This window comes from Haliotis cracherodii, unplaced genomic scaffold (assembly GCF_022045235.1).
Source record: "Haliotis cracherodii isolate W230 unplaced genomic scaffold, xgHalCrac1.p SCAF_8, whole genome shotgun sequence".
NCBI classification, from domain to species: Eukaryota; Metazoa; Mollusca; class Gastropoda; order Lepetellida; family Haliotidae; genus Haliotis; species Haliotis cracherodii.
The window spans coordinates 48,459,278-48,603,456 of NW_027266341.1; the positions used below are offsets into that span (position 1 = coordinate 48,459,278).

A 144,179-nucleotide genomic window follows, 5' to 3' on the forward strand; every position below is an offset into this window, starting at 1 on the left:
TGCTATGCACCCGAGGGTGGGCAAGAAGTAACCCTGTAACGTTGCGTACTAAAGTTGTTATCAATGATACTCTTGTCATAATTGAACCTGTGACCAAGATTACTTATTTTCCTTGCCCTTTGTTATGGCAGTTCCCATTAGGATTCTAATGCTGGTATACGACTCAACTAGTGGAGTAGTTTAGTCCTGTTATGTCACAAGTAAGTAGGAAGATTATTAAACGTAGGAACCAGCGGTACTGGACGTGGATGGTAAGAATGATGTTTGTTTGTTTGTTTGCTTGTTTATTGTTTAACGCCGCACTCAGCAATATTCTAGCTATATGATTGACATCATGAGCATCGATCCACGCAATTGGGATACGATGACATGCACCAACCAAGTCAGCGAGCCTGACCACCCGATCCCGTTAGTCGCCTTTTATGACATGCATAGTCGCCTTTTTACGGCAAGCATGGGTTGATGAAGACCTATTCTACCCCTGATCTTCAAGAATGACTGCTGGGTGGGGACCAGAACACATTAATTTGATTGTTTGTTAATTAACGCCTCACTGATAGTCTGATTAGAAAGTTGTCATTTGGGATGTTCTCAGATCTTTCGAAGAGATGTATGTTATAGGAGTAAATTTCTTATTTTAATCATCTTGACGTGACGTTTCACTTCACCACCTTTCCCTACATGATACTACTTTTTGGACCGCCTTCGTGGTCTAGGGGTAGAGCGTCCGCCCGGAGAGCGGAAGGTCCGGAGTTCGATCCCCGGCCGCGTCATACCAAACGACGTTAAAAGATGGTCTGGCGCTCGGCATTAAGGGGCTAAAACAGGGACTGGTCGGCTCGGAGTCAGTATACTGTGTCTGAGTGGGGTATTCATGTTAAACTGCGGCATGGTATCTCAGTGAGCCAGAACTATAAATCGGCATCAATCCGGACTAGTACAAGCAGTCACACATACACACGTACATGCACGTCGCTATATAAGTGCAATTATCTTGGACGCGACGTTAAACCCCATTTTACCTGACCTCATACTACTTTAGTAATTTACGTTATCAATTTATCAAGCCGACAGAAGAATGATTAAATACCTTTGTTATTTACTTATAGGTTATTCCATCCTATCTCTGATCATGAAGTTAAACATTCTCGAACACAAATAAAGCGACATATTCAAGAACATTCACTTAGGATTAGCTGCAAGTGTACTGTGTACAGCTGCCAGTGACAGTAATGTCTGTAGGACTGAAGTTCAAGGCCACGGTGCATTTGACCAAGAACATAATCCACGACCATTATTTTCCGGCAAATGTCACCCATACGTGAAGATTTTAAAAATTGAAACAAAACCTGATTTTGCTATACAGACATCAATTCCGACAATCTACTTATAACGCCACAGGCGTATACGCAGAATCCATTGTTTTCTTCTTTAGGAGATACCTCAAGACATTCAAATTAATAATGTAAATATCGATTTGCAAACTCAATAAGCTCGGTACATGGTCATATTGACCCACTTAAACCCTTTTGTGTACTGTACAACTACATCTTTTATCTCGTTCCTCTTCTTTGCCGTTAACATTTTACAAATTAGCACTTGATATTGATTTTCTGCTGGTAAAGTATGTATGTATAATCTGTTGGTTTTTGTTAATAAAAGCGACAAAGTCCTTTCCATTGCAACAAGACATCTCTACTAAAAGCATATTCGAGTTACGATTCCGACTTATCATGAGCATGCGTTTATGAATCACTATCTAATAGTTAATATGGTACCAGGTGTTCGGGAAAAAAGGTTAGCGTATTCTGCCCTTCCGGTGGCACCCATCAGAAACACATGCAAAGGCAAGTCAATTGGCCACCTGAAAAAACACGTGAGGAAATCTGTCTATCTATAAAAATGTGGAAAATATGTTTTGTTTTCTTTTTCGAAAACATCCCTGGATTCAAGGATCCATCATCTTGTCATTCGAGTTTGATACACTCGCTGACATGGTTCCTTGCGTGTTTTTGTACACCGATGGTGAGGGGCGTTGCTCAGAATTCCAAGCACTGGTCCAGCCTCGATTAAGAACAGATAATGAGCAAAAAACAAAGTGACGTTTTTCACTTTCGTGAAACCACTCTCCGATGTGGTACTGTTTGTTTGTTGTTAAGGCCGCACTCAGACAAATTCCAGCTGAATGAAGGTGGTCTGTAAATAATCGAGTCTGGACCAGACAATCCAGTGATTGATATCATGAGCACAGATGAAATGCATCAACCAAGTCAGCGAGCCTGAACACCCGATCCCGTTAGTAGCCTCTTACGACAAGCATAGTCGCCTCGTACGACAAGCATGGGTTGCTGAAGACCTATTCTAACCTGGGTCTTCACGGGTCGGCGTGGTGCTGACCCAGCAAGGGCATTATTATAGAAGGCACCGTAGATACCATATCTAAACATATGGAGCTTTGAAACATCGACTTTGCTAATAAACATTACCCCTAAATATATATTTTTAAGCTATATTCAATGAATAAAAGAATGAAAGAAATCTCTGCCAAAGGCAGAGTCGATTGTACGCTTCCGACTATATCAGGAGCATGTTTTTATGAATCACTTTTAAACAGCAATGTGAGGTGAGGTGAAATTGGGTAGCGACGTGCATGCACGTGTGTGTGTGTGTGTGTGTGTGTGTGTGGCTGCTTGTACTAGTCCGGAGTGATGCCGATTTATAATGCTAGCCCACTGAGATACCATGCCGCAGTTTAACATGAATATCCCACTCAGACACAGTATACTGACTCCGAGCCGACCAGTCCTTGTTTTAGCCACTTAATGCGGAGCGCCAGACAGGGTAACAACAAGTACCATCTTTTAACGTCTTTTGGTATGACGCGGCCGGGGATCGAACCCCGGAACTTCCGCTCTCCGGGCGGACACTCTACCTCAAGACCAAGTAGGCGGTCTAAACAGCAATGACACCGGGTGTATAATCATAGATAAACTAATAAAACGAAAGAGTATCATTGATTTAATTCGTCTAGTTGAAGAAGTTATTTCGTGTATTAATTAATTAATAATTGTATTTTTGACGATCTAAAAAGATTTCTAAAAAATGCAAAATTCAGCATTGGGGGTGACTATGAGCTGAATTTTACATTGCACTCAAAGTCAGTCACACATTGAACATGTTTTGCTTAATGGTAAAATAGTATTTTAAATAGTACTTGTGTTGGTCTGTGTTTAGAAATAGGATAAGCGCATGTATACGATTACAAACACACATAATTATAATGACTTAGTAATAAGGTCTGCAAAAAATTAAGAATAACAAATTATGTTCATTTCAAAGACTACAATGCTATATATCATATACTCACAGTTCAGAGATTACCACGGGAATTCTGGTTTGAGCTGGAATAACTGGAAACGGTCATTGTCGCTTCCAATTGAAGAACTCTTCAAACACTAAACCCCTCAGGTTCCATTGTGATGACTGAAGGACGACATGTGGTAACACTACATACAACTACGTCGAAATCAAGCACTGGTATCCACAGCGTCATTTGTTACGGTTTTAAATCACTGTTTGGAAATCAAAACATTACATTATCACGATAGCAGATTCCCTCACCAATCACCGGTCTTCGATCTTATTGATAAGAGCGACGTGCGCAAAACCATCCGCGATTGCACACAGATTCGTAGTCAATACCGACTCTCAGTAACAACGTATCCATCATATAACGTTAATTACGGTCGTTAGTTACAGTTTCGGCCAGATCCGCTAATTCCAGGATAGTATGGAACAATGACAGGCTGACTGGGGAGATATGAGAAGGGGATTTGGCAAGAATCCTGCCTTCGGGGGAAAGAGAAAAATGTGTACAAAACGATAGTGCATGAAAAAAATCGAAACGCTTTTATTTGAGGGTTTTCATTGGTGATGTGGTTTTCGTGTCAAACTGAGCATCAATGATTAAGCACACAAGGCTACCGAACGTTCCCTTATATCTGAATCTCTGATTTGCCTGCCGCGGACGTTGAATGTGATGACTATGCGGGAATGTATCAAATGTTGTGACCGTTGTTGTTTTTTTTTCGAAAGCTTGGATAGCAGTTGGTTGTTGTGCTTGGTGAATGAGTGAGTATGGTTTTGCGCCGCATTAGCAATAGTCCAGCAATATCACGGCGGGGGGTATCAGAAATGGGCTTCACACATTGTACCCATGTCGGGCATCGAACCCGGGTCTTCGGCGTGACGAGCGAACGCTTTAACCACTAGGCTACCCGACCGCCCGGATATTGCTTCTTACGGTACTAGGTCACTGGTTGTCTCGAAACATGCATTTTAAGATTTAAGAAAGTGGGGTTAATTCCTGAAAATTTACAACAATCACATCGAATAGCATATGTGACACACTGTTGTTAAATTCTACTGTAAATAAAAAGCGACAAAAATCTATAATCATAAAAAAATGTCTAATGTCTATGACAGTATTGAATGTATTCCATAAACAATGCCTATAACAGTATTGAATGTATTCCATAACCTATGCCTATAATAGTATCGAATGTATTCCATAAAACAATGCCTATAACAGTATTGAATGTATTCCATAAACAATGCCTATAACTGTATTGAATGTATTCCATAAACAATGCCTATAACTGTATTGAATGTATTCCATAAACAATGCCAATAACAGTATTGAGTGTATTCCATAAACAATGCCTGTAACTGTATTGAATGTATTCCATAAACAATGCCTATAACAGCATTGAATGTATTCCATAAACAATGCCTATAACAGCATTGAATGTATTCCATAAACAATGCCTATAACAGTATTGAATGTATTCCATAAACAATGCCTATAACAGCATTGAATGTATTCCATAAACAATGCCTATAACATCATTGAGTGTATTCCATAAACAATACCTATAACTGTATTGAATGTATTCCATAAACAATGCCTATAACAGTATTGAGTGTATTCCATAAACAATGCCTATAACTGTATTGAATGTATTCCATAAACAATGCCTATAACTGTATTGAATGTATTCCATACACAATGCCTATAACTGTATTGAATGTATTAAATAAATAAGAGCGACAAAACTCTTACCATATTCATAAGAGTCGATTGTACAATTCCGACTATATCATGACCATGTGTTTACGAATCACTATCAAATAGTTTGTTTGTTTGTTTGTTGTTTAACGTCGCACACTGTAATATTCCAGCTACATAGTATATGACGGCGGTCTGTAAATAATCGAGTCTGGACCGGACAATCCATTGATTGACATCAAGAGCATCGATCCATGCAATGTGGATACGATGACATGCATTAACCAAGTCAGCAAGCCTGACCACCCGATCCCGTTAGTCGCCTTTTACGACAAGCACAGTCGCCTTTACGGCAAGCATGGGTTGCTGAAGACCTATTCTATCCCGGATCTTCACGGGTCTTATCAAACAGTGATGATACTTGGTTGATGCATGTCATCATATCCAAATTAGATGGATCGATGCTCATGATATCAATCACTGGATTGGAGTATGGCGTTGAACAACAAGCAATCAAACAAACAAATGTAAGAGCGACTTAAAAGGAATATTTCTGACTGGTGTCACATTACAATCACTCAATCACTAGTCATATGTCTAATTAACTTTTCTTTACATAACTGAAGTGACCTTTGCAAATTTGCTTCTGCCCTGTCCTGTACTGTTGTGGCAGCAATACACTTACATGTATGTGGATGAGAAGCCCAGACCCCGATACAAATAAATCAAATACAGCCCATGCAAGCCTATAATGGTTGGCAAGTCTAGATTAATGCAGTATCAAAACTAAGAGAGTCTCTGAGCTCCTTGTTTATTATATTTTTACTAAGATAATTGAACAACTGGGTTTTTTTTCTGTACGATACGTTCATTTCAGAGACTAGATGTTAGTCTACCCAGCGGTAATAATCCTCGGCTGTGGTGCTGAAATCGTGTCCGATTCCACACAATAAGTACCATATATGGAATCTGTAAACACACTGTTTACCTTTTAGACTGTGAATCACAACACAAAGTAAGTAGAATTTAGGCACGAGTGTCGTAAACTTAGTATGACATGAACGCGAATATGATGTTCTATTTATTACCGAAGAAGATGTCTACATACAGAGACGAATTTTAGTGTTTACCTATAAGGACAGCAACGGCGGGGGTACCACAATTTGTCGAATGACGTCAACAATCTTCAGCTATGACGTCATTTCTAGTGTGACGTCATTACGACATCATATCACAAAAAGATTCAAATGACGTCAATAATGCCGTCCGGTGCCTTGATATTACACTAGGGCACCTATAATTTTTATGGACCCGGTGTGTTTGCCCTCGGAGATTATAATTTCAATTATTTCACAGAGTGTCAGGTTGATGTGGGAGCAAAACGTGAAGTGGCGAAAGACTTAAAATATTCGATTCCAATTTCGTAGTTCGATGCTCATGAAGTCAATCACTGGATTGTCTGGTCCAGACTCGATTATTTACAGAACGCCGTCATATAACTAGAATATTGCTGAGTGCGGCGTTCAACAACAAACAAACACATATTGTGGCGACACGCAAGAAACAATCATCATGTGGGATTCGAATAAATAGAGCAACATAGCCATTTCCATATCTATGAAGACATCTCTCCGAAAGCAGAGGCGATTGTACGATTACGACTTTATCATGAGCATGTGTTTATGGATCACTATTAAATAGTGGTGATACCAGGTGTTCGCGAAAAGGTGAGCGAATCCTGTCCACAGGCAAGGGTATGATGCTGACTAAACAAGAAACATAATCAGTGCGAAGGTTGGATTTGAACCATGGTCATAGGCTTCTGGTACACCTAAGGGGCGCAACTCTACCGCCTCCCCTGTCAACTAAGACAAACACATGCGACTCATCACATGCGACTCTGAAAATGGGGTTATATAAACGACCAAGTATGTAATCCTGGCTTTTGTGGACGAGTCAGTCAGGTTCCTGAACATTGATCCTTAGCTTAATTAACGACTTATGCAACAGGGTAACAACAAGTACCATCTTTTAACGTCTTTTGCAATTGGTATGACGCGGCCGGGGATCGAACCCCTGACCTTCCGCTCTCCGGGTGGACGCTCTACAACTAGACCACGAAGGCGGTCCATTGACACTAAACATGAACCAAGAGAGTACATCTCCGTAATACACATCTGCATGTCATTATTGTGTCAGCGTTGCATTTGAAGTTTTGGTTTCTCTCAGTATGTTCACAGCTCAATTGGGGCGGTCGGGTAGCCTAGTGGTTAAAGCGTTCACTCGTCACACCGAAGACCCGGGTTCGATTCCCGACATGGGTACAATGTGTGAAACCCATTTCTGGTGTCCCCCGCCGTGATATTGCTGGAATATTGCTAAAAGCGGCGTAAAACCATACTCACTCACAGCTGAATTCTCCAAGTCCCATTTGACCAACTATCAAATATTTAAGAATAAGGGATTTTATCGAAAAAATCAATTGTCCCCGTAATTCTTGACAAAATAATTATGCTTCAGACTGTAGAAAAAGAGGAAACTGTACGCAAACAAAATTACATTGTACTTTTGTATTTTTACATGGTATTTTTCTCAAAAAGGATTCAGGATCATAGTTTTAATGAAAACACAAAATCCCAGCAACCACCAAGCATACTCTTTCTACGAGGAGCATTGTACGACTCCAAAGTTGTTTGATCAGCATTACAGCATTCAATTCCCTAGCAAAGCTTTCAAAAATGATGTGGAAGACATGTGTTTAGGTGTTTGTTTCTTGTGATCAGTTGACGTGCCTTTGCATGTGTTTGTGTCGGGTGCCAGATATATCATGTACATTAATTCTACTGCAGTGAATAATGCACATATTGTCACCTGCAGTGATGACACCAGGTGTTCGCGAACAGGATAAGGATGGCCTGCACCACCGGTAGCACCAGCCACACATTTTTTATAAAAAGAGTAAGTGTTTCTTTGTTGCCTTACGCTGCACTAAAATAAATTCTCCTGTCATGCGACGGTGGCCTACAAACACTCGAGTCTTGATCAGACAATCCAGTGATAGCGAGTGTGTACCAAACAATCCAGTGACACGATAGCTCGTTTACTTTGTTTGTTTGTTGTTTAACACTCAGCAATGTTTCAGCTCTATGACGGCGGTGTGTAAATAATCGAGTCTGGACAAGACATTCCAGTGATTGACATCATGAGCATCGATCCATACGAAAATTGGGATACAATGACATGATTCAAACAAGTCAGCGAGCCTTAGCACCCGATCCCGTTAGTCACCTCTAACGACAAGCACTGGTTGCCGAAGACCCTCTGACCCGGATCTTCACGGGTCGCTAGTTTACTGATTTAGTTGAAACTAAAACGATTTGTTAACTTTGAGTATACAAGTGCTGAGATTTCTGCGGCCCAAACGAATTTTTGTAGCATAATATCATTGATAAATGCTACTGAGCTTATGATGAAACTCGGAGGACTACCGGCCACCAGCTGAAACATCGACCCAGTTCAAGTAGACATACACCGTCAACGCCAGAGAATAATCAATGTCGATTATCTGCCGACATAGATTCCATTGGGCGCAAAAGGCAAAAGAGTGATGACAATTATATGAATGGATAACTGAAATTCAGACACCAGAAGATCGCGAAAAGGGTAAGGATGTCCTGCTCAACTAGCAGCACCCGCCACTCACATTATTGTGATGAAAAAGAGTGTTTCTTTCTTGCCTCATGCAGCTCCCAGCAATACTCCTGCCATTCGATCGAGTCTGGATCAGACAATCCAGTGATCAGTATCACGAACAATCCACGTCATTGGCGTGTGACACCACGCTGCCAACCACGTCACCAAGCATGACCACCCGATCCTTTAAAGTAAGTGCCAGTGAGTAAGGGGGTTACTGTGAAGGTCAGGCAAACAAATTCAGGTACAGAACGAATACATACTGGACATTATCATTAATTATTGCTTTAGATACTAACATTAAGCTTAAGAGTATGGTAAAGTGATGTACGCGGTAATTGTGTTTAGAATAAATCAAATTCTCGTAGTGTATCAAATTGCAAGGTGATAGCATAGAAACATTTGGCGAATGTTTGTACCCTGAGTAAGCTATTTAACTGTCAATGCTGCAATTTATGTCTCGGTATATAGTATTGAAGCAGCATATTCTGTTTGATATTATTTGATTCAAGTAATGCCAAGAGAAACCGGAACTGGAGAATATCGTAATTCAAAGCTGAAGCACAGAACTCCCTAGAATTGTACATTATGTAATGGCTCCTTTGTGAAGTGGAATATCCGAGACAGACAGAAAGGTAACTGTAGATATGGCTGACAACAACACCTCATCTCAGACTGCAGCGAAAGATATGCATACTTTATAAAATTGATGAGAAAGGATATCTGAACTTTTGGGAGTTGGAATCACACTCGACGTGTTTGTCTGAACCCGGTGCAGAACGTGTTCCTGCAGGAGCTTACATTTGTCCTAATCCTAGTCCAGGCTGAGGCCAGAGGAGAAGTCTGATTCCATCTGATGTCATCACACCAACTGAGATTAACGAAGAATACGCTGAAACTCTGCCTTGTCTTCAAATTACTCAGTACATTGGCAAGACGTAGGGGTGGATCGATTGATTGAACTAATGACGCATAATGATTGCCCGCCCGATGGAAGCTGACAAGCAGGAAAATGTTCAAACATTTGTTTCTGAAACAAATCAATAATCGGAGCTACAAGCACTGCCTCATGGTTCATGGGTAAAATGCATTAAGTCACGTGGTACAGTGTAACCTTTACATATCGGGTCAGCGCTGTCCATTCAAAACCGGAAGTTGGTAGGTAGCAATCTACCATTTTCTCGCTGGACAGTAAAACGTGCGATTTCACTCGACAACGATTCTTTGAACTAAATCTAAAATATATCATGGCTTCCTGACTATAGTCGTTATAGTAGATTACATAAAACAATCGATAATAAGTTAGATATGTTTAACTTAACCGTTGATGTCATTTGGCACGATAGCAGTCGAAACCTCGGTGTTTTTCAACGTGAAAACGACAATATTATTTCATACTCGAGTGCTTTTGTATCAAGTTCAGCTTTACAAGACTATTTCTAGGTTTGTAATAATGAATAACATTTGTGTGATGAATATATTATGAGATATTTAAGAAACACGAATTCTACGAGCTGACGGTATTTTTTTAGCACTGTCCAAGTTGTTGATTTTCTTTAAAAGCCAGAGAAGTTGTAGCTTGGCAACATCTCATGTATATCTTGTTCCTGCCTTTCAAATTGTGATAAGCCAAATATGTGGCCATGTTGAGGATACTAGTATTTCTCCTTGTAGGAATGATGGAAGCCAAAGTTGATGGGTGTTACTGGTTACAGTGAATTCTTTTGACATGCAGTAATAAGACATATTAAGATTGTCATCGAACATGTTCCAGAAATTAAATCATGTTTCAATTTGTCTTGAGGCTAAGACCGCCTCCATGGCCTAGTGGTAGAGCGTCCTCACGGAGAGCGGAAGGTTCGGGTTTCGATCCCCGGCCGCGTCATACCAAAAGACGTTAAAAGGTGGTACTTGTTGTTACCCTGTCTGGCGCTCGGCATTAAGGGGCTAAAACCAGGACTGGTCGGCTCGGGGTCATTATACTGTGTCTGAGTGGGGTATTCATGTTAAACTACGTCATGGTATCTCAGTGAGCTAGCACTATAAATCGGCATCAGTCCGGACTAGTACAAGCAGCAACACACACACACACGTGCATGCACATCGCTATATATAAGTGAAATAATCTTGGACGCGACGTTAAACCCCATTTCACCTCACCTCACCTCTTGAGGCTAAGGGGCTGGTGTTAAATGCCGCGATGGCATTAGTTCTGAAAGAAAAAAAAATATTTGTCAAATTGTTACTTATGACGCTTGAAAGAACTGAGTTTACGTGAGATATGAGATAATACCACATTCTAGTTGAAGGCCAGTATGTTACCTGAGGTAAAAATCTGCCTAAACTACCTATCCGTATTATCTACTTTTGACTCGACTCTAAAACCTTGAGGGGGGCACGGGGGGCCCAGTCGTCTAAGGCGCTGCGATTCGCTGTGCACAATTGCGTCCCTTGGGCACGTCAGAAACCTAGGATTGTGGGTTCGAATCCCGTTTCGCCCCGATTATATTTCTAGGTTTGTCAGCACCATACCCGTGCTCGTGGGTTTCACCAAAGTGGTAAACGTCTGAGACCTGCATCACTTCAGGCTTTCCTCCCACATTAAGCTGACACGCCGTGATATAACTGGAATACTGTTAAAAGCGGCGTTAAAAACCAACAAGTGAACCCTACTTGCACACGTGAACTGAAATCCCAGATTGTGACCCTTTGTCTGCCAGCTCTATACCCGTGCACGTGTGTTTCACTAAAGCGATGGCACCCGTCACAAACACTTGCAGAGGCAAGTCAACTGTTCACCTGAAGAAACAGGGGAACATATGGTACAAGTAAAAAAAGGGAACTTCATTTTTGTTAGTGTTGCGTCAAATTTTGAAAAGTCTTCAACAGGTCTACCATAAATCTTTTTGAAAGCTCAGCCGAGACCTTTGTTCGATAAACTTCTTTGTTTAATCAGAGCATTAACCTTAGAAAATAATGATGTCCTGAAAGTAAAAATAATGTCATCGTCGTGCTTTACTTCCTATCATCAGCGTTTATAGAATCACTTTTGTGTTATCTGCTAGCGAATTATTTATGTACAAATAATTTACTTATATTTCGCTTCACAGATAAGGGCATTTTGGGGTTATACCTTTCCCTCTTTAAAAAATCCCCAGATAATAAAATAACAAGGTTAAAAATTAACTGCCTACAGCAGACAAGGCAAATCTATTATTTGAACTTTGGTTTCCAAACGAGATGTTATTCTACAATGGCCTGGCGAGAGTGACACTGTGTAACGTTTCCTGTTTTCTGTTGAAATATATTTCATTGTCTTGTTATGGTGTCCATGTTTTAACCTGTTCCGTGGTGCTGTTCTCGGGAGTAGACTTAGTCTGTTTGTTTAAAATCTGGTTACCAGATTCTGTAAGTTCATATACCCTGTAAGAGTAGTTAACTAACAACGTCGCTATATCGCTGAAATAATGCCGATGTAACGTTAAATTTTAACTAACTAAATGATAGCAATAAAACCCTTTCAGTAAGAAATTCATATTCATAAGAGATCTCTGCTAAAAGCAGAGTCCATTATACGATTCCGACTATATCACGAGCCTGTGTATATAAATCACTATCAAATAGTGATGCTACCAGGTGTCCGCGAAAAGGTTAGCATATCCTGCCCCACCGGTTGCAACCGTCACAAACACATGCAAAGGCAACTCATTTGTTCATCATAGAAAAAACGTGAACAGTTGGTACCAGTCAAAATAGGGAACTGCAACGGACATTATTATTGTCACATTATTGTCAGTGATGTGTCAAATTTGGAAATGTCCTCTATGTCGACCATAAACCTTTTTGAAAGCTTTACTGGGGCTTTGAATGTTTTAACCTTAATCAAACAACTCAGTAATAGTTTTAGGACTCTCTTTGAAATCTTGGTAGAAAGAGCATGTTTGAGTTACGTCAAAAGTTGTTAATCGTAAACGTCAAAGGCTGGAGCTGCTGGAATATTGCTAGATTTAAGGGAAAGTTGACTATTGGAAAGTTGAAGTCACCCCTCTTGCCATACAGTCTAGTGGAGAGTGTTTTGTCACTCTGAATCTTTATGTATATATCTAAATATCAAACAGATGAGGCGGTCTCACTGGTCTTCTTTTTTTCAAGTTCATGTGCGTAAATCAGTGGAAGGGAATTCGCTATTTGAAGGGTGGTTGAACGATATCAGCTCTCCGATATACCTAAATATAAAGCGTAAGTTAAACTTCTTGCCCAAACTACCATGTTTTGACGTTGCTATTCCGAGCAGAAATTCAGACTCATATGCAAAAGAAACAGATCAGCAAGAAGCTGGGCACAATTGGTGCCCATGGGGATGCCTACTTCTTGCCTAAATGGCTTGTCATGTTGGATAGTGGTTTACAAAGTTGAAAGTCTCAAATACCTTCTGTGAACATCATTCATTGATTATATTAAGGATAATGGTTAATCTTCGAGACAGGGATTTGTTGGTACATTTGTTGGACCCAGCAATATATCTCTTTGTACAATGACCATAACAGTATTGAATGTATTCCATAAACAATGCCGACAATGGCTTGACTGTATTCGATAAAAAATGCATACAACGGTATTGAATATATTCGATATACAATGCATATAACAGAATTGCAATATTCCATAAACAATGCCTATAGCAGTATTTCATTCTAGGATCCGAGGGATAAGATTAGAGTTACCTATGTATCGGTATACATTGCGTATGTATCGATATACATTGCCTATAACAGTATCGCATATATTCGATGTACATTGCCTATGTATCGATATACACAATCACATTAAAATCCGATCTAAGGTCTCGCTGCCGCTAAACGAAAAACAGGACATCCCATTACGGGTGACGTCAGAACGACCTTTCGCGAAATTTGACCGACCACTCAACAAACAAGAAGTCGACATCAGCCAATTAGACAGCAGCTTTCTCGAGCTTTACGGCTCTCTTTTCAACCTGGCGACTTCCATTTCAGACTACGCTTGAAAAATATGTTGACACAGTTCTCGATTAAAATTTTGAAAACAGAACAAACGAACATTCTGGAATGTCTAATATATGGTTGAGATTGTATGGCAGTGCTTCCCACGTACTGTGCAACGCCTTCTCCGTTCAAATGTTTTGTTTCTTTGACTGTAAATAATCTAGACAAACCATTAACTGATATGATGTGCAACGCCAAATGCAGTCGGGGTACGGTGATGGATAATCAAATAAATGACCGGCCACCCGCTGTACTCCGTCGCCTCGTGCAACAAGCTTAGATTGATGGGACGTAACAAACTCGGAGTCTCCACGGGGATGTTGTTCCATAAGTAGTAGCTACGAAATTAGTACATTCTGAAAAAAATCGGTTTGAGCAGTTAATTTTCTTTCGCAAAATAAAAAAAAATGAATATTTTTTACATCTTGCTTGAACTTCAATTTGAAGACACAAAGAGATGTTTGTTAAAAACACGCAAAACGTACATATTTCGTTTCGTCGCTGTCTAAAGATAAGGGTAAACTTGTCTCTAAGGAAATGATTATTAGTTTAAATCGTAATTCCTAGATTATACAAATAATAAGGACAAATTGTCCCTGTCAAAGACCGGCTTCCTTAGATGATAACGGCAACAAACTTGATTACGAATATAGGTTATTTTTTAAATGGATATTGGTCGTCCGAAAACTAGTTTGCCTGGCACACTTTCGCTCGTCACGCTGAAGAGCCGAGTTCGATCCAAACATGGACACAATATGTTATGTTAACCCTTTATCAGCTGTCCCCGCCATTGTGTTGCAGGAATAAGGCTAAAATGGTCTGAATAATAGTGCCTAACTGAATGTTTTCAAGTTTATTCAAATTAACAAATACTTTTTTTTATCGGAAGCGTAAATGTTTGTTTTAAATAAGCATCATAAACATACTGCATTCTACCTCTTTTGCAAAGAGAATTGAGAGGACTCCTGTCAAAGAATTTACATGAATGAATCTATTACGCCGGACAAATATAAGTAAAGGGAAACAACCCTTCACGTGCAAATTGTTTGAAGCGCACAGAAAATCTTTTATGCAGCCATGGCTTTTTCTGAACTACGCTATACCTCTCTTTCGCTGAAATGCAATGTTGTTTCCCACACTAACATTGTATTGCTATGGGATAGAGGCTAGCTTTATCAGAGACACAGATAACATCCCCCAAGCACCACACCACACTCCAAGAACAACATACCACACGCCATACCCGTACCACACGACTCAACACTATACAACACCATTCAGCACCACACCACACCACACACCACACAACACCACACCACACAACACACCACACCACACACCACGTACCACACACCACACCACACCACACCACACGCCACACACCACACCAGACCACACACCACACCACACCACACCACACCACACCACACAACACAACACACCACACCACGTACCACACATCAGGCACCGCACATACCACTCACATCACATACCTCATTGGAGGGACAATTACAAAACACATTTACCCAAATAAAACAAAGAATCTAAATCAGGATATTTTCCTGGGCACAACACTGATCGTCTCTAACAATTTAGACTATTCAAAAGATATAACAAAGGAAATTGAGCCCTATGAAATAAATCAATTTGGACAGATGTTTACGTCTAGAGTTACTGTTCATAAATTAAACATAAGATATTCATAACAAACAAAAACTTCACAACAAAATGAAACCTGAATTATTTGTAATTGCTGCTCGTGTTTCAGATTAATTCTGACTTTGGTACTAAAACATCAAATTAATTAAGTTAGATAGATCCCTGGTTGTTGCTTCATATGGAATACTGTAAGAGACATTCTCGCGATCTTGAACTTTGGGCACTAGCTAACTATGCCAAAAGTGCAAGAGTGAGTTAGTGAGTGAGTTGGATTTTTTGCCGCTTTTAACAGTATTCCAGTTATATCGCGGCGTGTCAGCTTAATGTAGGAGGAAAGCCCGAAGTGATGCAGGTCTCAGACGTTTACCACTTCGGTGTGAAACCCACGATCACGGGTATAGTGCTGACAACCGATCATTGGGTGCTCGCGTACCCAAGGGACGCAACTGTGCACAGCGAATCGCAGCGCCTCAGACGATTGGGCCACCCGTGCCCCCCAAAAGTGCAAGAATGCTGTAGTTTTGTCTCCACAACAATCCAATGTCAGTGTGGCGAACAACATTAAGATAGCTCTTCAGAAACCAAGCTTACCGTAAAGGGCGACTAAGCTTGTCGTAAGAGTAACGGGATCGGGTGGTTAGACTCACAAATTTGATTGATGCATGTCATCGTATCTCAATTGCGTGGATCGATGCTCATGATATCAATCATGTGATTGTCTGGTCCAGATTCGATCATTTACAGACCGCCGCCATATACCTGGAATATTGCTGAGTGCGGCGTTAAACAACAAACAAACAAAACAAACATTGAATTTCAGTGAAAGAAAGGCCTTTTGGATGATTTTCTGTGCGCTTCAAACATTTTGTCGATGACGCCCTCAAGCGTTGCATTTCAATTTACTTGCCCCGCTTGTCGCAGACCGCACACGTAGTTCTCTATTCACACATGCATAAATTTAGTGCTATGGAAAATTATCTATGTAGAAAAAGATTGAAAATGTCCCATATATATGAAACTTATTTATAAAATTCTCACAAATATAAAATTTGAAACAGAGTTTGCATTGCTCCAGTGGGAGATTGTTATGGTTGTTGTTTCTTTCGTTATTGAAATGAATCTTTGCAGTGTCCACGCCGTCTTGACAGTATCCAGGGGAGAATGTGTCCCGGTCGATATCCCGTGTCTGGCGATCCTGCTGGCGACAACGCATGTTTGGCTGTTTGTGTGTCTTCGTACCCGATGGGGTGGATAGTTGTTCATGCGATCACCCACTGGTCTGCCTCTCCCAGACTAGAATATTACCAGGCAATCGCGATATACCATGTATACTGCTGACTGTACATGCGGCGTACAAGTACATTCACCCACTATCAGCCACCGTGACTATCTGGGAAAGCTAGACACGCCTGACTGATAGTCGGTTTCACTTAAAAGAAAGATAAACTGCCCCCCAACACACACACACACATGTCAATCATTTGACTGTCTGTTCCAGATTCGAATATTTACAGACAGCCGTCATATACCTTGAATATTGCTGAGTGCGGTGTTAAACAACAAACAAACAACAATTTGTTGTTAATGGCCATATTCGACACATGAGAATAAAACAACAACTTGCAATCTTTATCAAATTGTTTTATTGGCACTTGCATGCTGATTTGTACACCGACATTGTTCAGAAGTGGAAACATACAATACAGACAAAACACTGTTTGTGTACAATCAATGGTCAAACATTAAAGGAAACAGTAATACTGAACAGAAATTCATGTAACTAAATAGTCCAGCAAATCCCAGGCGGGGATTCCGTGTATCATAGCAACAACTTCTGCCTCGATACACAGTCGCAAAACAATGTACATGGCATTCCAATATATAAACGCTTAAAGCTTCTCTATCATCAAACAAAGTGACAATGATTTATGCAGAGTCCAGGGCCCAGGGCCCAATGTATAGATAGTTATCATTTGTACTTTGTTGGATACATGGATATATATATACTACACATTTACAAGGTCTGCAAGAACAATTCACTGAAGCAATCAATATACAGTACGTGAAACTAATCTCATTGCAGCTTGCGCGTTGTATGTTTTGAAACAAAGATACCTTTAGCGAAAAAGGAAAATCCTTTTCATAAGGAATAGCAAGTTTCGTCCAATCTTTTGATATTATTAAAACTTGTGATTAAATTGCTATGTAAAAAAGCCAAAGGTTTACACATATATATTCCCTTGATATATATAACAATAACCGATGCCTATATCTTCTCCAGCTTAAATCAACAGTCAGTTTCCCTGTAACATGTTTGGTAAACTATCAACATCAGTAACTATGTGCTATTATTGTGATTGGTTTCTCAAAGTAATGATTAATTTTAAACCATACGAATAAGCCATAGACAACATACTTGCAAGGCAATCGACATCACCCCTCTCCCCAATGGTCACATCGCACAGCACTTTCCCTCTCCGCGTATATCATTTACATGTTAATAGCATGTACATTTACATTAATTGCACTTAACAATAGGATTATTCTCTGAAACAACACATAATTTGCATCTGTGACTAGAATCATTAACACGCCTATAACACGATGGCAACTTCTAAAACAGCTGACTGTGAGAGTACATGGCCTTATGACAGAGAGTGTATAACATGGATTCCTGTTAGCATTTCGTGATTGCATTGTTTGAAGGTGTTATGTATTGCATTTATCATGTTGTGTGCAGATGTGCGAGTAAATATGTTCCCCTGAACATTTGTTCCGGGGGAGTCAATATACCAGGCGTATAGGTTCCTGTGGAACAATATGCCAGGAGTATAGGTTCTGGGGGAGTCAATACACCAGGAGTATAGGTTCCTGTGGTACAATATGCCAGGAGTATAGGTTCTTGGTGAGTCAATATACCAGGAGTATTGGTTCCTGTGGAACAATATGCCAGGAGTATAGGTTCCGGGTGAGTCAATATACCAGGAGTATTGGTTACTGTGGAACAACATACCAGGGCCCACTTGCACAAAGCGATCTTAGCATTAAGACTATTGTAAGCCTATGTTAAAGTATGGTATTTATGATCATCTTAGCGCTAAGATCGCTTTGTGCAAGTGGGTCCGGGAGTATAGGTTCCTGTGGAACAATATGCCAGGAGTATAGGTTCTGGGTGAGTCAATATACCAGGAGTATTGGTTCCTGTGGAACAATATGCCAGGAGTATTGGTTACTGTGGAACAACATACCAGGAGTATAGGTTCCTGTGGAAATTATACCAGGAGTATAGGTTCCTGTGGAACAATATACCAGGAGTATCGATTCCCGTGGAGTACAGGTTCCCGTGGAATAATATACCATGATGGAGACTCATTTCCTTCCCCTGGCCAATTTCAAGATCGGAATATTTATACCTGAGTCTAATTCATCTCTCACACATGTCATATCAAAGAGGAGGCACGGTGGCTAAGATGCCGCATCATCTGCGCAGAGTAGTCCCTGAGGCATGCCAGAAAAATATGATCTTGGGTTCGAATCCCGGTTTCGCTGTGGTTGTGTTTCTAGGTTTGTTAGCACCATACCTGTGCTCGAGGTTTCACCAACGTGATAAAGGTAAAAGATCTGCATCACCTCAGGTCCTCTCCCAAAAAAACTTACAAGCTCTGATATTACTGGAATACTGTTTAAGTCAACATTAAACTCTACTCACTCACTTAGTCACTCACTGACTCCTGGATCTGTGGTAATATTCTCGTTTGCTTTCCCAGACAGAATGGGTAAACACCCACGCTTGTCGTTATGAGAATTGGGTGGTGACCATGTTTGACCTGCCTGGGTGGTGGTAGCTGCCACAAGCTAATTTGGTCTTATGTCTGGTCAAGACCCGATTATTTACAGACTGATGTTACACAGCTGGAATATTACTGACTGCAGCATTATACAACAATCGCTCACTCACTGAGTTTATATGTGCTTGTAAGATCTTGTAAGTGAGTGAAGTATTTGAGTTCAATGCCGCTTGAACCAGTATTTCAATCTTAGGACAATATAGGGTTTGGTGTTGTGTTGCCAAAACAAAGATCATAATTTTAGAATTCAAATCACAATCTCATCCGAGCTAGGTGAACTACGACTGGCCAAACTACAGTGGCCTATCATGGCGCCTATGTCAGACCTAAAGTACAGACAATGTGCACAGAGGGGTTGTCCAGGTGCATCACGTGATTGTGTGAGATCGGATTTTACAATGTGTTGAACATTGTTTCAGCTATATCAGAGCTACATGTTGAATGTGTGAGGAATGTGGCCCTGGTGGATTAACAGTTTGGCGACCATATGGCCATTACCAAACATTATACACAGGGAATTCCACCCAACAGCTTTAGGATCATACTGCCTAGGGGACATAACTCTCCAATGAGAGAAATTTTCAGTGCAAATGCATACCTGTAAAATGAGACTCCAAAACAGTTTTTTCTGATTATTGCATTTTGGGGAGTATATGTACTTTCTGTAAAACAATGATATCCTAGGAATTCATACTTATATACCCTGAATCATAAGGATGCACTAAACAGTGTAGATACCCATACATACATATATACACATATACATTATTTGTCAAGCATGTAGACTTGCTAAGTGGTTCCTGTAGAATTTCAGACACAGACTTCCAACTCTGAAATGGTTAAAAGCTTGAATTTTGTATTTGGTCTAATTGTATTTTGTTGATTGCTCTTGCAAAATTGAACGCAATCTTGAAAAAAAAATTGAATAACAGTCAAACATGACCTTAGACAACAAGTATTTACAATTTATCACAAATGAGATTTTAAGCAATTTTGTCCTAGAATCATAGTCAAGTCTACATACCAAATTTCAACAGTTGATATAAGTAGCATAAATGAACAATATAATATGACATATTCTGTAATCAGCACTGTAAGCTTTTGGTGACCTGTTGAAGCAGTTTTGATTCCTTGCTCAATAGCTATCATGCAAACTTCAAGAATTAATTGCATAAAATTATGCTGCATTTATATGACATAGCAACTTCTAACATGACTGGTTTAGTATACAATATTCACAGATATTCAAATATAGAATACATGACACAGGCATCAAAGTCATGCTGTTGAATAATTTGTGAAACTAATGTTTTTCATTATCTCAATATCATCAGCAATTTTCACAGAACCATATAAGGGGAGGTAACTCTTCTATGCTTATTCACCAAACTGCATAGAAGTGACTGGAAGAAATTACAAATTTGTGTTATTTTGAGAATGAAATAGCCATAACATTGAAGAAATGCTGTTTTTAATATTGTCAAGTGCATATATAATCATAATGACTGGTTCTTTAATAAATACTAACTCTAACGACATGGCACATAGAGATATCTATTATGCATGTTAACACAACTGATCAACAATCAGATGGCAATGACTTCTTCTGTCAGCATTGATTTCAATATGTTCAACTACTTGGTTAAACAAGATTAAACCCAACATAATGTTTTCCAAATACATCTGATAATCATAACTTTTTGGTAATTTTATACAAATACAGAAGGAAATGATACTTGGCTCATCATTTCTTTCTCAAAATCTTTTTCCAGATTTATAAAATAATTTTGATAACTAAATGTCAGTTTAAATAATAAAATAAAATAAAATAAAAAAATAAATAACATACTATCACATATTAAGCAGACAAAAGACGATATCTCGTAGAATGGCAACATTGCCATGTAGTCTTCATTAACAAGTCATATTTAACACAGCCAGGCAAATGTTCAAGTAGAATACGTCCATAAGTCCTTTGATTAAAGAAAAACAGGCAAGAGTTATTGTCTGAAGCTCCAGCAACTTTGGAAAATATTATCTTCAGAATTTACAGGAATCCTGAAGAATACTCCTCTCCACTGCAAATAATTCTCAACACTGACTAACAGTATCACAAGGGCAGCAGTTGTCAAAACTCGACGGGTTACTGCCGATTTTGCCCATTCTAAGCACTCATGTCGTAATTGGGTGAAGCACACCCTGTCAGGAGCTCCACGAATGAATTTGAATATTCAAAAGTACGAGACGTTCCGTATCCATAGCAACCGGGCCACTGTTCCATCATGGACGTCTGAAATGAGAAATGCGAGTTTATTGGATTGAATAGAATGAAACTTTTAATGCTGACATTACCTGATCTTTATTCGATATGAATTATAGATTTCGTGTCTATAGGAAATATATTCATATACTTTTGTCATTGATTTTATCATTATCATTGGGAATTGGTTTCAAATCATATGAAATCTTTTTCGTACAATCTTATAATAAGGACATAACATGTCTTAATGTTTTATTCAAATGATATGATATGATATCGATAGAGATCGTATTGTGTAACTGTATCTTTTAAAATAACTAAAATATAAAAAGTATGTGAAGGACATACCATTCATTGTGCAATAATATGAGCATGCATAAACAGACATACACATTTGTAGTGAAACACTGAACATTGAACTTAATTATTTCCACAGTGACCATAATATTGATTCTATGTAGTATTTCGGCTCTCCTCCAAAATCAAGCTGACACACCATTATTTAATTGAAATGCTGTTCCAAGCAGTGTTCAAACACACTAACTCACTCCCTTAAGTATTACTGAATTAGCAGCCTTAATCCTTGAATAATTTACATGACATAATGTGTTTATTCTAACATTGTTAGGTTTATTTCTAGTTGCGAGTGGATACAACTTTTTGGAAATTTGGGGAACAATTGGTGATTCACAGTCTGTAATAATATCACTAAATGAGTCAGTCATTGTGCTGTTATATGTTTACCATAGTAGACCTGAACTTCTATTCAAAATGATGGAATGAGGTGCACAAGGGAGGTAACTTTATTGTTAAACAATGTAACCCACTCCTGTCCTGAAAGCCCCCATCTTCACGAGGCAAGGGCATTAACAGTCCGGTTTCCATTGTTGCTGAACTAGGCTGGAGTTTCCAGGCTTGTTCGTATCACCACCAGTGGCTATTACGAGTTCCACCTCTCATATCACTTGTATTTGCTTAAAACAAAATGGCGGCGCCCAGTCAAGACATTTTGATCGTTAATCAGGGTCTATATTGTAATAAAACGTGTCTTACCCTGTTAAGTGCATAAACTCACTTGAACAGACTTTGGAATTCCAGCCTAGTTATTTTATAATAAGTTTGGCAAGGGTGGAAACTGGACGTTTATAATCAGTTAACGCCCTTGCCTCAGGAAGATGGAAAACCCCAGGAGGATTCAGGTAGGTCACCAGTAACCTATGCTGGTTGTAAAACTTGATGATGCTTGAAGCTAAGGGTAACAATTCTGCTTTTAAAATTTTCAGAAGTTTAAAGATCAGCTAGAGTAGCTCCAAAAGAATTCCAATGCCAATACCAAAGTTCATTAACAGCGAAATACGAAATAAAATGACATTAAGCCTATGTTAGCAAAACAATACCAAAATCAAATATAATCCTCTGAAATTAAAACATTTTTGGAAGTCCTCGAAAAACTGGGCATGACTAAAAGGTTCAAGGAATGGGGAGGGTCATAAATAAAATTACACACATTAGGGGAGGGATAACATTTTTTAGTATATTAGTGTATCAAAAGCCTCGAACCCTCCGGACACACACCCTCCCCCTCCCCCTCCCTCCTCCCACACCCCCCACCAACCAATACATAATAATTAATGATGGTGCAAGGACATGATGGAGGGTATTATGAAATCTCACAGCGACCTGAAGTACATTAACAAATCCCTCAAACCTGAAATTTGAAACCTGTCAAGGTTGACTAAACAATGAATAATATTTACGAGTATGTGAAATGTGCATGCAATTTATGAAATATGATGCACTCTCAGGTCGTTGTGACCTTGTGATCCTTCTGTCGCCCTAATTGACATAGGGACTTTGGATGGAGAGTGAGGGGGTTGGGTGGAACAGCAGACTATAGATTTGAACTCAAGGTAACCCTCTGATGACAATGGTTTCAGCTTAGGATCAATTATTTATTTATTCCATTTCTGAGAAAATTGATTACGCAAGAAAAACTGTAAGATGCAATTTGAGGCTTGGAAATCAATTAGAGCTGAATTTGTTTGCACGTAGTGAAAACTGAATTACCCGAGAGCTTTTAACTGAAAAAGAATTGATTTCATTAATATGTGTTAAGCACTGGCAGTACAGTAAATGTACGCTCTTTTTTAAACATACCGGTAATATTTTCAGTTCTTTGGAGTCTATGTTGATAACTGTTTAAATATTCCATTTCTGTCATAGTAAAGACAAATATTGTATTAAATATAAAAAGAATTAACTGCAAATAATAATAATAATCATAATAATAATCATAATAATAATGTGTACTTGTATTGCGCTTAACTCTATACACAAGGTGCATGTTCAAATGCTAACATTATTACAATGGATCAATGTGCACTCGATTGTCATTCTCAGCTCCCTGGGAAGTATACACAATTATCCTCCTGAAGCAGATCTTATAATTGAGTGACTGACGCCAGCTGCTGTCAGCAACACTGACCAGCCATCACCATGGCAGGCTCCACCAAGACTGGACATCACACGTACCCCACATGCTTGGAGTGATAATAGTCAAGCACAGTCAAGTTTGACTGAACTCATGAAACTGTGTGATTTTCCAATACCAGGAGAGTGAGTGAGTATGGTCTTACACCACTGTTAGCAACATTCCAGCAATATCATAGCAGGGGACACCTGTGAGCAATGGCTTCTACACATTGTAGCACATGGGGAATTGAATTAGGGCCTTTGGTCCGATGCACAAAACCACTGGCCTACCTCACATCCCTGAATGTCTAGAGGGAATATATCAGTGTGCAAATCCATGATCAGAGAGGAGTTTTCTTTATCAGAGAAAATCAAATTGGGTAAAAGATTTGCTTATGTTGAAATACTTAGAACAACAGTTGGCCAGTCTTAGCCTTACAAAAGTAACAAATATGCAAATGTTAAAAAAAGTGTTTGGTCAAATGAATATGTCTCATCATTTTCAGAACAATTTAAAATGGTTTTCATCATTTCCAAAATCATTATCATACAAGGGGTGATTGATAAGAGCTGAGCCTCACATAGTAAGATTTGACCCCAAGACATCAAAATGATGTACTTTCCAATATATTCCCCTTCCACATGATTCACTTTTGTCTACGATGTTGGAGGGATATTATCCCAGTTGTGTAGAAGTCCTTCTCTTAGTTGTCCAAAACGTTCATATTTTGAGTCAAAATGGGTTCCAGATAGAGTTTTCTTCATATTTGGGAATAGATGGAAGTCTGACAGAGCCACATCAGGAAAATAATGTGGGTGCTGAAGGAGTTCAAAGACACACTTGTGGGTTGTAGCCACCACAATGACTGTTTTGTGAACAGATGCATTGTCCTGATGGAAGAGCACACCTTTTCTCAGCTTAACTTTAATCCTGTAATAGCCTCAAAAGTGCAGCATAATATGTTCAATTTATTGTCTGGCCTTTTGGAAGATGGTCCACCATGATGACACCCTCGGCATCCCAGAACCTTTCAAGTTGATGGGACAGTCTTCGCATTCTTTGGTGGTGGTGATGTCAAATGCTTCCACTGTTTTGACTGTTGTTTGGACTCACGTTGAAAGTGGTGAAGCCAGGTTTATCCATAGTCATAAATCGTTGCAAAAACCTTTCTGGATTAGTTTCAAACAGAGCTAGATTATCGTGAGACATATTGTGCCTGGTGCATTTGTGATCACATGTCAGAAGCTTTGGAACCCAACGAGCTGATAATTTGTTCACTGCCAAAGCTTCTGTGTTAATGGAGTGTACTCTCTCCTGAGACATGCCTACTGAACTAGCAACACTATGCCCAGTCATCAGCCTGTCATACAACACCATATCATGGATTCTCTGGATCCTTTTCAGTGTTGCTGACGTGAGGTCTTCCAGGATAGGTGTGGTCTTCAAGGCTTACTCCTGCCCACCTCTTTATGGTGGCATACGAATGGGCATCCTTCCATAGTGTCGTACTATGGTACAGTTTTGATGTTGATCCCTTTTTCTGCAAGTACGTGATCATTGCACGTTCCTCAAGTTTGCTCATTCTCCAAAGGTCACATGCTCCTGCTTATTTTACTGACTTGTCACATCAAAACAATTTGCTCAGTTGACTCAACTTTTTGTGGATATACCTCCATGACATTATGTCCACAATAAAATATTTCACTACTTCAATTCAGAACATATCGATCAACCCTCTGACCTTGTCCATTCAGTGATAAATGTACTTCCAAACTCTTAGACTTGTCTTTAAAACAAGCCATGTTTCAAACAAGCTATGTTTCAAATAAGGTTTTACTTCATCCTACCAACCATACATGTAGAGTGAGTGAGGGAGTTAGGTCTATCATCACTTTGAACAGTATTTCAGTTACATCACAGCCTGGTAGAGTGATTGAGGAAAGCCCAAAGTGATGCAGGTCTTAGACATTGACCCTCAAACATGGGTATGGTGATCACAAACCAAGTGAAAGTGGGATGTGAGCCTGACCTCAACAATTTGCAGCACCTTTAAAGCCTGGGCTACCAATAGCCCTGTTCTCATACATTTAGAAAATCACATTTACAAAATAAAATGTTGGTAATCTTATTTTTATATTTATTACATTATATATTTGATATTTGTTTGAACAAAACCAATCAGCTTTGGAACAAACAGAACCTTAACCAAGTAACGCTCCAGGGTCTCCCATGTAAAACTGGTATCCATCATAGCAGTAGGTTATTTTTCCAATTAGGTTGCACTAGGCACATGCAGATGAATCATGGCAAACTTGGTGTCCTGCATACGTGGACAATGGCTGCATCAACCTGTTGTCACTTGGGGCTGACTATTTCACGACAGCGTGGCTGCCTTCACAACATACGCTTTGTTCACATACAGGGAGCTCGTGAGCACACTGACATTTAAAGGAATGTCGGCATCCCTGTGAGTAAACCGTACATCCTGACTTGAAAGAAATAGTTTTCCATCATTAAAAAGGTTTGATAATATTCTAATTAATATGATACGTATTATTTATCTGGAGATGCTTTTTTTTCACAGGGGTGGGGGGGGCACTGTTTAAATATTGGCACAGAGTGTGGTATATTAATATGATCACGACAAATAGCTGCAATATTGTTGAGGCCACATGAACATTTTAAGCATCACTCACTCACTCTATAACTCATTCACACACTGTTGACTTGGTTACCTCTTGAAATGAAATGGGCATAGGTGACAGGGAGGGGGAGAGGGGTAGAGAGGTTGTGTAGTCTTTCATACTTAATTTTTAATGTCATGTCTCATAACCTGTACAAGCTTATATTCCATGTTATTGAAAAGCAAAGACTCCTCTCATCTGTATAAGTGACTCAATATTCAATGAGAATGATATTTTCCCGATACAACATGCAAGAAGCTTAATACTGACAATAATTGTATATGTACTTGTTTTTTCATTAAAACAATTAATTTATTAGAACAATATAGTACAATAAAATGGTTGATTAACAATCATCTGTCTGTTTTTTAAGATTTGTATTATGTCCGATCTTTAACCTTGAAAGTATCGTCCATATACGTGGCATGAAGCACAATAAAGATTCATCTTTCTACAGCCCCAGTAAATCTGTACTTCGTGTTCAGTGAACTTTATCGATATCTCCCAGGCAAGTCATAAAATATCATTGATATTTTCAAGCTAATGGTAAATCAAATCTACTTTTTTCTAGTAATGAAGTTAGATGGCCCATGCAACCTAATGTCTTATTACCAGGAAGTTTATTGAATCACCATGGCAACCAAAATGACAGCCATTACTTCCAGAACAGTAAAGAATGTCTTGGACCTGTAAAGGTGTTGTTGATTCAGGTTTGTAGTTTAGTTTTCCTTCATTTTGGCATTTTGATTGATAAGAAATCTACCTTGAGCTCGGGAAAAGCCTCTCTCGCGCTTTACATTTTCAACCAACACCTCAGTCGTGTTTTATTCTGAACTTTATACCAAAGGGTTCTTTTATAGAATATGTTTTATTTGACCATAACTTTATTTCGGGGACTCTATTTGATAGTAAAGACAAGATATTTATGGAAGATAACTTCTTTATTCTTTTATGTGATGATGGTCTCCATGTAGATAGTGTATCAACTGTTTGACTGACATGTTTAGAAGTTGGTAAGTAATAGTAAAGACAATCTCATTCAAATCAGACCTAAGTTCTTGCTGCCGCTAAACAAAGATCTGAGAACATCCCATTACGGGTCATGTCAGAACGACCTTTCGCGAACTGTGACCGACCAACTTAGGTCCGATTTTAATGAGATTGTAGTAAAGACAATATATTTTTATGGATGACAACTTCTTTACTCTATTATTCTAACTATATGTTAGTCAAACAATTAGTCAGGTCATCAACTCATCTCTATTTTAGTTAGAGCAGTGACAAGCATTTTTCGAGCTTGGGACCTGTTCTGCTAGGAAGTCACAACAGTGTTTGCTGCAAAGTTACTAAATGGATATAAAAAATGAAATGTTAGATCTTCATCCCATCTGCCTCCACCAAACACCCACATATCATCATTTTATTGTCTCCAAGGGCAGAGATGTGAAAATAAGCTATGTTTGTTCCCATGTTTCTTCATATTCCATATTTGACCAATTGACCACATACATAATCCTACCACATAAGTGAATCACATCTGTTGTCAGTGTGTACTGATCTACTGGCTTTAGCCCTATAGTCACCTAATATGAACAAGCACAGGATGCTGGGATGTTTATTCTAACCAATACAATCCCCACAGGGAGACAAGCATAGGTTGCTGGGGACCTACATCCTACCAGAATCCCCACAGGGAGACAAGCATAGGTTGCTGGGGACCTGTATCCTACCAGAATCCCCACAGAGAGACAAGCATAGGTTGCTGGGGACCTGTATCCTACCAGAATCCCCACAGGGAGACAAGCATAGGTTGCTGGGGACCTATATCCTACCAGAATCCCCACAGCGAGACAAGCATAGGTTGCTGGGGACCTGTATCCTACCAGAATCCCCACAGGGAGACATGCATAGGTTGCTGGGGACCTATATCCTACCAGAATCCCCACAGGGAGACAAGCATAGGTTGTTGGGGACCTATATCCTACCAGAATCCCCATGGGGAGACCAGCATAGGTTGCTGGGGACCTACATCCTACCAGAATCCCCATGGGGAGAACAGCATAGGTTGCTGGGGACCTGTATCCTACCAGGATCCCCACAGGGAGACAAGCATAGGTTGCTGGGGACCTATATCCTACCAGAATCCCAATGTTGAGACAAGCATAGGTTGCTGGGGACCTACATCCTACCAGAATCCCCACAGGGAGACAAGCATAGGTTGCTGGGGACCTGTATCCTACCAGAATCCCCACAGAGAGACAAGCATAGGTTGCTGGGGACCTGTATCCTACCAGAATCCCCACAGGGAGACAAGCATAGGTTGCTGGGGACCTGTATCCTACCAGAATCCCCACAGAGAGACAAGCATAGGTTGCTGGGGACCTGTATCCTACCAGGATCCCCACAGGGAGACAAGCATAGGTTGCTGGGGACCTGTATCCTACCAGAATCCCCATGGTGAGACAAGCATAGGTTGCTGGGGACCTATATCCTACCAGAATCCCAATTGTGAGACAAGCATAGGTTGCTGGGGACCTACATCCTACCAGAATCCCCACAGGGAGACAAGCATAGGTTGCTGGGGACCTGTATCCTACCAGAATCCCCACAGAGAGACAAGCATAGGTTGCTGGGGACCTGTATCCTACCAGAATCCCCACAGGGAGACAAGCATAGGTTGCTGGGGACCTGTATCCTACCAGAATCCCCACAGAGAGACAAGCATAGGTTGCTGGGGACCTGTATCCTACCAGGATCCCCACAGGGAGACAAGCATAGGTTGCTGGGGACCTACATCCTACCAGAATCCCCACAGGGAGACAAGCATAGGTTGCTGGGGACCTGTATCCTACCAGAATCCCCACAGAGAGACAAGCATAGGTTGCTGGGGACCTGTATCCTACCAGAATCCCCACAGGGAGACAAGCATAGGTTGCTGGGGACCTGTATCCTACCAGAATCCCCACAGAGAGACAAGCATAGGTTGCTGGGGACCTGTATCCTACCAGGATCCCCACAGGGAGACAAGCATAGGTTGCTGGGGACCTGTATCCTACCAGAATCCCCACAGGGAGACAAGCATAGGTTGCTGGGGACCTGTATCCTACCAGAATCCCCACAGGGAGACAAGCATAGGTTGCTGGGGACCTGTATCCTACCAGAATCCCCATGGTGAGACAAGCATAGGTTGCTGGGGACCTATATCCTACCAGAATCCCAATGTTGAGACAAGCATAGGTTGCTGGGGACCTACATCCTACCAGAATCCCCATGGGGAGACCAGCATAGGTTGCTGGGGACCTATATCCTACCAGAATCCCCATGGGGAGACAAGCATAGGTTGCTGGGGACCTATATCCTACCAGAATCCCCATGGGGAGACCAGCATAGGTTGCTGGGGACCTATATCCTACCAGAATCCCCATGTTGAGACAAGCATAGGTTGTTGGGGACCTATATCCTTACCAAGAATCCCCATTGGTCAAATTGTGAAGCACTAATGACATGTGAAATTGACACCCACAATCGTGCACAAAATCATGCCAGGTGACAATAAATAAACTGAATCATGAAACACCAGATTTGTGAAAGATACAACAGGTCTACTGCAATATGCATGGCAAGACTAAAGATACAACAGGTCCACTGCAATATGCATGGCAAGACTAAAGATACAACAGATACACTGCAATATGTATGGCAGGACACAGCAATATGCACAGCAAATGAGCTGGTGAGGATGAGGATATATATTTGGGTCAAGCAGAAACTGACATGAACACCTTTCATTGGATGAAATAAATCGGAGCATCTGTCAATCAATCATGTGCCTGACATCCATTTAACAAATCAAAATCTGAAAATATTCTGTCACAAGAGAATGTAAACAAAAGTTCATTGCACACAAATTGTACATAATTCTGAATTAGTCTTGCCACAGAGTAGTTAAAATAGAATCAATTATTATCATCCTTCATGAACTTTATGCTATACTACAATATTTTGAAAATGAGTGAAAGAAACTTTCACTATCTCATGATAAATGAACAATTAAAGCAGAGAAACAGCACCTTGACAGAACACTTTTAACACACAGGATCAGAAAAGTCTAAGTAAAAACACATGTTACAGATCAAATCAGAACTGGCAACCTGTACCTAAAGAATTACAATACCAAAATTAAATAGACTAACAACTTGTCTTTCAACGTGAATAGACCTCGAATTATCTCCCATTCCTTATCTATCAATATCAAGTATCAATGCCATACCAAGTTTAATCAATACAATCGGATATCCTTGACCGTTGTCCAAAGAGGTGCTAATATCAGTTTCGAAGCCAAAAAGCAAAGCATACCTTACAGTGGGGTTTCTTTCTTGAGAGACAGTCCGTTGGGCCGTTGAGGACCTTTCCTACTGGATCCTGAAGGGATGCTTGAAAAGCCATTGGCATGTATAGGACTCACTGGTTCCTTGGTATCACTGGACAGCTTGTTGTAGGTTGACTGACCATGTCCATTTACTCCAGGGCTCTTCAGAATCTCTTGACCGGTCACTGCAGCTGGGCTTTTGGTGATATTTGGATTGGTAACAATTCCGTTCCGTTTCCGTCTCATTTCTGGTGAGCGCATGTGTAGAGCACTCTGTCCCATCACCATCTTGGTTGGAGAGTCTGGAACAATTCCCCGCTGTTGGAGCAGGTTCCGTTTCATGTTCTGGAAGTGTGCTGGATTGAGCTGCCAAACTGGCTCATCACAACTGTTCATGATCTCAGCATTAGGGTTAGTAATGATGTTGATAGTGGCAGAGATTTTCTCCTGTTTCAAGCTTGCACTTTTCACAGGAGAGGGGTTGAGAAAGTTAATATTATGTTCCAGGGATGGAGAGACAGGTCCTCCAGAAGTCGGGAATTTAGGGGTTTCTCCAACGGGAGATGTAGGTGGGGATTGCACTGGGGATTGAGGCTCACTCACAGGGGAAAGAACTCGAGAGATTGGGCGAGAACGGTTCTTGCCCATAGAGCACTGTTGAAGCTGTTGAGTGAAGGTCAAACACTCACCATCCGCCTTTGTGACATTCCCGCTCTGTGAGCTCTGATTGGTGGAAGATGTAAGGTTGCTGGAGGATTTCGACGAGTTGTTGGAGTGGTACGATTTTCTCCGGTCAAATGTTGACTCTGGTGAGTCAGATGGTGAGCTGTGGATAGGATGAGGGTGCCCAGCAATAGCACCCCCTTTGGGAGGATTTGTCGTGAGTGGTCGCGTCTCGTTACTGGAAGTGGAAGAGGAGCTCCGGCTCTTCGTACCATTCACTGGCATTGCACCAAAGTCTTCAAGAATCTTACACACAGACGTATGTCCACTCTTCATAGCCACACGAATAGGAGTCCGACCAAACTGATCAGCATGGTTAGGATTTGCATGATACTTCAACAACACTCGCACAACCTCCTCATGACCCTCCTGGGCCGCGATACACAAAGCTGTAGCTCCCTGGTTGCAAGTGTGGTCCACATGTGCTCCCTTCTCCAGTAGCAGACGGACCACCTTCTCATGACCTTGCCATGCTGCTGACTGCAGGGACGTCCTCTGATCATTGTCCACTGCATTCACATCAGCTTCATGCATTATCAGCAGCTCGGCCATCTCGAAATGACCCTGCCATGCAGCAACATGTAGGGCTGTTCTGCCTTCAAGATCGACGCTCTCAACATCTGCACCAACCTCTAGAAGGTACTGGGCCATGTTGAACTGATTCTCCAAGGCAAGGACATACAGCGTGGATCTGCCGTCAGCATCTTTGTAGTTGATGTTGCCACCTTCCGTCACCAGAATCTCCAAGACATCACGATGACCTTCAAGGGCTGCAACTCGGAGAGCTGTCTTGCCGTCGTGTGATCGGTGATCGATGTGTGCATGGTGTTCCAGGAGACAGGCAACAACTGGAGCGTGACCTTCCTGAGCTGCATGGATGAGCGGAGTTCGTCCATCATTGTCAATCTCATTTATCTTGGCACCTTGTTCAATGATGATCTGACAAACCTGGAAAATAGAACAATGAACTTAGTATGGAGGAAAGTGTAAATCAGTAAAATCGACTGAAAGGAGTATGTTTGTCTGTGTGGTTTTTAGCCACTCAGCAATATTCCAGCTATATGACAGTGAACCTTAAAGAACTGAGTCAGGACCACACAATCCAGTGATTGCAATTATGAACAACAATCCTTTACATGAAAGCAACAAACCCTTCACATAATCATAGGATGTCACACAATGAACCAAGTGGCTGACCCTGACCATTCAGTTGCATCTTACGGCCAACACAAGTTACCGGGGACCTATTCTAACCCATATTCCCACAGGGAAGAGACAGGTCTGATTCATCATGGCAGAATAAGGTGCCATGTTTTGTTATTCTCTAGTGATATTTTGTTACAAGCCTATGATTAAACAATTTCAAATCAAGTGTTTTTGTGACTCCATTGTTGTCACATGTGCAATTCTCACATGTTCCACAAAATTTCTTCATCTATGAAGTGTCTCACATCCTCACACTCCTATCACCAGAATAACAAAGAGTCCCCGAAAAAAGTTCTCTCATTTAAAAATATGCATCCACAAAATAGAAAGTAAATTTCCGATGGAGCCCAGAACAATGCTTAATTTCGGACCTGCCAACTTATTTTAGACTTGAGTTGGATTCCTATTTTAGTATTTCCTCTAGGGTTTGGGAGACCGACTAACCTATCACCAGCATTCTCACATAAAATAGGTCACTGATATTCTGATATACCAAAACTGTTTTTCATCATGACAGAATATATCATGTGTGTATCGTCTCAGTTCATCATTGTGTTAGCTTCTAAGGAGATTTCCCACAAGCATTCATGTTTAAATTGAACAATGGGCATTCTGCATTGAGCCATATGCAGGAAGGAGAGAAGCAGAGGGAAAACTAGCAACAGTTATATAGATACCTAAATCATCATCAGTATGGAACAGATATTGCTTAGGTGGTAGGGAAGTCCAGTGGCTAAAATGTTTGCTCATTACACCGAAAGCCCAGGTTTGATTCCCCAACTATGTGTGCGGCCAGTTTCTAGAGTCCCCTGCATAGCTATCGTTGGAATATTGCTGAAATATTGCTACAAGCGGTGTTAAACATTCTCTCACTCAATTACTGACCCACTCTCTCACTCACTCACTCATGCACTCACTCACACACTCCAGGTTGACTAGTACTTCTTAGAAAAAAAATATTCTTTGCATTTTTATACTGAGAGACTGATAATAGACTGAAGTTCCATAACTGTTTGCAAAATCTGGCCTCTGATGGTCTAGCTTTACAAACAAACAAACATTTCTTTAAAGTTCAGGTTTGTGGTATTAAAACATACACTCCACCATCGAATGCTTTCCTCATGCTCCACACAGACGAAAACCAGACGAAAAAATGAACTAACGTGATAAAACACATGACCATATTCTTTAAATTTTTAAAAAGTGCAGATATGTCTTTATATCTCCAGGTTTCTTTGTCAATACACAGCTGCATGATTTCACTTGAGTCACAGCTCCTGGAAATAAGAAACAGCTGAGAAACAGGACACCCCCTGACAATAGACCTGCTGCTATCTCTCCGTGAAACATGCAAGATACATGCTGAAATGCACACATGTTCATTTCACATAAACTGCTGACTCAACACATTTGTATTTCTAAGTACATGGGCATTACATAATTGTAAAGAAACATGATACCCCTTCAGAGCTGGGTCTTACACATTGGTGAACAAACACTATTGATCTGAGAAGGTACAGACCAGGATTACAGTTGTTATTTTGCTAAGACTGGTTATATTACAATGTTTTTGCATTACCTAAGTCCTGGGTCACGCCTACAAGCCATGTGGTAAGTTCATTGCCTTCTAGAGATTGTCTGAGCAGTCCTAAAACGGTTTGTCCTTGACTTTCTCAATAAAACTCTCTTCAAAACTTTCTACTTTTTCAGTTACCTGTTCAATAAGCTTTAGAATCACAACATATGAATGTCATAATCACTTCTTCAAATCTCTGGTTTGTATTTCTACACAGGTGAGATCAATTATTTTCTTGTTTTCTTGATAAGTCAATCCTATATAATCCTATTTTAGGCCAGCAATGATTAATTATCATTCCCTCATTCCCAGAAACCCCTCTTCACAAAACCATTGTCCCATAGTTACTACCAGGAGATGGAGAAAATCACTGTGTGTGTTCTCCAATGTACTTGATGACATACATTGTCTATTACATACTATTCCTAGTCCAACAGTCTGTCCCAGTCCTGGAACCATATTGTTTTCCCTTCTGCCCAGCCCTAAAATCAACCAGCCCTAAATAAAGCAAGTGTAGATATTAACTGGCTGGGGCTCCTTTACAATTTAAATATAGTTGCTTGTTTCTATCAAAAATATATTTTTTCAGAGACTCAGCGCTTGTCTAAGGGAAAAGTAGAGTGACATACTGGAATAATGTGTAATAAATCATTCTCAGATTTGACAAAATACTACTGCTCTCAGTCCCCTCTACAACACACCTGGAACCAACCATAAAGCTGACAAGTGAACCACGAGAACATCAATTCCCACGTTCCGTCTCCACTGACACTACAAACATTCCTGCCTCCTGGAGCAGAGCGTCTTCCTGATCTAACACCCTTCCATCAGCTCCGGGAGTAAACAAGCAAATGTCAGAATGTTCCTGGCACAGTGTGCTTCACAGGAGAATGCATGGTAAGATAGTTATTTATCTATTCTTGTATGGTTAATCATGCTTCCAATATGGCCTTGGTTCTAAGATCAGACAAGAAAGAAGTCAAAGACTTCATCTGACAAATTATTTAGTGTATCTAAAGTGAAGCAAAACATTTTTTTCTTTTTCATCCAGATTATTTTGCATTTTGTTCAGCCCTCAGGGAAGTCATATTTACAGTCACAGAACATGAATAAGAGTTGATCAGTTCCATTCTAGTTCTGTCGCTTACATTAAATAGATCACAGGAAACAAAGCCTTTGATAACCGGATGTGGATTATATACACTTTACACAATCATGTTTCAATTTATTAACATTATAAATACATGAAATATACACTCAAGTGTTTGAACACTGTGAGTGTTGGCCTTTGGCCTAAAGTCCATGTCATTCACGGCCATTGTCATCATTGATTTGCACGAAATCATTAAAGGATTGTTAATTCTTCAAAAGAAAACTTCACTGCTCACACTTAACGAAAGTTGAGCCAACTCACTGGTCAAGTGCATTGAGCATCGGCCCCATAGGTCATAGTTCGATCCCATGGCCACGCCTTACCAAAAGACATTTAAAGATGCTACTTGTTGTTACCCTGTCTGGAGACAAAACAAGTACAGGTCGGCTTGGAGTTAATATACCCTGTAATGTGTCTGGGAAGGGTAAATCTTAAACTGTGGCATGGTAATTTAGTGGGCTGGCACTATTAAATTGGCATAAGTCTGGACTAGTACAAGCAGCCACTCACACACATGCATGCCCGTCGCTATACATGTACAAGTGCAATAATCTTGAACGTGCTACGTTAAAACCCATTCCATGTCAACTAATGAAAGCTAGTTTTAGGTGACATCCGTTAAGTTTAGACAAGTCAAGTCTTTATTCGTATGACATTATAAGTATCCAAGAAATGGAATTGAGCAAGCGACTCTGCTTAAATACAGATCATTATAAAAAACATGTGTCATTTCAAACTTAAATGGCATCAATTCCATAAGTCTGTATTTTGAACTGTCTTACAAAACATATTTTATATTCACCGTTTTTTAATCTCTTAATAAAAGTAAAAGAATCAAATTGTTTTTTGAAGCCTCATATCAATACAATACTGTGGTGTCATATCATTACAAGAGTAATAAACAGGCTTGTAAAACCTAACCTATTTATAAAGCAACACTAACATTACCAGAGACAATTTGGGACATCAGAATCCAACAATCATCCCTTTCACAGCAAGATTCAACATAACCTTCAACTGTCTAGTATTTCTACAACTATATCCAATGCAGTTTGATGTCAACATATTTAATTCATGTGAAGTGAAAAGGATTGGGTACAATTTCTTACAGATTGGAATGCGCACTCCTCTGTATCACAAGTATGTCTCGGAGACGATAAGATGAGTCTCTAAGATTAGAACACAATAACAGTAAGCATTTTTGGTTAAACAAATTGTTGACCTTCCTGATGAATTTTTGGATGGGGAAAATATGTAAATTAATTGCAGGACAAAGATCTGTATTACTGTATAGAATTTGTGGTTAATTGATTTCAAACATGCCACTAACAGATGTGACAAGAATCTCCTGTTTTCTTCATTAAAAAAGAACACATGAAAGAAGTTTTCAGGTGAGCCACACTGATGGAGTCTCCATCATTCGAACCCAACTGTTGCGATGCTGGTTATTAAAGGCGACATAATGGATTGGTTGGTCAGGCTCAGTGACTTGGTTGATTGCGTGTCATTGTACCCCAATAGCTAGGATCGCTGCTCATTAAATCAATCACTGGACTGGCTGGTCCATACACGAATATTTACAGGTTGTCATCATTCATCTGTAATATTGCTGCGTGTGGCTTCAATCAATCAATCAATCAATATATCAGAATGTTCTTTATATGTTCAAGCTCTGCCTTGAATTAAAAACACCATAGAATTTATTTTTTTATCTTTGCTTTAAAATAAGTGATGGAACATAATATATTGTTACACACTGATTTGTAAGTTGTTGAGGCCAGTCACTGTACAGTGGTAAGTAATACTATCTGCAAAACTATTATGATGTCAGTGTGACATAGCCTTCGGTCTGATCACTGTACATGACTGATGCTGTGTTAATATTGACGAGGCACTATGTACATAAGTAGCATGCATTGAGGCTGTACTGATACACTTCATTGTGATATGTCTCGGTAGTAGGATGTTGTGAAAAACTACACAATGATGCATGAAAACTTGACACTTTTCATTTCAAGGAACCATATTCAATCACAATGGGAATGACTTGAGATCCACAAACAGGTGAGGTTAGGTGAAATGGGGTTTAACATCACGTTCAAGATTATTGCACTTATAGTGACATGCATACATGTGTGTGTGTGGCTGCTTGTACTAGTCTCGACTAACGCCGATTTTATAATGCTAGCCCACTCAGAGATATCATGCCGCAGTTTAACATGAATACCCCAACATGACACAGTATACTGACTCGGACCAGTATTTGCTTTAGCCCCTTAATGCCAAGCGCCAGGCAGGTTAATAACAAGTACCATCAAACCATTGTCTTTTGGTATGATGCGGCCGCTGATGAAACCCTGGACCTTTCTCTCTCCGGGCAGATGCTCTACCACTGGACCACAGAGATGGTCACAATGGGAATGACTAGAGAATAAAAAAGCAGCAAATCCTATTTCTCTAACTTGCTGCAGTAATGTTATACTGTCAAGAATCATTTGCAGATCCCACCCATTAAGATTTGGTTGGAATAGGTCTTCAGCAACCAATGGTTGCCGTAAAAGGCGGCTAAGAAGCAACTAACAGGATCAGGTGATAGAGGCTGATGCATGTCATCCTATCCCAATTGCGTTGATCGATGCTCATGATGTCAATCACTGGAGTGTCTGGTCCAGATTTGAGTATTTACAAATCGTCATCATATGGCTGGAATATTGATGAGTGCGGCATTAAACAACAGTCTATCAATCTTGTATTGATACATGATCTGACCATGATCATTTCATTCCATCAAGTTTCACAATACATCCCTGAATGATGATCACAGCCTACTGTATACTACATGGTACACTTATGACTTAATTTCAAAACTCCTACTTTGTCACAGGAATGCTCCGAAACACATCAACAAACCACTAAAACATAGCAATTAACAAATCAATGAGGCTGGAGTCCATTACATCATCAGATGAATGGGGTTTTTCCAAACTACCATTTCATGCTGTTGATTTCAGCTTGGCCAAATCAATTACTTGATTAAAGTCAATTATTAAAAAGACACTGCAAACATAACATAAAGTAAGTTCAGCCGAGTCAACATCTGAACGTGAGCTAGGGGTTGCTACGAAATGTATGCATGTCAGTATCACTATGACGGCTGCAACAGTCAGGATAGTGACATGCACACAACCTCATCAATGGAGATTAAATGTATGCATGTCAATATCACTATGACGACTGCAACAGTCAGGAAAGTGACATGCACACCACCTCATCAATGGCAGATGAAACGTATGCATGTCAATATCACTATGACAGCAGCAACAGTCAGGATAGTGACATGCACACCACCTCATCAATGGCAGATGAAATGTATGCATGTCAATATCACTATGACGGCTGCAACAGTCAGGAGAGTGACATGCACACCACCTCATCAATGGCAGATGAAATGTATGCATGTCAATATCACTATGACGGCTGCAAAAGTCAGGATAGTGACATGCACACCACCTCATCAATAGCAGATGAAATGTATGCATGTCAACATCACTATGACGACTGCAACAGTCAGGAGAGTGACATGCACATGACCTCATCAATGGCAGATGAAATGTAACACTGATCCTTTGTACCAACATCAATGGTGACCAACCAGGAGAAAAGAGACCTTATGGGTGCTTGGATAAAATTGTGCAGTGACGTCATAAAGATATAAGACCTTTGATCTTATTTTATGCCGATTACCGTAATCGTGATGTGTCCGGACTGTACAAAAATATCTCATGTTTTTCTGAATGTCATAAAAACATAATTTCAAAACATTACAGCACACATGTCTACTTTCAATGAATCAGACGTTATGTCATTACATTAACAGTTATAATTCTGAAAATGGGACCTTGCAGAAAATGAGTCCAAATGTTTGATGCCATGTATTTCTGTAATAAATATGAATTGAAGGTTATGAATTGTATTTTTGTGGTCCTAAGATGCTTTAGTTTTAAAATATAATAAGAAGTCAAAATGTGATTTGTCAACCGTAGAGTTCCTTTTCTCATGTTTGGTAAAACAAATTGAACTGTTTTCAGAAAAAAAAAACAAGCGGGGATATAGATTGATTAATGCTCAGTAAGGACTGGGTCATATATGACAAATATTATGTCCGATGCAATATGTGAACAATTGCCTTGCTTTTGCATGTGTTTGTGATGAGCCACCAGTGGAGTAGGATACACTAACTTTTTTCAAAAACACCGGGTATCAACAATATTTGATAGTGAGTCATAAACACATGCTCATGAAATGCATGCAGTTGGAACTGTAAAATGGACTTATAACCTAATCCTCATGATTATTGAAATGTCTTGTTGTTTTCATTCATAAGTAATAAGGGCCCAATGAATGATGACATGGCAAATATTAGTCGCTCACAAGTTGTCTGAAGATGTCATCCTTGTGTAAAGTTTTCCTTTGACCAAGTGGACACGTCTTACTTTGTTTAGTCTGCATACATGTGATCATTATTCGGCAAATATCTCGGCAATACGACACCAATGGGGATACCGCCTTTGGTCCCAGCGACCTGGGAGGTGCCTCAATGGATTGGGTGGTCAGAGTCGTTAATTTTGTTGTCATCATACATGTCATACCCAATGTATGATGTAGCTCAATAAGATCACAACATGACTGGTTTGTTTGGTCAAGCCTCGATCACTTACAGCAGTCGTCATACAACTTGAATATTGCCTTCAACAACAGATGACAGACAAACAAACTAACATGACTCATAGTGCCATTGATGATACACTTTGATTGAAGAAAACCATCATATATATAGTCAGCAGACACAAGGATTTGAATACATATTCTGGCCTCTGGTTTGGATCATTACAAGAAGAAAATGGTAGCTGACGGAAATAGATGTGATGTAGAACAGAATTTGCTTCATATGAGTGTGATTAGGTGAAACCAAGGCCATGAGTTATGGTAACCTCAGGCCTGGGTTATTTAACCAGACAATCTGTTATTATTGTTCCTATTCATCAATCATTATCATCTTTGATAATTAGAATAGGTCTTCAGCAACCCATGCTTGCCATAAAAGGCAACTATGCTTGTCTATAGAGGAGACTAATGGGATCGGGTGGTCAGGCTCGCTGACTTGGCTGATGCATGTCATCGTATCCCAATTGCGTGGATCGATGCTCATGATGTCAATCACTGGATTGTCTGGTCCAGACTCGATTATTTTACAGACCGCCGTCATAAAGCTGGAATATTGCTGAGTGCGGCATTAAACAACAAACAAAAAAGAATCAGGATAAAAATCGGCAATCAACAGGATTTCTTTCATTACATCCCCTCAATCTGTCACATGTATTCTCCTCTACTTTTATCAAGCTAATCTTAATGTCACATCCCATATAACCACTCCCCATCACAAATATAGGGAGAATTCTCGCCTGTCTCCTTGTGCACATGTGACAAGGTAGGGCACTTGCTTCAATGGCTTTGTAAAAAGTAAAGATCCTGTAAGAGGATACTTGCAACGTCCTGAATGTGTTTAAATGAGCTGGAACTGTTGTTTCCATAGAACTTGAGACAGAACTTATTAAGCATCCCTGTCAACATTGTTATCTTTAAAGCTTAATGTTCAAATGTACATGTGACACGTAATGGTTCAGCTGCAGCTAGTCAACAAAGAGATTGGTTCATGTACGGCTGAGGTGAGGTGAAATGGAGTTTATGGTTGCGTTCAAGATTATTGCACTATATAGCACTTGTATAGTTACATGCATGCACATATGAGTGTGTATAGTGTATGGCTGCTTGTACTAGTCCAGACTAATATTGGCTTATTACTCAGTAACCATGCCACAGTAACCATACCCCTCTCAGACACAGCATGAAGACTCTGAGACGACCAGTCCTCGTTATTATACCCTCAATGCCGAGTACCAGGCAAGGTAACAACAAATATCACTTTTTTGGTATGACCATAATCTGTCATACAGACCCTGAAACAAATATATCAAAAAAGCCTTTGTAAGTCTATGTTATTTGGCAAGTCTAGATTACTGCAGTATCAAATGAAGATTACTGCAGTATCAAATCAAGAGTGTCTTCTTTTTATTACATTTCAATAACTATAATTTCAAACTGTTTCTTTCTGTAAAATATATTCATTTCAGAGACTGGATGTTAGTCTAGTATGACCTGGCCATGATTGGTGACCATTGGCCTTCCACTCCCCAGCAGGCATTCCCTCGGGGTGGTGGTTCATGTACAGCAGGGGGCACTGGTGGCCCAGTCGTCTAAGGCGCCGCGATTTGCTGTGCAGAGTTGCGTCCCTTGGCCATGCCAGAAACCTATGATTGTGTGTTCGAATCCCGGTTCACCCCAATTATGTTTCTAGGTTTGTCAGCACCATACCCGTGCTCGTGGTTTTCACCGAAGTGGTAAACATCTGAGACCTGCATCACTTCGGGCTTTCCTCCCACATTAAGCTAACACGCCGTGATATAACTGGAATACTGTTAAAAGCGGCATTAAACCCAACTCACTCACTCACTCACTCACTCACTCATGCACAGGAAGACTACTTCAAATGATGTACATTTATGCAAAATGAGATGTGCACTAAAAATGTTAACCTAGGTACTTATTGCAGGTTCACATGAAGCATGTTTTTGCAATTTTTTTATGATTGTTAAATATGCTTTATCACTCACACTCATTCACTGACATGAAACAACATTCAAAATAAATCTGATGTGCACACAGACTTTCCCAAGCTTCACAAAGTAATATCAAAACCAAGAACACCAATAAAATGTGTCCCACCACAATGAAATGCTGACCCTTTGACAAAGACTGTTCCAGAATACCTTTGCACTGATTAAGTTTTGAAGACCTCTTTGGATTCTTTTCAAATCCATGTTGATAAATCTCTTTTCAGCAAATAGCCGTGTTGGGGTTGCCCTTGTCTCCAACACCTGTTATCTTTCCTCAATACAGATTAAAAAATGTCATATAGAATTTCAATTTCCTTATCAAACTAAACTCGGATAAAAGATGATAAAAACTTGCAAATCCTGTCTTTCAAGTCTAAAACAGGACAAGGCATTACCACTATAAAGTGTCCATCTTCCAGATTGTCATCACTGCGCATCGCTTCCATTCCACGTCACTCACACTTGTCAACATACTCCAGGATCAATTCCTACAAGGTAATCTTTGGAAATCGATTTGCATCAAGAGTAAAGTCTACTCAGATTGCTTGATTCTTTGTAAGGAAATCTATGAGAGTCCCCTCGTTTCAAAGGCGTCCCCAATAACCCTGTTATAGAAACATCTAGGAGGGGATGGAACATGTACTTAAACCACCTCTAACCACATTCCTTCCTTGTCAACCTCATTTCTTCTAATCCAAAATGATGCTGTCTTTTTTACCCCCACCTCAACCATCTTTGAAGTTCTACTATCTAAAGCATACATCTATGAAGGATTTCAAATAGCCGACTTTGAAATAGAAATTGATTCTGTAGTTCTCATTGGCTTTTATATCAATTCAAGATCAATTTGGAACTGATGGATTCCTGAGGGTGTAGGTGATCATTCATCTTGTACCAGCTTTCAGTTTGTCTACCGAGAAATGTGTTATTTGATAAACTGTAAGTTGAGGAATCCAACTATAATTGTAGTTTCTAACCTGGAGGCAGTCGAACCAGAATTTCAAAGTCAAAAAGAGGAATTCAAATTTGAATGTATCATTTCGTTCTGTTCCAAATTATGATGACCTTCTCTTGAGAAAACATGAAAGCTGCCCCGATTATTTTCTCCTTCTTTAAAGACATTGTTAGACTGGTCAGAAATTTCAAGAAAAACTGGTTAAAGCAGTAATATATTCTACCTAAATATCCAGTCATTGATTCTAATTTTTCAGGGTACACAACCATTTTTGGCCTGATTCTACTTGATAACGATCCTATTTCTATTAGTATACAAGGGTGGTGGGGTAGCCTCGTAGTTGAAGTGTGTGCTTGCCACCCTAAAGACCTGGGTTCGATTCCCAATACAGGTACAATGTGTGAAGCCCATTTCTGGTGTCCCCAACTGTGGCATAAAACCACACTCACTCACTCACTCTATCAGTGTGATATGTTGTAGGGTCTCAACGAAGAGACCATCTCAGTGGTGTAGTTGATAGAGTGCACGAAAAGTGGAAGGTCAGAGGTTTGATCCCCAGCCGTTTAAACCAAAAGACATTAAAAGATGGTACTTCTTGTTACCCTGTCTGGTGTTCAGCATATAGGGATAAAACAAGGACTGTCAGCTGGTGGATAGAGCATGGTGGTCGGTGGTTCGATACCCTGCCCATATCCTTTATATCAAAAGATGTAAAAAGATGTTACTTTTTGTTACCCTGCCTGGTTTTGACAGTTTGGGGCTAAAACAAGGCCTGGTCAGCTCGAAGTCAGTATAAAGTGTCTGAGTGGGCTGTGCATGTTAAACTGAGGCATTGTATCTCAGTAGGCTAGCACTATAAAACCAGCATGAGTCCCGACTGGTACAAACAGCCACACACACACATCCATGCACGCCTCTATGTGAGTACAATAACATTGAACTGGATGTTGAATCCCATTTCACCTCACCTCAACAAAGTGGAAAACGTCTCCACCCTGCATCACCACATAGCGTTTCCTCTCACCTTAAGTTGTCAGTCATGATATAACTGGGAGTGGCGTGACACCCACATCACTCACTCCCCAAACAGGACAGATTGGAAACTGAAACATTCTGTGTCTGTGTAATGATCTCACTGGGATCAGATCCCCAGCTCCTGCATGAGGACACATCGCCATGTGATGTTGCAGTGCTACGTACAGGACAACATTCTCTTGGAAGCATGCTTGCCGTAAAAGGTGACTATGCTTGTCGTAAAAGCCGACCAACGGCGTCGGGTGGTCAGGCTCGCTGACTTGGTTGATGCATGTCATCGATCCCAACTGCGTGGATCGAGGATCATGATATTAATCACTGGATTGTCTGGTCCAGACTCGATTATTTACAGACCGCCGTCATTTAGCTGGAATATTGCTGAGTGGGGCGTTAAACAACAAACCAACCAACAACCAACCAAGTCTTGGAAGCACTAGAGAGTTACATCATATCATATTTATCAACCTGTTTGCTCTACACTGTAGAAAATCAATTCCAATAAGTTCAGTCTTGACATTTAAGGGAACTCTTACAAAACCAATACCATCTAAATTGAACAAGAAGTGCTTGCAAGGCCTGTTACATAGCCCACATGTGGGTTGATGGTCGGAGGAGGGAGTAAGTGCGGCTGTACACTCTGTTTTCAAACATGCTGGAAAAAATAACTTGATCTTGGTTTTTACACAAGGCATGCTCGATGTTCTGTAAAAATGTGTATTTTCAAGAGCTGACTGGAAAGATATTCAGCTCCAGATTCCCAGGTCCTCTAGTCTCACCCCTATACACGCAACACACTCAAAGCATGCACACACGCACAGCCACTAACATCTAGAATATAACAGGTCTGTTCCTAACACTAAAGAGTCATCAGCCATGAAGACTAGTTGTCAGGAACATGAACTAGCCTGATGAACTGAGGAAGATGAGCAATCTTCTCCATTCCACTACCCTACTGAAACGTTACAAGCCAAACTGAATGTACGAGTCTGGTGGTGAAAGACTAGCAATCTTCTCCATTCCACTACCCCACTGAAATGTGACTAGCCAAACTGAACGTACGAGTCTGGTGGTGAAAGACTAGCAATCTTCTCCATTCCACTAACCCACTGAAATGTGACTAGCCAAACTGAATGTACGAGTCTGGTGGTGAAAGACTAGCAATCTTCTCCATTCCACTAACCCACTGAAATGTGACTAGCCAAACTGAATGTACGAGTCTGGTGGTGAAAGACTAGCATCATGATTAGGTGAATCTATCAGAGACGGATTCCGGATTTTGACAATTGGGTTGTTAGATACGCATTTCTAAGAAATTGAAGGATGACAAAGTAGACAAAGGCATTGTGGATAACAACTTCTTTATAATACTGTCGCTTACTACATTATCATAAAGAAGTTGTGATCCATAAATGTTTGTCTCCTTTGACAATTAGGGATGCACACTATACCTAAGTTACAAAAACACAATCACATGATAGGTTTTTTAAACACCACCTCCCACAAACACACACACCACTCTGGACCTGCCAGTGTCTTTGAGCACCTTGATTACTTGTTTCGACTAGTGAAATTTCAGAATTAATTAACATTATAGTTTTCATTTCAATTGCCATTGAGTTTATAACTGAAGGATCAACATCAGTTATATTTGCAAAATTATACGTTACTGGAACTCCAGCAGGCCTTCTGATAAAAATATCAAATTTCTGTAGCATGTGCAGTATACAGATTGCAGAATGACACCATTCATTATTATTACCAGGTATTCACAAATCTCAATACTTTGAACCACGATAGCCAATCATCAAGATCAATGAACACTGCCAAACAGTCCATTTTATCAAGGTCAGCTATTCCTGCAAACTCAGCAAAATCAAATCATGCCCTGAGGTTGTTTTTGTTTAGTAAGACATCAAACAGGGAGCAGTCAATTCAGTTGGGTATGTGCCTGACATACTTACCTGGTTTACACCTGACTAACGAGGTTTCATTAACTTCAAAGGGACTGTGAAATTGACTACATTGGTTAACAGGTGGAAAGTGGTTTGTATGGTTTTGATTAAAAGCTCTCAGTGCTTCAAAGGTGAAAGGTATGTGACCAGATTCAGGGATGGATACCAACTGGAGATCTTACCCTTCCCATTTTAACAGATTACATGTTTAACATGCTCATGTATTTACACTGATTCCAATTGAAAGGAAGACAACATTTTGTACTTTTTAGACTTATTTATGTCAAATTTTAGAAGACACTCTGAATTTGACAATTAAGGTTAGGGTCAGGGTTAGGGTTATACTTATTTTTATGAGAACAACATTAAAAAAGTGACTGTAACATGTTTCTTTACCCCAAACATTTTTGTCTTAACCCAAATCTGTCCCCCAAGCAGATTTTTGTGGATTTTATTTTACGAGTGAGATATAATATAACTTGGCCTAAACATATTTTACAAGACATCTGCTTCAGGCTACAAGTTTAAATTTCAGACTGCAAGCTAGAACTGTCATCATTTTTACATGAATGGACTGACAAAGAATTGTTTGATACAGTGATTAATTTGTTTTCAAAGATACTAATTGCTTACAACTATATGAAATGTGCAGTTGGGAATCTAAGGTCATCAATGACTTTCTAATATCTACAACTGGCAGATACCCTAAAGTTTGTCGAGACAGAAAATTAATTTGCAGTATAATGAGGTTTGAATCATGATGTTGCCTCATTATATCAAGGCTGAAACTATGAATTATAAACTAAGTTGCTATATCACACAGTAAAACATGATATATACAACAACAATATTATCTGAAAGCATGATAGACTCTTTGCACCTTTCTGAAAACTTTCCGTGATTCTAAAATAAACAAATCTGCTGTCATGGCTAACATTTAGGAATAGCTTGTGACATTTATACTAATGCGACAGATCCTGCTGTGTGGAAATGTGCAAGCAATGCCAAGAGAATGACTATGAATGCAATAATGAATGCAATAATCTACACTGATTTATCTACAAACTTTGGAAATAAAAATGTCCCAATTCCATTTCTAATACCCTATAATGTTCTACCACAAAGGTGCCGAGTTGCGTCCAGAAACCTATGATCCTGGGTTCGAATCCCAGTTCGCCCCGATTATGTTTCTAGGTTTGTCAGCACCATATCCATGCTCGTTGGTTTCACCGAAGTAGTAAATGTCTCAGACCTGCATTACTTCAGGCTTTCCTCTAACATTAACCTGACATGCAGTGATATAACTGGAATAATGTTAAAAGCAGCGTTAAACCCAACTCACTCACTCTACCACAAGTAACCTGTATTTCACTGATAACAGAACTTGCTTGAAACACCTAGATAATCCATTGCAGTTGTTTTCAAATCTCTGTGTCTTCAACTAACAATGTCTTTGAGGTTCTCAAATTATTTTCTGTATCAATGTCCAATTCGATATGTCCTTTGATAAGCTGAGATTCTCACTGAACATGTTTCCTTTATGAAAAATGAAAATGATGGAAGTCAGCCAGAAATATTTGTAATATAACAGTTACATAGAATATTGCAAGATCCAAAGAGTCTTTAATTTGTACAGTATTCATATGAACAGCATTGTAAAAAAGGTCTTGGTTCTCAAGTCACAGAGTTCATTTAAAAAGTCATGTGTCAAAAGACATTTCAAAGTGAAAAATATAATAATATTTAGTTTTGACTTGTCAAGAACCTGTTTAACATTAATGTCCATGGTAGCTAAAACATGTATGTATGCTGTTAAATGCCACACTCGGCAATATTCCAGCTATATGAAGGTGATCTGTAGTCTTGCCCAGATTCCACATGGGGTGGTTTCAGAGAAGTTCCAATCAGCTTTCTGCCTACTAAGGAAAAAATGCCCAGTGACTTGGAAAAAAGATTCTGACGAGAATTCTTTTTTTCCCTGGCCTCAGATTTGGCAAATAATTATCATCAAGATTGACTGTAGTAGTTGATTGCTGCTGTTTCAAAACAATCATGACTGCATATTGTACTGGAAACATAATATTTCCACAGTGGTAAAGTTCCATTATGATACCAATTGAATTTGTCATGTACTCTATATTTCCAAATGTTTGTTGACTTTCTTCATACTCCCTCATAACCTAACATCAACAAAAGTTGCCGTGTTGGACTCAACAACGGCATCTGTACACACTGATCCTGATATTCTTTTCAACGGCCTTGATATTTTTATTCTTTACATTCACCTTGAGTGCCAAGCTGTTGACATATTCGCTTGTTTCTTGATATCAGTGTCTCTTGTCGATAACTTTGGCTTCACATTCTCAGGCATGTTTGATTATCAAATCAAACTGCCTCTACAGTTCCTTGTTTGATTAATAAATCAAACAACCCAAAGTTTCCTTGCCATATTTGATTCACAAATCAAACACTGGAGGATTTCCTCAGCTGATCTGCATGACAAGCCTCTGAATTTCATAGTGTTTAAGTTAACTGATTTTGAACTTTCCACCAGCCTGCCCTTTGGGGAATCGGGGCCAAACAGGCTTCCAGTAATGCATACTTGCTTCAAGAGCTGACTAAAATCAGGATAAGTGTATGAACTACCTGACTATTTGATCCCACACTGATAATACTGAAGGTTGCTCATGTTGTCAACCACTGGTTGGCCTCGTCCAAACACAATACTTCACTGACTGTTGTGAAATAATAAAAATGTTACTGTGAATAAACATTCAAACACTTATTCCTTAGGTCTCATCAAATCATTCACCATTTCAGTTTCAAAATACAAAGGGTTGCTGAAACGTTCTGAGCCTTACTGATGGAGTTGGCTGCAAATTATTTTTCAACATATCAACAAACCCTCCAAGGTCCATGATGCTGGAGTGCCTGGATCCCATTGTTGTAGCAGGCTTTCTCCTGCTTCCCCTTCATTTACTTAGGACCTGTGAAGATCCGGGGTAGAATAGGTCTTCAGTAACCCATCCTTGCCATAAAAGGCGACTATGCTTGTCGTAAGAGGCGACTAACGGGATCGGGTGGTCAGGCTCGCTGACTTGGTTGATAGATGTCATCGTATCCCAATTACATGGATCAATACCCATGATGTCAATCACTGGATTATCAGGTCCAGATTCAATTATTTACAGACTGCCGTCATACAGCTGGAACATTGCTGAGTGCGGCGTCAAACAAACAAACAAATCATTTATTTAGCTTGTTTTGTTTCATATTTAACTCAGCACAGCAGCTGTATGTCAAGAATCAGTCTGGACCAGACAAACCAATGATTGATATTATGAGCAACGATCCACGCCGTCAGGGTATGATATCACACATAATCAACCAAACCAACCAGCCTGACCATCTATCCAGTAAGTGTCACAGGCTGCTGTGCACCCATTTGATGGGTGCAATAATTCAATGGCTAACAACTTAAACAAGAGCACTCATCCCAAATAATAACATATAGGCAAACTATAAACAAAACTTTCTTCATGCCCAAAGGACACTTTTAACATGACACAGACTACTTGAGCCGAACTGGCATGGATGCTGTATTTCCCCTGGGATGTAGATTTATCATACATCTTGCCCCTAAACATAATCATATGACAGGAAGACACAGAGAAACAATATTTTAACACTAACAATGTCAGATATTTTAACACTAACAATGTCAGAGTCAGAGATCCTTTAACATTTTTAACATGAACACATTGTACACAAAACCGCTGATATATATTACACAGCATATGAACTCAAACTTTCATCAAGTCTGGCACTTTCCAACCACAGTTAATCCCATTAAACTCCAGCACATTGCCAACCACATACCATACATCCTTAGAGTAATTTCCAAACAAGATGTAACAACCCAACACATTTCTATAATCTACTCTTAATTGAAATAAATTGTTTTCTGCATCTGGAAATATCCATTTCATAAAATAAATGTGTGATTGGCGAATCTTAAATGATTCAACACTGTCTCCATGGCAAGTGTTCAAAGAATGAAACAAACAGATTTTGAAAGTAACGTAAAGACCATCTCTCGCGATGCAAAACCCTGTATAGTTATGCATCCATGCATTCAGTGTACCAGGCACTGAATCATGCACTTCCAGTGTTACATTCTAACCAGCAGGAGCTGCCAAAACCAATGAATAATTCCTTGTTCTTTCCATAACAATACCGCATACCTAACACTGTATGTTCTCATATGAAACAAGCAAAATAACAGTGTCTCCAAAAGAAATTGTTTTGAGAAATGATATTTTGTAAACTGCCACCCAGGAAATATGAATGTATTGATGACAGGCACAATATCATTGTTTACAAGTGTTCAATGAACACAATCGTAAAAAATGTTCAAGTAAAAATTGAAAGATATTTAAATTTTCCTGTGTGAAAATTTTCCAAGGATAATGTCATAAATTTGCCAAAGAAAACAAATAGTGATTGACATCAAGGTGATTGATATACATGTTTGACAAGATGCAAGTTTGATGGATCAGCATATGAGAGACTGAACCCCTCCCATCCCTCCAAAATATCAAATGGTGTGTCCCTTACTCATGTTTTTGTGGTATTTTTCACAACAGAATAACAACACATCACAAGTAATTCACTAAAATTTCAATAAATAAACAACAATTAACAGGGTCCATTCTACGAGTCCAACTATATCATACGCATATGTTTATGAATCACTATCAAAGTCATTATATCAGGTGATCGTATAAACATGCCAAACTGTTGGCACCCATCACAAACACATGCAAAGGCAAGTCAAATGTTCACAAGCAATTTTTCAGCTATATGATGGCAATCTGTACATATCAGCTGTAAGATAATGTCATAAATTTGCCAAAGAAAACAAATAGTGATTGACATCAAGGTGATTGATATACATGTTTGACAAGATGCAAGTTTGATGCATCAGCATATGAGAGACCAAACCCTTCCCATCCCTCCAAAATATCAAATGGTGTGTCCCTTACTCATGTTTTTGTGGTATTTTTCACAACAGAAGAACAACACATCACAAGTAATTCACTAAAATTTCAATACATTTTGTACTTGCTCACTCCTAAACAATAATTTACATCATTAAGTATATGAGAAATTCATCTGTCCACACAAAACTGACATAAAAAATCAGTTCCAATATTAGAAAACTGAGAAGAGATGTTTCATAAACATTAAAGATATTTCCCTCTATGATTTTTCTAAATAAACACTGGGCAACTTGATTGTCCAGTGTGAGGGTTCGTATATTTGAATATATGATTAATCCAAAACAAATTATTTAAGTTTACGCTTGTCTTTCTATTTCCAAAAGCAAACCAAAGTACAACCTAAGGGGTTAAAGCTTTCTACAATGTAAACAACCCCTTATGGCATTCTCTGCAGCAGGATGCACAATTAGCTGTTTTAACAGGGAAATATGCAGTGCATGACGCAGGCCTGATTGTGCGTTTTTACAGCATGAACATTCACAGTGGTCTGAACCACAACAGAGGCTCTCTCTGAGCTGGGAGTCGTGTTAAACTTCCTTGTCAAAACACGCTTCAATTGAGGTGGGGAAAAACACTGACTCGTTAAAATTGGTTCTCAGGTATACACGAAGACATGAAAGAGATTTAACTCCCAAACTGGACTCTTGGAATACTTCAGGGTGCAGGAAAACACACAGCAGATAATTGCTTAAAGTTACAAAAATATCACATTAGCAACATCCTGTTCTTGGGGACAAATGCATTATAGAATTAGCATTATTATATCAGAAATCAATTCTCTGGCTTGAGCCACACAGCTGTGTCTCAAATGTCTGTAATTTATTGGTAACTTTACTTTTATAATCTTCCTTATTTTTACTGTTAACTGTCAAACCACTAATCACAAAGTCCTTGTTATTTCTGAATGATGCAAAGCCTTAGAAACTGGAAATTTAAATGACAATAAAGAAATTCCATTTGTCAATACACAGTCAGTTTTATAAACAGCAGACAAAGGAGTATGATTCAGAGAGTCAGTTCATATTTGCTTGCTTCTTGAAGAAAATCATCATTCTATTCCCTTCACAGGATAATCATGCAAAATGGCAGCCATTTTGAATAAATTCACCAAACATTTTTTTATATCTTAATAACTTCTATTATGACGCTGAAAAGATTGTCATCTTGATCAGTGTGATAAAATGGCTCGAATTCAAAGTTACAAAGTGAAAAACTGATAATAGCAGCTTTTCTATGGAGTAATGCCATTTTATTCATTAATGCTATCCAGAGAATTTTAGCCCTTTTAGACGAAAGTCTAGACAATGAAAAAGGCAGCCTAAATGGGGCATATTTGGCAAAGACTGCCACAGGATGTATTGTGATTTGGGTAGTAATCAGGTTGAATGCCCCTGCAAGGGACGGTGGCACTTGTCAAGCAGTTTCGGGGCAAATTTTTAAATGAAAAATTCAAATGACATAAAATTCTTGCTACAACATTGGAATATCAATGCTAAACTGCGGCCTCGAGTGAGTGGCTTGACAGATAATTTGAACAGTGATATGCATAAAGATGCTATAAATGCAATTCTCTCCAAGATTGCACATGAAAATTGGGAACAAAATCTTGAGGTCCATTTGCCACAATGGCTGTGTAAAATATGACTTTAATCTGAGCTGAGGGAACCGGTACAACTTCAAAAGGTTTAAAAGACAATTATAATGTTTGATACAGAGAAGCAAAACAACAATTAACAGGGTCCTTTCTACGATTCCGACTATATGCATATGTTTATGAATCACTATCAAAGTCATTATACTAGGTGATCAAATAAACGTGCACTGTTGGCACCCATAATAAACACATGCAAAGGCAGGTCAAGTGTTCACAAGCAATATTACAGCTATAGGATGGCAATCTGTACATAATCAGCTGGAGGGAGTTTATAATGTTTATTTGTTGTCCATCTGTAGGGATATGATGAGTCACTAAACATTCAGTGCATCACAATACTCTGTGACAGGTGTATTATATCGATTATAGTCATGTATGGTCTGCGTGGCCCGGAGAGTTACGTCTGTGGTTCGATACCCTCAGGCCTGGCCGTGTCATACGAAAAGATGTTCAAAGTTAGGACATGTGTTACCCTGTTTGACACTCAGAATTATGGGGATAAATAAATATATATATAATACCATTTTGTCTGGAGATTAGATATTTTTCCAGTTATAGCTGCAAAACCAAATATTTTTTTATATTCTTAAAGAAAAACATTTGCTACAATGTAATTTTTGTGGCAGACAATTTGGTTTGTTCAACAATCAACAGTATGAAGCATTATTATTTTTTCAAGAATCTTTTTGGACATATATTTTTTTTCAATCAAATCACAGCCACACCCCACACCCATCAAATGGTGTGTGCAAATATTTCACTCTGTCAGGCAGCTACAGTACTACATAGTCATTCTGTGCCAGCCTGGGGTCACAGGTGGCCCAGTCGTCTAAGACTCTAAGGCGCCGCGATTCGCTGTGCAGAGTTACATCCCTTGAGCACGCCAGAAAACTATGATTGTGGGTTCGAATCCCGGTTCGAACCGATTATGTTTCTAGGTTTGTCAGCACCATACCCGTGCTCGTGGTTTTCACCGAAGTGGTAAACGTCTGAGACCTGCATCACTTCGGGCTTTCCTCCCACATTAAGCTGACACGCCGTGATATAACTGGAATAATGTTAAAAGCGGCGTTAAACCAAACTCACTCACTCACTGTGCCAGCCTGCACAGAATTCTGAAAAAAATTACATAATATGAGAATAAGCAAAATATGATACAGTCCTAAGGCCAATCCCATCGCCCCACCCTCCTATAATAAACTACGAGTCCCTTACTTACAAGGAATCCCTTTGCTACAAAACATACTCTAGTAAAGCAACTGCCATCAATATATTCCACTGTGACATGTAGAAAACACCACAAGGTTCACTTGCTGCACATGGCTTCAAAGCATATGGCTGTGTTGACAGGCAAGCTGTCATGTTAACATCATAAGCTGTATGACTGTCATACACATCATAATAAAACAGCTCTATAATCACACTCGTATGTCTGTGGCGCTCTGCCATGCACTGAGAGACAGACATTGACATGAGACGGTCATGATCTCAGGCAACACACAAGTCATTGTTGATCCAGCCAAACGGAGGAAAAACTCAAAAGGAAGTCTTATATCAATACATGTGGTTACTCCGACATTGTGATATGTATTTATGAAGGCCTTTGAAATATCAATACTTATTTGCTTCCTATTTGATTCAGATGACCCAGTCCAGAAAATTACAAGAGTTACGATGTGACAACTCCCATACTCTAAATAGGCTTATTGCAGTCACTCTGAATCAATACTATGTTCACTTTGAGACAATACTATGTTCACATTGAGACAGAACTATGTTCACATTGAGAAAATACTATGTTCACTTTGAGACAATACTATGTTCACATTGAGACAATACTATGTTCACATTGATAAAATACTATGTTCACTTAGAGACAATACAATGTTCACTTTGAGACAATACTATGTTCACTTTGAGACAATACTATGTTCACTTTGAGACAATACTATGTTCACTTGAATACTATGTTCACTTTGAGACAATACTATGTTCACATTGAGACAATACTATGTTCACATTGAGAAAATACTATGTTCACTTTGAGACAATACTATGTTCACCTTGAGACAATACTATGTTCACTTTGAGACAATACTATGTTCACTTGAATACTATGTTCACTTTGAGACTATACTATGTTCACTTTGAGACAATACTATATTCACTTGAATACTATGTTCACTTTGAGACAATATTATGTTCACTTTGAGACAATACTATGTTCACTTTGAGATATTGCTATGCATACTATCGACAATACCACTGACATATTTATATTCCTAACGATATAGTACAATCGTAGGGCAAACTACTTTGCAACACATTCGTTTGATTCACTCTCCTGAAGATCCAGCCAACACTCACGACTCCTGTGTTAATGATCATAATTTAATTCAATTTAATTTAATTCCACAGTATGTGATGGGTTTCAAACCCAGAATACCTAATAACTTGTGATCACTCGACACCATCTCACAAATTGCAGCAACTGAAAGATCTATTCCAATTCACTACAGTCTGACTTACTTAATTATGTAAAGGCATTGCCAGGCTTAATGGATGTAGATTAAACAGACAACCACAGGGATCAGACTGCCATTAGGAAGTAGACTTAGACACAAGGGCTGCAACAAGAGAACCATGGATCCATCTCTGGTGGCTGACCAGTGTCCAGTAACTTGGCCAAATGTCAAGTATGTGTTTGTGCAGATTGAGCCTACTGTACATGACTGACCAGTGTTTACTTTGTGTTTACTGAGGATACAATAGGATGGCCATTGGGTGTTGTGTGATAGATCTAACACACCGGACCACTTGCCCCATCAGTTGTGTTGCAAAGAACTGGGGGTGATGTACATATTGGGTTTTGTGTGATAGATCTAACTCACCGGACCACTTGCCCCATCAGTTGTGTTGCAACAAACTGGGGGTGATGTACATATTGGGTTTTGTGTGATAGATCTAACTCACCGGACCACTTGCCCCATCAGTTGTGTTGCAAAAAACTGGGGGTGATGTACACTGGGTCTGTGTCCCGAGAGGCAGGGGGACGGGGTGGTGAGGAGGGGGAGAGGATTTAGTAACTCCTTTACATCGAGGAGCACATCTTAGAGTGAGGAGTTTGGTTTATTGCTGCTTTAAACATTATTTTAGTTCCATCACGACGAGGCAGCTTGGCTTGGAAGGAAAGCCAAAGGGATGCAGGTCTCAGACAGGCATGGTGCTGACAAGCCAAGAAACAAAAGGCAAATCTGGGATTCAAACCAATGATTAAGTTTCTGACACACCTACAGGACAAGCAAATTTTGCCAGCCCAGATAACTGTGCCCCCCCCTGTACCGCCCACCTTAGAGATACAACAGACCTACAAAGCTACAACACTGAAAATTAACTTTTCATTATTTACGGAAATAAAGCAGCATATCTTTATTCAATTTCAGTTGCTTGAAAGGCAACTTTGTAGTTTTCTCACAAAAAAGGTACATAATGTGGTTAAAACTTTGTAAAATTAAATTTACTTTTGCTCATTTTTCATGAATTAAGGTGCAGTGTTAAATGGAAAACGTCAGTAGGCTTTGAGGTCACACAACCCACTGCGTCTGTTTAATTGCAACAGAGAATAACTTACTTAAAATAACAATAACCATGAGTTGTGAAACTTAATTGCCTGGACTAACGAACAAGGCATGTTTGGATGAATCAATTCCCATAGCTTTCAAATTCATTGATTTCCATGATAAATGGATAAATGGAAAACAAACGTATGAGATTAAATTTGAAAATATTGATTGCAATAACATTGTATAGAAGAACAAGTATTGTTTTATGCTGCAGAGAAAGCACAAAAATAATAGCAAGATCTTACAGACTCTGACATGTCAGAAAGTCTGCTTAAACTATTTCAACCCACCAAGGAGGAAGATGTTGTCTTACTCAGTCTAGAACACCAAGAATAATGCTGCTTTTTTAGATTCCTGACGTAACTGAAGACAGATATCTTACTTAAGTTCACGTCCATGAGAAGGAAATCTTCCTGCAGGCACACATACTACAACCTGGCTGTAAAAACCTATATTATCAGATATGCAAACACCAGCAGGTACATAGCAGGCTCTATTACATATTTCAGCACGTACAATCTCAAAATTGAGTTAAAATTTCAAAACCTACACAGATAAGAAACTTATCAAATTTTTCAGAATTAGACCATGTTAATAAACATTCCAAAGTATTGACATGACTCGTTTCTTATCATAAAGAGATAATGTCTAAAAACATGAACGTATGTGTATCACCAGTATGGTAAGTTTTCTAATCTCCTAGAATACCTGCCAGTGGACCGTTTCTTGGTGCAACTGGGCTGTACCCAAGTCTTAAAATAACTTCTATCCCTTAGAATCTTCCTGTGTTGTGGCAGCTATCTTGACAGGACAATGATTACAAAGGTGTAGGTCTTCAGGATGCCACTTCTGTCAGTCAGTCTCTTAAACATCCACCTTTTCCCCCAAATACTTGAACATGTATATTGCAAAGTTGAATGTTTTAAGGTTAATGAATACCAAATCTTGACACATGTATAATGCTATGGAATGCAAGATGTCTGCAGCCTGTGTCTGTGGATCAGATATGAAAATGACAAGGAATTATAATCTTGAACGACAACTTCTCCATTATACATACACAATGTTTCAGGGCTACGTCTTGCCCCTTCAGGTGAAACCATGTGTACCATAAACACTGTATTATTAGCACCCTGTGCCAAAAAGTGACCCTGATCAGCCTCTCGGCAAATCTGTATTAAAGTTCTCTTCCACGACCAAAACTTTAAATGTCAGTCTATATTTTTTTTTAAGTTACAGACTATTTACAGACATCAGCAGCACTGAAGTGGTATATATATATGCCAGGTAAATAATGTAAATGTTTTTTTTGTTTTCATCAACGTTGAACTAAATTTGTTCATTAGCGTTCGATCTCTAAATACAAATTTAGCTTGTTCGATAGGATTTAGTAAGGGCCCTGTTTGTAAATTTTCTACAAGGGTAATTACGGTATGTATAATAAAGAAGTTGTTATCCATAATAATACTCATTGTCGTGTTAAAATCTAATTTTCTAAATGCCTTTATTTAAACTCCTAGGTATGAAACTGTCAGCATATCCCATCCTAACACTAGACCAATGTTATTATTTGTTTTAGGGACAAGTGTATGCCAAAATATAGACACTTATGATATTTTAAAATGATCTGTTTATCTTATTTTGGATACGAAAAGTTGAAAAGTATTTTTAGGTAATTAACCATAAAACAACTAAGGCAAACATAAACTGTCAGGTAAAAGAAAGTATACCCCCCTGTTTAATGGTGGCTAAAAAACAAACAAACAACAAATGGCGGTTCGATGGTGTTGTATTTGATACAGGTATCAATGTTGTGTTTTGGACCTCAAGTATGCAGTGTTTTGGCGAAAATCTTCAGCCAAATAGTGTTTTGATAATGCTCGTAAGTTTTTGGTAAAATCCAATTTTCAAGTGTATACTTTTTTTTGCTGCCTGGCAGTTGATTCCACCATCTGCCTTTGGCAGTTTAGGTACAAAAATGGACCTGGGCTTCTAAAGGACTGCTTACTGTCGACACGTATTTACAAAAGTTCAGCTGAATACCCTATACTTTTTAACTCATCATTATGTAAGCCGAGTAGACAACACAGCATTCAACATCTAGAGATTGCTATTACCCGAACACTGTAAACTGATTTTAACCTTTAAACAAGCGTTTTGTAACTTTGACTTTTTGTTTATCTCAAAACCCAGAAAAAGATTTACCTGAGGTTTTCAGTCACCTGAAACATATATACATATATGTAATCCGATAGTCGTACTGTCCTGGATGCAATGGAAATTAAACATCCATTTTGCCTTTTCAGAATTCAAAATCAATTAGAACAAACCTTTTCTTTATCACTAGAATATTTTGCAATGCACTAGGCATGTATGATTGTGATACGTCTCACGATATATTTTAGAATTCTAAATTTTTAATTTAGGTGTAAACTGAAGTTCATAAATGAAACAAAACAAGATGCTGGTACAACATGATGTTTACTCATTCAATAAATATGCAGCCATCTTGGGGCCTTGATGGATTCTCTCTCCTGAGTAGCGAAGGCATTTGGAAAGTATATAACATTAAAAACATCATAAAAATCTAAATTTGAAATCACCCGATATATACACATGAAAAATGATATTGTGAGACGTATCTTGGAAAGAATGAACCTTAATTTACGGATATACCGGTAATATTGCACACCCTTACTAGAAACTCACATCTTTTAGCATAACGTGGAAATTAATATGTTAAAAATAATATATCTCAGATACAATCATAGTCCAGGAACATAGTAATCACGGTTTATTCGATATGATTGCTCCAGTAGAACATGCAGAAGGAACCGATTCAGTCACATCAGCTTTGGATGTTTGCACCCATTCTGCTCCATCTTTTCAACACTGTTGAATTTCATGGCTTAATTGGTACCAAATACCCAATTCGTTTCAAGGGGGATCAGGTGGACACACGTCTCAGAGGACAGATAGTACACTGATGAGGGGCCACTGTGGTGGGAAACAGTCTGGCTGAATTAGTGTAGGATCACACTTCAATGATGCACTGTTACTGAAGAGTGTTACCAGTAAGGCAGGACATGCTTACGCTTTTCACAAACACATGGTGTCATCACTGATTATCAGTGATCCATTCACCTAATTTTCATTGCTATTTTGCCTTTACAACCAATGGAATTTGTTTGGCAGATAATTGACACTGGTTATTTTCTGGCATTGATGTTTCATATTTACTGTTTAGACACATTATAGACACATCTCCTCAAACAGCTGTAAACGAGAAAAAAAATACATCCTCAAAACAACTCTATGAGATCTCTCTGTTAATACCTTGGTTACAACTGATGACAGTATGCCTTTAATGTACACAGCAAGCCTGCAAACCACCAGTAGGCCTGCAAACCACCAGTAAGGCCTGCAAACCACAAGTAAGGCCTGCAAACCACCAGTAGGCCTGCAAACCACCAGTAAGGCCTGCAAACCACAAGTAAGGCCTGCAAACCACAAGTAGGCCTGCAAACCACCAGTAAGGCCTGCAAACCACAAGTAAGGCCTGCAAACCACAAGTAGGCCTGCAAACCACCAGTAAGGCCTGCAAACCACAAGTAAGGCCTGCAAACCACAAGTAAGGCCTGCAAACAACCAGTAAGGCCTGCAAACCACCAGTGGGCCTGCAAACAGCGCTGGTGCATTTAAATATCTGAGAAATATAATTTGATTTACTGCAAATAATTAGATGGCCATGTTACCAATAATCACATTAATCTTGAAACCAACATCCCTCATAAATCATACCAACAAATCAATATTCATTTAATGTGGAACTAACAAGATTAGCATATATAACACAAGCTACTCCAGACAAACCTAACCAGGCAGAGGCATGCTCACTTGCTCAAAGCTAGAAATTAGGAGGAATTATCATACTGTATATTTCGTTGAATATTGATATTAAATATTGGCATTAATATATTGATATATTGATACTAAAGACTTTCTAAAAAATATGGAAAGACATATCTGGAAAGGGCTCTTTAAACGTCTAAACCTGGTAAATGCACATGTCCTTGTGATACACCCTTAACCCTTAGGGGCGATCATCTCCATACAAACCCTTAATCCTCCTTGGGACATAAACATTACAGTAACTAAACAACAGTGTAAAACAAACACTTCCTCTTTCTCCCACTATCGGTCACACCAACCAACAACCCCTCGAAAAAGTCGAAAAATATTTTTTAACACAAATTTCCTCCCTAACACCTGTGTGTGTATAAACTCCTTGCTAAATACCTAACATACCATGTACACTTCACTGACCGGAAAACATCAATATCACCCTCTAAAATTTCAACACAAATATTGACCAACCCCTACAAGTATTCCTCCACGTTCCCTTCATAATATCATAATAACATGTTCAAACATATTGACAGTAATTGGCTGAAACAGCCCAAAATAAGTGATGTTGGTAAATACCGGCTTCCTAGGTGCCCACCGCCCTGGTCAATGCTGCTATAACGTTGCTATCACATGGCTAATGTATGTATTATCTACAATGAACACAGCATCAACATGTCAAGGGCTTCTATCAGTCTGGCTCCACTGTGGCAATAAACTGTTAGAGGAGAGCAGTAACAATTGGGTGTCGAAATAAATATGACCCATTTTGTGTAACTTGCTCAAGCTTCATTAAGGCAACACTTAAAGTAAAGTAATGTTTTGGTTTGCAGAATCGAAATACATGTATAAACCACAGTTAGAATGAAAAATAGTTTAAACTTAGTTATATTTGTCCAACCACTTTAACTTTGATGGATTTGGAAAACCAAAAGATACAAACTACGAAAATCTAACAAACCCTACTGTTGACTTTTGAAATAATTGATTAATGTGTGTAATCATTCTCGTCACAGCAAAACAATTGTGAAGAGAAATACATAAACATGTAACTGTAACAATATTAATCACCCTGCACAAAATTAGCATTTATACTACATATCAAACCATCCTAATAAGATATTTAAAAAAACAATTTACTTATATCTTTATATTTTTGTTACCTACACAAGATGATAGTTATGATAAACTATATACCATATAACCAATAATGCCTGGTGCTTCCAAAACGTTATTTCACTACCAGATTGTGTCATTATTAGATGCGGACAGTTTCAGTTTAAGTTTGTTTGTTGTTTAACGCCGCACTCAGCAATATTCCAGCTATATGACGGCAGTCTGTGAATAATCGAGTCTGGACCAGACAGTCCAGTGATTGATGTGATGAGCATCATTCCACGCAATTGGGATACGATGACATGCATCAACCAAGTCAGCGAGCCTGACCACCCAATCCCATTAGTCACCTCTTACGACAAGCATAGTCGCCTTTTAAGGCAAGCATGGGTTGCTGAAGACCTATTCTACCGTGCAGACACAGCAATGGAAGACTTTCACACCTTATAGTACTCTGGTTGATGTCATGCTGCTTCCAGCTGTATTCTAGTTATGTCCCAGTGGGTCCGGTTAATTCAAGATAAATATATTGCAAGTGTTTACATGGCACTTGATTGTCTTACCAAGCAATTATTTTTCGTTTAAATTTCTTTAAACTGCTCAAAAAAAGACCATACCCATTAATTGACAACTGTTTCCTGATTGGCTGATCACAGAATGGGGCCTGTGTTGTATTATTGCCATGAATGATGTCACTGATTCCATATTGTTGTCTACAGTTTCTTAGTGTTAATAAATAATAAGCAGTCTGTGAAATAAATATTCACAGCCGACACATTTTTTATAAGAACTGACTTCACGAAGTCAGTACAAAGTGTGGTGGGCTGTCCTTGTTAGAGATGCTCTGCTACATGGGTTTGGCGCTGACAAGACAACCAAGAATCAGAATCAGAGTGAATCTTTGAATTGAACCCTGACATTCAAGGGAGATAACTCTTATCAATGGTCCCTCGTACTGGGCCCCAGTGATGAATTCCTAACTCAGAATAACTGTAACAGTTCAAACATATGGGACAGAAATATCAAATAATGTCCCGGAATATTTTCTTTAACTCTATTAATCTTAGCTTCCTACAGGTCCTGGTACTATCATGGGGTGGGGGCTGTAAACAAATGGTAAATAATTGAGTCTGGGCCAGACATGTTGGTGATCAATATTTAGCACTGTTCCACGCCATTGGCCTACGATGACCAAGTCTCTCAGTCTGACCACCCAATTCATTCAGTCTCCTCTTTCTACAAACAAAGCTAACTTGGGACCTCATAATTCTGAACCTGAATCCCAATGGGGGAGGTTTACTTGCTCCAAACTTATTAACCACAAGCAGACATATAATTATAACCAAACTCTCCTCTTTTTTAAAATTTGTCTCATAAACTAGCCTCCACATTTTTCTTGCATATAATGACTCAGTCTAGCTTCCAAGGCTTGTTTAATGGAACAGAATAATTGCCTGATGTTTGGGCAGTAATTGTGCCGTAATAAAAAAAACAACACATCATGCGTTGGTGTTCGCAATTGGATCTGTAGTATTTTTAGAACCTGAATGACATTTCGCCATAAAAGGAATCGGTTCTTTAATCCTGCATCAAAGACAATGTGGGAGGAACTTGGTACATGGCTTATAAGCTGAATAGTGTAGTTCTGCAGAATTTTTATAACAAGGTAACATACCACTTATGTTTTTATACAGATATTCCTTACACTCCTTGATAAACCTAACTGAATACTTATTTTCTGGAAGTAAAGCATAAAACATGACTCGGAGATTTTGGTTGACATAGTAAACTCTAAGGGAAAAGGTGACCGAGTTAATAAAACCTGTGAGCGCTAACCCAAAGTTTTACTAGCAAGTTCACTGCTGCCCGACCCCTGTAATAAATCACCCTGTGACCCCTTAGTAGAGTAGGGTGGGTCCTGAGTAGGACCTGGGTACCCAAAGGACCACACGGACCTGTGGTTGTAGTCACATCATATATTGTTTGATGACAATAACAATAAAACTCCATGGTTACACACACAAGTCGCTTATGTTTGCATTCCTTCTGAGATATGTCTGAGTAAAGATAAAGCTTCAGTCAACTTCAGTGTATGTATGATCAGATTGTTTGATATATGGTGTAACCAGTTTTTGCCAGGGATCCAGTAAAACAGTTCCCAATCAGACATTTTGCACCCAACACTTGAGACCTGCAACAGGTACCTGAGTAGGGTAAGGTAATAGGGGGTCGGATCATCAAGTAGTAAATTACTTGAGCTCGTCTTAGCACTAGAATGAGCATGGAATACCATTCAAATATGTCAATTGCCACCATGCAAGACACATGCAGAAAACAAGACTCCAACTACAAACTGGTGTCATCACCAACCCCAGACACAAATACTCTGAAATTTGTAACGTCTCAAATACAAAACCACAGTCTGATAACCAACAGATATAAATTGCTGTGATTCAATTCTGTGATAACAGGCGTATCCATTGTTCAACAAATGATAAAATATAGCACAAAAAACTATCACACCATAGAGAAGACATTTGTCCGGATGCGGTTTCAGGGAATGGATGTTGAGCAGTGGATGATATATATATCCTGGGGATGTTCTTGACATTGAGCACATTGGGAATGGATAGTGTTACCCAATTTGAAGCTTGTTCTTTGGAACGAATTGCCTTGTGGAGAGGGGGAGTGGGGGAGTTGGGGAGTGGGGAGGGATCTGACACACTGATCCATCTAGGGGACATCACTCTTTGGGTAATAAAACCTGAAAAGGACTTTTGAATTTGTTTCCAGTTATAAACCAAGGCTCTATTCTTTCTAACAAGGGACACAAAGGGGCCTGCCTTTTTGTGGACAGATATGCTTTAAATTCAGATCAGCTTGAGAGCTAGAATCCTTAATGAACCAGTGATAGCTTCAAACTTAAAACAATTGCAAAAATGAACATGAGCATGTGGCTCACCAGATAGGAAGTGAGGATGCACATAGTCCATGTATTAGGATGCAGTGTCTTGTTACAGTGGGTCATCAGTGTTGGATAAACAGGATTGAACAAATTTTGTTTGTTTGTTTGTTTGTTTGTTTGTTTGTTTGTTTGTTTGTTGTTTAACCCTGCACTCAGCAATATTCCAGCTATATGACGACAGTGTAAATGATCATGCCTGGACTGGACAATCCAATGATTGATATTATAAGCAACCCCGAGTCTGACCAACCAATCCATCAAGTCGCTTCTTAATACAACCATCAGAGGGTGCTGGGGACCACTTCTAACCCATCTTCCCGAGGCAAGAGAGTTAACTGACTTTAAAAGTCCAGTTTCCACCCTTGCTGAACTAGGCTGGAATTCCTGGGCTCGTTTGTAGCGCCACCAGTGGCTATTACGAGTTATGTCCTTTCTATGCCCCCCCTTTGACCAATCAGATTCAACCTCTCGTATCACTTGCATTTGCTTCAAACAAAACGGTGGCGTCCAGTCAAGACGATCTGATCGATAATCAAGATCTATATTGTGATAAAAGAAGTCTTACATTGCGAAGTGCATCAAATCACGTGAGCACCTTGATTAAAAACATGAAAAGATTTAGAAAATATCTGTTGACGAGTTAGCAGTGCACATGCTTTGCAAATCCTGCAGTCGACCGAAATCTGCATGACACTTTACGAACTGGATTTCGATTTCGGTGTGCGATTTTGATTGGACTATGCATAGACTCATTAGTCCAGCCAAAATGTAACTCCATAATACCAGCCTAGTTCGGCAAGGGTGGAAACTGGACTTTTATAGTCAGTTAACTCACTTGCCTCGGGAAGATGCTTCTAACCTGGATTGTCCACTGGAGTTGTAGCAGAGTAAACATACATGATAATAGCACAATAAACATGCACGATGATAACACCATTAACATACATGGTAATAGCACAATATGATTTATAGCACCATAAACAATCACAGAGGGGCCATTCCACAATCTCACATTTCTCAATTTCACATTTTAGATCATTTAGACAATTTTTGTTTTTGTTTCACATGCCCACAGCCCCAACTGAAGTGCAGCTGGAATTTTTATTTTTTTTAAATAAATAAATATATTTTTATTATGTCTCCACAAGTAATGTAGACCCTCAATAAAAAATATTATATATATAAATTCTATGTTGATATCACTATCAGTGATTCAAGAGGCCAGCTGCAGTTTTAAGTCCACAGCAGAATGATTTTCCTACAAATAAATATATGACTGACAAAGCTGTCTATTTTTAGTTTGACCGACCTTGTTTGGAAAAGCTGGAATAAATCCATGAAACATAAAATTCAAAAAGTGTGGCCTTAAGATTGCTTTTGACATTAAAGGAACTATTACTTTATTTATCAGTCAAAAAAGTTTTTTTGAACATCTACATTTATCTTTTAGCAAAACGACATTCTTTAGATTGTGAGCTGTGTCATCTAGATTATATCCTGATCATTTCCATATGAAGAATTCAAACCATCTGCATTTTGGACATTCCAAGGTAAATGATTTCCTGTGTATCAATCCGATGTTTTCAATGACTGCATTTGTCAGAAGTAGTACCAGCACATGCACTTTGTAAGGAATGGAGACCATATGCTGCTGCCTGCCACTGGCAAGAGGGATTCTATAGACTCATGGACCATAGGCTGAGAATGTGTGCAGTTTCCACAATTGTTAACACACAAGCAAATACACAGATACCTTACCCAAATATATGAATATGTGTTAGCTTACACAAATTGTCTGGGACTTTTTATTAGGATGGTCTTGTTTTCTGCTGTTTTTTTCAACATATGCGTTTTCCAAGAAAGAATTGACAGAAATTATTTTAGTTCATCCAACACACATTTTGTTAATTACAAGTGTTAACAGCAATTTTGAGGATTTTTTAAAATTAATTAATTAATCAATAATTTTTAATAAAAGCGGCGTAAAACCAAACTCACTCACTGACTCACAAACATTCCACACACATATTAAACGTATGAATTATATCTTTTTTATATAATGCTATATAAACAAAAGCAAAGACACACTGACAGACTAGTTCCATAATCAATAGTGTTCCACTGAAAGAAATTATGTCATGAATAAAACTCAACCAAAATGCCCTGTGACAAGAACAGCACCTACAATGTCATTTACATGTTAAAATCTTTCACAATTCCCTCAGCCAATTTCATTTCTCCGGAAACAAAAATGAAGACATGCCAAAATTGAAAATGGAATCCAAGCTTACATTTCTCAGTCAACGTAACACAAAAATGGTTGTTTAGCATTAATGCATTCCAAATGGCGACCTTCAGGCATTTCCTCAAATCCATTGTCTTGTTCCCCAGAAACTAGAAAGAAATATCACTTCTCAGATCAAGTTGCCATTTCTTAGAAATATTCCCACATATTACATCCCTTCCCTTAAGACTGGAATTGCAAATCCTTACTCCTGGCTTCCCGGAAATAAGAACCATATTTCAAGAATTATGCCATTTTGGGAATGCAGAGGTCTTTGATAACGGAAGTATTGAATGGTACTAGTTTCTCTCCTGGAACACATATAGAACCATTCCAGAGGGAATGATGTCCGGTCTCCTTACACAATTAATTTACTTCAAAAACATCATTCTTTAATGACAAGCCTCTCAGCAGGTTCCTCTGAGGGAAACACATTAGACCTACATTGCCCACAAATGTACCAATGTTGTAGAAACACATTAGATCGAGTGATTCATCCCAAAATGACAGTCGTACGTTCTTTCCAGGGAGAGCTTTTAAAGATTATCTCAAATACATTTCCATGCATTTTACAACACATAAGAATAATAAATTTCACCTATAAAAATCTTCACTGAAAAGAAATGATTAAAAATGTTTATCAAACAAAATTGGACATCACCAATATACAAAACTAAAGTTAAAAGATTTTCACTGATACACGTTTGAAGTGAGTGAGTGAGTGAAGGAGTGAGTGAGTGAGTGAGTGAGTGAAGGAGTGTTTATTCAGTGCTGCAGTCCATATCACAGCAGCTTGTGGATAATCTGGACCAGACAAACCTGTGATCAAACCTATGAGCAACATCCAGTGCCTATGGGGACCTATTCTGACCTAGAATGATGTCATATGGTCGGTCATATTTAACATAATGATATGATACCCAATACACTAGTGATGAAGACTTTTTCACATAGGATGGTAGACTAACATCTAGTCTGCGAAAAGAATATTTTACCGAAAAAAGCAGTTGTTATATCATAGAAATATAATAAAAAGGAGCCCAGAGACTCGCATCGTTTTCAGATTCTAATACTGCTGTAATCTAGACTTGCCAAATATTATAGACTTGCATCGGCTGTATTGGATATATTTGTTTCTTTGTCTGTATGACAGAGTGACAGGATGTCTCACCTGAATGTGCAGGATCAGGTAATTTTAAGATGAACAACATCTGTCTCTCATAATGTTTGCTTGTTGTTTAATGCCGCACTCAGCAATATTCCAGCTATATTCAAGCTGGTCTGTAAATAATCGAGGCTGGACCAGACAATCCAGTGACTGACCCCATCATGATATGACATGCATCAACCACGTCCCCTATTCTTGTTAGTCGTCTCTTACAAGCATGGGTTGCAAAAGACCGATTGTAACCTGGAAACCACATGTGCAAAGACTAAGAATCAACCAAACTCAAAACCAGCCAAGATACTTCTTCAATCACCAATCCCTGTAAAGAACCTAACCACACCCTACCTTGTTTCCTAAACCCACACAAGGCAAGAAAAAGACTTGGTGACATTTGTCAAACCTTGATATTTGGAAATGGTCCAAAACACTAATGTCCTTGAATGTACTGCATCACACGAACCATAAGTTGAAACATGGCTTCAGTCAGCCTGAGTGTTCCTAAGAGATTGCCTTGTCAGACAGAAGCCATACTTTTGTCAGCAGGTTGCTCACAGGGAGGTACAGGTAATCATTTCCCCTTTTGGCACTCCCTGACAGGTAATGAAGCGTCCATTTTTGGCAGGCTTGTCAGGTGGGTGCACATCTTAATGCCAATACCAACAACGTACTGAGAAGCTGAATACTTCATCATCAGTGGGCCATCAGACTTGGAACTGTTTTAATGGAATGTTTAAGATTTCACCTGGAGCTCTTTCAGGCCTGAGGTGGGGATTCCAGAGCATGCTCCCAGGACCCCATGCTTGTCATAAGAGCCGACTCATGGAGATAGGCTGGTCAGAATGGGGCTGATTGTTTGTACTCTGGCACCAAGGGTGTGGATTGTTGTTCATGCTATTAACCATGGGTTTGCCTGACCCAGACTTGATTATCTATAGACTGACATAAACAAGCTGGAGCGAATGAGCAAGTATGGTTTTACGCCGCTTTTAGCAATATTCCAGCAATATCACGACGGGTGACACAAAAAATGGGCTTCACACATTGTACCCATGTCGGGATTCGAACCTGGGTCTTTGGCATGACGAGCGAATGCTTTGACCTCTAGGCTACCCGACCGCCCCTAATATAGATGGAACATTGTTGAGTGACACTTACCAACATTCACTCCTATGTAAGTCAGACACCTACAACCATGACAGGAGCTATCATGTTTTTAGCATTCATTAAATTATGAGAGATTGGAAATTACATCATTCAATATCAGGGTGCCGCTGTACAAAAACAACCTTAGCTCTACAACTGTAGTAAATCTGAGTTACAGTAGACTGACATAATCAAGCTGGAGTGAATGAGTGAGTATGGTTTTACGCCGCTTTTAGCAATATTCCAGCAATATCACGACGGGGACACCAGAAATGGGTTTCACACATTGTACCCATGTCGTGAATCTGTGTTAAAGTATGGGAGTTACAATCACCTTAGCGCTAAGATCACTTTGTACAACAGCACCTTAAGCCGTGTTGGTCATGGTGGCATTTGGGTAAAGCTGTATTCATGAAAAACATTGAAAATGAATACCAGCATCCATAGCAATGCTGTACATATCTACATGTGTTTCCTGAAACACAAAGACATCTGCATGATCCCATGTCTGCTTTGTGGGCATAGGTCTGACATCTTGGGTACAGTCTCTGAGAAGAAATCCAAACAAGCATTCTGTCGGGGCCATGGCTGTCACAAGGTAGATTGAAATGGGAATTGCATCATTTGTTGCTGAGGTTGGCTAATATTTGAAAGCTGACCTCCCTGAATGGTCACATACCATCAGTGTGGAGGGTCCTTGTACACAGTATCAACCACTGGTTTAGGTTGTCCAGACTCAATACTTTATGTAAGTACTTTACTATTACATAGCTGACATATTGCTGGACAGAACTAAATTCCTGAAAACAGTATTTCAAATTTTAAAAATTGAATGCACTGAGAAAGATACTTTAATATTGGTTTCTTTTTGAGGTGGTGGGTAGCACAGTGGTTAAAGCATTTGCTTGTGACGCCAATGGCCCGTGTTTAATTCCCCACATGGGTACAATGTGGTATGCCCATTTCTGGTGTTCCCCTGCCATGATAGAGGTGGAATACAGCTAAAAGCTGTGTAAAACCTCACCGACTCCTTTCAATGTCAACATGTTCTTTAACTATAGGACAAAGCAAGTACCAACAGTGCCAACACAATTTGTATTTCCAGACATTGAACAACACTCTCCACGTCCCATTACAAAAATCCTGATGGTATCAAGATCCTCACAACAAAGCAGGGGCTATGGCGAGGAGCACACACAAGAGGTGGTTGGTAGTCAGCCAAACATTTAAGATTAATGGCGCTTCCTGTAGAAAATGGCAAACTCATCAACCTGGAGTTTGGCCTTGGCCATAATTTGTGTGAGACGCTCAGCAGATGCAGCCATCTGTGAGGGATGCAGACACTGCTGTAGGGTGGGAGAGAACAGAGGGGGGGAGGGTACACAGCTGGGGAATCTCGGAACTGCACACACATCCAGCATGCAGTGCTGTAGGCACAGGCTCTGGGGTACACATGGGGAGGGAGTTTATCGCCTGATGAGAGGGTGTATCTACAGTGTTGAGAGGTAGGATGTTGAGGAAGATACAATGGTTTAGTCACAGTGCAGCAGACACAGTGCTGAAGCTTGCCCATGGGAATCTGGGGTAGAAGACGTAAGCAGTAACTTACATTTTCTTGATTTTATCAATATACCCATTTTTTAAATCAAATTTGAAAATATTCTATGGGACACTTTAGAAAAAAAGACACACAACTGCCCAAAATATGGACCAATCTTCTACTTTTGCCATGCTTCGACAATGTATGGGGAAATGTATGTCCTGTCACCGTCATGAGTCGGGGCATGAATGTGGCATTTACCCACCTGAATCATGTCATTTTCTTCTAAATTAGGATGAGTAAGACCCAAATCCACCTCTCTGTACAATATACCGTATCAGGGATGGGGAAACTTGTGCTGGCAGCTAACCCATACTCGTTTGTTAATGTTAAAGATATCCTTAAGGCTAATAGAATTTCAAACATTCTTGGGGGGTATTGCTCTATGTTTAGTAGATGTTCTTGGTTAACTTCCATCCTTTCCATATTTGCCAAAAATTGACAATAGGGAGCACTTACAAAGATAACCTACAGATTTGTCTACAAGTTGGTCAGGGGGAGATTTAAGGAGCGGGCACTTAGTATGGCAAATACGGTAGGCTGTTACAGCGCTGACTATCGGGAACATCCAACTGGTCACTTATTCAAAGCTGGGATCAAGGTTCAGGGTAGGGCCATGATTGGAAATAAGGGATCATGAATATATCAAGACAGATATCAACAATAAAACATCAAATTTTTACTCAAAATGCATTGGAATCATCTGTGGGCGTCTGAAGAGCCAGTGGTCCATGTATCCAACAATGTGTCGTTATCTGCCTTTGTTCAATGTAGGTACAGGTTATGGAATAACTTACAAAGAATTATTCCTGCTTGGTGTATCTGATGTAACAAGCAGTTGCTGCTTCTATTATACTGACATAAGTTGCTGAGTCATTAATGATGATTACATTTCCACTATCGTTTTTGAATAATGTTGTTTCCCCTTTTCGATTGCCATTGTGATGAGTAAGTGAGTGAGTGAGTGAGTGAGTGAGTGAGTTTTGCTTAACAGTGTGTTGAACACAGTGTCTTCACAGAGAATGTGTCAACAAGTATGTTTTTACGCTGCTCTTAGCAATATTCCAGTAATATCACAGGGGACAATATGTAAGGGGACACTAGAAACGGGCTTCACATATTGTACCTTCGGCCTAACGAGCGAAAGTTTTAACCACTTAGGGCTACCACATCACATATAAATAGCAAAATAAGTGGTTGGGAGTTGTAACTAACATGAATCCAAAATATATGAATTCTTTTGTTAAATTGTCCCAACTGCAATCGCCCAGAAAGCAGGGTTTCCATTATAATGAGGTCCTAACTGTCATTGCCTAGAATGTGTGTCCTAACTAACAAGGTTTTGTAAATGATTAATGTCACAAAATTACATGATCTGTTTGGTGTTAATGCTTGTGGTGATAATGGACACATTTCAAACGTAACTTGAGCTCAGTCTTGAGAGAACATTCAAGCAATGAAGCCATTACACTGAAAACAAGATACTTCAATGATTAATCAAGCATTAAGCCAATCATTAAATGTCCTAAAATAAGTTTGATTATAGTCTGTGACAGTTGCAATAGTACAATATGTTTTCCATTTCATCAGAACGGATGATGATATCAGTCTAGCACACACACTTTCCCATGAGGAGTGCAACAAATGGGCTGCATCATCTTGTGTTCCTCCAGGAAATAGCTCCTCCTGTGTGTAATAGATAAATCTATTTTCATCAGCAGCTTCCAGGCTGATGGCTTGTGATACAACGGCAATCTGGACGTATGGTAGACACACATAGATTCTAGCATGTGCAGAAACTGGTTGCAATGGTGCAGGCTGCAGATTAGACTTGCACAAATCTCTAGGGCAATTATTATTAGTTTAAATCATAAGTTCTTGATTATGGGAATAATAAGAAGAAGTTGTCCTATAAGAGACTGAAGTCCTTGTGTACTGTCCACATATCTAGACTTGCCTATTAGGAGGATAGAACTACTACACAACCATGGACATTTCTTTCGGTACAGCCTTGGAGCAAGGCTAGCTGCACGTGTATATTGAGTTTTTCTTGTCATAAGATCGTATTAATATGCTAAAACAATCTGTAATCTGAAACCCGGATGGCTGCCATTTCCGGCTTGGCCTGAATACTAATTGAATCATCATGATGAAAATATAATTTCTGAGTTCACTGTGTGAGGCTTATGTTGAATATGTTGGCTGGAGTATTATGAAAACACTTGAGTTGTTTACATTGCTGTCACCTCATGGTATGTGTGGCTCGAATTCCTGCTAGCTATTTACCAGCTTTCTTACCAATATAAAGATTGGTTTGTGTCACAAGGTAAACCTGCCGGGTAAGAACTGACACAAACACAGCCAGGCCATGACAGAGAACTCCCGTTACACTGTGTCACAACACAAGCTGCCTGGACTCAATTCAAAAATTTATCCATCACTTTTCCATATTTTAGGGAATCAGCAGATGCCTACTTTGACAGGACACTTTTCAACAGCACAAATTCTACAGGAATTGGATTTATCAAAAAGGACAGATCAGGTTTGTTGGTCTGGATACGTCTGAGGCTGTATACGGGCCTATTCCAAAGAACTTTGTATTTATCATTTTCCATGACGCCCTCTACATATTCCGGGTCGTACCATGGATGGACCTCTGTGTCAAAACAACAAGCATATGATGAGGACGGTAATAAAATGATCGAGCTACACCATCATGTCCCTTAGGATGCTGTGTTTGTGCCAAAGCTGGGCATCCACTCACAATGTGTTGGACAGTCTCATTTAATTCATTGCATAATGTACATTTCATATTTACATTTTGATGCAAAATCACACATAGACAGTATTATTATTATTATCATCATCATCATCATCATGATTATCATTAATGTTATTTTAATGGGGGTCAACCATCTAAGAACTGTACACTCACTGTAATTCCAGCTACATTTTCCACCCAGGCTTAATACCCCAAGTTAGTCTATCTCCCGGACTCAAGAGAATACATGAAAATGAATGCAACTCAGAGTCAACTGGAATGCCTCAGCTCCTGAAATTGAGCATTGCTCTGGGCATCAATTGGACTTCATTTTCATTTTGCAGATATATATATGTTTAAATAAGATAACTTTATTTCTGGGACTAAATGTTTACATGTTCCACAATGTAGGTTTTATCAACTTTTTTTTTTCAATCCTCACTTCCGGGATAAAGGACAATTTGACCCACAGATACATATTCCCTTCCGTCTGAACCTCTGGCAAGGACAATTTGACCCACAGATACATATTCCCTTCCGGCTGAAGCTCTGGCAAGGACAATTTGACCCACAGATACATATTCCCTTCCGTCTGAAGCTCTGGCATTTGTCTCACGTCATCACCTTCTCCTCCCAACACTTGCCTGGAACCATAGCTAGGACAAGGATTTATTGACACGGACATGAGGAATGAATTATTTAATCATGTGTTCTTCTCACTGTTGGCATCTGTCAGTTTGAGTTCCCTTCATTCCTTTCATTATGTTGGTAATGAGGAATCAAGATCTGCACTTCTGACGTCATATGGTGCACAGTTGACCCAGGTGTCCAAGGGCTGCTATTAGCCCTCGGCTGTCTAAGTCGCTGAACCATATTTTGCCCCTTCCACCAAGACCTTACTGTAATGCTTTAGCCCTAAATGAAGCAAGTCCAGATTTCGAAGGGTTCTAAATCTCCCATCTCCCATTTCAATTTGAATGGAGTTGTTTGTTTCTGTCAAAATCTCATATTTTCAGAGACTAAGTGTGAATCTACCATTTGCCCCTAAACATGCCAGAATCCTATGGTCTAGGATTTGAATCCCAGTTGTGCTCTATTCATGATCCCTGGACTTAAGCACCATAAGTTGCCTGTAAGTTTCAACAGTGGTGGTCATCTTAGGCCTGCATAACCTTGGGTGCATGGATGTACCAGCAGGCTTGATCAATCCCAGATAATCTACCTGTTAATGTTGAACCACATCATAGACCGGGGTTGTCATCTTGCTTCATTCTATAACTCGTTATGGAGAATGTAAACACAATATTGTCAGCCATTGACAGCTGTGAGGTGTGAGTAACCGTGATGTAGGTCAAGTTATCCCACTGGGATCCCACAGAAATTTCCTCTAGGATGTACCCCTCACAACAGATGAGGTGAAATGGGGTTTGTCCTCATGTTAAAGATTATTGCACTTACATAGCGACATGTATATGTGTGTGGCTGCTTGTACTAGTCCGGACTAGTCCTAGCCCACTGAGATACCATGCCACAGTTTAACACGGATGGATGCCCCTCTCAGATACAGTAAACTGACTCCAAGACAACCACTCCTTGTTTTATACCCATCCTGTCAACAAGTAACATCTTTAACATCCTTTGATATGGCGTGGGCAGGGTATCAAACCACTGACTTTCTACTCTTGGCAGAGGCTCTATCCACCAGACCATGAAGGCAGTCTCCCTCACAATGATATTACTGAAACAATGTTTAAAGGGGCAATCAAGCACAGTCATTCCGTCCAAAGAGGACACATGGGTCAAAATTTATTTACCTAGGCTTTCGTCCCCCCAAAGTAGCATTGTAGTGAGGAATCATTGCATAGATTTTATATGGTACCACTACATATTTCTGTGGTTCAACCCATCTCACTCACTACACCTTTAAGAAAGGCTGAGTCAAATGTTACAGTAATCAGAGTTCCTTTCAACACAAAAGAATCTCAACATTCATCACTGAACCCTGCTTACAGTAAAAGCAAACATTGAGTTACCCCTAGAGTAGAACTAACACACTCATGCTGTGATGGAAGTTGACTTGACCTGGCCACAATCTCCCACAAATTAATAACAACCTGGCTTCAAAAAGCACAAGGGAATATACCCAATGGTTTGTGTGTGGAATATATTAAGAGGTCACTCTGAGGCGAGCAGAACATATGAAGAGGATTAAGGTTCAGAGTCGGAAGTCAGTGGGGAGGGAGACCAGTTGTGTGTAGATTTCATAGGGTAGGGGAGGGGTTGAGGGGTGGGGTTGGGGGGTGAGGAGGGAGACCAGTTGTGTGTAGATTTCATAGGGTAGGGGTGGGGTTGAGGGTAGGGAGAGGTTGAGGGGTGGGGAGGGAGACCAGTTGTGTATAGATTTCATAGGGTAAGGGAGGGGTTGAGGTAAGGGAGGGGTTGAGGGGTGGGGTTGGGTGGTGGGGAGGAGACCAGTTGTGTGTAGATTTCATAGGGTAAGGGAGGGGTTGAGGGTAGGGAGAGTGGGGAGGGAGACCAGTCATGTGTAGATTTCATACGGTAGGGGTGGGGTTGAGGGGTTGGGTGGGAGACTGGTAGTGTGCAAACTTTATAGGGTAGTGGAGGGGTTGAGGGGTGGGGTTGCCGGGGACCTGTTCTAAACAGGAATCGCCGTGGGCTGTTTGGGGTGGGAGAGTGGATATATGTTGATCTCACACATATTGTCCGATATGGTACCTACGAAACACTTAGCCAGGGATTGAGAAGGTTGAAGGTCACTGTTTGATCCTTACAGAAACTGTTACTGCAGTACATCAGACGAAGCATCAACGATATCATGTTGGCTAGCTACTGGCACAGAGGGTCCATATACCACCGGTCGGAGATCCCGGCCAGCTCCAACCATATGTCACCTGTATTTGCATAGCATTGTTGTCAGAGGATGTTCAATAGAAAAACAATTAATGGATTGAAGGTCTAACTCCATAAACTGCAAATGTTAGCAATTATATGCACTCATCAGCATACCGTAGTAAACTCAGTAAATCAGTTATGATGTTTCTTCAATGATGTTTATATATTTTACACAGTTTAAAACAATATACCAGCAACATCCACCAAGAGTCATCAAGAACAAGCTTCACACACCATGATAGGGCAGTCTGTCTTCCAGACATTACAGTATAAATTAAAAGAAAATGAATCCAACTCAAGTCAAGAATGAGTTGGCATTCTGAAATTAAGCATTGTCCTGGGTTTCTATTTGAATTATATTTTTTGTATTGTAGATATAAAAATTTAAATTTATTTCTTTATTTCTATGATTAAATACTAGTTTGTTTGTCTTTTTGTCTAACGATGTGCTCAGCAATATTCCAGCTATATGATGGCAGTCGAGTCTGGATCAGACAATCCAGTGACTGACATCATGAGCATCGAACCACGCAATTGGAATGCAATGACATTCGTCAACCAAGTCAGCTAACCTGACCACCCCTGACCATCTTATGACAAGCATATTCGCCTTTCACGTCAAGAAGGTTGCTGAAGACCTTTTCTACCCCAGATCTTCATGGGTGAATAAATGTGAGTCGACCTGTGGGATTGAAACCAGGATATTGGGCGTCATGACATTCCAGATACAGATCAACATAATGATACAGAAACAATATCAGAATCAAGCAAAATTGTGGTGCTGTTGTACATACAAGAAATTTATTCAAAATTGTAGATATGATAACAGATCTATCTTTTGAAAATATCACACTGAAAACAAATAATTTGTCTCAAAATTGTAGATTTCTCAACCATACAATCAGATTCCTCACCCTGTTCATCATGAGAAAACATTGGTATTGTGTTACAAGGGCAATAAAACAGCTCTGTGTGTCGGCCCAGCTAGTTACTAAGTAGACATCCCCTTTGGAGTTAGGCCTGTAGTTGGACCTCACTACTTCGGCCTGTCTGGCCTGACTGTTAGTCATCAATGGCGGACTGTGAAACGAAATATAGAAAATGTGTGGCCTCACTGCTGTGAGTGACCCTAGGGCAGTGGCATATCATCTCTGTATCAGATGACCACTGAGCAAGGAAACATGACCAGCTGCTCAAACCTAGCTCTCACTGACTGACTATCTCACAATAATTGTCAGTGTGTATTTCAGGTTGCTGAGGGACTGGCGTGGCATCATGGCAGACCACTGTAACAACAGCAGTTGAAAACAGGGATTAATCCTTGTCATTGACAAATAAAATATCTGGAATATGTTATTTTGATTGTTGGATCTGGAACTGTTTATAATGCCAAGACTATTGTTGTGCTGTAACATCAAACATAGCTAGTTTGTAGTACAATTTATATTCCCTCACTCACTGTAGTGCCATTACATAGTATAGTTTATATTCCCTAATTCATTGTAGTGCCATAACATAGTATAGTTTATATTCCCCAACTCACTGTAGTGCCATAATGTAGCACAGTTTATATTTCCCAACTCACTGTAGTGCCATAACATAGTATAGTTTATATTCCCCAATTCACTGTTCTGCCATAATGTAGTACAGTTTATATTTCCCAACTCACTGTAGTGCCATAACATAGTACAGTTTATATTCCCCAACTCACTGTAGTGCCATTACATAGTATAGTTTATATTCCCCAATTCACTGTTGTGCTATAATGTAGCAAAGTTTATATTCCCCACTCACTGTAGTGCCATAACACTGTACTGTAGTGCCATTACATAGTATAGTTTATATTCCCCAACTCACTGCAGTGCCATTACATAGTATAGTTTATATTCCCCAACTCACTGTGGTGCAATTACATAGTATAGTTTATGTTTCCCAACTCACTGTAGTGCCATAACATAGTACAGTTTATATTCCCCAACTCACTGTAGTGCCATTACATAGTATAGTTTATATTCCCCAATTCACTGTTGTGCCATAATGTAGCAAAGTTTATATTCCCCAAGTCATTGTAGTGCCATTACATAGTATAGTTTATATTCCCCAACTCACTGTAGTGCCATAACATGGTATAGTTTATATTCCCAAATTTACTGTTGTGCCATAATGTAGTACAGTTTATATTTCCCAACTCACTGTAGTGCCATAATGTAGCACAGTTTATATTCCCCACTCACTGTAGTGCCATAACACTGTACTGTAGTGCCATTACATAGTATAGTTTATATTCCCCAACTCACTGTAGTGCCATTACATAGTATAGTTTATATTCCCCAACTCACTGTGGTGCAATTACATAGTATAGTTTATGTTTCCCAACTCACTGTAGTGCCATTACATAGTATAGTTTATATTCCCCAATTCACTGTTGTGCCATAATGTAGCACAGTTTATATTCCCCACTCACTGTAGTGCCATAACACAGTACTGTAGTGCCATAACATAGTATATTTTATATTCCCCAACTCACTGTAATGCCATAATGTAGTATGTGAAATTTTAACTCACTCACTCACTATAATCCCCAAATTGCTGTAAGGCAATAGCATGGTTAGTACTGACATGGTTTGATACCTGACCAATACTGTCTGTCTCAAGCCCTGACAATGCTAAGGGAATTAAGCAAAATGTGAATTCATAAATCATCCAAGAATTTCAATAATCCTTTCAAAAAAAATAAATTTTAAATAGTGTGTCATAGTACTAGTAAATCTTGGAGCCTTTCACAAATTACCAAATTATTTCCAACACAAAATTATATCTACCATAATTTTCATCACAAAACTAATATTGCCCTTACCTGATTTAATGGATGCTATTTCAAGTGGCATCAAAGGATCACTTTAAAATGCCCTTGAATATTCCAATCTCTGAGTATTTATTAACCAAAAAGGTGCTGATGCAGAGGTTTTCGCATAACCTCACCTGACTGCACTAACCCCTGTGTCACACCTTCAATAATATCCAAATTAATAATGTAACATGCATAAGCAGATTATCTAAATATCACTTTCCTCATATTCACAACATGATCGGATCATATTATATACAGTATTGACTTCATGGTCAATAGTCCCTGGGCACTCTGGCCACCACCACAAACCCAATATACCCATAGTAATGCAGGGCTCCCGATAGCCATTCATCCAAGTGAGTCACCTAACCGCGGAAACAAATTATTATCCGTTAACAGCCTGAAAGATGCGATGAGTCTCGAAGACAAAGAGGATCCATGCTAAGCTGAAGTGAAAGAGAGGCTATGACTCACACCCCAAGCGAGGGGGGGTCGCCAAGGTGACGGCAGAAAATAACAGGCTGAGAAAAAAAGAGAATCCACCATTCTTCAGGATAACCAAGATGTTTTTATGACTCTGAATGCTGTTAACTGACACATGATTAATGGTTTTCACTGGGTCGAAGAATGTTGTATATGATATGGCAGGCTAATATTGTGGTAGCTAATTCACCGTGTTTTACATCAATACTGGCTATTTGATGGTCTCCCCAATGATAGATCTTCTTTTTCTTGGTACTGATATATCCTAATTATCAAGGTCCTCGTATCCTTCTGACATTGATGTTGATGAGCAAGAATGATATATGAACATATTCCTGATATATCAGATTCTATGTCTCATTTGATTTCTTACTCTGATTTAACACTATCAGTGGGATGGATGGTCGTCCAACCTCACGAGCCTCATTGTGGAATTATCATACCAAAGTGTATCTATCAATAATTGGGTCATGATAAACAAGGGTTTCACCCTCTTCCATTTAAAACACAATAAAGGTGGTATTGTTTTGTTTTGTTTCTTAAAATGTTTTCTTTATCTTCAAATTGAAAATCTACCTTTTGAAAATATAGATGGAAAACTTATCTAATAGATACGGTTTTAAAAGTTTATTCATTACACATCATTAAAAACCATAACTGATATTAAGTGATATCATCAATACAATAACTGGCACCATATACTGGTAATTAAATACCAGTATGTTATTACAATAATAACTGGCAGCATTACTGATATCATTTAACATCACCTGTGTACCATTTTGTACATTACTGATACAATAACATCATGATTATACAATCTTATACATAACTCAGTCAATACCATCCTCATTGTACCAATACTGACATCAACAATTAATAATTATATTTTGTTAATCTGATAGTGCACCTTTAAATTTTATTGACAGTTGTATATTTCATACATTTGATTCAGTGTCATAGTAAAGTAGGCCTTCCCCTCTCATTTCCAGTTAAGCCCAATCACACACACTGACATCAACACTCTCTAATTTCATGATTCAAAGAGTAAACACACACTGCTCAAAGCTTACACTAAACTTGCCACAGATACCAAACACCTGTGTCCACTCTGACCTCTGACCTTGTCATAATGATATTGACATCTGTTAAGTCGTACAGGTATGTTACAGGTGTCATAGATCATATGGACAGTGACTAGAAAGGTACACCTGTGCTTGCCCCTATCAGTCACATATCTTGTCAAACCCTGACATACACGACACCCAAGTGTCGCCTTTAACACAGGGCCAAGCACTGCAGGATGTAGGTTTGTGTGTCAATTGCATCGTGGGAAAAAACATATGTCTATTGAAAAACACTGGGGTAGTGAAAGGCATTTTTGTAAGGCTGAATTATACACAATAAATATCCTTGATCTTTCTTTAGGGTATGTATTTAACCTTATTCAATTCACATTCTGGGTTATGGTTGCCAAATAAAGAGAACTTCTCTGGCAAGTCTATGAAAAGAAGGTGTAAAGAAATGGTTGTATATCTGATTATGCTGGTTCATAAATCTATAACCAAAGGCAATACATCTTTCAAATCCAGCTCATATAGACATCAAAATAGAAATAGATATACCCTGTGGGTAATAAATTAAATTATTGGAAGCATAATATTTCATGATCTGTTTTGAAGAATCTGTTGTTAGTCTATAACCCCGTAGAGATTTAACTTATATATACTACTCAGGGTAAGACCACAAGATAATTCGATGTTACTATTTAGTTACTCTGCAAGATCCGGAGTAGAATAGGTCTTCAGCTACCCATGCTTGTCGTAAAAGGCAACTATGCTTGTCGTAAGAGGCAACTAACGGGATCGGGTGGTCAGGCTCGCCGACTTGGTTTGATGCATGTCATCGTATCCCAATTGCATGGATCGATGCTCATGATGTCAATCACTGGATTGTCTGGTCCAGACTCGATTATTTACAGACTGCTGTCATATTGCTGGAATACTGCTGAGTGTGGCATTAAACAACAAACAAACAAACAAAATGTTACTCTGCACCGCATGGCAGATCAACTATAGTACCATGAAAGAATTGGGAGGTACTTAATATACTTGGAGTAGTTATATCACTGATATCTTCCACAGTGCCCAATAATAATTGTTTTATTTTTACCTCAGTTTTCTCATATCACCTAAACTCAGACAAAAACGTGTGATCATTGAAATGTGATTTTCAAACTCAAATATCATTGACCAAAAATGGGAAAGCTTACTATCCTAAAAAAAATTTTCTTGAGTGTTGTTTAGCTGGCAGAAAGTCCACTAAAACCATCCCTTCAAGCATTACCGGTATCTAACTGCTTTGAGTGCTGGACTTCCTTACATCACCATGAAACCAATGGTATGTGTTGGACTAAACTGCTTGTTATAACAGGCCCCAGAACCCACAGCCCTGTCGGAATATATATCCCCAGCAACTTCTGCTCATCATAAGAAGTGACAAAATGGATTTGGTGGTCAAGCTCAATTAAGGTGATCAGCTTATTGCCATTGCGTGTATCGATGCTCATGTCAGTCACTGCATTGTCTGGTGCAGACTCAAATATTTACAGGTAGACTGCCGTCATATAGCTACAATTTTGACCAAACACTGATTGTAACAATATTGTAACTATGTTTACCTGCACAACTTTGAAATTAAGTGTTTTCAGAACCCCAACATTATTCATATTAATCCTCATAAGAAAATTAGGAATGGTTAGTCTTATAACTTTACAAATCTAATAACTATCTTTCCACAGCAAATAAGCAATGACCATATTTCACTGCAGCTAAACATGTTTTCCTATGCATGTATGAATAGGGTCAAGTACATGTTTGTTCAGCTCATGGTCAAGCAGTCTTTCATATCACCGACCTGCTGTCCTCTATTCTTCGACATGCTATATATAACCCACATGGCATTATACTCATAACCAACACACACAACCATACATCAAAAACACAAAGCCAGTATAACTCAGTAAAGGACTCAACCACAACATGGAATTGAACAGCTTACTCCGTATTAGCCAGCTCCACCCGATCTAAATATTACTCTCAGCTTCAACAATAGACCAAATTGAATGCTACTGGACTACAGAACCTTCAACCTCATAACAAGGTGTAACTTTGTTTGTTGTGGAGCTCCCCACTTCCCAACCAAAGAAGAAAATGCCTGTAGGGTTATCAAACAGAGTTATCTTCCTTTGTTGAAGGCCCCCTGCTGTGACATTAAAGCTAACTCAAGCCAGATGACCAGTGAAGTGCGACCTATTGTCAAGAGTAGGGTGGCTGATAGGGAAATTACAGCCCGATCCCAGATGCTTACTAATAAAGGGAAGGCAAACACTGCAGAGAATGCATCAGCATGTCTGGCCATTGTGCCTGGAACGTTTGAAACGTCATGTGGTGATCCAACTTGAAGACCAGCAAGCATTAACAAGAAATTAATGTTGAAACCAATTTGGCGAAATCGGTGGATCTGCATAGTCATGTGTGATAATGAATCTGTCTGTGGTCTTGTACTTGTTAGCTTAGACATATTAACATGTGAATAGAATTCGAAAACAACCTAATCAGTGAATGGTACCAAATGTGACTGATTTCCGAAGGCCTTACTTATCCAATTATCCACAGACATTGGAATGTAATTGGATCATTTAGAATGCATAGCTGATTTCCATGCTGGTACAGACTACTGGTACCAAGGCCTCGCTGATTATTGCCTGTTCAATACAAGGGTACATTTATACCATCTTGTGGCATTCACTGACCCAGGGTCTCTTATTGTTTACCACCAAGTCTGTTAACGAATTTCAGTAATGAAATTTCCTAGAATTAGGTCAAAGCGGGAATTTCTTATGGCAATGTTTGTTAACTAATTCAGCATTGAAAAAAATCAAAGTAGGTCAAGGAGAAAAGGGAAGCAACCATGTGACTAACCAACAGTATACTTTAAGAGATCATGGTTTTTAAAATGTTATTTTCATTTCGCCCTTCAACCCTACTGTTTAAGCCTGTAAACCAAGGATACCTTAAATGTTAAATGTCTGCCAATGTATTTAAATATAATATGTTTAATATTAAATAACTGGCATATTCAAGATATCAAAAATATATTATTACATAGATCTATCAACCTTTGGACCACTACTTGTGTCTAATAACACACATAAACATACTGTGTTTTCAATGAAGAGCTCAAATTTGTAGATTTCACCATGTTAAATGGAATGTGGAACCAAATTGTCACATTCCCAACTCTCAGTTGCCCCAAAACTTGAAACACACTCTCTTTGTCAATTTTGGTTGTATTTTGAAATACACGTACATGTACTTTGAATATCACAGAAACTGCAACTCTGCATAAATTCAAATTGCTAAAATGTCCACCTCCATAATAAAGCACACATGCTACCCACCCTACACGCTACCCACTAATACAGAGTAGCAATTGTCCTTTTATACTGGGGCGGTCGGGTAGCCTAGTGGTTAAAGTTTTCGCTCGTCACGCCGAAAACCCGGGTTCGAATCCTGACATGGGTACAATGTGTGAAGCCCATTTCTGGTGTCCCCCGCCGTGATATTGCTGGAATATTGCTAAAAGCAGCGTAAAACCATACTCACTCACTCCTTTTACACTTCCTCTTAAGCTTAAAAGTGCTGACACTGCATATTCTTGTATCTCATCAATTTTCACGGTTTTAGATTAACAGTGACAAAAAATGTGGTCTGTAGATGAATTCAGGGCAATATGACCATCCTTATCATTATCCTCGAGCTGTATTTTATGCTTGAATACTGAAGCAGAGTCGGCTGGCACCATGATTATAGAGTTTATGCAAGATCCACGGCGTACCTATTCTTGGATCCTTAATTGTCATATTCTGCTACACAGCAAGTTGGAGAGATCTAATACTATCACCATCTTAGCTCGCAGACCAAATTGACCCCAATTTCCAAACAGCATCTTGGAACTCAGGTCCTACCAAGCCTTTAGAACTTTTTTACGCATTCTGACGCACAAGCTGGTATGAATAATCCAGGGAACTGCTGCAAGTGATCGAATTAATCGGGGGTGATTCGCGAAATGAAACCATTATTTCCAAGACAAACTGATCACCAGTTAGGACTCTGACCTCTTTCCTTGGTTGCCTATCAGGCCACCGATTCTTTGGCGTCAAACTTGTCTGGATAAGGTGTTATTCAATACAAACAGTGCCACTATTCACAGACAAAGCCAGGGACAAAGTCTGTGAGGGCTTAGGTAATGATGGTGAAGGAAATTATTCCATGTAGCCTCCCATTAACCTGTCCATGTACTTGGCAAGCTGATTGGATCACATCCGTGGAATAAATAATTTTGACATTAATGACTATGACAGTGTCTTATCATGCAGGAACTACCAACTTGATTTCCTCTGGGCCAGACCTTTAAATACAACAAACATCACGTAAAGAACAATTCTCAGAACAATTTGAATACTTTATATTCTTAATCAGAGAAATATATCACATTGTGCAATACAATTAGTTTCAATCTAGAAGATTTAGTTAATAATGTAGTCTGTCATACAGACCCTGAAACAAATATATCTAATATAGCCCATGCAAGTCTATAATATTCTGAAAATGAAGAAAGTCTCTGGGCTCCTTTTTATTATATTTAATAACTATAATTTAACAACTGTTTCTTCTGTAAAATATGTTCATTTCAGAGACTAGTCTATTAATAACGCTCAATATGTTCAAACTGATTTGAAATCGTATGATTGATGGGTTCCGGTAGGGCAGGATATGAGTTCCTTCTTAACGAACACCTGGTGTCATCACTGATTTTCAGAAATCCATTCCTAAAATCGCCCTATGGAATCTGTTTCGGTGGGTAATTGAGACTGTTATTTTCTGGCATGGACGTTTTACATCTACCGAAAATAACGAAACTATCAACTTTGGGATAACAGACTCAAATATATTTTTGCAGAGACTGATCAATATCAAGACATTTCTGGAAACACATGTATTAATGTGCCAAATCTCTTGTTTTGACTTCTATAATATGTTTTTATCCAGTGATCAAAATACAGCTTTGTTTATTTGTTTGTCGTTTAACACAGCACTATGCAGGATGACAACAGCCTGTAAATAATAATACTCGTATCTGGGCCAAGCAAACCAGTGATTACCAATTATGAAGAATGTTCCACTCTGTACAATGTGTGTTTGTTGTTTTAAGCCACTCCCAGGAATATTCCTGCTATCACGTCAATCTGTAAATAATCAGGCTGGTCCAGACAATCCAGTGATTGACATCATGAGCACTGATCTATGCAGTTGGGATACAATGACATGCATCAACCATGTCCGATCCTATGGTTCGCCTCCTACAACAAGCATAGGTTGCTGGAGTACATATTCTCACCCAGAATCCCAATGGGGATAATATCAGATCATAGTGCTTCAGGAAACAAACAAAATGATTATGATGAACATACCATAAGAATATGCTAATAAAAAAATATATTTTCCATTGACTTTTATTAGAACGAGAGAGTGAATGTTGTTCATATTGTTAATAGTACTACTTAACTGCCGGCTAAAAGAAGGTAAATACACCCATGTTTGACGGTGGCAAACAATTAAACAAACTAACTAAAATGGTTATTCAATGGTGCAGCTTTTGACAAGGTTGTGTTTTGGATCTCAAGTTTGCAGTGTTTTTGTGAGTGTTTTAGCCTAGAAAAATTTGTAATTTTTTGGTCAAATCCAAGTTTCAAGGGTCATTTTACATTTATCAATATTACATTGCTTACACCTCAGTAAACACTAAAACAATAAAGAAGCATGTCTTCGTTGTCCTTCAAAAATGTGATAACACAACCCCTGGAGTATTGAATATTGTCATGTTTACATACTTCAGAATTAAATCAATGTCTGCAAAATGTGCAAACAGCATGTTTCAAGATTGTCATGGCAACAAACTTATGCCAATAACAGCTTATGACATGGTTATATCCTGAAGCCCTCATGGAGATCGTGGGTCTGAATAGCTTAAAATATTCAGGTACCCTAAGCTCATTGCCACAGCTGACAACTGTACCTTGACAGTATATAGTTGCTCATGCTCTCAACCACTGGTTTGCCCAGACCACATTCGATTATTCACAGGCCGTCTTGATCTTGATACATCATCAAATACTTCACAGGTTTGTATACACAAAGTCGTTTTTTCATTTATCACCTGTGAATATATACAGCGGCTTAGCAGTGCAGTTGCCAGCTCTAACCAACAAATTGGGCCGAGGCCTGGTTCCAATAAGGGAGAACCAGTGAGTGCTCTGACCATTATGAGAGCTCCGATTTCATCACACAATTGGTAATACTTTCCGTGACACATGTGCTCCTAGCTGCCTTGCAACCATCAACCCTGCACATTACTTAAGTATCAGGCAATGGTAGGTTTCGCACATAATTCACACACTGAGTAGGGTGCTTTTCACTTTATGTGTTATACATAGCCTCATTTGGATGATGAGTGAGTGAGTGAGTTGGGTTTAACGCTGCTTTTAATAGTATTCCAGTTATATCACAGCATGTCAGCTTAATGTGGGAGGAAAGCCCGAAGTGATGCAGGTCTCAGACATTTACCACTTCGGTGAAACCCACAAGCACGGGTATGGTGCTGACAAACCTAGAAACATAATCGGGGCGAACCGGGATTCAAACCCACAATCATAGGTTTCTGGAGTGCCCAAGGGACGCAACTCTGCACAGCGAATCGGGGTGCCTTAGACGACTGGGCAACCCATGCCCTCTTTGGATGATGAATTTCCCTAACAAGTTCTGTGTCTAAAAGAACGTTCTTGTTTGTTTGTTGTTTAAAGCCACATTTAGCCAAATTCCAGCTGTATGACGGCAGTCTGTAAATAATTGGGCCTGGACCAGACAATCAAGTGATTGACATCATGGGCATTGATCAACGCAATTGGGAAATGATGACATGCATCAACCAAGTCAGCGAGTCTGACCACCCGATCCCGTTAGTCGCCACTTACGACAAGAACAGTCTCTTTTACGTCAAGCATGGGTTGCTGAAGACCTATTCTATCCCGGATCTTCACGGGTCTTCATTAGAGGAGTATGTACATTTACATTATAGAAATATGTGTGGTATTTAGTTTTGTTTCCTGTTCTGTGTTCCAGATATCCTTCATTTGTGATGTTGAATAAAGATATCTCAAAACAGAAAATACCTACCCATTTACTTACTGAACATTCAAATAATTACATACAGCATCTAAGACATCTGCAGACTGTAATGGCAACATATTTCTGCATGTACCACATCATGGTCGTAATCTTGTGTCAAGAGACTACTAGGAAACTAACTGCTCGACTCGCATGACCGTGTGATAAATGATTCATGAGTGACAGTAATGAACAATCGTATATTGCAGATGCACATTACGAGGAGCACCTTCCGGTAGTCCCTGAGCTGTAATTGAGGAAACAGTCAGCTACATCCTGCAATATATGAAATTGACATTTTTTTCCTCTCCTATAAACTTCAATTTCAGGATGTGCCAAATTACCTACATCATCTAATGTGGCCTTGACTCTACTAGAAATAAAACAGTTATGAAATTGACAACAGAATGTCTACCGGGTATACAGATATTGTATATTTCTAAATTTCTCAATTGAAATTGGTTTATGACTTTTTACATAATATATGACAATCTGTTTATTCTTACTTAAATGTTTTATGGTTGTATCTTGTAAATGCAATAACGATGAGCAAGAGATTGGACCTGAGGCTGCCATCATTACATATCATGGCGCCAAATGTAGAATTTGACTCCCAATAATAGGGCTGCATATTGACCCTAGTGAACAGCAAATGTGTTCTTACAATCACTGAAAGAGTCTCCACCATTACAGGTGAAGGCTCTCACCATGTTACGCTGATTGTCTGCCCCAGGGATAACATACATTTCAAACTGCAATGAATTAACTGAATTTCTGTTACTCAGAACGTATTCTACACTCAGCTATTTTGGGTGTTAATAAAAACTGGACATGTACTTGTTCTTTAACATGGCCAGGCTCTGTCCATTTCCCATACATAAAATGTGGGGAATCGAACCCGGGTGTTCAGAGTAATGAGCTAATGCTTTAACCACAAGGCTACCCTGCCCCATAACATTTTGAGCTATCACCTGTCATAATCTTGACAACTTACACAATATGTTAACGTGTCTTTCTAGGAAATAAGTTCTGTCTGACACCGCCACCAACAAAAGCTGCCAACATCCTCTCTTCATCAAGTTAAAATATCAGTATGACTTCACTCATGTGTTCTACAATTATTTCGGAAACTCAATGCTTCTTGTAATTAAGCTTTGGGCCTTCCAATATTCCAATTCCCCCTGATTCCAATCAGATTCCAATGTATTTTCAGGCACATAAAACTGACATATAGGTTCATGATAGACCAGTTCTTGATATACCTGTTAATGGATTCCTCTTCATGTTCCCACTGATCAATACATGCATGACACATTTCTATTAAAGATAAATAACTAGTGCTGAATAACCTGATGCTGTCCCAGAACTTTATTAGTCACACCTGGTCCAAGCAGTGACATCATGGCTTCCAAATATAGAACTGGGTTCCAGTGGGTTCTCTATGGAAGCACGCAACATAATGATTCATTGCATCATGGAACATGTCTGCCATTCCTTCCTTGAAAGGAATTACTTGATAGATAAATTTGTACAATACAAACAATTAATTTAACCCATGTTTACTTATGGGGAACCAATAAATACAAGAACATATTTTTTAAATACTGGGGACTGGGGAGGGTGAGGTTAAGGGGAGGCATGAAAAATGACACAGCAAAAAAGGGGTTGCCAAAATATATCAACTAAGGGGGGGGCTGGGGGGGCATAAATAACTGAGTTCCTTTTAGGGACTGGTCATTTATTTCAGGAACAGGGGGGCATGAAAAAATGTTTCGTAAAATGGGGAGGGGGCAGCAAAATATGATAAGTCATAAGACCAATCCCCCTTTCCCTATAACATGTGGCTGCACTATTGTCGATGAGATGTAAAATTTAACTCACTCACTCACTCACTCACTCACTATAATACATAATCAGTCTTTGATCACACCAATGTCTTTCACCTACATTTGGCAAAGTAGCCAACATATACTTTAAACTTAAATATCTCAAATCAAATTAATTTATAGATTTATCTACATGTCATATGACCTTTACATTCTGTAACATAATTACAAAAAAATTTGACAATTGTTTTAGTATAAAATTTTCTGAAATATATTTTGGAAATAATTAAAAAATGTATTATGCATTCCAGTGAAACTTGTCAAGTATAAAATAAAGGAATATCAACAAGAATTAATTATGTCTATAAATCTAATCCTCATCTCATATTACCATCATGATGAACAAGTACCCAAATGAAAAGTCATTTCATTACTCGACAAATGACTTTATGTGCCATAAACTAGTTTTTATACCCATTCTGTAATTTATTAGTGTGCTCAGGTTAAAATAGGTGACTTTCCACAGGTAACTCAAGACCACATCGAAGGCAGGTGTCTGGATTCGCTATAGAGACTTATCGTAAAGAGAGGAACACGACCTCACCGATAACAGACAGTAGGCTTCAGTAAATAAATAGAACACCCTTATGCCAACTGCATACTGAAATAGATTCGCCAGAGATGAAATTGATTTGAGGCTACCATTAGTTCTCCCCGGGTTGAAAGGAGAAGACAGTATCTTGAGAAAACATGAGGTTTAGTTTGTCAGATTCAGAATTATCCTTATTCTTCAGTCACTTTCGACTGTCTAAAATTTAGACGTCCGAGGCATTGCCATGGCGACCACCATCGAATCGATTTCTGACATTGAACAGACAAGAAAGAGTGAACACAAAAAATGTTATTAACCCGTGGTGTTGGAGTGGGAGTTCCAACCTGCGCGTTAAAATCACGCATATACTAATTGCAAAATGGTTATCTGGTAATTCATGACGATTATATTATTATGTGCGACATTTCGTTACACTTTGGCTGCAGGCGTTAAGTATTTGAATATGTTTTAGTGCTGCAGGAACGCTGATAGGTCAGTCATCAGGTTGTAACCTGCGATAGTCGACCCAGAATGTCCATTAGCGAAATTGAACGAAGTCCTGATTAGGATCGCTGACGTTGGATTCTTGATCTCGTAAAGAACGAATAGAAAAACAGAACATTTTGTGTCAAAGTGCATGATAACATCATAAAATTATAATTAAATACACAGCGTTAGTATAAGTTTATACATTCCCTGTATTATCCAGACGTGTCTGACCAATTCCTAACACGTAATCCCAATCATTCTTCCGTGTCCGATATTCGAGCAAACAAACAGACCACCCAAACAGTTGAGCATTACATGTGTTATTATCCGTTCCTCGACTACATTAACTGACACCACACAACTGATTATCCCTTACTTAAATATGTATAAGTATTAACTCTATCACCCAAAGGTCTACGCGTAGCTTCAATGAACAACAGCGCTCATCGTGCAGGTAGACGTTCTGACCCAGTGCCCTGAAAACGACTTCATAATCAGGTCAAGTGCAGATGAAATCGCCAACACGTGTTATTCGGGTACACTATGATACGTATCTCAAACGGGACCCTTCAACATAACTCTCCGACAACTTTTGTTCCAAAAGCGCACGTGTTCGTAAAGGCATTGCCGACTTCCACAAGCTCCTGGGCAATAGCCTCAAATGCACCCGATGCCTTTGAATGTTAACGACCACCTTATACCCAAACCCTGTTACGTGATACCTGTGTACACTTGCTCTGTGAGGGTTTTCGTATAATTTGAGACAATTAGTAATGTAATACTGTTGTGGATAAGTGTATTTTCAACGATGAGCTGATTATGATTCCGCACTCAGCAATATTTCAGCTAGATGACGGCGGTCTGTCAGTAATCGCGTCTGGACCAGACAATCCAGTGATTGACATCATGAGTATCGATCCATGTAGTTGGGATCGATGACATGCATCAACCAAGTCAGCGAGCCTGACCACCGATCCCGTTAGTCGCCTCTTACGACAAGCGTACTCGTCTTTTGTGGCAAGTATGGGTCGCTGAAGACAGCTGATTATGATGAACGATACTGTTACCGACACACAGGAACTCGTTAATGGTCAGTAAATAAAAAATTTATACCCAATATTTAAGTAGAGATTCTCTACTTATATATAGGAGGTACATACTTTTATTTACTGACCAATAACGACATAGGAAACTTCGTGAAATTTCACACGACGTTTCATAAATTATTAAAGCAAACATATTCAGCACACTGTCAGTCATGTGTTCATAAATCATGCACTGTGTCAGAAAATAAGATCCGGTAGTGTCAAATGACACTGATCAAGATTTGATGGCAGTTTTTGTACAGAAACTATTTTCTTACGACACACAAAAACTGAACTGTTATCGAATCAGAAAATGTTAAAGTTCTATTTCATGCATAAAATAGACATTGCAAAAGCATATATGTAGGGGAAAACATGATGACATTTCTTTAAACATAGCTTAAGGCGAAGATTGGGTAATATATTCAAACCAAAGCCAGTTACCTAACCTTATCAAGACGGCAACATCATCGTCAGAATAATCGATAATATCTCTTAAAACTCGTGGTTTAAATGCAGCATGAACCAGAACCATGGTACAGTAATTGGACCATCCCTAAGCTTGGAACCTTTGAAAGAACTTACTATGAAACACGAGAAACCTACAAACAACATATTATGTAAATATGAAATATGTTAACCCGACATAACCTACTTTCAGGGCTCATATTTACTTGGAACGACTCCATTATTACCAGCTTGATCTTCCACGGGGCTTACTGGCTATGTCGTAAGAGTTGTTTGGATCCATATAATGTAAATATTACAATATAATGCTGTTTGTTGATAAATTGTAGGGCAGGAGTATTTTTCAAGTATAAAGGTAAATAGATTTGATAGGGTGAGTTTCAGGCTACAGTAAATATGCTCAAGTCATCGGAAACAGGAAACATATTCCAGACAATACTATTGATATTTTATCTTAGCGTTTCTTCACTGCGCAACTGTCAACTATACCACTAAAACAAATTACCAAAATGCCACTTACTGAATGGTACTGTATATACATACATGTATATTGTATATCTCATTGAAATGGTGGCGATCGACCTGTTCAAAAGATGAATCTATCGAAGAGATGCTTCAGCGTGGTGGTTAATTATGCATGGTAGCCATTTTACTTGGCTTCGGGTCAATAACGTGTATAAATATTTTAAGGCACAAAGGTGGCATAGAAATCTGAAAATATTACAACCCTAATGCAGTTGTTGGTTGTGCGAGCGAGTTGAGTCACACGCGAAAATACAGTGAAACCCCTGACTGCGTGACACACGTCCATGACACTGGCAGACAGCCTTATCAAAACACCAGTCGGTGAATGCACTATCGACAATTGAAGCATCCATTTACAAAAAACACATAATACAGACACAAATTCAGAATATTGGAGAGCCATTCAGCTATCATATGAGACATGTTAGAATCAAATGCAGATCTGACACTTGTCAATGGATATGTGACTACCGTACTAATCACAATAAACTCACCTCAGTGTGTCCTTCATATGCAGCCATATGTAGCGGTGTCCATCCCGAGTTGTCCCGGTGCATTTCATCCAGACCTCTGTCCAGTAGTTGTTGGACAACGGCTACACTACCCTGTGCCGCCGCTACACACAATACGGTACGTCCTTCGGCGTCGATGTGGTCGACAGCCGCACCCCAGAAGAGCAGCTGAGCAACCACCTTGGCATGACCCATAGACGCTGCTGCCCACAATGCTGTCCGGTTGTTGTGGTCGCTGTGGTCAACGTCGGCGTCCCACTCCAACAGAAGCTCACAAACGTCGCTATGGCCCTCGTAGGCGGCGACGACCAACGGCGTCATGCCGTCATGGTCCTGGTGGTCCACCTCAGCCCCTCTTTCCAACAGGGAACTGACAACTTTCTCATGTCCTTCGCTTGCAGGAATGCACAACGCTGCCACTGACAACGCCGTCCGACCGTCACAGTCCTCGTGGTTAATATCCGCCTGGTAATCCAAAAGATGTTGCACGATCTCCACGTGCCCCATGTACGCTGCCGCAATGAGAGCAGTCCTGCCCTCGTTGTCAGCTTTGTTTACATTCGCGCCGTGTTCGAGCAATTTCAAAACAATGTCCTCGTGTCCACCCCATGCAGCTGCCCTGAGGGCAGTCCTCTGATCACTGTCAGCATGATCAACCTTCGCTCCAGCCTTCAGTAGAATACCCACCACAGCGGTGTGTCCACCCCAGGCCGCCGACCTCAACGCCGTCCAGCCGTCGTTGTCGGCGTGGTCGACCTCGGCTTTAGCCTTAAGCAGGACCTCAACAACTTCGGCGTATCCCTGCCTGGCCGCCAAATTAAGCGGAGTCTGGCCTGTCTTATCAATAGCTTCTATGTTAGCCCCTTTCGTCAGGAGTAAATTAACCACCTGCAGATTGCCCTGATGGGCAGCGGTGTGAAGCAGCGTCCGGCCATTGCTGTCCACTTGGTCAAGAGGAATATCGATATCTTGAAGGTCTTTCACCGACTCGGATTCATCTTTCGCCGACGGCTCAGTAATACCACTAGGGCGAACCTCATTAGACGGCATCTTCGCCCCAGCGTCCAGTAAAAGTTTGAGAACTTTCTGATCTTTAGGGAGGCCTACAGACAAGCTATCTTCGACGTTCGCCCCAGATAAGAGCAACCACTGTACTATGTGGTAATGTTGGATGGGAGCCTGAAAGTTCGTCCTCACCAGATGTAAAGCGAAGTCCTGAACTTCCGCCGGTGTGAGATTGGGCGCGTTGCGAGTGGCATGCATAGCGAGCATCCCATGGCCTTCACTAGCATTGCACAGATATTTCTGGGTACAGTGTTTTACGTCAAGTAGCCACTCGGCAAAGCTGTGGTGAAAAAGTATCTTTGTCCCCTCTTTCCCATCAATGAGGATCTTTGACATGAGCCGCAATCGTCTGTCAAACTCCTCTCTGCTTAAACTTCCCGAGCAAGCCTGGGCACATGAGAATAATTCATCCTGTGTCATCGGCCGACGGGACGCCAAAATGGCGTTTAGAATTGGTTGTATTTTAGCAAATTGCTTCCGAACAAACAATCGTTGGCTTAGCCAGAGATACAACCCGTTAAGTGTGCCAGGGATCTCTCGAATTTCACGTAACATTATAAAGTTCTCTGCCACTCCGTCCAAAACTTTCTCTAAGTACAGGAAACAGCCATTACTTTTAATGTGAAGCTGGTTTAGCATTTCAGCTGTTTCCTTGCTCAAATGTTGCCGGAGGGCCTCCTCTTGGTCCAGTCGACACAGAATGTACTGTTGCACATCACGAACAATGTGAGACTTTCTAAGATCGTCCAGGCTAATTTTTCTGAAGCCCGTGAACATTCGAGTTACTGATTTGCTTTGTTTACGAGAGGAACACACTAGGAGTAACCATTCGGGGAATAAAGGGTGGTGATTTGCAAGTAATTCAGCTAGGGTTCTGCTACAGTTGACTCTATCATTGATTGTCTGCAAATACGACTCGTCTATAGAATCTACAATCATGAATAACGTGCTTTTCGGCGGGTCAATTGCGCACAGTGGATGCAGAACCGCCTGTTTGAAAGCCTCATCAGGATCGCGTTCACATTCCGAGGGCTCCAATAATCTTTGTATAGACGGTTCTTGGATCTTTTCTCTGTAGCCTATAAGTAAGTCCGATTTTGACAATTGATCGACAAGATTGCGAATAAAATTGACCAAAGACAAGGTCTCAATATCGTTTGCTTGGCAAAAGTGGTAAGCAAGCAAGCGTTTGTTCAGTGTCGCCTGTTTGCCTTGAACCACAGTCGGCCACACCAGCTCGCAACATAGGGCGGTTTTCCCACACCCAGGACCCCCCATAATTAACGCCCCACAGGTCTTAGATGAGGGTCTATGTTCAACACAATGGTTCACCTTGGAGAAGGCCCACTCACGGCAAAAGAACCGCTTTCCTTGCAGAAGACTTTGGGTCATGTTGATACTGCAGGGAGCAGACGACATAACTCGTCGAAAACCGCCTGGCTAGCAGACGACACAACGTAGATCAGGCATAACACAACACGTTGGTGTAACACCAGTCCAAGGGTAATTCACTTGTTCAAATTTAACATCACGGTTAACGATAACTCGTTACGGCTCGCATTATAATCTCCAGTATGACACAATTCTATCTCCCTGGTAACAAACCATTCCACTGCTCTCGATGACCCTAAACCTAAGCAGACTGCTTGTTCTCACTGCACACTCCACTTCAGGCCCCACATCGCGTACTGATCGTGGGGTGGGGTTGAGAGGGGGGTCGGGCCCGTCTGCAACGTGACCGCCTTGGGCTGGTCTTGTCCCCTTGCTCTAGTCGACCTCACTCCTCGCAGGTCACGGGCTGAAATATAGACAGCCATTCATGACAGAAATCAATACGGACAGCTCTCAGCATACCAGTCTCACACAAGCTCGCGCAATATGCAGATATCCCTTATCGAACAGTATTTTACCAACACGGGCCTTTACAAAACTGATTTTGCTGCATATCAACCAAATCCCGGTGATATTGCCCTCCCGGTGTATAATAAAGTCGTATTGTGGCGAGTACGGATATGTAAACACAACAACGGGTTATAACCCACATGGCGAATGTACGTCGTATGGGGAATATTTCACAACCAAAATTCACAAACAGACTGTTCGAGCCATACAGAACATGTCATAATACTTACTTCTGTCAGAAATCCTGTTATAATCCAAGATCAGAATATTTTCCGCCGCTCATGCCGACGCTTGGCTGTCATTCAGAGCGACCGGGCTTCCGACACACGATCGAACGAACCACCGACTGTGTGGCGATATGCTCTCCATGCATAATTAGCTCTGGTACGATTTCTCTCACATAGAGAGAAATTCAGCAAATCTGCACTAAAACCTTAGTATGTACCAAACAAAAACACCTCCAAGTCACCCCTATACACAACATAGACACCTCGCTACCACACGGAGGAGGCTTCCATTGAAAACGTTGCGATGCTATTTTTACACACCGCCGTCCACAAAGACTAGAGTACCGCAAAGGGGTGGGCTTGTGACGTCAGCCGCGCTCTGATTGGCTGCGCGGAGGTTCTCCGTGTATCTTTGTCAATGATTGACAGATAATTATTGACTTGACTAAGTGGTGACAAAGGTTTAATAATCAGCCGAATATGCAGTGTTTGCGTAATATGTACGTAATTAGGAACGGTTAGACAGGGAGGTCAGCAAATGGAATCCCTTCAGCTGGGTCACAAATATTCCAATAAGGTCGGGACGACGGTTTTATAGTGAACGTAACAACCAACGTCTTCATCGATTTTTCTGAATTTTTTTTTTCTAAGAATATGAAAAAAGAGCCACTACTCGCGTTCTTCCTTAAAAGCTTGTCGCAGACTCGGTATGGAGTAAGCCTTGAACAGCTTTGATGACTGTAAAGATATATGTATCGATCAGCTGATCTAAAAAGCGTAGCCAAATACTATCGCCAACATTTAAACAAGATTCCAGTATTAACAAAATGAATATTTCGCCCAGATTCAAGAATTAAATGGCAGACTAAGTTTATGGTTAATATGATATTTTCTCAGTCTTGAGTACAACTAGTTAATTTGAAGAATTAATGCCAGGTATGGCGTCACAAATATCGTCTGTTACATGTAAATTGGTTTTCACTGGTTGTAATGTAATAATGAATATTTTACTGTTAATGTCATCTACAGTTCTCTGACACTCGGATCAAAAGACGTTGTCAGCTCTGTCATTCTGCATTCTGTCAGTGTCCAGTTAGATCATCGATTTCGCGTTGTTCCGCCATTTAATCAGGCAATATAATACGTATATTATACAACTTATATTACCCATGCCTACAAAAACAACTTGTGATACATAGAACCAGTCCAATATACGTATTGATAAAGTAAGAAGTAATATGACTATGATTGTGTTTCTATTTTGTCTTAACATGAAACTGGGCACCTTTGCTAAAACATCATCTTTATTTCCCGATGATTAACCTAAACAAAGTTTTTGAAAGACATTTAAAGTGAATCACATAAGGAAGAGAATTTATGGATATCAACTTCTTTATTATGAGGAACACATCGTTTATTATTATTCTCCTGATAAGTAAGTAAGTATACACTCCGAAACGTTGTGTTCCTCATAATAAAGAAGTTGACATCCATAAATTCTCTTCCCTACACCATACTGTTATTTAATTTTATCGATATTAATGTTAGCATCTTTATACTTAAGATCATCTCTGTGATACAATTAACTATATTATGTTATCATTAAAACATCGGTAGAGCTCTATAACACCATTAGTATCATAGAAACTGACAAATTATTAATCCAACAATCCAAATAACCAACAGTTGACAAGCATATGTCCAAATAACTTTAGACGTGCAGCCCCGTAATATAACGCGTGTATATTTTGAAATCTCTGAGAAAACCACTAAATTGCTCACAACCCGCTTTTAAGCGGTGCAAATGAAGCCGGGGACTGATTCCTCCACTGTGATATCTGGGGAAAAGCTGTGCGGCCAAGAGAGGAATGCACGCACAGTCCATGCGAAACGAGACTTAATCCTTTGTTTGGATGGAACAACTTATATGTCCCGTGGGTGACGCGTTTTGGTATAATACGTGACAATGTGACATGTTGTTATGTCTACAGAAGCCCCAGACAAAACAATAAACGATACGGTTTGGGCTTTGTTGTGGTCGACTATAACGGTCTGCTTTGATACGTTGGCGTGTGACCTACTCAAATTAGGTGTAGAAACGGATTGTAACGGTCAACGGGTTTGCGTGAAAACAACCTCTAATCACGTACAATGTACATATAATCAGTTTACGGTACATAAAGACACCTAACGGTAAATGAGGTCACGATATGTTGGTCGCCTTTGTTGAAACCACGTATGTTGTTAAGTGTGATAAATTATTTGTATGAATATGTGAATATTACTATTTCTACATTCGAATGTTAGAGTCGGTCATCAGATCAATGCTAATTACTGGTATGATTTTGTATTTATTAATTACAAGCTCGGTCAGTTCTGACAAGTGGTCAATGGGCAGAAACTTCACTCATCCATGGAATATACACGACTTGATTAAAGAAAAAGAACTATAATAGCAATCAATTTTCACACTTAATTGAAAAATTAAAAAATAACCATTAAATATATGTAATTTAAGCATATTCATTTGAAGAATAACCATCATACAAGTTTAACACATGCGATAAAAAGGTCACTTTATAACAATGTCAGGGCCCTCTTACTGAAAAGCGATTATTTTATACCGCGATTATGGCCTAATTTATATCCGTGTTTTACGTGTAGGGTTGCATCATGTATAATTTTGTTAGTTGGCACAGGCAGTGATATGAATCTATTTACCATAGATAAATAGGGATGGACTCACTTCAGAGAAAACTTCACCCTTCTTTGTTCACGACGCTTGACAGCCTTATGTCAAAGTGACATATTGGTAATCTATTGCACAATGTCAGACAGCAATGTCAGCGACATATACAGGGTGATTTATATGGCACGTGGCTGAAGAAGAACCCTAAAACTCTCTCAAGGAATTTAAATTTTGCGAAGCCGGTATTTATTCTATATCGTAAATTTTCTGAAATTTCACAACAGCTAGCGTCGTGTAATCCGAAGACGTGCCATGTTTAATTCTTGCTCGCACGCAGAATGTTATTTCTTTCTCTCGGCCTATTTCGCGTCTTGACAGCTGAACTTTCACAAACCAATGCACACACTCACGATTGATATGAAATGCTGAACATGTCCGGAAATTAACCGATCGCAAGACTTTCAAACAATGAATATGTATTTCAATACACGCCACTTCAATGTGATTGAAACGTGCATTTATATCTAATTTCATTGAGTAAACGTGCATTCACAAGATTGTTTCCTCCGACGTCCGCGCGATCAAATATTTATGACACGTGTGAAAGCTGTCCAGGTGTGATTTTGTGTCAGTGGCGCGTGTCGATTATGGAATGCAATGTTTTCGGATATGACCAGGACGTATTGCCTTCAGATAATCCTGTAATCCGTAACGCTTAGCTGGTATTACACAACCATAACACCTGTAGACTACTGTAGTGATCAAGATTACAGATTGTTGGGGATAAGCAAATGTTTTATACAAACAAACAATCGGCTTTGCTTTGAATGTTTATGAGGTTATTACGTGTTAAGAAGAAGTACTGTTTTGTTGAGGGAGCGAGTGAGTGAGTGAGTGTAATATGCCACCAACACCATGGCTGGGGAACATGAGTGAGTATGGTTTTACGCCGCTTTTAGCAAATATTCCAGCAATATCACGGCGGGGGACACCAGAAATGGGCTTCACGCATTGTACCCATGTCGGGAATCGAACCCGGGTCGTCGGCGTGACGAGCGAACGCTTTAACCTCTAGGCTACCATACCGCCCCCTGGGGAACATGAGAATTGGGCTTTACCCATGAGGGAATCGACCGGGTCTTCATTCTGACGAGCCAGCCACACCCGTTCTCTATTCCAAAGACTATTTTCATTCAGTCCACACCCCGTGGAGATTCCGGGTTAAAATATGTCCCTAGGAGTTACCCTCGCTTCGAGAGGCGACTTTGTGGGTCAGGTTCGGTGACTTGGTTGATCGCATGCGTGTCGCCGTTCACCGAAGGCGAGAGCCTTGCTCATGATATCAACCCCTGGATGGGGTCTCAGTAGAGACTAGATCAATTACAGACTGCCTTCATATAGATGTTACAGTGCTATTGCTAATCGTGTGTGAGAGGTTTTCCATTTTTTATCGCGTATACATGTATTTTTGTTTGTTGTTTAACGCCGCACACAGCGATATATTAGTATGTATACGACGGGGTACCCGTGAAGATCCGGGTTAGAATAGGATCCATTTAGTCATAAGAAGCGACTGTGCTTGTCGTAAGAGGCGACTAACGCGATCGGGTGGTCAGGCTCGCGGACTTAGTTGATGCATGTCATCGTATCCCAATTGCGTGGATCAATGCTCATGATATCAATCACTGGATTGTCTGGTCCAGACTCGATAATTTCCTGACGGCCGTCATATAGCTGGAATAATGCCGAGTGCGACGTACAACGACAAACAAACAAATGAAATATGACGATGTCCTGTTATCAATCGAGCCTGTGCCAGACAACAATAGCCACATTGTGAGTACAGATCCTGGCCACCGGGTTACGATGACCCAATCTACCAAGTCACAGAGTCTGACCATGCGGAACCATTATGTGCACGACCTGTGAAGATCCGGGGTAGAATAGGTCTTCAGCAACCCATGCTTGTCATAAAAGGCGACTATGCTTGTCGTAAGAGGCGACTAAGGAATCGGGTGGTCAGGCTCGCTGATGTGGTTGATGCATGTCACCATATCGTATCCCAATCGATGCTCATGATGTCAATCACTGGATTGTGTGGTCCCGACTCAACTATTTTTCAGACTACCGTCACATAGCTGGAATATTGCTGAGTGCGGCGTTAAACAACAAACAAACATACACAGGGTTACGTACATGTAGTTTACATGTGTAATCCTACTTGTATTCAGTACATTGCACTTCTGACCCGTCGAGTAGAGTTAGTACCGTCTTGAGAAATATCAATTGCTTAACAATGATGTGAACAAACTAGGGCTTGACGTCGTCAATACTTCGTCTTTGTCAATATCAGTCCCACGTGTTGGGGGACATGCGGAATTCATGTCACGGCTCAGTGCCACTCGCTACAGTTGACTGAAAACCACATTCGCTCACCCAACAAACTTTCGTCATGCAGTTAACGTGGGAAGTGGGTGTCGTACAACAGCTGTCTGACGACATGTGTGGGGCACTCTCTAAATCGCGCAACATATATGTCAACACTTCAATATCTTATTCATGTTTCATAAGGGCTTTGGAATTAACTACCCTTCCTTATTTAGAGGGTCTATTATGATAACGTGCGATGTTGATCCAGATTGCATATAATAGTCTAGACGGACGTATTGATAAAACTTTAAAAAAAACAGGCGTGTGTGTTTTGTTTAGAGTGTTGACGAAAACGTAAAATGTAATACGATTTTTTCACTCCTAGTAAATGAGGATTGCACTGAAAAGGAACCCTTGTAGTTGAACCGAAGGATCGACAGTAAACGCATTGACGGACCGACGATACACATATCATTATCAAAAGCGATATCAAAGCTTTGTAGTGACGAGAAGCTTAACAAAATATTGAAACAGACGTGTAAACGCGCTTACGTGATAATAAAGAGACATTGTTAGAGGCAAGGCTGTGTATTAATATTTTCAAAAGAGTAAGACGAATCATTAAAATGTATGCGATTCTTTGACGCAATGCACAACCTATAGCTTCCTGTTCTAAGGCTATTGTTTCTCCGGGCCGTTGTCCCATTTAGGTTCGGGCTAGACGTTGTTATTAATGATCAGTGTGTACCCGTGACACTGTTTCTATGTAATTACAGTAATCAGTAATCTGTTTATGCATAATTAGTGTTGGTTTTCACGTGATTTCAATCAAAGCTGTTAATTTCCCCGCTCGCAGTCACCTGCCTGTCGCGCTCACCCGGATTGCAACCACGTGATCAAACCCTACCCAATGAGCATGTTTATCGCCACGAGAATGGATTTTTTTTTTAAAGCGCACCTTGCAATTTTTGTCATTACTGTACGTTATATTTCTTATCCCCAGGATGGCTTGTTGTAACAAAACACATGCGGCTATCTTTTTAATTAATCATCTCGATATTTCGTGATTCAATTTCAAAGGCGAGGATTTGGGTTGATGTTTTTTTATTATCGATTATTCATTTAAAGAATTATTTATTTATATACACCATAACGTTATGCTGTAGGGTAGGATGGGTGGCCATGTGTTTGTGTCATCGCGACCCAACATCTCAGTAACATATTGTATCACGTTGACCATGTCCCCCAGTCTTTCTGCGTCTGTTTGGAGGCATGGACATAGTCATAACTAATTACCAAGAACCAATAAACACTGTAACAGGTAAAGTCTGCCACACAAGGGTTCGAGGACCAGCACTGATCACCCCGTCTCGTTTAGAGCGAGAGCGTATACGAGTTTACATGACTTGGAAATGATTTTCTCAGCCGTGTCTCGACGGGGGAGGCATCAAGCTACGATCATCGTAAATCGTACCAACGATAGAGAAACTGCATGGCGAGCAAACGCACTACCCACTGTGCAAACGGCCCAGCTGCTGTGTTAATGTATCGGTAGTACAGAGTAGTTCACACACACTGGGCCAGGGTCCTTCTTATATAGAGTAAGTACATCCCCAGCCATGTTCTGATTATTAAACTGCTACCAGCGGCGTAAAACAGTATCTTATCAGTCGTACGGTCTCACCCCATTGCAACGTGTACATCGACCCCCCTTGGTACGTACTTCGCAGTAAACCCCTAACTTCACTTTGTTACGCTTACACTCCCCCCCCCCCCCCCCCCGCGCGCCACAAATCACACACACGCACGCACGCACGCACGAACGCACGCGCGCGAGTGCACCCCCTCTTCCTAATACGAAACCTTGCTGCTTATGTTTTGTTTAAAAAAGATTGTTGAATTTATGTGTATCTGAATTTACAAGAAATTTATGATCAATTTCATTAATGATCAATTTCATTTCATTCATCTATTATGTAATTTCTATTTTGAAATATTTGCCAAAATTAATAATGAATTTGCATCCAATGCGATTATAAACTAAAAGTGGTCATGAACGACTGGGAAAATCATTTTTTTTAAATAAACAAAAATCGAAACACGAATTCCTTACTTTGATATCATGTCATGACCATACATGTAAAAAATCGCCTCTCATCAATTAGACATTCTTTGAAATTACAGAGTAATAAATCGTTTAATCGTTCATTACCAATGAGTTATTACTAATGAATTATGGTTAGCTAAGCAGGACAAATTATTAGTGTCAGTCAAAGTCGGATCAGTGTAGAGTATATTAATGTTTCATATTGGACTCTTACTCAGAGCGCCTACTTACTTTGATTCACCAGCACGGACGTTAATCCTTTAATCCGATTTGACAGCTTCCACTATAGAATGAAACGTAAATTCGTCATATATTTGTCACATTCCATGTGTGTAGATACCGTACAGTCAGTATCCTTGGAAGAGTATATTAACTATTGAAGGGATCTTGGAGGTACACCGCATCCATAAGCCTTGAATGAAATGTACAAGTATGAATGGCATATTTTGTGGGTGCGGGGGCGACTGTATCTGGGTCAAGCGTTAACCAACATGGGTTGAGCGAGTGTGATTATTAACAGAACTACGTGTGTTTGTGCTGTGTCTTAGTCAGTGGTATTTCAAGCATTTGAAATATACAAGATGAAAGAGTACCGCTTGTCCCCACGAGGGTGTTTATTTCATATAGGGCCCGCCCGCGGGTAGTCTGAGAAACTTTTCATTGATAAATACATTAACAAATTGTCCTGATTAGGGCTTGATAATGGATTACATTCTGTGGGTGAAGTCTATCAGTGAAATCTATACATGACTTCCTTGCCTTGGGCTCATGTATGACATTCCACGGAATATTTTTTTTGGGTGGAAACTTTTTTGATTGACAATTTGAAACGTCTCGCACTTCACTGAGGACTTGGCACTCCCTACACGCTTGAATAGCAACTGCGGAATACAGAGTGCATATGGTGTAAAGTATTGATGGAACGGTGTACCATTCGGCAACCCTGGCACTGTGTGATCTCTTGTAGTACACGCATACAGATATAGCACACACTGGCACAGATAGAGTTGAACTATGGGATTGAAGTATACCGACCTTGTATGGAGATAAATCAAGGAACTGTGTAGGAATCAGATTTAATAGAAATATGTCTGGCAGCCGGTTTCTTCTCGCCATGTGGCATTCTTTTGTTTTCCCCATGTCCTGCTTCCCCTCTTGTCCTGTCATGTTTCTCCGCTTGTCACGTCATGTTTCTCCACTTGTCACGTCATGTTTCTCTTTTTGTTCTGTCGTGTTTCTCCATTTGTCACGTCATGTTTCTCCTATTGTCATGTGGTGCTTCTCCTCTTGTCGTGTTTCTCATTTTGTTTTATCGTGTTTCTCCATTTGTACTGTCTTGTTTTCCACTTGTCACGTCGTGTTCCTCCTTTTGTTCTGTCGTGTTTCTACTTTTGTTCTGTTGTGTTTCTCCTTTTGTTCTGTCGTGTTTCTCCTTTTGTTCTGTCGTGTTTCTCCCTTTGTTCTGTTGTGTTTCTCCTCTTGTTCTCTCGTGTTTCTCCATTTGTCACGTCGTGTTCCTCCACTTAATTGTCACGTGGTACTCCTTTTGTTCTGTCGTGTTTCTCCTCTTGTTCTGTTGTGTTTATCCACTTGTTCTTTCGTGTTTCTCCTCTTGTTCTGTCGTGTTTCTCCTCTTGTTCTGTTGTGTTTATCCACTTGTCATGTCATATTTCTCCACTTGTCACGCCATGTTTCTCCACTTCTCATGCCCCGTTTCTCCTCTTGTCATGTCGTGTTTCTTTTGTCATGTCTTGTTCCTCCACTTGGCGTGTCATCTTTTCCACTTGTCATGTCATGCGTCTGTTATGTTATGAAGCATGTGTTTTCTTTAAAATATATTTTTTTTAGGTTTTGTGTATTTCCTTGATTTATTTTGTGAATTGTGTTTTATTTCATGCTCTGTCATGTCTTGATGTATCGTGTTTCGTGCCTTGTCTTGTGGTATTTACCTCATGGCTAGTCGAATCCTATGTTATGTACTATTCCCTCTTAACTATCGTTGCATAGTTTGGTATGGCAAAATATATTAAGTCTTCCTGGAAAACAATCCTGTATTGTAACGACATTCATTAAAAGCTAACTTTTCTAAACCCACTCACCCACCCCGACCCAACCAGGCTTTCGGGGACAGGCTCTGCCCGGGGTATCCCAATCTTAATAGCTTGTGATAAAAGCCACCATAACGAAGATCGGATGGTCACAGTTCACTGTGACTTCTCCATGGCTTTTCGGCCCAGGCATTAAATCACAAACTTGCTTGAACATATTACATGAGCAGACATTAATTTGCGCACCCAAGCATGCCGACCAACCCTCTTCCCCTATCCGCGAGAGGCCTTCATATTTAATAGCTAAACCCAGCCATGTACTGTTACGTTTCAATGTAACATTACTCTCAGTATAATGACCCCAGTCAGGCAGACATTCCAGGTGTCGACCCTCCCGTATATCACACCCGGATTAATGGAATTAGCAAAGCGTGACTGGTTTTACCTGTCGGTTCCGCCTGCGTGTAGATCTATGTCTAATGCATCGCCCTAACCAGACAATAGGAGACATATGTACTAGCAAGCAGTACAGATCATATAACGACTCTCCAGATGGCCCCAGGTGTAAATAGGTCACGATGGGGTCACGGAATGGCGGAATGGGTTGATAGCCATTGTTTTGGCATGTACATTTATGTACCTGTGTATCGGTAATGGAAAACAACAACATTTTTATTACCTTGCCCCCGTTTCATTCTTTTTTATTACCGTGGTCTTATATCTTTTTATGACGAGAATTGGCGACATTCACATTCAGGTGGCATTAAAAAGGTTTTTATTTATTTTATTTTTATTTTATTTCATATATTGGAAGGGGAGTGTTGTTTTTGTAAAATATATACAATAATAAGCATCGGGTAGTTACAATGTGTGACATCGCTGACTGATTCATAGTTGCTGCCGTCGTGGGTCGTTGTTCATGCTGTCATCCACTGGTTGGCTTGACCCAGACGGGACTGTTTCCATGTTGCCATGACAAAACTGGAATGTCGCAGATTACGATGTAAAACAACACCCACACACACGCAACGTCTACAGAACAGGATAGGCAATACAGCATGTCCTTTAAGCACGACAGAGCACAGGAGCAGGACATCCTTGTTTATTTTGTGATGTATTAACTTAGACATTAATTATTACGGTTTTCTCTGGTGTACTAACAAATGACACTCTACCCTCGCCTCACGCAAACCAACCATTACTTTTGAGGAGAGAAGGACATTGTTCTGTTGTTTATTTTGTATCCGGGAAACAATGGCGTTTGTCGTTTTGCATTTGCACTGATTAATTCTCTATCATATCAGAAAAAGGGGACACGGGTGGCCCAGTCATCTAAGGCGTTGCGATTCGCTGTGCAGAGTTGCGTCCCTTGGGCGCGCCAGAAACCTACGATGGTGGGTTCGAATCCCGATTTGCCCCGATTATGTTTCTAGTTTTTTCAGCACCATACCCGTGCTCGTGGGTTTCACCGAAGTGGTAAACGTCTGAGACCTGCACCACTTCGGGCTTTCCTCCCACATTAAGCTGACACGCCGCGATATAACTGGAATACTGTTAAAGGCGTTAAACCAAACTCACTCACTCATATCAGAAAAGAATATTATATTGGGAAGATACGTCATAACAACGTAGGAAGGAAAAATGAAATGAGAAAGTAGAAAACAAATGATTATAAAACGCACCTACATATATTAATTATATATATTTTAAGTTAAAACTTATCTATTTATACTAATATCTGGCAATGCCCTGAAGCACGCTCAAGCCTGGGGGTCGGGGTAGATCCCCGGGAACCCTAACTTGTTGCACGAGGCGACAAAGAGGATCGGATGGTCAGACTCGGTGACTTGGTGGATTGCGTGTCATTGTACCCTGGCGGCCGCGGCGTGTGAGCGTTGCTCATGATATCAACCACTGAAATTGATATCAATCAATCACAAACACAATTTTGCTGGTAAATCATGTGACGAACGTAAAAAGGGGGGATTGGTTGTCCACAATGGCGGCTAAGTGTGCATGGTATTCCAATAATCAAGGGTATGCCTGCTATAGTTCGTATCCAGACGGGATTTCTCGGTTCATATTATTTGCAAAGTTGAATACTAAAGCTAACAAGTATTCAATTCTTTACTCATACTGATTTGCACCCGTGAAGATCCGGGTCAGAATAGGCCTTTAGCAACCTATGCTCGCCATAAAAGGCGACCAGGCTTGTGTAAAAGAGGCGATCGGGTGGTCAGACTCGGTGATGCATGTCATCGTATCACAACTGCGTAGATCGATGATGACAATCACTGAATTGTCTGGTACAGACTCGATTATTTATAAACCGTCGTAATATAGTTGGGATACTTCTACGTGCCTCGTTAAACAACAAAAAAACAAACAAACAAACAAACAAAGAGAAACCTGATTCGCCCACGCTTTCACGGATTCAGAACAGCGAGAGTGTCAGAAGCATGATGGAACAATCTATCACACGTTTAATTAGAAACATTATTCAGTTGCCATACGAAAGGGAAAAAAAACATACTTCAGTCATTAGTAAAAAAATTGGAACAAAGAAAATTATGGAATAGTGTCGAGCCAAGCCTGTAAAATGCAGCATGTTTTAAATAGTTTCACTAATGGAGACGATCTCGAACTTGTCAGCCCCAAGATGAATGAATCATTGTATGGTGATCCTTCCGGGCCATAAATCATCCATGTACATGAGCGACTTACAGAACGGCGATGGACAAATGACAGCATGAGACCACGCGCTGATTACATAGGAGGCGATGTGACGAGGGGTTCCCCGAGTCGGTGAAGTGTGGGGCGACCTTGGCGTCACAGTCAGCGGAAGTCGACATCAACGTGTGCGAGTTGCAGCTGCCGCCAAGTTTCTGTGTTTCAGAATTCTGTGTAGCCCGAGGTCAAGGTGACCTGGCAGTTCCTTATCTCAATCTGTCTGTCTGTAAGGTCAGCTTGGTCATTGAGTTCAAGAATCACCAACTCACCCCTACCTCCGTTTCATCCACATCAACACATCCACACTCACACTCGCTTCAATGCATCTCCACTCACATTTACCAACGCATCCACATGAAAGCTGACACCCACATCAACGCATCCACACCGGCACTCACAGCCATGTCAAAGCATCCAAACTCACATCGCTATTAACGATTCCACACCCACACTCACATCCACATCAACACATCCCCACCGACACTCAAATCAACGTACCCCCACCCACACTCACATCAACGCATACCCACCCACATTCACATACACATCAACGCACCCCCACCCACACTCACATCAACGCATATCCACCCACATTCACATACACATCAACGCACCCCCACCCACACTCACATCAACGCATACTAACCCACATTCACATACACATCAACGCACCCCCACCCACACTCACATCCACATCAACGCACCCCCACCAACGCTCACATCAACGCACCCCCATCCACACTCACATCAACGCATACCCACCCACACTCACATCCACATTAACGCACCCCCACCCACACATCCCCATCCACACACGCATCAACGCAACCATACCCACACACACATCCACATTAACGCACCCCCACCCACACATCCACGCACCCGCATCCACACACGCATCAACGCATCAATACCCACACACACATCTACATTAACGCACCCCCACCCACACTCACATCCACATCAACGCATCCCTACCCACACTCACACCCACATCAACTCACATCCACCCACATACGCATCAACCCACCCACGCTCACGTCCACGTCAACGCACACACACTCACACCCACATCAACTCACATCCACCCACATATGCATCAACCCACCCACACTCACGTCCACGTCAACGCACCCACACTCACATCCACATCAACGCACACCCAAACACAAAGGCATCAACGCACCCCCATCTACGTACGCATCAACGCATCCATACCCACACTCACATACATATCAACGCATCCCCACCCACACTCACATCAACGTACCCCCATCCACACTCACACCAACGCACACCACACTCACATCCGCATCAACGCACACCCATCCACACACGCATCAACGCATCCCCACCCACACTCACATCCACATTAACGCACCCCCACCCACACCCACATCCACATCAACGCACCCCCACCCACACTCACATCCACATCAACGCATCCCCACCCACACTCACACCCACATCAACTCACATCCACCCACATACGCATCAACCCATCCACACTCACGTCCACGTCAACGCACCCACACTCGCATCCACATCAACGCATCACGCACCCCCACCCACACTCACATCCACATCAACGCACCCCGACCCACACTCACATCCACATCAACGCATACCCACCCACACTCACGTCCACTTTAACGCACACCCATCCACACACACATTCACATCAACGCATCCCTACCCACACTCACATCCACATCAACTCACATCCACCCACATCAACTCACATCCACCCACATACGCATCAACCCACCCACACTCATATCCACATCAACACATGCACACTCACATCCACGTCAACGCACCCACACTCACATCCACGTCAACGCACCCACACTCACATCCACATCAACGCACACCCTTCCACACACTCACATCTACATCAACGCCCACCCACCAACACACATCCATACCCACACACACATCCACATTAACGCACCCCCACCCACACTCACATCCACATCAACGCATATTACGCATCCACACCTGACTCACTGACTCGCACGCACGCACGCACACGCAGTGTAGGACGACGCGTTTAGTGTTCCGTGTTATAGTGCCCTATATATTACATCTGTGAAAAACATTCCTTTCATATTAACATAAATATGCAGACCTCTTTTTCCTACAAATGTAGGCTTGACTCACAAATCGATCACAAGAGGTTTCAAGTAGATTCAATTAACATTAGCACCCGCCTCCACTCACATTTACCAACGCATCCACATGAAAGCTGACACCCACATCAACGCATCCACACCGGCACTCACAGCCATGTCAAAGCATCCAAACTCACATCGCTATTAACGATTCCACACCCACACTCACATCCACATCAACACATCCCCACCGACACTCAAATCAACGTACCCCCACCCACACTCACATCAACGCATACCCACCCACATTCACATACACATCAACGCACCCCCACCCACACTCACATCAACGCATATCCACCCACATTCACATACACATCAACGCACCCCCACCCACACTCACATCAACGCATACTAACCCACATTCACATACACATCAACGCACCCCCACCCACACTCACATCCACATCAACGCACCCCCACCAACGCTCACATCAACGCACCCCCATCCACACTCACATCAACGCATACCCACCCACACTCACATCCACATTAACGCACCCCCACCCACACATCCCCATCCACACACGCATCAACGCAACCATACCCACACACACATCCACATTAACGCACCCCCACCCACACATCCACGCACCCGCATCCACACACGCATCAACGCATCAATACCCACACACACATCTACATTAACGCACCCCCACCCACACTCACATCCACATCAACGCATCCCTACCCACACTCACACCCACATCAACTCACATCCACCCACATACGCATCAACCCACCCACGCTCACGTCCACGTCAACGCACACACACTCACACCCACATCAACTCACATCCACCCACATATGCATCAACCCACCCACACTCACGTCCACGTCAACGCACCCACACTCACATCCACATCAACGCACACCCAAACACAAAGGCATCAACGCACCCCCATCTACGTACGCATCAACGCATCCATACCCACACTCACATACATATCAACGCATCCCCACCCACACTCACATCAACGTACCCCCATCCACACTCACACCAACGCACACCACACTCACATCCGCATCAACGCACACCCATCCACACACGCATCAACGCATCCCCACCCACACTCACATCCACATTAACGCACCCCCACCCACACCCACATCCACATCAACGCACCCCCACCCACACTCACATCCACATCAACGCATCCCCACCCACACTCACACCCACATCAACTCACATCCACCCACATACGCATCAACCCATCCACACTCACGTCCACGTCAACGCACCCACACTCGCATCCACATCAACGCATCACGCACCCCCACCCACACTCACATCCACATCAACGCACCCCGACCCACACTCACATCCACATCAACGCATACCCACCCACACTCACGTCCACTTTAACGCACACCCATCCACACACACATTCACATCAACGCATCCCTACCCACACTCACATCCACATCAACTCACATCCACCCACATCAACTCACATCCACCCACATACGCATCAACCCACCCACACTCATATCCACATCAACACATGCACACTCACATCCACGTCAACGCACCCACACTCACATCCACGTCAACGCACCCACACTCACATCCACATCAACGCACACCCTTCCACACACTCACATCTACATCAACGCCCACCCACCAACACACATCCATACCCACACACACATCCACATTAACGCACCCCCACCCACACTCACATCCACATCAACGCATATTACGCATCCACACCTGACTCACTGACTCGCACGCACGCACGCACACGCAGTGTAGGACGACGCGTTTAGTGTTCCGTGTTATAGTGCCCTATATATTACATCTGTGAAAAACATTCCTTTCATATTAACATAAATATGCAGACCTCTTTTTCCTACAAATGTAGGCTTGACTCACAAATCGATCACAAGAGGTTTCAAGTAGATTCAATTAACATTAGCACCCGCTGTCTGGCAGTGTAAATATCGCGCGCCCATCCCTCTCGGGTCCCATCGGCTCTGTCCGCTAAGGTCAAGACGACAAGCAGCCCAGAAACCATGCAGGGCCCATCCCTCAATTCACAACACTCGATTGACACGGGCTGTACTTCACATCTCTATCAACCGCCCTGACACTCGGCAGTGCATATACCCTGCCCACAATAATTTACATCACAATCACATCTAAATATAAAGCCGTCAGTTCCACATTAAATCCTGTATCTAACAAGGGGAAATATCATTGAGTGATAATGGGCTTCAGCAGGAAGATTTATGCACGGAACGGAGTGGTGGGCCATGTGTTCGCGAGGACGTGGGGATGGGGGTCTTCGTTATGCAATATCAGAATAACTGAATTACATGCCAGTTGAACGTATAACGGAGGCTGAAATAAGATATAAATCTTGCAACGTAGGTGGGTGTGCATGCCGAGCCTTTGTGCTCTAAAGCTGCCATAAATTAGTTATTTGTTCGTCGCATTGACATATTTTAGTAGTAGGTAAATTACCGTACAAACAGATTTCAGAGAGAATGGCGTTTTGTACGCGTGACGGAAGCGTCATTTTAAACAGTATATGCGTTTCGGTGATTTGGGAGATGGCAATGTCCGATTTTGGTGATCGTTTTAATAAATATAACATGTCTGATGTTGAACCAGAGCTCTCGGCGTGACGAGCGAACGGTTTAACCACTAGACTACCCCATTCTTTACTGTCTAAAATGAGTGAGTGAGTTGGGTTAAACGCCGATTTTAACAGTATTCCAGTTATATCAGGGCATGTCAGCTTACTGTGGGAGGAAAACCCGAAGTGATGCAGGTCTCAGACGTTTACCACTACGGTGAAACCCAGGAGCGAGCACGGGTAAGGTGCTGACAAACCTAGAGACATAAGGGACGCAACTCTGCAAAACGAACCGCGGTGCCTTAGACGGGACTGGGCCATCCGTGCCACACACACACACACACACACACACACACACACACACACACACCACCCCCTTAAAAGAAACTTGCCAATAGCTAGCCGCTTCGTGTCTGTAGGCTTTCTTTATATATACTTTGCGTATGTTTTGTTACGTGCTTTGTCACTTCGCCCAAGGCGCTGACATTCGCGGTGCAGAGTTGTTTCCCTTTGTCACGCTAATGATTGTGGGTTCGAATCCCGGTTCGTTCCGATCATGTTTCCAGGTTTGTCAGCACCGCACCCGTGCTCGTGTGTTTCACCAAAGTGGCAAATGTCTAAGACCTCCCACATCAAGATGACGCGCCGTGATATAACTGGAATACTGCTAAAGGCGGTGTTAAACCCAACTCACTCACAACACTGCTACTTATTGCATTATTTATGGTTTAATTTCCAAATTTTAGGCCTATTTCCGAAACAAAACTCTAAATAAAAGGTGTTCGAAGACGCACAAATGAAGACAAAATATGTTTCTTGTACGACAAGCTATAGGTGTTTATTTTAATACAGACCTACTTCGAATTGTTTTCATTACCGAAATCAATTAACAGAGTTGAGAAGACAAATTACTGTTCTCAATATTCCATGTGGAAAATACCCAAACTTCATTTTTGTGTGAAAATGAATAGATTGCTTGATGGCGCTCAGTAAATATATAGTTTTGGGGATGCAGTTGGTAAAAAAACATAGATGCTTTTCACCCCCACGTATAAATAAAATGGATGCTCTCTAGCCTAGAATTACGGTCGTCGTAGCGCTAAGATCGTTTTGTGAAAATGGGCCCAGCACATTATCCCCTAAGAATAAATCAAATTGCTGACCCCCAACATCAGCAGTAGAACTCCAACGCCATTTCAGATATCTCCCCGACATCAGCGGCTTCCTTTGATCTAGCGGTACCGTGTTCATGCTTTAACTACTTCTAATGTCCTGTAGGCGAACAACATCGACATCATGCACGCAGCGGCATAGTGACCGACATCCTCCCCATCACCAGCTCCACCACCATCAGCCTTACCGATTCCACACTCAAGGCAGCAGGGCGGTGGGGCAGCTTAGTAATTAAAACGTGCGCCGAAGACCAGGGTTTTATTCCCAACATGGGAACATGGGTGATATTGCTGGACTGTTGCTAAACGCGGCATAAAACCATACTCAATCACTGACTCCAGACAGCCGCCCTTTGTTCGTAAACCAACTTACAACAGAGAGAAAAAAGTCATCTGGTACATCACATTAAGGAAGAACTATACATCATATAAGGAGTATGGTAGCTTTTATGTCGTTGAATAAGTTTCAGCATCACGTTATATGATGTAGCAGTGGAAGGGGGGTCTGTAAATAGACGTAATATACGTCATAGGTTCCTGACAGCAGCAGTCTGCTACAGAGACGGTGTGTCCGTGATTACCCTTCATACATATTGGCGGTGGGAGGAGAATCGAGATGTTGGTGTTGGTGTTGTTTGTGGGGGGTCATGCTGTTTATACCGGGAGTTAGTAAGACACTGCTCCCTACGCTTTATTTCTCTCAAAGGAGAAACCACAAGTTTTTAACGGACCTACATTAGATTATTTCAGGGCATCCAGTTAACAGTTAATATGTGTGTGTGTGTGTGTGTGTGTGTGTGTGTGTGTGTGTGTGTGTGTGTGAGAGAGAGAGAGAGAGAGAGTGTGTGTGTGTGTGTGTGTGTGTGTGTGTGTGTGTGTGTGTGTGTGAGCGCGTATGCGTGTGTGTGAGAGTGTGTGTGTGTAAGAGAGTGTGTGTTCGTATGCGTGTGTGTGTGAGCGTGTATATGTGCGTGCGTGCGTGCGTGTATGTGTGTGTGTGTGCGTGTGTGCGTGCGTGCGTGCGCGCGCGCGCGTAACAAGATGTAAAGTTATTTTTGGAATACGTTATCTTTATACAAATTCACTAAAAGCCAACCTGGCCTTGGTAACAGAGTAGTCTGGGTTCGAGCCCAGAAAAGGTAAAATGTGACGTCAGCATGAATGACGAACATGATCGTCTCAACTCAACTTATTTTTATTGATTTTATTTTATGTACAGATTACAATAAATGAATGCAGCAAAGAGGTTCTAGGTGATCCCTGCCTAGGTTAGGCTTATCATAAGCTCAGGGCCCTTGCCCTCTCTACACGCAGCCAGACAGCGAATGGGACTTCTCCCAGGAAGCACTGCCTAGTCAAACCGACCGAGAACTTTTCGGAGAATGTGAAGACTCCGATCACTGCAGCCTTCTGCATTACCCAGATTGTCATAAGGGCAGTAATCCTTTATTATTGTGTTTTAGAATATTAATGCTGTTTTTTAATCATCAATCTTATTATGATTTTGATTATGATTATTGTTATTACATGATTAACGTTCAAGGTTTGCACACGAAGATGATAAAATACCCACTCAACACCATCAAGAAACCTACTTGACAAACACAAATCTCAAACCATTGTAACTGCTGAATTTCTTCTAATGCGTAAAACACGCAATTATGGTGGACACTGCGAAATGAGGCCAATGCCATGGCGTAATATTTCTGTCCGGTACGGTCCGGTTGTAGTTATTCCGCCTGGTGCACACTGTCCGGACATTAAACGATTGCCCCCAAAGGGACTAGTAGCGGACTGACATGGATTCATGATCTCATAACATCAGTACAAGTCGAAGCGTATTAGCCGTTCCATTGAGAGTCGTTAATTAGCATGTTTGTGCGATTTCCCTAAGCAGAGAGAAACGATCTTTAATCGTCAGCAGCGTTACCGAATTGATCGCACATCCATGGTCAAGGCGACACTTTGTGAGCAATGATTGACGTGGTTCAATAACCACTTTCACAATTTAAGTGGAATACCTGCATGGCCAAATGTGTATTTAAGACAATTGATTTTTTAAAGTGTATATATTTTATAATCAAAAGCTTCTTATGAACACTTGAGACATTTTAAGACATAAAAGGTTCTCAGTAGTCCCTGTTTTGTCGTAAGAGTGCTGACTTATGTGTGCCATCTTGAATTTAAGGCTAGGATCCTTTTCATCACATGGTTAGTCTGGCTCTCGGATGGTTGGTTTGTTGGTTGTTTAACGCCGCACTCCGCAATATTCCAGCTATATGACGGCGGTCTGTAAATAATCGAGTCTGGAACAGACAATCCAGTGATTGAAATCATGAGCATCGATCCACGCAATTGGGATCGATGACATGTATCAACCAAGTCAGCGAGCCTGACCACCCGATCCCGTTAGTCGCCTTTTACGACAAGCATAGTCACCTTTTACGGCAAGCATGGGTTGCTGAAGACCTATTCTACCCCGGAATCTTCACGGGTCTCTCGGATAATAGTGGGATGAGGTGAAATTGGGTTTAACGTCGCGTCCAAGATTATTGCAGTTATATAGCGACGTGCATGCACGTGTGTGTGTGTGTGGCTGCTTGTACTTGTCCTGACTCATGCCGATTTATAGTGCTAGTTCACTGAGATACCATTCAGCAGTCTAACATGCGACTCCGAGCCGACCAGCCCTTAATCCCGAGCGCCAGACAGGGTAACAACAAATACCATCTTTTAACGTCTTTTGGTATGACGCGGCCTGGGATCAACCCCGGACCTTCAGCTCTCCGGGCGGCCGCTCAACCACCACGGAGGCGGTCCTCTCGCTGATAATAAAGATGGATGTAGCTGGAATATTGACGCATAGAAAAGCAACACACACTAATCGTGTTGCCATCGGTTGCACGTGGTATTTCTGTTCATTATAGGGGCGGTCGGGTAGCCTAGTGGTTAAAGGGATCGCTCGTCACACCGAGGTGTGGACTGAATGAAAATAGTCTTTGGAATAGAGAATGGGTGTGGCTGGCTCGTCAGAATGAAGACCCGGTCGATTCCCTCATGGGTAAAGCCCAATTCTCATGTTCCCCAGGGGGCGGTATGGTAGCCTAGAGGTTAAAGCGTTCGCTCGTCATGCCGGCGACCCGGGTTCGATTCCCGACATGGGTACAATGAGTACAGCCCATTTCTGGTGTCCCCCACCGTGATATTGCTGGAATAATGCTAAAAGCGGCGTAAAACCATACTCACTCACTCATTATAATCTAGCTTGCTTTTCCAGACAGGTTCAAGTGATATAAACTGCCAGACAAAAGAAAGTATGCACCCATGATGGTGGCTAAAAATATAACAAACAAGAAATGGTTATTCGATGGTGATGTATTTGATACGGGTATCATTGCTGTGTTTTGGGTCTTATGTTTGCAGTGTTGCGGCGACTGTTTTCAGCCTTGTTACCTTTTGATAACGTTTGTAATTGTTTTGCCAAATCCAATCCAATTGTCACTTACAAAAAAAACACTCACTAATGTTAAAACGGAAGAGCTCCAAATAAGCTGCGTATTAATGTCAAATATGCAAAATAATCCGCCCAGCTGTCTAGGGCGCCGCGATTCGCTATGCACAGTTGCGTCACTTGGGCATGCCAGAAACCTATGATTGTGGGTTCGAATCCCAGTTCACCCCGATGATGTTTCTAGGTTTGTCACCACCATACCCGTGCTCGTGGGTTTCACCGAAGTGGTAAGCGTCTGAGACCTGCATCACTTCGGGCTTTCCTCCCCCATTAAGCTGACACGCCGAGATGTAACTGGAATACTGTTCAAAGCGTCGTTAAACCCAACTCACTCACTCACCAATTATTTCTGAGTAGCTTGCGTACAAATACGCATGAACATTTTCAAAAACTCAATTGTATAAGATTTGTTTGTTTGTTGTTTAACGCTGCACTCAGCAACGTTCCAGCTATATGACGGCGGTCTGTAAATACTCGTGTCTGGACCAGAAAATCAAGTTATTGACATCACGCAATTGATCTACGCAATTGGGATACAATGACATGCATCAACCATGTCAGCGAGCCTGAACACCCGATCCCGTTAGTCGCCACTTACGACAAGTCATTGGTTGCTGAAGACCTATTATAACCCGGATGTTCGCGGGACCAACTGTACAAGAACACGCTGTGTAATTACCAAGTGTTTCCGTTCAATATTTCTTCACAGATCTTTACTTACTGATCGAGTACAGACATCACAAATACATGAACTGTACACTGCATGGAATACTGAAGGGAATACTGCAGGGAATACTGCAGGGAATACTGCAGGAAAAGGGATTTATGTTTCGCGTCTGATATGCATATGTAAGTGAGTGAGTGAGTATGCTTTTACGCCGCTTTTAGCAATATCACGGCGGGGGACACCAGAAATGGACTTCACACATTGAACCCATGTCGGGAATCGAACCCGGGTCTTCGGCGTGGCGAGCGAACGCTTAAACCACTAGGCTACCCGACCGCCCCGATATGTATATGAGTTCATGCGACACGTTACGCCCTTGGTGCAGCACAGCAACAGATACAAAATTGAAACAGCATTTAAACAGAGCAAATGTTTTAAAAATGTCTCCTCATTCGTGTAGAAATATCCAATAAACTGGACCCAAGAGAGTTTATATTGAACAGGTGAAGAAATATACTAATACCTAATGTGAATGGTAACTTGTGAGTAAATACTCAATGGCCAAACCATTTATCTGAAGCCCTGATAAAAATATTTGTTTACATCTTATACCAAGATGGCAGATCTACGATGCAAGTTATCTGCCCTTGTTCCCAGTCTCCAAAACTCGCTAGAACACAACCATTTGTTTCTTGGAGTAGATTTAAAGTTCCATTTGGATATCCCAAGCGTGCAGCAGCCATTTCGCTAACCAGAACCACTAGAGACGCGGACAGTACCCTGCTACCGAGACGTCAATGTAAAACGAAACACGTTCCTATCTTTGAAATTTATTACAACCTTAGCAAGGTAAACCCTACGGGAAAAGAAATATAAGTGCAGCGCCATTTCCCATTACGAGACCATAAGACCCACTAAAAGTGATTCATTGCATAATAAAGCGATTCGTACAAGCTACAAATCCTGTGAGTAGTATTAACCAAACCTTACTTCGAATCGATCTGCAAGCTGCCGGTGTGGGATAATGTCGGACCATCTGGACCACACGGCAATCCCCGAGCACTATGTGCCACCGATACCGACCGCATTCCAGACCGTCTGTGTTACAATATTCACGGATACATGTATCGATTTCACGTCATAAAGCAAGAGGCGAACACCCATATCCTTGCCAAATGTGGCCAGCAAATCCATTTTACTTATTAACAGAGGAATTGGCAAACCTCTGGCCCAGCTGTACGCGACCTACCCCTTGAAGGCGGAATAACAATATTCAATGACATCCCTCAGACAGAATCGTGTTTTGTTGCTGGGCACAATGTAGCCGATGAGGAACATCTATACGAAGATGGCTAAAATTAGCCCTGATTATTAAAGATGTCAGTATCTACATATTTTACCCGTCCGACCTGAAATAATCCTATGTTGGCCATATCGCAAAGAAGCCATGCTAGCAACATGACCAACATAACATTATGTCAATGTATGGGTAGTTTCTATGAGGCTGAAATAATGCCGGTGTGACGTAGATCCTAACTCACTCACTCCCTTAAGTATGTAGGTTACGATCACATTAGCGCTAAGATTGCTTTGTGGAACAGAGTGCCGTTGTACAAAACAACCTTAGCGCTACGACTGGAGTTACGATCACCTTAGCGCTGAGATCGCTTTGTCCAACGGCACCCTAGACTTGGATGATGGATTCGTCCGTCTACGAGCTGTAGGTTTAGTGCTAGAAGGTCAGGTTTTACAGAGAGATCCATGCACAATCCATGGCCTGTTTGAATTAGCAAAGTTCCGAATTAATCAATCATGGGCAGCGTCCACGTGGACCTAGCAGCCTTCTTCCGGACGAAGGGGTCTCCATCCTGTCCCCCGTTCCACCGTTCGTAGCGCTAGGTTGTTGGTTGGTTTGTTTAACGCCGCACTCAGTAATATTCCAGCTATATGACGGCGGTCTGTCAATAATCGAGACTTGACACCAGACAATCAGTGGTTAACATCATGAGCATCGATCCACGCAATTAGGATACGATGACATGTATCAACCAAGTCAGTGAGCCTGACCACCCGATCCCGTTAATCGCCTCTTACGACAAGCATAGTCGCCTTTTACGGCAAGCATGGGTTGCTGAAGATCTATGCTACCCCGGATCTTCACGGGTCCGTAGCGCTAGGACGATCGTAACTCCTTTACTCTAACATAGACTCAGACTGTCGTAGTGCTACTATCGCTTTGTGGAACGGGGCCCTGTACCAACCCCACGCTAGCAACCACATGTTAGCATGGCCCTAGCTCGATCATTTACAGAAATTTGAGATATGCAAGTAGCTATAACAACAGTCTCTATAGTGAGTTTGTTTGTTTGTTGTTTAAAGCCGCACTCCGTCAATATTCAAGCTATATGACGGCGGCCTGTAAATAATCGTGTCTGGACCAGACAATCCAGTGACTGATATCATGAGCATCAATCGACGGCCTGTGGACTAACATATAGTCCCTGAAATGAACATCTTTTACAGAAAAAAAACAGTTGTTGAATTATCTTTATAATATATAATAAAAAGGAGCCCAGGGACTCTCTTCATTTCAACCTGAAACTGCAGTAATTTAGACTTGTCCACTATTATAGACTTGCATGGGCTGTATTCGATATATTGTTTCAGGGTCTGTATAACTGACGAGACCGTATGTAAAAAATCGATTCTAGTCAAGACAATCAAGGGACTGACACCATGAGGATCGATCTACGCTATTGGGAGTGAGTGAGTGAGTATGGTTTTACGCCGCCTTTAGCAATATTCCAGCAATGTCAGGGCGGGGGAACACCATAAATAGGCTTCACACATTGTACCCATGTCGGGAATCGAACCCGGGTCTTCGGCTTGACGAGCGAACGCTTTAACCACTAGGCTACCCGACCGCCCCCTACGCAATTGGGATACGATGACATGCATCAGCCAAATCAACGAGCCTGACCACACGCATGCTTTGCTGAAGTTCAATTCTGTCCGGATCTTGACGGTTGTCAGGGGTTTGGGGACACCTGAAATGGGCTCTACACATTGTAACCATGAAAGAACCGAATCTGGTTCTTCGGCGTGACGTGCCGACGCCTTAACCACACCCATTCATCCCATACCCCGTAGGGATTCCGGATTCGAGTAGGTCCCCAGAAACCTATGCTGGTCGTGAGAGGCGACCAAATGGATGGGGAGGTCAGGTGTGGTGACTTGGTTGGCTGCGTGTTGCAGAGACCATATCTGTATATAACAGTGGAGTCACCCAACGTTTGTTGCGTTGTGTAGCTGCAATACTGAGGACTGCGGGGGTAAACAACAACAACAACAACAACAACAACAACAACAACAACGTATGTAACCTACCTGCTGCCACATTGTATCAAAACAATGACCCTATGAAAAGTATATTATATGTTTGAATAAAAGGAGGACAGGTTTTCGGTTCGTATAATGACAGTTGGAGTAGGTCTTCAGCAACCCATGCTCGTCGTGACTGGCGACTAACGGGATCGGACGGTCAGGCTCGCTGACTTGGTTGATGTCATCGTATCCCAACTGCGTAGATCGATGCTAATGATGTCAAACACTGGATTGTGTAGTCGAGACTAGATTGTGTAGTCGAGACTAGATTATTTACAGACCGCCGTCATCTAGCTGGAATATTGCTGAGTTGCGACGTTAAAACAACAAACAAACAAACAAACAACAATCGAGGATTCATGTCTATGTAATATGGTTACAATGGCATTACCGACGTCTTAGGAACGTCTTTGCATCACCCTAAGCTCAGTGATACATCTGCTTATTTAACCGACAAACCTTTTACCGGTAAATAGCTGGCTGATGTAGAATGTTATAGCGACCAACAGTAGAGTGACCTTCACCTTCACTCACGATGGGTGTTACCAGTGGGGCAGGGAAATAGGTATCCCCTTTGGTTGGAATAAGTGTTCGTGTTTATTTCTCTGAGTGAGCGAGTTGGATTGAACGCCGCTTTTAACAGTATTCCAGTTGTATCACCTTAATATGGGAGGAAAGCCCGAAGTGATGCAGGTCTCAGACGTTTACCACTTCGGTGAAACCCATGAGCACGGGTATGTTGCTGACAAACCTAGAAACATAATCGGGGCGAACCGGGATTCGAACCCACAAGTATATTAGGTTTCTGGCGTGCCCAAGGGACGCAACTGTGCACAGCGAATCGAGGCGCCTGAGACGACTGGGCCCCCCGTGCCCCCTTATTTCTATGATTCGCCCTCCTTATTCACGTCAAATGAGATTATTTTTAAAATAGGGTAGAGTGTTGACACACATCATTTGTGACATTGGTGAGTGTAGTTAGTTTAACGCCGCTTTGATAAATATTTCAGTTATTTCTCGGCGTGAAACGTAATTAAGTTTTATTTGGTGAAATCCCGAGCACGCAAGCTGATGAGGCAAGGTTCATACTTGGATTAGAACACGCCACCAGCAGATCCTGCCAACACCAGTAGCAGATGCTGCCAAATAAGGGAGATAAGTCTGCACAGTAAATTCTGGTGCCCTTTGAAAGCGACAACGAAAGGTCATGAAAGAAGATGGAAATATTTTATGCAACTGATTTGTTTGTTAGCTTGTTTTACTCACTCGGCAATATTCAAGCACTGTGACGACAGTGGCCCAGTCATCTAAGGCGCCGCACTTCCCTATACAAAGTTGCATCCTTGAGCACGCCAGAAACCTATGATCCCGGGTTCGAATCCCGATTGGCCCTGATTATGTTTCTAGGTTTGTCAGCACCATATCCGAGCTCGTGGGTTTCACTTAAGTGATAAACGGCCTGAGACCTGCATCACTTCGGGCTTGCCTCCCATATGAAGCTGACACGCCGTGGACTTACCGTTAATACCAACTCATTAAGGGCGGACGGGTAGCCTAGTGGTTAAAGCATTCGCTCGTCACGCCAAAGACCCGGGTTCGATTCCCGACATGGGTACAGTGTGGGTAGCCCATTTCTAGTGTCCCCCGCCGTGATGTTGCTAAAAGCGGCGTTAAACCATATTCACTCACTCACCCACTGTAACCGAGTAAATCAGAATCAAAGGCCGGCATGGTTTCGGCATGGCATCGACATTCGTAACACAAGCAACACGCTCCGTAGTGTACGCAACTCAGCCGCAATCATGTATCACAACTAATATATATTGCCACCGACTCATCCCTCCTGAAGCAGCCACAGATAGATCATGAAATTGACTTCCGATAACACCCACGGTGTCTCTGGTGTGGGGCCGTATTCACCAATATGTACAATGTGAACTATCAAGCAGCAGTAAGCCGGAGAGATAATCGCCAAATACTCGTGCCATTTTGTAACTGTTCTTGCAATTTCCAACATATACTTATATCGCTTTTAAGTGAATTTTCCGGGTTTGAAATGTTCAATAACATCCACCAATCTGAAACACATAATGTTTATTGACAATATAAATAAAAAAAGTATTTGGTACGTAAGTTTTCATGGCACTATTTATCTACAAGGGCGTACAAATACAGCTGCGAAACACTCATGATCATTAATTAATAAAATCGAAGTTTTTCTGATATAAATTCATCAACCGCAAAATATAATGAATGCAATATTCATTTCGCCGTGTCTATTTTTCAAATTTGAGAAATGATTCTTATTAAGAATTTGTTTGTCTCTTTCTTGTTTAACGCCGCACTCAGTAATATTCCAGCTATGTGACGGGGACTGGACCAGATAATCCAGTGATTTCAATAATTTGAGTACAGTAAACTACGGTTATAACGAACACGCTTATAACGAACTGACCGATATAACCAACTTATTTTTAGTCCCGACCATTTGTTGTATAAATGATGTTTATTTGCTTATAACAAACTACGGTTATTACGAACTAAACTTAGTGGTCCTTTCGAGTTCGTTATAACCGTAGTTTACTGTAATGTATTACACACTCCTCCTATCACATCACTGAGAGGGACACCGGATACAACTCTGCGATAAACAGTAGTGCAGTTGTTTAACGTCGTATCTATTTAATGTGGGAGAAAAGCCCGAAGTCGATCAAGTCGTAGTCGATAGTTTCTTGGTGAAATCTGCGATCGCTCGTATGGTATTATCGGACCAAAGAACCTAACTGAGGCGAATATACGTATTGGAACCCCAAATTGCGGTTCCTAGCGCAGCCAAGGGATGCAACTCATGCCTTACACCACTGGGTCAACCCGTGCTTCGCCTGTTGAATAGGATCCAAACGGATAAAGGGAAACAGTATGGAATTACGTTTTTCATGTGAGGTATTATTTGTTTGTTTGTTTGTTGTTTAACGCCGCACTCAGCAATATTACAGCTGTATGACGGCGGTCTGTAAATAATCGAGTCTTGACCAGACAATCCAGTGACTGATATCATGAGCATCGATCCACGCAATTGGGATCGATGACATGCATCAACCAAGTCAGCGAGCCTGACCATCCGATCCCGTTAGTCGCCTCTTACGACAAGCATAGTCGCCTTTTTCGGCAAGCATGGGTTGCTGAAGACCTATTCTACCCCGGATCTTCACGGGTCTGTGAGGTATTAAGTATAGAGAGCTTAATTATTGATTCAAGTACAATGAGTATTTTTAAAACACCCATTTAGTTGGCTGGATATGAAGTCAACAGAAATATGTTTATATAAGAATCACAGCAAACTGCCGATGTGTCTCAAATAACATTTACTCGAATATCAGCTTCATGGAAAACGACATTTGCAAAGTTCAGAGGAACACAGCATATAAAGCTATTCGTTGTGAAAAAAACAACATCTGTTCAACATAGGAAATAATAGCTACACCAAAAATACGACAAAGCCGATTGTTCTCAACATAACAAATTTACAAATAATCAGTTTATGATTCACTGGGAAAAAAATGGTGATTTAGATGACAAAAATGATAAACAGTCGCGAGAATCCGTGTCGTCACATTTCAGCTTCCTCCTCACTTTGAATACTTCAATTACGACGTTAAACTCCATTTCTTGCACCGTTTTCAAAATTGATGAAAGGGAAGTAACTGCTGTCGGATCACGGATAGCGTTATCTTGAAATTACCAAATGATGTTCCGTTGAGTAAATTCCTGCCAACGCTCCGAATCAATAAAGAGTAACGTGTTGTAAATGTCGGTGATTACAGCTAACATGCCTGATTACAATATTCCGATGATTGTCTTCGTGTTCAACAAGATCGTATCAATATCTAAGTGTACTGCGTTGCGGAAGGACACATATCACACAACGACGCCATCTTGGATGTTGCAGATGTTTTGTGATGTTCGAAATCCAGTATTTGTTGTGTGATCTGGGCATATCCATATACACTATGAACGCGTGGCGAACCGATCACCGACATTGCAAATTCCATGTTTGTATTTTTAATACACACGTTGTTTGTCCCTGTTGAATTCGTCTATGTATTCACGTTGAATCATGGGTTCGAAGCAACGCCAAGTACAACCAGCAGTACTATGATGAATCACTGTATTCCAATAACATCAGACTGGATGACGTAGAACAACGTATAGTCCCGGAAATATTGCATCTTCCCGGCGCAAGGGAGTCAACTGACTATAAAAGTCCAGTTTCCACCTTTGCCGAACTTTGCTGGAATTTCTGAGTTATATTTTGGCTGGACTAACCAGTTCCTGAATAGTGCAATCAAAATTCACGAAACGAAATCGACATCCGCTTCGATAACAACATGACGACTGCCGTGCAGATTTCGGTAGATTGCAGAATTTGCAAAGCAGGTGTACCATCAGCTGGGCGTAGACAGATATTTCCAAATCTTTTCATGTTTTTAATCAACTTGCTTAAGTGATTTGTACACTTCACGAGGTAAGACTCGTTTTATTACTTGATTATCGATCAGATCCTATTGACTGGGTGCCGCCATTTTGTTTGATGCAAATGCAAGTGATGTGAGAGGTTGAATCTGATTGGTCAATAGGAGGGTAATAGAAGGGTCATAGCTCGTAATAGCCACTAATAAGAATCAGTCAGTTTATAATGCGCCAAATTCCATTCACCAACTTAATGCTCATGGCTCTACATACGCTGAAACATGTTATTGTACAGGAAGGAAAATGTCGTGGCTGGGGGCGAGGGGTGTTGAATTAAGACTGAATAGTACTGCTTGAAAAGTTAGCTCTTCAGAGGTGCCTTGAATGATGGGACAGATGGTGAGAGCTCAGGTTCTGTGGGTAGATTGTTCCAAAGTGTTGAAGCAGAGTATTCAAAAGATGACCAAAAGTCTTAAAGCACGTGCCACCTTTAAGAATAGAGACATAGATTTAGATACAGATATATTTAGGCAACAGTTCCATCAGATACAGTGGGGCTGATTCATTGACGGGTAATGTAAGTAGTTTAAAATCAATTCTAGCATTGAGAGGTAGCCAATGCAGCGACATTAGAGAAGGAGTCCATTTTGAAGTTCTCTCAACAATATCTGTATATTTGTGTGCGATGAATCCTCTTGGGTTGTTAATTTGTGGAGTTGCTGCAGAGGCTTGACTATTATAATAAAGTATGCCTTGACTGGACTACAGATATGGTCATGACATGTGCAGCATCTTTTGTGAGCAGATGTCGAATACTGCCCATGTTCCGGAGATGACAGAAACAAGTCTTGCAGATGTGATGGTGACACTATGGTCGGCAAGTGTGGAAACTGGACTTTTATAGTCAGTTAACTCCCTTGCCTCGGGCAGATTGAAATAAAGTTATGTACAATCATTCCTCAAAAGATCCTAAGGAACCTTTAAGTGTCTTAATTTTAGACCAAGAGCAGCAGAGGGGGTGCAAAAGGTCTGCCAGAGCTGCGAAGGAGATGAGAGAAGAATGGTTGAGGTCTGTATGAGAGTCAGAGAAGGCCCGTGGAACAATACAGATCTTCAGGAAGAACCCCTTTAAGGGAAGACCAGTGCAACAGTACCTGCAACGAATACATTTTTAAATGTAACCATGTCAAGGAATACCTGTGCAAAAATACCTGCAGGTGACACCCCTTTTAATGGCACTATGTCGGTGAAGGTGTGTACAAAAATACCTGTAGGTGATACACCTTTAACTGGTGCCATCAGGGGAGACCAGGGCAACACTACTTGCAGGTGACGCCCGTTAAACTCTAACCAAGTCAGAGACCTGTGCATCAACACTTGCTGGTAATAGGCCTTTAAATGGCGCCATGTTAGAGAATGCCTGTTCAATAATATATATATATATATACCTGCAGGTAGTACCCCTTTAACCGGTTCCAGGTCAGGGACCGCCAATGCAGCATCATATTTAGGTGGTGCTCCTTTTATTGAAGCCAAGTAAGGGAAGGCCAGCATAACAATACGTGCAGGTGGTACCCTTTTAAATGACGCCGTGTCAGGGAAGAGCAGTAATATCCAGCCCGCCTGCTGAGAGGGCAACCCGGTCCATGAATTTACCTAATAAATTTGTGACAGGAGGCTCCTCTGGTTTGTAATAATGTAAGAGACGCGAGGTAAATATCCCCCCAGACGTAATAGACACCTTTCTCGTTGTGTATACCTCTGGCGTGCAGGTTTCAGAAGACTTACCGCAGTCGGCCGTACTTTTTAACGATGTATGCGTGTTGAGGGATTGTTTGTTATGTTTTCTATTGTGTCTTTTTGTTTTGTTTCTGTTAAATTGACTGATTGTGTGTTTGTCTTTTGTTTTGTTTGTTGTTTTAAAAAAGCTAAAAGACGGCGGCATGTAACTAATCCAGATTGGACCAACTAAACCAGTGAATGATATTACGAGCAACGTCCCATGCAAGTTACCGAGCCTGACAACCCGATCCATTAGACGCCTCTAACAACAAACATGTGTTGCTGGGGAACAATTCTAACTCGGACTCTCCACGAGGTTTTTTTTAGACAAAAGTGAGTGATCAAATGAATTTTTTTGTAGTCCAGATGTTGAGAACCAACAACCATGCTTCAAAGGCTGCCCACTTCTCTCTTAACATATCCTGTCGCTATGGAAACTTCAATATTTTCTGCCCCAATAAAATCCCCGTACTTTCCTTAATATGTCTCTTCCGGAAGTGGATCCGTGGTTTGTCGCGCTGCTTCCTCTGTAAAATTGCAATGGGGGCAGGTCGTCATCTGAAGCCGGAAGTGGCGTCATAACCTCTTCCTACCCACCATGGATTGTCTCGGGTTAAATCCAGTTGTCGTCTGCTGAAAGTCCACCTAAGATGTGTGCAGGAAGTCTCAGAATCAGGACCAATTTCTCTGCGTCTGTAGCAAATCTCTGAATCCGCTCTGCTGATGTAACTACAGCGCTTAATAGGACGAAATTGTCTCGTGTAATCTTTTCCCAACTCAATCTCAGACTTTCATTTCTTTTGCGCCTGTCCATCCGTCTCATGTTGCTCGATTGACTCCGTAATCCAATAAGACTCTTAATTTCATTGAAAATAATGCCGGAAGAAATTACGTCACTTCGTGAGATTAACACTCGGTGTGTCTGATAGCACACATGGCCCTGGAGCCGCGCCAGCGTGTATGACTGGGAGGGGGGGTCCTGCAGTGCCGAATGTCTGGACGTATATTCAGATAGTGTAAAGTCAGAAGACCTTGATAGGGAGACACCTGTTCCTCACATAGCAATGAGTGACCATTAAGTATCTATATTAAATTTACGAATTGCGATAAAGCAAGTACGTAATTCTATTTAAAGTTTTACACTTTTAATATCGTGTTCGTTCGCCACGCTGAAGACCTGGGTTCGAATCCCATTTTGAGTAACCTCTTGCTATTATATGAGTGACATCGGCGAAAACCGTACTCACTTAACACTTCTTTATTTGATAAATAATTAGGTAAAATGTGTTCTCTCCAAACGCATTTAGGTCTAAACACATGAAATGAGATATCGACTCACTGCCTAAACACCACCTAAACACAACATCCCAATAATCTAAACATGTTCAGAATTATAACACGTTAAAGCATGTTTAAACAAATTTAGATTTTAAACATGTTTAGAATTTGGATAAATTTAAACATGTTTCGTATTAAAACATGTACAAACATGTTTCGAAATGAAACATATTTCAATAAAATGCATACCATTAGGCAATAAGACAAATATAGATAACACGTATTGAAACTAGATGTGCAAATGACATTTACGGGCATTTGCATATCATATCACATCTACCGCCAGGACGAATTTTGTACAATTGTTACAATAAGGTACGCCTTAACCAAACTCGGGAACTTGACACTTGTGACAACAACAGTCTCTGTAGCACACGGATCTAAAAACTCTTTTACCCCGTGGGGATTCGAGATTAGAATTTGTCTGCAGCAACCAACGCTGGTCGTCAGAGGCGACTAAATGGATCGGGTGTTCGGGCTCGGTTGAAGCTTGTGGTACTCCTTTCATGACGGGGGCACGGGTGGCCCAGTCGTCTAAGGCGCCGCAATTCGCTGTGCAGAGTTGCGTCCCTTGGGCACACCAGAAATCTATGATTGTGGGTTCGAATCCCGGTTCGTCCCGATTATGTTTCTAGGTTTGTCAGCACCATACCCGTGCTCGTGGGTTTCACCGAAGTGGTAAACGTCTAAGACCTGCTTCTCCTCCCACATTAACCTGACACGCCGTGATATAACTGGAATACATTTAAAAGCGACGTTACACCCAACTCACTCACTCACTATTAATGACACCAAACGCGTTTAAATTAGAACACAGCAATGTGAGTGAGTGAGTATAGTTTTGCGCCGCTTTTAGCAATATCAAGTTTGGAGACACCAGAAATGGGCTTCACACATTGTAACCATTTGGGAAGTCGAACCCGAGTCTTTGGCGTGACGAGCGAACGCTTTAACCACTACACTTTCCCGCCACCCCCACACCAATGTGCCTCCCGTTAAAATGTAAACACGTTCCTAAACATATTTAGATCTAAACGTGTTTGTATGCGTTTACGTGATAAACATATTTTCATAGTTTAGCCCGCCGGTGTGGATCGTTGCTCATAATATCAACCACTAGATTGTCTGGTCCAGATTCAATTATTTACAGGCAGCCGTCATATAGCTTGAATGCTGAGAGCGGCGTTAAACAATGTACCACGGTATCAACAATTGCCATACCGTATGATTCCGTTAACCTGCACTGAACATGGCCATATTGCCAACATTCGAAGATAATATAATTATACAGTTATCAAACACGGCCAATGCACTAACACGGATACTCGCTCACCAATTAAAGTTGATTGCACAACTTGAACCTCCTGCACATGCTTGTTATCTAATGTGTTTTTTTGTTAACCCCTCATGAAAGTCACCTTAATGTATATGAAGCGTAATATGTTTAATGTCGATGGTAGGTCTTCCCTATCGTGGCGGGGCCCCCGCACGCGGGTGTAAATGCATTATTCATAATCGTATAAGATCTCTATCATGTTCCGCAGTGGACATTTACGATTCATTGGAGAATTCCGGGCTGAGCTAGAAGTGGTGGAAATTGATGGGCAATGTAAGTGTAGGGATACTAATGTAGTTATGGCGATATTGACAGAGAGATAGTAATTGTGCGTGTCCAAAACAATACCTTCCGGTACCATTAATGTAGAAATATACAAATCTGGAGTTCCGCGACCGGAGAAAGACGAGTGAAGTGTCTATTAAGAACGCTGACGATGTAAAGTTCTGCAGGCAGCGAGTGTGTGATCTGTTTTGGACACCATTATGTTTACTGTTTAGCAACTGAATTTAAATTCTACATTTTCTCAGTGAGGACCGAATCCTAACTGTTCGTGAATATTCTGGGATGATTGTATCCTTACTATTCATGAACATTCTGGGATGATCGAATCCTAACTGTTCATACATCTCGGATGATCGAATCCTAACTGTTCGTGCATATTCTGGGATCATTGAATCCTAACTATTTATGTGTATTCTGGGATGATTGAATCCTAACAATTCATGTGAATTCTGGGATGATTGAATCCTAACTATTCATGCATATTCTGGAATTATTGAATCCTTACTGTTCATGTATATTTTGGGATGATTGAATCCTAGCTGTTCCTGCAGATTCTGGGATGATTGAATTCGAACTATTCGTGAACATTATTAGATGACAGCGTCAGCACTTTTGTTGCATATTCAGAGAGGAATGAATCCACAATAGCCATGCATGTTCTGGTAGAATGAAATGCAACAAGCAAATATACGCCAGAAACCTATGATCGTGGGTTCGAATCCCGGGTCGCTCCAATTATGTTTCTAGGTTTGTCAGCACCATACCAATGCTCGTGATTTTCACCCAAGTGGTAAACGTCTGAGACATGCATCACGTCGGCTTTCCTCCCACATTAAGCTGACACGCCGCAATATAACTGGAATAGTGTTCAAAGCGGCGTTAAACCCAACTCACTCATTCACTCACTCATAACTGCGTTCAAACCACGAAGCCTCCATAGAAATCAAACACCCGATTCCGTGTGAATAGAGTACCCGTTAATCCAAACATGTAGGTCCTTCCAGATGAAATAATCAAATATGGACGTGTTAACATTTGTAAAGAACAAAATAGAAAATTAGAAAATGTACAGTAACTGGATAATTACTCGTATACAAACATAGAACAAATAGGCATCGTGTTGCATAAACGAAGATCTACTGGGTGATCCAATGCCAGTATAGAAGGGATAATATAATATTAAAATAAGGGCGAGACGGGGGTCGTCGGACGGTGACCAGGTTTATGAAACAATTCACACCAGTTAAACAGAGACAAACACACAGGTCCTTGGGGAATGTCTATCACCTCATAGTTTCACCAACACAATGCCAGTGCTTGCTTTTCGTGCTATCTAGTCGTTAATGTCACACAGCAATAACTTGACCACCAGGGCTGTATTATATCCTCATCACAACGACAAATGTTTATCGGGGGCTGTTGAAACCTCTTTCGACTGGCCGTACAAGTAAAGTGTTAAATGTGCTTATCTAGAAAGATAAGAAGCAAGTTGAGTATAAATTATCGGGTAGCCAGGTTACCGATGACATTAATCGTTCTCTATCCTGTTATCAGAACACGCCGGGCACTAACTGTAAAAATGAACCTTTAGGGGAAAAGAAGCCATATTGGATCGCCCGAAACGATGATGTACTCGACAGCATTGACCGTGTCTATAATTCTACAAAGGGTGTTACAGTTGTGATTCCGCAACCGCAAAGTGAAAAGAATGTTCACTTTCCGTTAAAAGTTTGAATCTTTTCGGATTAAAAGTACAATAGTGAGTGAGTATGGTTTTACGCCGCTTTTAGCAATGTTCCCACAATATCAGAGGGACACCTGAAATGGGCTTCACACATTGTTCCCATGTGGGGAATCGAACTCGCTTCCTCGGCGTGACGAGCGAATGCTTTAACCGCTAGGCTACCCAACCGCCCTCAAATTATAATATACAGTCAAGTCTCGTTAATCCGACATTGATGGTTGCACATGATTGTGTCGGATTAACGGGTATGTCGGATTAACGAAATTAAGGGATTTGTGATCGAAAATCGGACGTCTTCACGACAGTTAATAACCGTGTGTACCTTGTAATAAAATCATTAAAAAGGAAATATTTATATTGTTATGTTGTTTATTCATTCATTCCTTAATTTATAATTGATGACATTGCAAAAATAATAATAATTTTCCTATTTATACATAACAATAGAGACATTACTCACTGAATTTATCACATCAACAACACACGTTACTTAAAATAGTCTGTCAGTGTTTTCTGTTTCTCACATTTTGAAGGCACATTTCTCAGTCCCCAGTCGCTTGACGTCTATGGTTAGTGGTTCTTCAGCATCAACATTGTCGAAGTGTAATTTCATTTGCTGTTTCTTATAATAAAGCTTGAAATTGTATGTATGCAATCTATTTAAGAAATGACTTCAGTATTCCTTGTGTTTATACGTGAAAAACCTGTTTGCATACAATATTTACGCAAAGTGTGCACGTCGGGTTTTACGTGCATACCTCAATAAAAACAAAAACATATTGGAATCAATTCTTGTAAATAAATATGTCAACAATAACGACTTCGCAGACTCCTTATTTAATCATTAACACACAAACAACTAGAGACTACAATACTAAATCACTGATATCGTTATAATGAGGCACAAGCCCCGCCCATTCTATTATCAGCCAATCAGGAAACAGTAGTCTGCTAGTGGTCGTGGCCTATTGTTTTTCAGTTTATGGAAACATAAACGCAATAAAAAATGGTTGGCGAGGCAAACAAATGCCTTGGAATCACTAGCATTTTCATATTAAAGCCCAACAAAAATTCCAATATGGCCGCCAAACGAGATGGAATTATTAGTCCCAAGCATTCAAGACGCCCAATCACTACATGATTTTACTCATACGACTTGCATTAAGACCGACGGCATATTTGTTTCAAAATATTGATACTGACAACTAGAAAACCCTGTGAAACGGGACTTCGTATTTGAATGTTATTGTAGGATGGTCCGAACCCAAACTCTACCCTGATATATCAAATATTTCGTACAACTTGTCGCACGTGAATAGACTCACTCAGTCTAGTTCGTGTCAGCTGACTTGTAAATACGAGTGTTAGAACATGTCCTACCCATAATCATCGGCACTTACGTCACTGGGTGAGACTAAACTCTATTTACTTTAGCCACTTTCGTGGCTGAAACTCCTTTATATTTTGCTGAAATGTAAATAAAGATAGACTTGTTGACTTCTTGCCCGCCACTCCCATAAGCGATAACATCTGGTTGAGGTCCTAGGGGTTCACTTCGCTCTACTCCGGTCCATTCCACTCCATTCCACTCCACCCCATTCCACTCCATTCCACTCCACTCCGGTCCATTCCACTCCATTGCACTCCACTCCACTCCACCCCATTCCACTCCATTCCACTCCACTCCACCCCATTCCACTCCATTCCACTCCACTCCACCCCATTCCACTCTACTCCGGTCCATTCCACTCCACTCCGCTGTACTCCGCTCCGCTCCATTCCACTCCACCCCATTCCACTCCATTCCACTCCACTCCGGTCCATTCTACTCCATTCCACTCCACTCCACCCCATTCCGCTCCATTCCGCTGTACTCCGCCCCATTCCTCTCCACCGCATTCCACTCCATTCCACTCCACTCCGGTCCATTCCACTCCATTCCACTCCACTCCACTCCACCCCATTCCACTCCACTCCGCTGTACTCCACTCCCCTCCCCTCCACTCTGCTGTACTCCGTTCCGCTCCATTCCACTCCCCCCCACTCCACCCAACTCCACTCCACTCCCCCCATTCCGCTGTACTCTGCTCCGCTCCATTCCACTCCACCCTACTCCACCCAACTCCACTCCACTCCCCTCCACTCCGCTGTACTCTGCTCCGCTCAATTCCCCTCCACCCCACTCCACCCAACTCCACTCCACTCCACTCCACTCCGCTGTACTCCTCTCCCCTCCACTCCACCCCTCTCCACTCCACCCAACTCCACTCCATTCCGCTGTACTGCGCTCCGCTCCATTCCACTCCACCCCTCTCCACTCCTCTCCCCTCCACTCCGCTGTACTCCACTCCCCTCCCCTCCACTCCGCTGTACTGCGCTCCGCTCCATTCCACTCCACCCCTCTCCACTCCTCTCCCCTCCACTCCGCTGTACTCCACTCCTCTCCCCTCCACTCCGCTGTACTCCACTCCCCTCCCCTCCGCTCCGCTGTACTCCACTCCCCTCCCCTCCACTCCGCTGTACTGCGCTCCGCTCCATTCCTCTCCACCCCTCTCCACTCCACCCAACTCCACTCCACTCCACTCCACTCCGCTGTACTCCACTCCTCTCCCCTCCACTCCGCTGTACTCTGCTCCGCTCCATTCCATTCCACTCCACCCCACCCCACTCCACACAACTCCGCTCCACTCCACTCCACTCCGCTGTACTGCGCTCCGCTCCATTCCACTCCACCCCTCTCCACTCCACCCAACTCCGCTCCACTCCACTCCTTCGCTGTACTCCACTCCTCTCCCCTCCACTCCGCTGTACTCTGCTCCGCTCCATTCCACTCCACCCCACCCGACTCCACACAACCCCACTCCACTCCGCTCCACCCAAATCCGCTCCGCTCCGCTCCACTCCACTCCGCTGTACTCTGCTCCGCTCCATTCCACTCCACCCCACCCCGCTCCATATAACTCCACTCCATTCCACTCCACCCAACTCCGCTCCACTCCACTCTGCTGTACTGCGCTCCGCTCCATTCCACTCCTCTCCTCTCCACTCCACCCAACTCCACTCCACTCCACTCCACTCCACTCCACTCCACTGTACTCCACTCCGCTCTATTCCACTCCACTCCGCTGTACTCCGCTCCACTCCTCTCCCCTCCCCTCCCCTACTCTCCTTTCCACTCCACCCCACCCCACTCCACACAACTCCACTCCATTCCACTCCACCCAACTCCACTCCACTCCGCTGTACTCCGCTCCACTCCTCTCCCCTCCCCTCCCCTCCTCTCCTTTCCACTCCACCCCACCCCACTCCACCCAACTCCACCCAACTCCACCCAACTCCACTCCACTCCACTCCACCCAACTCCGCTCCACTCCACTCCACTCCGCTGTACCCCACCCAACTCCACTCCACTCCACTCCGCTGTACTCCACTCCGCTCCATTCCACTCCACCCAACCCCACCCCACCCCACTCCACCCAACTCCACTCCTTTCCACTCCGCTGTACTCTACTCCTCTCCCCTCCCCTCCATTCCCCTCCACTCCTCTCCGCTCCACTCCTCCCAATTCCACTCCGCTCCTCTCAGCTCCACTCAGCTCCATTCCTCTCCACTCCGCTCCTCTCTACTCTACTCCTCTCCCCTCCCCTCCTCTCCATTCCACTCCGCTCCTCTCCCCTTCACTCCCCTCCATTTCCCTCCGCTCCTCTCCCAACCTCTCCCTCCACTCCTCTCCATTCCACTCCGCTCCTCTCCCCTCCACTCCCCTCCTCTCCCCTCCATTCCATTCCACTCCGCTCCTCTCCTCTCCTCCCCCCTCCATTTCCCTCCGCTCCTCTCCCAACCTCTCCCCTCCACTCCTCTCCATTCCACTCCGCTCCTCTCCCCTCCACTCCCCTCCTCTCCCCTCCATTCCATTCCACTCCGCTCCTCTCCCCTCCTCCCCCCTCCATTTCCCTCCGCTCCTCTCCCAACCTCTCCCTCCACTCCTCTCCATTCCGCTCCACTCCTCTCCCCTCCACTCCCCTCCTCTCCCCTCCATTCCATTCCACTCCGCTCCTCTCCCCTTCACTCCCCTCCATTTCCCTCCGCTCCTCTCCCAACCTCTCCCTCCACTCCTCTCCATTCCGCTCCACTCCTCTCCCCTCCACTCCCCTCCATTCCACTCCGCTCCTCTCCCCTCCACTCCGCTCCTCTCCCCTCCACTCCGCTCCTCTCCCAACCTCTCCCTCCACTCTCCTCCATTCCACTCCGCTCCTCTCCCCTCCATTCCACTCCGCTCCTCTCACCTCCACTCCACTCCACTCCACTCCTCTCCCCTCCGCTCCCCTCCATTCCGCTCCGCTCCTCTCCCCTCCTCTCCACTTAATTCCACTCCGCTCCTCTCCCCTCCACTCCCCTCCATTCCTCTCCGCTCCTCTCCTCTCCTCTCCTCTCCGCTCCATTCCACTCCGCTCCTCTCCTCTCCACTCCATTCCACTCCGCTCCTCTCCCCTCCACTCCCCTCCATTCCACTCCGCTCCTCTCCCCTCCTCTCCTCTCCATTCCACTCCGCTCCTCTCCCGCCCTCTCCCCTCCGCTCCCCTCCGCTCCCCTCCACTCCACTCCGCTCCTCTCCCCTACTCTCCCCTCCATTCCACTCCTCTCCATTCCTCTCCGCTCCCCTCTATTCCCCTTCACTCAGTTTTTGAAACACATTCCTATTCTCTACACCACTTCTCACAACTAGATAAGATTAACTAATTTACATGGTAATATATTTAACACACACACAGATGTTTTTGTGATTGGGTTAGTTCCATGTTTGTGGCTTCATATCAACAGCCTCATCGACCCTCAGACAGTAACCTGTCTCCCCTCCCCTTTCCGCCACCCCTAGGACGCATGGTCGATCAAGTACCACCGTTGATATAATTGCTACACTTTGATCAGCTCGTTTCATATTGCTCGATTGCATAACGATGTAATTAATTTGTATAATTACAACTGAGAAGATATTTAATGCGACGTGATCAAAACGTTTTTCCTCCTCGATGTCATCCGACCTTTCTATCAATTACAGGTGGATCGGGTACTTTAAAACCTATATCGATCCGTGGTCTATTAAAATATCGGGTTCGTTGTGTCGTAGAGCATGTTCATTAAGACGGGGAAGTGCTGATTGACAGATCACAAGAGACATGATCATGTTCTGTCATACTGAGTTGTTGTAGATGCTGCTTTTTAATTTCTGGAGCTGTGACAGGGGAGCGTTGAAGGGAGAAGATATTTACACATCACATGATTTGACTGGGTCAGTGAATTGAGTGGATTGCCGCTGTATCAGGAGGTCAGTTATGGCAATGGGTCGGCTTGATGTGGGGGGAAATCCCGAAGTGACCCAGAAAGTAAACGCCTAGCTCTGAGGCTGACAAACCAAGGGTTATTAACTAGGTGTATCTAAGATTCGAACCCAGAGTCACCGGATCGTTGCTTGTCGAAGGGACACAACCATGCACAGCGAATTATGTCGAATTTGACATATTTCATTTAGAAATATTTTTATGCCGCTTTTAGCAATATTCCAGCAATATCACGGCGGGGGACACCTGAAATGAGCTTCACACATTGTACCCATGTTGGGAATCGAACCCGGGTCTTCGGCGTTACGAGCGAACGCTTAAACCAATAGGCTACCCGACCGCCCCCCTCTCGACTGAGTGGGTAGAGGTGAAACGGACCTATAGTCTATGAAATCGTATATTACACAATACACTTCTCTCCTCTAAAATTAAAACAAATAATTTTCCTGATGCTCATCTTATATAGAATAGAGCTAGCTAGAGCTGGCTAGACTTGCTTTAGCATATATATGTATAGATTGGTCTTGTTTTCATAAAATAAATATATTCCACAGTCAGGGTGCAGGACAATGTAGGGGCTACCAGTACAAAACTGCATATGATTAGAGACCCACATTTACACTGCGGCGACACGTTGTCCATTTCGGCCGAGGAGTTGGCAGGGGCCGTGTTCAGTCAACATCACATCATGTTGGTTCATAGATCTAAGGTCAATATCATAAGTATTTATGGCCAGTCCGGAAATCCCCGCCTCAGATGTGTGATGATTAGACGTGTTCCCAGCTCATAGGTTGTAAATCCGTCACGATGAATACGCTAGATTCCCGTGTACATGATGTGCTTTCATCGTCTTTAGCCAGTTCTATAAACTCAATAATCTTCTCCTATCTCACGGGACGTTGGTTCTGGCAAATTAGTCTAGCTTTTGAAATATGTAACATGGCTGCGGTCTCACTATGTGATTATTGAGAATATCTTCCTTGACATAAGTGATCGCTTTATCGACGTTTGGCTCAGTTCGGTCTCAGATTGCAATCTGTTTCATCCGAGAGTTCATACAATCGTCTGTATGATCGGATTGCCAATACCCTTTGAACATTACTTTAGATATGGCCATTGCTATCGGGTTTATGGTAAGATGTCATTATTGCCACGGACCTTCCACCAATATCAAGACATGTGTGTCTATGTTACAACTTTAAGTGGCATCTTAGAAGCTGAAGAGACCTCAATGCATCTTTTTTTTGTTATTTCAAAGCCAACGTGGTATATTTCTTCTGGGTATCAAATTTATTATCATAGGTGTATTTTGTCAGTACTTTGTAAGTACGAAGTCTACAAGTGTCTTCGAATTTCAATGACAATTCAGTGAGGTGAGGTGGAGTGGGGTTAAACGTCGCGTTCAGGATCATTACTCTTATATTGCGACGTTCATGCACATGTGTGTGTGTGTGGCTGCTTGTACTAGTCCGGACTTATACTGGTGTTATAATACCAGTTCACTGAAATACCATGCTGCTCTTCAACATGGATACCCACTCAGACTCAGTATACTGACTCCGAGTCGACCAGTCTTTGTTTCATCCCCTTCATGCCGAACGCAAGGCAGTGTAACAACAAGCACCATCTCTTAACGTCATTTGGTAGGACTCAGCCGGAGAAACCGTAGGTCAAGAAATATTCCAACTCTACCACCCCCGCCTTAAAAATTCTTCTTCTTCTCATCTTCTTCTTCTTCTTCTTCTTCTTCTTCTTCTTCTTCTTCTTATCAACATCATCATCATCATCACCATCATCATCATCATCATCATCAACAACAACAACAACAATAATAATAATATTATTATTATTATATACTTAAACCTTCAGACAACTTTCAGATCGCCAGCTGTAATAGACGAGTGTAAGATGGAACAGCCTTCAACGCAATTAGTGTCAGGATAGTGTAAAATTTCACAATTCTATGGCAGGTCAAGAGATATTTACAGTGCTCGAAACCATAGACAGGACCGTCACTGCATGTCAGTTCAATATGATGTTCGTCTTTGACCGTGCAGTGACCGGGGTTGTGTGATCGAACATGCCACTGCTGGATGCAAAGATTAAGGAATGAGGCTATCCACACCACGAACACGACTCACGTCTTCACGGACATGATTAACAACATCACGTACGAGACGAACGAGTACTTCTTAAAGCAAACGGAACCCGTAGATTAAATCGCGAATTAGAAACCGATACAGTACAGACGAAATTTAAGTGTTTCGTAAGTCCGTACCTTAAGGCGATGAACATTTGTAAAATGATTCTCATCACCGGACTGTTTATGGTTCGATCAGTTTCAGTATTGGTAGTTCTATGCCCGGATTTTAAAGTACGACCTCGCTTAACTTGACCAGAAACAACTTAGAAACCATATTCAGTGTATCATCTGGATCTGTGAATAGAACTTCAGAATGATGGCTGCCGCTGTACCAGGCTGTACAACAAAGTGGGGTGATTTAGAACTTCCAATGTAAAAGATCCCCTTAGTGCTTTGTTTGTTTATTGCTAAACGCCGCACTCAGCAATATTCAAGATATATGAATGTAAATAATCGAGCCTGGACATCATAAGCATCGATCCACGCAATTGGGATACGATGACATCCATCAACCAAGAGTCTGATCACCCGATCCGGTTAGTCGCCTCTTACGACAAGCATAGTCGCCTTTCTACGGCAAACATGGGTTGGTGATGACCTATTCTACCCCGGATCTTCACGGATCTCCCCTTTGCATATATGCTAAGTAACACACCATCAGCTCCAGCTTATGGCGTCTACGTTTCTCAACTGCTTAACTTTTTCAAATTCTTAAAGAGTCTACACATTTTGCTTTTTACAACTAAACTATTCAGTCCAGGTTTCAGCATCAATGCCTGGTAATGTCATTCCAGAATGTTATGGTCGACATTCAGAGAATCATATTGAATATGACACGTCGCATGTCAAAGTGATGCGCGATGCTATCTCATGCTATGGCCTTTACATAGAGTGTCACGCCTCCTTCCTCACAGACCGCCTCCGCGGTCTAGTGGTAGAGCGTCCGCCCGGAGAACGGAAGGTCTGGGGTTCGATCCCCGACCGCGTCATACCAAAAGACGTTAAAAGATGGTACTTGTTACCTGTCTGGCGCTCGGCATTAAGGGGCTAAAACAAAGACTGGTCGTCTCGGAGTCAGTATACTGTGTCTGAGTGGGGTATTCATGTTAAACTGTGGCATGGTATCTCAGTGAGCTAGCACTATAAATTGGCATCAGTCCGTACTAGTACAAGCAGCCACACAAACACACACACGTACATGCACGTCGCTATATAAGTGCAATAATCTTGAACGCGACGTTAAACCCCATTTCACCTCACCTTCCTCACAGATACTTAACCTTTTAATGAAAACTGTGAGTGGCGCGTGTTACCGTTAGAATAGGATATGCTCATCCTTTTCAAGAAAATGGAAAACTAAAAGCAAAACTAGAAGACATGGTATTGCGCATGGCCATTCCAGGCCATCTTTCCAAGGCAAGGGAGTTAACTGACTATACAAGTCCAGTTCCCAATCAGTTAACTCCCTTGTCTTGGAAAGATGTTCCAGTCTTGATCTTGACATTGTACTTCTAAGAGCATTGTTTAAAAAGTGAGACATTATCCAGTAGTGCCGATCCTGTTTGCCCGTAAACCCTGCCTGTTCAAGCCTAGATATACTACTACACTTTTGATAAGGATATTCGTTTTATTACAAAAGGATTACTTTTGAATACGATACGCACACATACGTAGTCTGAAATATCCAGGTGGTACAATCAGAAGTTTAGTTGTATATGATTGTTGTTGTTGCTGTTGTTGATGACGCTGATGCTGTAGCAACAATAATATCAAAAAACAAGAAAACTATTCTATACATCTTTATTTCTAAGAGAAAACTCTTGTTTCTGTGCATTTCCTTACCATCAAAATCAGCAACGTGTAGATTGTAAATATGCAGAATCATTCATTCCGATAATTGTACAAACTAGAGCCTGATTACAACTATATCATGTTTGAAGTTGTAAATTAAATCCTCCGGTTTTTTGCATCTTCTCACAAAAAATGTTTTCCGAATGAATTTATTCCTTTAAAGAACTTTGATCATTGAGATCGCAAAGCCAACATTTATAACATATCTACGTATTCCTGGATTTTCCCATTGCGACTCAAACAAAAACATATATCAACTATATTGTCAATATATAGTGCTCATTGGAAATTAAATAACCCACACCCGAGTGAGGAATTATTACATACCTAATGAAACAAATATCTATTTCCAACTGAAATCAATCAATATCTTTAACACTTTCATTTTCTACTAAAACGAAAATTACAGATAGCAAAATTACTAAATGTACAATAATAAATTACTTTTGTCACAATATTACCCCAACGTGTTACAGTCTCATTAAATGTCTACTGAATATATGATTAATCAAACAGAAAACCGATCGCATTCGGGAACATCCATCTTCACCCTTTACAAATATTCACATATCCAAAATGATATTGGTCAGACATTATGGTTTTACTCAAATGGTGTAATGTGCTTCTGTGCGTCACAGTAAACGAATACGCTGCTTATTATTAGGATGGGGCAGTGGGGTAGCCTAGTGGTTAAAGCGTTCGCTCGTCACGCCGAAGACCCGGGTTCGGTTCCCGACATGGGTACAATGTGTGAAGCCCATTTCTGGTGTCCGCCATCGTGATATTGCTGGAATATTGCTAAAAGCGGTGTAAAACCATACTCAATCGACCAATATAATATAAATTCCACATTAAATTCTATATTCTGATTTGGTTGAAATGCTGTTGAAAGCGGCGCTAAACTAACTCACTCACTCTCTCTGAACGTCACTGCATCATCGAATGTAAGACGTGGATATACAAGTTTCGAACTACGAAACCAAACACAAGGACACACCGCTCCATTCAAACTGACCGAGTGATACAGTAGTGGACCTACGTATGTCAAACATCTTCACACAAGCCTCAAACATCCCAACAAAATAGATGCTGTTGTCATAAAAGACGAAGTCTTTTGGTCGAGTCCCAAGACCGCTCTTCACAACTTCAGTTTTTCCTGACCTCATCGACACCTTCTTGATCATATCGAACTCATAGAAATACAGCACATTGTTATCCACGTCTAGGGTCAAGGCCACAATGAATCCGCCCAGAAAGCACAATTCGTTGATGCTTACCGGTGTAATCGGTTTCAATTATGTAATCCCCATCACAAGTGTAGATCAGATTATTGCCAGGATCCAGAGTAATTCCTCGTTGCTGGGAAAACCTGTCCATGTTGTGGATAAGAGTATAGTGCCCACCAAGCAAGCTTATCCTGCTGATGGTGTTCACGGTCGTGAATATGAGCCATCCTTTGGTGATGTCAACAGCCATAGCCATAGATGACTTGGAGTAGAGACGGGGTGGTTCACCAGTACCTCCTAAGATAGACGA

At 41.2% G+C, this 144,179-nt stretch overlaps 4 protein-coding genes across 6 annotated transcripts; all 4 read right to left on the minus strand.

Moving 5' to 3' along the window:
- Positions 1 to 20,174: 20,174 nt before the first annotated feature.
- LOC139449386 (ankyrin repeat domain-containing protein 50-like) lies at positions 20,175 to 104,490 on the minus strand. Of its 3 annotated transcripts, none has more exons than XM_071230751.1 (4): positions 104,319 to 104,490; positions 93,710 to 96,590; positions 31,071 to 32,749; positions 20,175 to 21,582 (listed from the first exon to the last, which is right to left on the minus strand). In XM_071230751.1, exons 2-4 carry the CDS (start codon positions 96,209 to 96,211, stop codon positions 21,573 to 21,575), a joined length of 4,191 nt encoding a protein of 1,396 aa, XP_071086852.1. In that variant the 5' UTR covers positions 96,212 to 96,590; positions 104,319 to 104,490; the 3' UTR covers positions 20,175 to 21,572. The 3 variants fall into 3 exon arrangements, with proteins under 3 accessions (XP_071086852.1, XP_071086851.1, XP_071086853.1); XM_071230750.1 differs by lacking the exon at positions 104,319 to 104,490 and adding an exon at positions 96,925 to 97,232; XM_071230752.1 differs by lacking the exon at positions 104,319 to 104,490 and adding an exon at positions 96,925 to 97,232 and having other exon boundaries at positions 31,066 to 32,749.
- Positions 104,491 to 135,135: 30,645 nt separating this feature from the next.
- Positions 135,136 to 136,281, minus strand: LOC139451031 (mucin-22-like). The gene has a single exon (XM_071232843.1). It carries the CDS (start codon positions 136,279 to 136,281, stop codon positions 135,136 to 135,138), a length of 1,146 nt encoding a protein of 381 aa, XP_071088944.1.
- Positions 136,282 to 136,470: 189 nt separating this feature from the next.
- LOC139451032 (uncharacterized) lies at positions 136,471 to 136,911 on the minus strand. Its single transcript, XM_071232844.1, has one exon. The coding sequence runs from the start codon at positions 136,909 to 136,911 to the stop codon at positions 136,471 to 136,473; it is 441 nt and encodes a 146-aa protein (XP_071088945.1).
- Positions 136,912 to 136,932: 21 nt separating this feature from the next.
- On the minus strand, positions 136,933 to 137,577 carry LOC139451033 (TATA-binding protein-associated factor 2N-like). The gene has a single exon (XM_071232846.1). The coding sequence runs from the start codon at positions 137,575 to 137,577 to the stop codon at positions 136,933 to 136,935; it is 645 nt and encodes a 214-aa protein (XP_071088947.1).
- Between the last annotated feature and the right edge of the window lie 6,602 nt (positions 137,578 to 144,179).

What these genes read in the sequence shown, in the direction of transcription:
- LOC139449386 (XM_071230751.1), bottom strand. Translation starts at nt 96,211, where the DNA reads ATGTCGTCTGCTCCCTGCAGTATCAACATGACCCAAAGTCTTCTGCAA. An exon ending in CATATGAAGGACACACTGAG is followed by an intron (nt 32,750 to 93,709) that starts GTGAGTTTATTG and finishes TCTATTTTCCAG; the next exon opens with GTTTGTCAGATCATCATTGA.
- LOC139451031 (XM_071232843.1), bottom strand. Translation starts at nt 136,281, where the DNA reads ATGGAGTGGAGTTATATGGAGCGGGGTGGGGTGGAGTGGAATGGAGCG.
- LOC139451032 (XM_071232844.1), bottom strand. Translation starts at nt 136,911, where the DNA reads ATGGAGCTGAGTGGAGCTGAGAGGAGCGGAGTGGAATTGGGAGGAGTG.
- LOC139451033 (XM_071232846.1), bottom strand. Translation starts at nt 137,577, where the DNA reads ATGGAGGGGAGAGGAGCGGAGTGGAATGGAGGAGAGTGGAGGGAGAGG.